Source organism: Xiphophorus maculatus, chromosome 13 (assembly GCF_002775205.1).
Source record: "Xiphophorus maculatus strain JP 163 A chromosome 13, X_maculatus-5.0-male, whole genome shotgun sequence".
Taxonomy (NCBI): Eukaryota; Metazoa; Chordata; class Actinopteri; order Cyprinodontiformes; family Poeciliidae; genus Xiphophorus; species Xiphophorus maculatus.
The window spans coordinates 3767033-3888928 of NC_036455.1; the positions used below are offsets into that span (position 1 = coordinate 3767033).

General features: G+C 38.9%; 1 protein-coding gene across 1 annotated transcript; it reads left to right on the plus strand.

The window, feature by feature from the left end:
- Positions 1-26813: 26813 nt before the first annotated feature.
- Positions 26814-118709, plus strand: LOC102227147 (ephrin-A3-like). The gene is made up of 5 exons (XM_005796457.2): positions 26814-27388; positions 104976-105277; positions 106159-106224; positions 108976-109053; positions 117691-118709. The coding sequence occupies exons 1-5, from the start codon at positions 27279-27281 to the stop codon at positions 117807-117809; spliced, it is 675 nt and encodes a 224-aa protein (XP_005796514.1). The 5' UTR covers positions 26814-27278; the 3' UTR covers positions 117810-118709.
- Positions 118710-121896: the final 3187 nt, after the last annotated feature.

Consider the following 121896-nt stretch of genomic DNA (forward strand, 5'->3'; position numbering starts at 1 on the left):
TAAAATATTAAAATTAGTTTGATCAGAAAGATTTTTAAGTGGAACAAAAAAAGAAGAAACCACTAATTGGGGAATACATTTCCATAGAACTATTTATCATGAGCTAATTATACAACTAGACATCTTTGAAAAGGAGAAGTGAAGCCTACTACACAACCAACAAGAATGCCACAAGTGGTTTCTGGATTGTAAGTTGACAACAGAACTTGTCTCTTCTTCTCCAGCAGCCATTGTACTGCGCATTCAGCAGTATAACCAGTTGAGCAAGCAAACATGCTAGAGCTCAGCTTGGGTTGCTAGGTGACAGGTGAACTGCATGGGGTTGCTGGGGTGATGGGCTGGGATTTGCTGATTTGTGACGTTTAATTTCGGAGGTTTTTCAAACGGCTCATTTTCCAAACACCAAAAACATTAACTTATTGCCATAAACTGGCTGGGTGTTTTATAAAGTGCTTGAGGTGTTTTAGAAGCAGTAGAGACCCTAATGGATATATAAGAATGCGCAAAATGGGAATTTTGCGAAATACATTCCCTTTGAGGGTACACCTAATATAACGTTTGTTGTTTTGCTGCATTATCAAAACTTTCCATTAACAGAAAATTATGTTCAATGATGTGCTGTGATGTTTCCAGTCAATTATATTTTAGCATTTTATGCCATCCTATAACCCTGCAACCTGTATGATATTACTTATAATATTTGGTAATTTTAGCCAACAAACTTCCATAACACTTCTCTTTTTATCCTTACTTTGTCTTCCTATTTTACTGTTTCCTTTTTGCAGACTTTGATGAAAAGATATTTTCTATTTCGCGAAGTGAGAATAATAAATTTTAAAGCAGCAGTTTAATTACATCTTAAAAGTCTACTTCTTCTGCGTCTTTCACCGTTCTTGAACTCTGCTCCTTCCTCTGGTTGTGAAACCAGCGTTGAAGTAAACTCTCTCTCCACTCTTCTGTGTCTCTCTTTCTCATTAGTGGAGTTTTCCCTTCATTACCCTAATGTCATAATTTTCTTTTGAGAAAATGTAATTGGGCCTTTTCTTGTCAGCGATTGTCTTGGTATTTGCTGCATGTAAAATCAAGAGCGAGTGAATTTGCACCCCGGGCGTATTTCAGATGTCTCTCGGCGTCCCATTTGGTGAATTCAGAGAGCATGAAAGAAATGTTGAACATGGGCATGTTTCTATGAATCCTCGCTCTCCGTAGCCCTCAATGTCCCCCCAAATATTACTCAGTCTGATGCGGCCAAGCAAAACATCACACCTCAAAGCAGTGCCTATTTGCGGTATCTGATTAGACTGCTTGTGTTGTCTGGTTGGGGGGATGTAGATACCACCAATATATCTAAAGCGTCGTCGTCCTCCTCAGTGTGGCCCCAGGCGAGGCATCTGCACGCATCTGCAGCATGCAAAAACAACCCCCGTTGCCTCGTTATCCTCTCCAGAGCTGCTAAGTGATTTATTTACCTGCTCGCCACATGTCGCTCCGGCAAAAGGATGAGGACCGTTGAGGGAGTAAAAATGCGTTGAAAGAGGTGGAAACTGAGGGAGAGGGTGGGCATCAGCAAGAGTAAAGGTGATGAGAAACAGAAGATAGGAGGAGGCAATGAGCAAACGAGCGCTGAGACGATGATAACAGCCGGACGATGAGAGGGAGCAGGTGGAAGGACGCGTTCAGGCGTCATTTGCAGACTGACACAGCCGATGAAGGGCCGGGTGGCAGCGGGGAGCGGAAAATGAAAACGACATGACTGAGACTCCATAAAGCTGTCGTGCCTTGCGCGTCACCCTCAATCAGGGGATTTTATTTGGCTAAAATAAAATCCATGCAAACCGCGCCAGCATGCCACTTCTCATTCATTTCGAGCCTGTCATCAATAAGAAGACATCAGCAGCTGAGGGACATCAGGTGGTGGGAGACGAAGGGTATTAGCCGACTGGAAGTGGATGTCCTGTGTTGTGGCTTGTGTTTGAGCTCATGCAGCCAGTTACATTTCCATAGGACTTATTTAATAAATGGAGGAGGGATGCTTCAATTGGGTTCATGAAAAACCTTGGTTTCAAACAGGGTTGGAAACCTCATGTTGCCAAGCATCAACAGCCGACGGGAACAATTCAATACTTGATCCAAACAACATGCAACAAAGCTGGGAGTCACATAAAAATGGTATTTTATAATATTCTATTACAGATAAGCCTCGAGTTCACTCAGAATCAGTACAAAGGCTTGATTTTTTTTTTCCCTAAGCAAAGATACTTGTAAATATTGTTGCTTGTTTTGTTATGGGGACAGAACAAAAAACAAAATAAAAGAACTGACCTATATTTTTAGCAGTACTTTAGGAATTAACACAAACATAAACATTAGTTTTAAGTATATCACAGCTTTCAGTACATTGGGATTATAATTATTACCTATGAAAGGCTGCTAAATATCAATTATCAATGGTAATACATGTAAATGTTCAGCTTAATCTTGAAAGTAAGGATTATAACTGCAAAAACATCTCACAAACAGCTAAAAAACTTCAGTCTAGGGCAAAAGTAGATGAGCTGCAACAGTTATAACTGCAAAGACATACAGTCCAAAAAAGTTATAGATGAGATGTTAGCATTAGCGTTGTGCTTCAAGATCTATTTTTAATTAATGTCCTCCAAACTTTAAACACAATTTTTACTCTTAAAAACGTCCAGAGAGGCGTCACTGCTTAACACGCCACCAGACCAGATGTAGCTTCTATGAAGAGCAACAAATTAGTTGATAAAACTGAGAGAGAACATGCCGTTAAAATGTAAAATAACAGCAAATAATGCTATATGAGGGCTTCTGATTGCAGGTTTTTTCAATTCATCATTCACTGTGACCAAAAAAGTGCATTCAGTCTTAAGAACAAGTGGCTAAAAAGTGGCATGTTGTCAAGAGCTCTTCAGATTAGTCTTTGTAACATGAAAAGCAGACATCCTTGGGCGACAACAAACTAATAAACCTAAAAAACATTTGATTTAAAAAGAAATATATAAAAGATCAATATTCAACTCAAAAACCTCTTTGATGCCTTCATGTATTTACTTCATGGAGCGTGCCCAAGGCCAAACACTCAGTTGGTAACAGGGACATGTTCAGGAACGCAGTAACATCTTTTTTCTTTGTAATTGTTCACATTTTGTTATGGAGTTGCTAGAAAATATGAGTAAACTCAGGTTAAAAACTTTGAAATGTGTGCTATATTGACAGGACGCAGTTTTTTTTTCCATACAAAAGAAGACATTAGAACAGCAAATGCCAAGGCTAAATACATCATATTATGATTGTAGTAATATGCATATTGTTAAAGAACTGCCTATACTGCAATAAATGTTGGCTAATTATTTTCAAACTTTCTTTACTTGGTGAGGCAAGTTGTTTAATATAACATAACAAGTTTCGGAAGGTAAAAAGGTGATCAAGTCATTAATAAAGCAAGACAGCAGCTGGCAGCACAAAGTAACTTTCTCACTGAAACCCTGTTATTTAGATGGAAATAATAAGCATTATGTTGTTCAAGTATGGTTACACAACTCATTATCAAAGGTTTATGTCTGCTCTGAACCCAAAGCAGAAAGAATGTTTTATTATATGTTGTACATAACATTTTCCTGCCATTTACTGTTTTCTTAATTTTGTCTCATACCATACCATCACAACATAGTTTAAGCATAAATGTAAAAAAACAGAACTTTTTTTTATAAAAGTTAAGTACTGCAGCTTTAAACTTAGTCAAATTTGAAGCAAACTTCCTTTAGCTAGACGCACATTGAAAAAGTGATGAGTTCAAGCGTCCAATGGAAATGTGATAGACGTCACTTAACCACCAGAACTGTTACGAATCTATAGGAGGCAGACGCTTGGAAGCAAACGCTGGTTTGCCAAGGTCAGCCCTGAGGTGCTCGGAGATATCAATGCCTGTGAGGCAGCACTTTTATCCACAGCCAAGACTCACGCTGCTCCCTCGAGCTCTGCCTCTCCTTGCTGTGCCACCCCCTCTCTCTGTCCCCTCTGGATCTGCAGGCTTAACTAAGTCAACCGTGTAAGCACATCTCCCCCACCGCTGGAATCAGCCTCCGTCAGGGCCCCTGCTTGCTTCGCCACACAGCATGCTTAGGGCACGCACCGCCAGTTTCCGCTAGAAGCCAGACAGACATACATGGAGAGTTCCCCCCACATAACCACCCTCCTGTGCTCTGGGGGACCTTTCCCACCTCAACGTGTTGGTTTCAACCCAGAAGTTCGGTGCCATTTATTCCGCGAGACGACTGGCGATCCACGGCCGTTCTTCTACAACCCACTAACTCCTTCAATTTAGGGAGGGTTTGTGTCCAACACAATCAGGGATTTTAGAGCTGGAGTGCTAAATGGGCCCTCTTAATGTCACCATGGAGAAAAATGAGAAATCTCTCAATTTGGCAAGAAGGAGAAAACTTGATGGAGAGGGAAGGTTTTAACCGGCAGGAAACCTGGTGACCTTTCTGTTTTTTGACGCCTCGACTCGATTGCCCTTTTGAAAATGCTAATTCCAGACGGTCCTCCAAAAAGGCCCTTGGTGTGCCAAATAAAAGGCTCAAAGAAAACCACAAGCTGGGCGTGTTGTGAGGGTACAGTTGCAATTTCAGGAACCTGTATAATGGGATGCAGGCAGAACTAATATCTGAGCATCTTTTAGCCAACTACTTCAAAGACTCTGATCAAGAAATGTTAAGTCCTTCCTAAAATGTTAAAGGCTAATTTTATAATTACATGAAGCTCATCATCTCAAAGTGCATTAAAGGTGACCTACTGTGATTCTTTGAACAAGTTAGAATCAGTCTATGGGCGATACAAAACATGTTCATTACATTTTTTTTTTGCACAAAATGATTCTTAGATAATGAAATGTTAGTCTGTTCAGTTCTGCTTCTTTCAGGATGAGCTGTTTTAGGATCTTGTCACTTTAAATCCAAGTAATCTGCTGCTGGCCACAACCCCCAAATGCAACGTTTACACTCACACGTGGAAAATGCTGCAAACAGGTGCACAATTACACAAATATGTAAATGAAAGATGTCAAAGTTGTAATATGACAAAAAAATTTTTTTAAAGTGGTGTACATACTTTTTCAAGGCACTCAAAACTTACATTTTAGGAAGGAGCATTTATTTTGTGGCACCTGTCCAATGCTGCAAAACAGCACAAAACTGCTGTTTCTTGAGCTCTACAAGCACACATGAAGAGCAGCTTAATTATTTGTGATTTCCTTCATTCAATGGGCCGCAGAGGTGTGCAAAAAGGAATGGAAAGCATAATTATCTTAATGGAAGACTGAGATGCATGCCCTTTGTAACACAAGCACCTCTTAACAGCCAAATCAATAGCACACTACGGCTGTGCCCTGAGCACAGGAGTGGATCACCCCCATCTCCACTATTGAGCACTGATGATCATAATAAGCAGCTTTGATGCGATTCACATCACCACAAATAATGAGGCATCCTCATCCTGGAGAACACTATATTAGCTTTCTGCTTCTCTCTCTCTCTCAGCAAAGTTCAGCGTAAATGCAGCTTAACAAGTTTCTCTTCAAGCCTCTCCAGGGCGTTGAATCCCACTCATTTACTTCCTCCCTTTCTCTTTGCTTCCTTTGCATGTTGAGTGGCATTTTTCAGTAGATTAATTAATAATCATCACTTCATGAAGAACTCAGTTTGGCAGCATGATGGGAGCAGAAATAGAACAAAATCTGATGGCTGTGTTGCAGGGGAAAGACAGCAATATTTAACACGGCTGCCATGCTTCTGGGGAGGCTACACACATTACCATGCAAAAATATTCAGACCTCATGAACATTTTCACATCTTGCCACGTTACAACAACAAAATTCAACGTATTGTATTGGGATTTTATGTTACAGACAAACAGCAACAAGTAGTGCAAATGATACATAGTTGAATTTGCGTTCAGGACCAGAGGACGGAAGAATATCATAAAATTGTACTTTAGTAAGAGTAGCAGTACTTCAACATATTTTTACCAAAAAGGTAGCCATCCAGGAAATTATTCAAGTAAGAGTAAAACATATTTAGTAAAAATTATACTCTTTTACAGAGTAAGTAATCAGAAAATATGATTCAATATTTCAAAATTATGTCATCAAATAGACAAAACATAAAGTTATGTGTAGAGTTTACCTTGTTCTAATATACACATCACCTACTGTATTAATTTTATGTAAAGTAGTTTCAGGGACAACATATAGTATATACAGTATTTTATTAATTTCCAAATAGGACAACAGGGTCAGCATATTGAAATAACATTAGAACAACAGAGCTGGTGTAGGAACAAGAGGTGTGTTTGTGTTGCATACATTTTTAGTTAAAATATGTTTGTTCTTTCTTCATTGAAGTTATTTGGATCGGAAAGAGTATCCAGCATTTTTACTCAAGTGAGAGCAGCAATAGTTCATAATAATGTTACTCAAGTAAAAGTTAAAAATATGAAAACTACTCCTAAAAATGCATTTTTTCAAAAAGTTACTCAGGTGACTATCCATCTCTGTTCATGACCCAATTAGCTAAAGAAACTCCTGTCATCAGACAGATTAGGGGTGAAATTGTCAGGAATTTGAAATCAGATTTAGATTATATAAGAATAACAGTAAACATGTTAGCTGTCACTGGGAAAGAAAACATGTGGTCTAATCCAGTAGTAAGTGATTCTGCTTTTGTCGTTATTCAGTTAAGCAAAAGATTAAGTAAGGAAAACTTCAAACATGTGGAAAACTGGTGCCAGATTTACCTTTCCCTGTGCTCCGTCCAGCAGGAGAACAACCCTAAACATGCAACAAAGACTCAAATGAATGATTTGATCAAAGCATAATATTCATATTAGAGTCCAGATCTAAGTCGCATTGAGAATCTATTGCAAGACTTGAAATTTGGCAAGTCCTCTCTATCAAATCTGACTCAGTTTGAGATATTTTTGTGGATAAAGAAAACAGGAATTCAGTTTCTAAACACCTAAAAACACCTGCAGCTGTAATTACATCTAAAGGTGGCTCTCCACACAGTTACGCACTTTCTGCTGGCAGTGCATAATAAAACTCCAACAGGACACAGGAGTTTGTTTTTGTAGCGTGACAAAAAGCAAAAAAGTTTAAAGCTTAAGGGGTAAGACGGATTGTTACTCCAGGTGTCAGCGGGCCATTAAACAGAAACGCTGATTTCATTGGAGCATTACTCCTCCCTGAGTAAGAATCCTCCTAGGAGGCACCACACCTCCGTACCAGACGCAGTCTGCATAGCTAGCTAAAATGGCTCTCCAAGCATCAGTTGATTCCCCTTTGGCTCATAACGCTCACATAAAAAGGAAAAGCATTTTAGGAGGTGGTGGGAGGAGGGGGCGATTTATGTAGCAACTTTGTGGATGGTGATATAGAGACACTGCTGTCATTCAGATCAATCTGGGAGATTCATCCTGACATGTGATCAGTGTCAGAACAAACGCTGCAGGACCCCCTGATATATGGACAATCTGTTCGCTGAATGTTTTTTTCCCTCTCAGGCACAGCAGCCATTACAGCAGACGTATAATTGAAGTGAAAGCACTTAGAGCGAGAGTGAAGAGACATTTTGATTGGTCACGGTCAAATGCAGGTAGTTTGAAATATGTCCCACACTTTGAGCGTCATTTTTCAGGTGATAGCTTTCATAATTTCCAATTAATATCATGAAATATTTGCTGAATATATCTCAATAAATGCTTCTTCTGTATTTTGTTTTGTGAGCAGAGACACCATTCTCTGCTTATTGCTCCCTTGTTTATCCCTGTTTTGCCTCATTTGAGTCTTTTTTAAGCGTGAGCCTTAACACAGGGGTCTTATAATAAACGGCAGCCAATCACAGATTGTGTGCAAGGGGACCATAAACAAAGCTGTCCCTTCAAATTGCTGTTACTTACAAATTCATGCTTTGTCAGCAGAAGATGGACTTTCACATAAAAATCTGTCGATACAGCAGCCTCCCGTTGAGGTGTGGTTGTAATTACGTTTGGAACGATCGGTAAATTAAGTTTTATTTGTCTGACTTATTGCCTTATGCAGTCAATTCCTGCTGTCTTATTCTTTTTCTTTCTTGAACACTGGCACTGCTTCACAAGGAAGACCCCATCAAAAATGTTGTCACCCTACAGAAACTGTTTTCCTTTACAGACCGCTCATTTGTTAGTTAACAATAAAGCTAAAATCAGCTGTTCAGGTTGTAAGGTTTAACTTAACCAACGTGTTTCTTGTGATTTAAATATTAGGGTGATGGCATATAAGCATTTTGTCCTCAAAGCATTGGAGCTCACTACCAAATAATTAATTAAAAGTTAATTACAAGGTGTTTACTTGGACATTGTTTCTACACCTGTTGCTCATCAGATCATCAGGCAGCCAGCACAAAGGATCTGGGAGAGATTTTTGGTCCACAAGATGTGGTAGATCTACACTCTTCTCCCATATTTTCGGTCACTTTGAGTAACTTGCACCATGTTTTCCCAGAGATTCCCGTGTCTGCCCTTTGTGAAGAGGATTGTTGACCAGCTCAAACCTTTACACACACCACTGAACCTCATCAGGTCATATGGATCTGACTCCTATCAGTCCCAGCAGCATGTCAGCCATTGTTAAATCCTGTCAACTCAAACTGATTGCAGTCTAAAGATCTCTGCTCTTACAAGTCATTATCTTTTCCACTATGGTAAAACTGTTCAAATGTTTTCTGCATGTTAACGAAAAAAACTACAAATGTGTGTAAATCTTTGTCTATACTCTGCTAATGTCAAAGAAACTTTGCATTGTTTCCGTTAAATAAGAAATTAAATTAAAATCATGCGTGAATTAGGCCGTGGTAAATTATTAAATGAGATGATTTGTTAGAAAACATGAGTAAACAAGCTGACCAAGTAAGAAAGTTGAAGACAGGGCTTTTATACGAGACAATTTTCCAAGCTTTGAACACGTCACAGAGACATGCTCAATTCATCATCTGGAAAGTGAAAGAGTTCAACTGCAGACAGAGTAACACATTAACAACCAACTAAACTGACAGGCTGACAAACAGAGCATTCATGGTTTTTTTTGTTTTGTTTTTTTTACATCTGATAGTTTGGTAGACTCGGTTCAATTATGGACCAAAATTATAAAAGGAAATCTAATTTGTAGAGCAATAACAAAACTTGCATGTAAGTTTGAAACCATCCGTACAAAGGGAAACAACAGGAGTCCTCACAGAAACTGCTTCCCCCAGTTATGCAGCACATCTTCTCCTCCCGCATATGAATTATGTAAAAACCATGTGATTTTGATCCCTGACCCCACTCAGCCTTGGTATCGTTGTCTCTGTTGTTTCTATATTTTATCATGCAGAAACGCTTATCAAGAGTCACAAGCTGCTTTCTGTGCCTCATAAATTGTAATTGAGAAAGAGAGCATCGTCAGTTTTACAAATCTCATGTATTTATTAAAACAAAACATTGTGCATTGCTTTGAGTGTTGTTCCAGATATTCTTTGTCTCCTATAAAAAAAAGTAAAAAGTAAAAAACTGAGAGCACATTGCTCTAAGATTCCACAAAGATCTTGAAGATGCTTGAAGCACAAGTTTCACTTTTGTTTTGGCCTCCAATTCGGCTGTTTTTACTCACACTGTGTTTTTAATGTTTAGTTGTTGTCTTTACTCACCATATAAGCTACATCTGGTCTGGCCTTCTGTTTCGCTGTTAAATCTTCCTGGAGGGGGTCGTCAGCTGAGATAATGCTGCCAACATCTAAACAATCTCTCTCCTGTTATTAACTTTTTTCTTTTCTCTAACATAGAAAACATCCCTACATCAGTTCTTCTGTTTCTTTTTGTGAATCTACTCTGTCTCCTCCTGAGCAACGACCTTCTGCAGGTTTTCTCCTGGTTATAATCTCATGTATTTACAAATCAATGTTCAGTATTGCCTGATTTAAAGAAATATATAAATTTGAGCTTGATGTGATATTGACTTTTGGTGTAAACTGCCTTGAGTACAGAAGTTAACCAGGATCAAACTCTGGTCCAACTCAGTTCAACTTATGACTATGAGTTACACATTTGTAATAAAAGTGTGTTGCTCTAAGTTCTAGCATGGGTTCCTAAGAGAACCCATGTCTATCAACAACAGTGTTGATCAAGTTTTGACCAGAAAGCAGAAGCAGTTAAGTTGCCTTTTGGTTTAATACATCATGAGAGCTACAGGTGACACGTCCATGGTGTATCTACTCCTTTTCAGAAAAGTAGTAGTAAGCAAATTATTTTGTTCTTGGCTATGTATGCTCATATTTTTCTCTATCCCACTGATTGCTTGTTCTCTTGTTTTTTAAAACTTGTTTGAAATAAATAAATACAATATATATGATTTCTTGCTGAGTGAATACAGGAGAACGCTGCAGCTCGGAAACTGCTAGGATAATTGGGTATAGTCAAGTCAAGTTCATTTGACATTTTAATTCAAAGTGCTTCATATCATAAAAACATCAAACAGTAACAAATTATGAAAGCAATAAACATTACATTTTGTCAAATGCCATCATCAAAATGATCAAGCAAGTATACAATAAATATGTTGATCAATGTTCCACTTACTACTAAGTCGGTGTTTCTGCTGTTTTGCAGTTTTCTGCAAGTTTCTTTCCAGATTTGTGGTGTAGAAGCTGAATGCTGCTTCTCCATGTTTGGTTCTGGGGATGCAGAGCAGAACCAGAAGACCAGAGAGGTCTGGAAGGTTGAGACATTAAAACCCAGCAGATTTTTAATGTATTTTGGTGTTAAGATGTTCAGTGATTTACAAACTAACAAAAGTGTTTTGAAGTCTTTCCTCTGAGCTACAGGGAGCCAGTGTAGAAACAGGGTGATGTTCTTTGTCTTTCTGGTTTTAGTGAGAATGGTATTATTCTCCTGACAATACAGAGTTCTTCCTCTGCACTGAGGCGAGGGATAACATGGATAACTCATCACATATTGATCCTGTTTTGAATAGACAATGAATGGATGGATGGATGTAAAGCTACAGGAACTGCAGCACCAAAAAGAAGATCAGAAGATCTAAAAATGATGTTTGCAGAAACGCTTTAGAGCGTTCCCTTTCTTTATCCTGCTCTTTTTAAAGCTCAGAGGCCTGGTTTTACAATGTACAGAAAATAACAGCATGAGTCAGTAACCAGCTGGAAGTCTGCAGCTGCAACTGACCACAAGACAAACATTAGTTGAGGAGAACATTAGGTAATCCTCTCAGGTTGATCACTCTGCTCAACACGCTTCCTAGCCACGCCTGTCAATGGCTGCTGGTAATTACAGGTAGCAAGTTAGAAATCCCTTATTGATCAGTAATTGACTTGCATACAGGCGACATGGGTGAACACAAATTCCCTGTTATTGTCACTTTGCTGACTTAATGACACTCCCCAAATGGCAGAAGATTTCACTTTGCATCTCATCACAGTGCCTGCACACGCCTCTAACGAGGAGCCGCAGAGGTGGAACTGCACTGGCAGAGAGAAGTGATCTTGGCAGAGTGAATCAGAGTCAAAACGCAGCGTTAGTCACTGCCATCTCTCACCCCAGAGGCTGGCTATACATACAGGCCCCATAATACACTCCGAGAGCAGTTATTATTAGCAGAGGAACTACTTCATGGTAATGGCTTGAACAGAGCATGCTTCTCAAACACAGAGATCAATGTATGATGAGTTATCCTTGTTATCCATGGCCTCTGTACAAAGGAAGAACGTTGTATTGTCAGAACGATAATACCACAACGCTGCTTCACTCATCTGTCCATCCTTCACCCACAAACACACAGCTTACTAAACTTGCTGCATCCTCACATTGACAGCTATTTTCTGCCTCCTCTGTAAATGTTAGGTCAAAAGTTCATTTTGAAATAATGGAACATGTGACCTTTTTCTCTCGGCGAGCAGAAGATATTGCTCCTGAGAAATTGGAGCATTTTTGATGAGAGGGAGGCACGGAGGAGGAGCAAGTCCCTGAGGGAGAAGGAGAAATGTCACAATCACTACCAGAGCGCAGCCTGGCACGGGCATCAACCTTTCGCTGCCTCTGTGTGTGGGGGTGTGTGTGTGTGTGCTTAAGATGGGGAAAAAAGCAAAACACATCCTCGCGGTTGTGGGATCAAATTAGGGAATGTAAAAAAGAGACATTTAGAGAAAGATGAACAGACAGAAAAGAACATGTGGGGAGTGATGTTTCAAGAAGATGAAGTTCCATCAAGTTGTACATTAATAGAGTAATAATTTGGATGTTTATGGTCTGAAAGATAGTAGAATACAATATAGTCTTCACATTAAAAAACTGCTTTTTCAAAAACTACTTAATCTGCACAAAGTTTTTGGATAATTGACCTCCAGGCATCTATTATCTTTTTCTTCTCTGATGTAGATCCGTAACAGATCCAGGAGGAAAGCCCAGTCTTACCCCAAAAACACCCTTCAGCTCTTTCTGTGTGATTCTGATCCTGCTCCCAGGCCAGAAGGGATATGTAGTCCTTCCTTCCAGGGTGTTCTGGGTCTGACTCGGGTTCTGGCCTTCCCTGGAGTACCTCCAAAAGGAGCCACTTATAAGACATCCTCATCAAATTCCTGAACAACCTCAGCGTCTCAAAGTCTTCTTTATTTTACGTAATTTAGCAAATTCTTGGATTCGTGAGATCATGTATCAGAACAGAATAAAACTGTTGCATTGCTAAAAAAGGGTTCTCCTCCTCAACCTGCTACATTCACAGACTGCAGCATCTCCGTGCAATGAATGGCTGGATGCCCAGAAGGTCTGTGCTCAGGATTGCAGTCGTGGGTCCAACTGATGCTCAGGTCAGTCAGCCCTTGGCTCTGGATCAGTCCCAGCTTGTGATGCTCAGGCTGGCTGTCATCAGGTCAGTATGTCAGGTCTGACCATCTTGCACAAACGGCCGCCTCCAGAGCCGCATGAGCTGACTGACCTAATTAGCAGCCTGAGTAATTGCCCTCCCATCCAGCGTGCCTGATTTGGATGCAAGAAGTGCACGTATTTTAAAACTTTTGCTGAAGTAGGAAAAGGAGTGACATGAATCTCTATTGCTGGGGACAAGAAAGTAACATTAAGTAATTTTTTAAATTCTTACTTTGGGTATGACCAAGATACCTTTTTCAAAAGACCTTAGTGATCTACAGTATATGGTTAGTACAACTTACGTAATTTAGAAGAACATGAGAAACTAGGAATACTAATAATTTTTATAGCAGCTAAAGAATCTTAATTTCAATAAAAAGACATACAAATATAATGTCATCCATCCATTTGTCCATCAAATAAAAGTTGGTGTCTTCTCTTCCAATAATGTTGCACTGAATGGGCGCATGTGTTAGTAAAAGAAAAAAAAAAGTGGGGCTAAATATTGAGCCTTTGGGAACTCCATATGTTAGAATGTCAGCTTCCAGGTAAAACTTTTACCTGCTGTAAAAGTTTAAGTTAAACTTTTATAGAGAGTAGGTACAAAATACAATGACAATACATAAAGGAAAAAGTTGGAAAAAAAAAAGAAAAAATAACTTTAATATAAATTCTGATTAGAACAGAACAGAACTAGTAAATTAACACAAAACCTCAAAGTCAATTTGGACTTTCATTCAGAAAAATTAAGGCCAAGAACAAAACCCAAGATGATCTGAAAACTACTAATAGAACCACAAGACCTTGGAGTTCTAATTACTAAAAATATAACTTCATAACATAAAGGAAAGTATCATTTGACTCTTCAATGCACTCAGTTCTGAACTGTTCAAGGTTCACCAAACGTTGGTATTCCTGAAAGATTATACTATAATCTCTCTGAATATATAACCAATATTTCATCCACAATTTGCTAACCTTTTGAGCAAAGTCATGCTTTCCAACCATAATTTATTTATGTCCAATTTTCATCTAAACGAGGTGATAATTCTCCAAACATCTTTGTTAAATAAAATATCACTATAAATTAGTAATAATGTCAAAATGCTTGTTTTTAATACAACTTTCTCAGATTTTGTATCCAATTGAATTCACCACACCAAATGCGAATATGAAGGTTAAAATTGAAGTTAGCTTTACTGATTAAAATCGCTTCTCCAAGGTTTTGGGGAAATTATCCACATATGATTTTTTAAAGAAAATTTTGTCCCTAAAATAAATAAATGAAAAAAAACTGAATTGAATTAACTTAAAAGATTAAGTGAAAGATCTGTGAGGCTTATGATTAACTTGGGGGTTAATTGTAAGTGAAACAATGACTTTGAAGAAAATTATAATAGAAATCTGTTATTATTTTAGCATTTGGCAAACATAGCCGAAAAATGCTCTAAAGTGGGAAAAAAAACAGTTATTTATCTTTATATTATAATATGTGTAAGTTTACATGAATCTTTCATTTAAAGGGTGTTTATGTTTGCTCTTTCTCTCCATGTGCGCAGCTTCAGTTTGGAAACAAGCAATTGTTTTTCTTTTATTAAAACACAGTTTATCTCCCAATCAACCTGTCAAAGGACATTCAGGAACATAACAGCCTTACTTTTCTGTGAGTTTATCATTGTTTTATGATTATATTTCAGTATTTTATTTAGCAGCCATGTTTCTGAGAGCTACATTACTTAAGGTGATATTAATTAGTACGGTGGAGCCTGGCATCGGAGTGGGTTGGAGACCACAGCTTTCAATAAATAGTAAAGCTAAAATCTGCAAATGCTATAAGTGCTAGCTTATAACTAATAACTTCAACCATGAAAAATGAATTAATATGCATTAAAATGTACAGTGGAAGGAGTCTAAGCATTACCAAAGAAGTTAATATCTAGGGCCATTTTTATTTTCGCTCTGTGGAGTACAGCCAATCGTCGCCAAGGATTGGCTACTTTGCAAACACCAATCAATAGTCCGTCAAGTCATATTGTATCTATGTGTATCAGCTTCCTAAGCTGCATTTTCATTTTAATATTTTAGATATGCTTTACCAAAAAATCCATGAATAGGTGAATTTTCCTCTAATACTTTAGAGTTATGTTTCCCAGAGAAATCTGTGGTGAATAGGTGAATCTGCGAACAGATGGGATTGCAATGTTGATGAAATGATCCTCAAATTCTTCCCCATTTCAACATTTCTGTTTGCAAAAATTGTTTTGTTTTGATTTGGGATTCAAAGGAACAAAGCCCTCCCTCTTGTTGTATTCATGCTAATAAATCTGCTTCTTCTCTTTTGTTTGCTCATCAGACACATGCTGCTCAGCTCCTGTTTCCCCCCCCTTTCTGTCCTGCTCAATATTTCATGCCACTGTAAGTGCATCTATTCTCATCGTTCCCCTTGCCCTACCACCTCCTGGCTGTCAAAACATAATTTTCTATCATCCCCATCCACCATCTGAACCCTGTGTGTGCCTCTTGGTCTTCCAAACTATATTATCATTCGTCGTGAAATGACTTATGGAATGCAAATAACGCAAAGATTTGGACAATGATTTATATGGGATAAAACTACAAGTCTATTCTTGCACCAAAGAGCTGGGAACTGATTTTGTGTGTTAGGAAATCACCTGGAAACATGAAATCTCAAGGTACTTGTCTCTGTTTCAGAGCCAACACACAATATTCTAGCCCATAAACTCATAAGACAGTTCAGCATTAAAACACATTGTATCTTCAGAGGTGCTACATCACAAACAACAATGCCTGGATTTAGCAATGATCAAAGAAAGTTTAATGTTTTCCGTACCAGAGGAAATCCACAAAGTAATTTTGCTGTTTGAGGACAATTACATCAAGTCTCAGGAAGCAGGCCTTTTGGACAGCTATAGCTTTTCAGCTTGTTTTGCACCCTCAAATGTCTGAGTTTGAGCAAATGTTAGTATCAAAAATAACCTAAGTAGAGACAGATTTCTTTTATCAAGTGAAGCTGCTGCCCCCGCGACCCGACCCCGGATAATCGGAAGAAGATGGATGGATTGGATGGATGGAAGTGAAAAAAAGCTACATTAACCGATTATGAAAAAGCAATTGCCCCCAAAACCTAATGGCTTCTTGTGCCACCCCTGGCTGCCACAACCGCCATTAAGCCTTTGCAATAACTGACAGAAAGTCCTTTACTCTCCTTTACAGAGATTTATTTTAAAATCCAGTCATGCTGGTTTCAGAGCACAGCATGTTTAAGGTAATGCAATGGCATCTCAGTCAGATTAATCTGGATCTTGACTTTGTTGTGGAGTGGATGTTGAAGGTCACAATCTGACGGACCATCATTTTCCTTCAGGATTTTATAGATTTTATGGTTGCATCAATTATGGCAAGTTGCTTTGTCCCTAAGAAAAGCAGCCAGACCATCACACTGCCACCACCATGTTCTTCTGCTCGTCTGCCAATTTGCTAAAACACTGGTAGATTTACTCTAAATCCAATTACCTTTCAAAAAGTCAAACTTTTATCTCATCGATCCACAGAATGTTTTTTTGTTTTTCAAAAGTCTTGAGGATCATGAAGATTTCTTAAAGATTTTGTGGTGCTAGTGGACTTTATTCAAAGTGTTGACAAAAGAGCGTGAAGAAAGAGAATGGCGACATGCTAGGAAACTTGAGCCAAAAACTGCAGTTAATCACAAGTAAATACTGAGAACAAAGTGTGAAAACCTTTTGTCAAGGGGCCAGTTTAGGTTGGGCAGTGTTTTCTTCACTTCATATGTTGAACTAAGGCATTCTGTTACCTTTTCAAACCTTTGTGTGTATCAAAGTAGTGATCCATGCCTGTTCACTTGCACTTTTGCCTTTTACAACCTTTAACCAAAACATCGTTCCCTTCCCCTTAATGCTATAGAAACTCGTTCTTTTTTGGTTGCAACATTTTAGTTTTCGATCACTGTAAGGTTATTTTATTTGATCCTTCTGCCATTTCCTTTACTTTTTTACACTTGCATGGATGCAGTGAAGGAAGGGAAAGCGGCAGAGGCACATTTTTCACTTTAAAACCACAAACTTCATTGTTCTTCTACAACTTGTGCATTTTTCTCCTGAATTTGACTCAAACCACCAAACAGACATGCTTGATGCATATTCTGCAAATGCCAGGGATCATTTTGGAAGAGCTCTAAACATGCCCATTTGTGCCTAATTTGCATCTTGTTTGCCTGCGTTTATCTTTTTTCTGGTTTAATTATATTCAGATTCATTTTTACTTAATGCTGAATCTGAATGAAAACAAAACCTTGAATATATATATATATATTTACATAATTACAAATGAATCGAGGCTATAAATGGTAATGGGATTTTACAGGATCTGGACTGATTGTAAACTACAGACAGCAAGCAGGCGACCAGGAGTTCAGAAATAGACGGCTCGTGGGCCGGATGTGGACCGGGGGCCTCCATTTGAGGGTCATTGATCTACAGAGGGCCACATAAAAACTTATAATGGGCCAATTTAGTTCTCGAGAGTCTCTCTCTCTCTACATATATATATATATATATATATATATATATATATATATATATGTTTATATACAAAAAAACAATAAAGTTTTGGGGTTTTGTTATATAAAAAGGACAAAATGAGGTATGGCTTTTGTTAAAAGAAGCTACAGTATATGCTTTTCATTTTTTATAAATGGTGTGCTTTCAAAATTTTAACATCATCTGCTTCTGTTGTTATTTTTTTGAACAATGTATTTTGTATTCAAAGTTTGACATTTCACTTGATTAACTGATTAATCAGTGTTTGCTGACATCGCCACCGGACGCTAAACTCAATCAGACCGTCCTCATTTAAACCCATTAACACCAAAACCTGAGAAAACTCCACAATGAGACGAAGGGAGACGGCGAACAGATGGGGGGTTGGAGAAATCAGTGAAGATGCCGACAGAAGCCTCGAGGAAGAATAAGGAAATCCCACAGAGGAAGAAACCGGCACATTTTTTCTCTTACAGGAATATTGCTTACAACGGTAATGAAGTAGGACGAAGGAGGAGATCGATATGTAGCCAACAAGGATATATGAAGGTGTCGAGGCTGATTGATGAGAACAAATTATCTGAATAATCAATATGCCCATAGCTGGTGTTCATGAATTAATCACAAATAGATCCATGGTCAAAGTAACGAGAGGTTAGAAAAGCTCTAACCAACGCCTGTAGCAAAATACAAAGCGTGGCTCTGCAGAGGCAATAAGCAAGTGCAGGCATGGCATCACGTGGTGCAAACCCCTAAGAACAAATGTGCTCAATAACTTATGACACTCAGAAAGCACATCATAAATATGCATTTGGACCTCTGCTGCTTGAGACGGGTTCAGGAAACATATTAAATGTCATTTCTTATATTTTCATCTCACTTTTATTGGCAACTGTGTGGTCGGCGTACGCAACAGGAAGACCGCGATAATCGGTTTATGAAGGAGTGTGGGATTGATGCTCCATATATGCAATGCTTTCCTCCTGAGCGAGAGGCGACAAAAGGATGACAAATGGTGGCGAAGATGGAGGGAAGTGATGCAGTGGAGCTGCACAGATAGGTGTTGGGACAGTGAGAGTTGGCGGGCGGGGGGAAGCGATGGCACTTGCTTATTTCATCCGCTCCTTTAACTCCAGTCGCCACAGCAACATGCCTGGAGGGCACTCAAGAGAGGCATCTTCGCCGACAAAAACAACAGAGAGGCGCAGACTGAGTGCGAGCAAACGGGAGGCAAAGTAGTCACACTAAAATAAACGAGAGCTGCAAAAAGTGGGAGCCAACTAAGCCTGACACGACCACGACAATCAAAGAACTTTGTTGGGGTTTTATGTGAGAGATGAACATGAAGGAAAGGATGGATTGATTTTACAATATTTTACCAACTGCGATGTGAAAGTGTGGCGATTTATATTGAGTTCATCTCACTCAAATTTTGTAGAACCAGGTTTTTTGTTTTGTTATTACAGCTGTGAGTTTTACAATTATGTCTAACAGCTTTGCATGTCTGGAGAATAATATTGTTGGTGATTCTTTACAAAACAGCTCAAACTCAGTTGGGTTGAATGGAGACCATTTGAATTCTTTCTTCAGATTCTCCTCTGGTTTTAGGTCTGTACTTTGACTTGGCCGTTCTAACACACAAATGGTTTGTGCAAAAACATTTCCATTGTAACTCTGGAACTCCCTGATGTTTTTCAGCCTCTAACAGGTTTTCCATTAACTCTGACCAGCTTCCCTGTCCCTTCTGAAGATACCCACAGCATGATGCTACCACCACCATGTTTCACAGTGTGAATGGTGTATTTGGGGTCATTTTTCAGCCACACAATCTGTTTTGTTGATGGCTCAAAAATATTAACCTATGTTCTTCTTTGTCCAGAGCCTCTTTCTCCACATTTTCTGTAATTAGGTGACTTCTAAAGTAATCTAAATAGTTTCATATTATTGTCACAGCATCAGTTACTGTAAGTTTTCTTGCAACATAAATATAAAAAGTATGTTTTCCAGAAGAATCGTGCGTAATAAAGAATACTGTTCTGACTCACTCCTCTAAAGTTTAACCAACAGTGTCCAGATTTATGGGTGTGAATGTCACTTGCATGCCCTTGAAAAATGTCATAAGATACAGAATTAGCAGAGTTAATCAAACCAAGACTAATGTTTCACATTTGAAATTAACAGAGCTGTTAATATGGCGGGTCGCCATTAGGATCGATAGAGTGGTTAAACTACCAGCGGCAAAATGAAGCAGGTTAATTAAAGGCTCCAAATGTTCAAACCCGCTCCCAGTGCAAATTCTGCTATTAAACACACACAGACACGCAGGTACACACATGTAATCATGGAAACACATTTGGTATCACTTCACATCCAATGGCTTCCTGCAAACAGCGTTAATTTCCCCAAATATTAATCTGAAATTAATCCCGACTCACCTCAAACATCAACTTTGATTTTATTTCCTTCTAATTTGGTTGTTTATATCTCTCAACACATTATGAAAGTTATTAAGAAGAAGAAATCCATGCTGCAGCTCCAAATGTTTTCAGCAAATCCTTTCAGTTGCATCCAATAGTGTTTTCTGCAGTGAGAGGAAGAATCTACAGGCAAATTCAAAGCAAACAGGTTTGGAGAATCCCTGAGGATAACTGGAGAGTTTCATCACAACTGCAAACCTTTAAATAAATACATAAGCATCTATTTATTTATTTGCCCAAATAAATGGGTCAGCAGTATTGTACAGCTACAGTGCAAAGGTAACAATATTTGTCTTCTCTACCTAAAAAATCTTAAAAGCAAATATTTACGTTTCTGCACATTCAGACAGGTCTGCTCTACTTCTGAACTAAAAACAATCCCAATTAATTGCACAATTGCCCTGCGTAACTCATGATTAATTACAGATTTTTAAAAAACATATTTGATGTACCTCAACTGAATTGGGGTGGACTAGTTATTATCAGAGGTGTGACCAAGTCACTGTGTTGCAAGTCTCAAGTAAGTCTCAAGTCTTTGTCCTCAAGTCCGAGTCAAGTCTCAAGTAAAGACAGGCAAAAGTCGAGTCAAGTCTCAAGTCAGGAACCTTTAATTTCAAGTCATTTCGAGTCGTTTTTATTTTATTTTTATAATTTGCAATTATACATAAAATTCAAATAATAGACCATTTGTTCGTTTTAAAATATGTATTTATCTCAAATGATAGAACATGTGTAGCTGAACACAAAGTATAAAAAACATTTTTAAATTGGACCACTTTATTGCCCAGTTCTGTTAAACTTGATATTCAATAAAAAAGACGAAAATGCTGACATTTCCACAGCACAATACAAAGAACCATAACAGCAGTTTTTTCCTCTTTTCTCTGACCTGTCAAAACAATATATTGTCAATATAATTTCCCAACGTAGATGTCTTCAAATACACCAACCATCCTTAGATGATACTAGACCCGGCTCATCATCATGATGGGACAGAGAGACTCTGTTCCCTGTGTTCAGGTCCAGAATCTGCTTTCTGTTCCGGAGCCCCGCTCACTATCCACCGGCTTCCTGAGCTAACACGGTGCACATTATTTGTGGAGGCATTTGAAGGACCGGATTTATGGTAAATAATCACCAATTTAACCCGGAGTACACATGGTAACACGAAATTAGCTAAAGTCAACTATCTTACAGCAAAAGAAAAGAGCCACCTACCGATCTTTGTGAAGCTTCAAATGCCGGACAAAGTTGGACGTCGTGGCATCTCCATCCGATATTCTCTTCTTGCATGTTTTACAAGTTGCACTTCGTTTTTTAGTCGAAAGTTCATAACCTACGTAGCCAAAAGAAATTACTCGCGGAAGCATATTCGAGCGGTTATTTCGTATTTCGTTCCCTGAACTCTGCAGCTTTGCCGCGTTTTTTTAAACGTCCAAATCCTGTTAATTTGATTGGTTGTGCTGCAGCTACGTACACATACATACATAAACAGAGAGGAAAACCATAGTGACGGTCTGCGCATATTGATACGGAATGAGTGACATTAATTAATGACGCCACTTTATAAATAATGTGTTTTAAATTTTAAGACTTTGAGTAAAAAATATCAAGTCTTTTCAAGTTAACAGCTTCAAGTCGAGTCAAGTCCCAAGTCAATGGCATGAAAGTCAAAGTCAAGTCCGAGTCTTTGAGCATTTTTTCAAGTCAAGTCTCAAGTCGTGATTTTAACGACTCGAGTCTGACTCGAGTCCAAGTCATGTGACTCGAGTCCCCACCTCTGGTTATTATCCACCCCAAACATGACGAATATTAGCAAGAATATTCTACAGAAAACTCTTATAAAGTGACCCCATTCTCTGAAGCTGTCAGGATTTGAGTTTATTTTGAGTTTCTGTGTCTAAGTCTCCGTGTTGTCCTGTCTCCCCTTGATTGTTCCCAGGTGTGTCTCGTTCCCTGATTACCTCCCATGTATTTAATGTCACCTGTGTCTCTACGTGTTTGTCGGGTCCTTGTCGATTCAGTCGTCTGTTCGTCATTTCCGTCCAGCTGTCTGTTACAACCCCCCACAAGACCAATAAGGGTCAAGTCTGGTACTGGGTGTAACACAAAAAGAAGGCAACCTAAACAGTTGGTGTCGGTACCAAAAATATAGTTTAATTTACAGTTCAAGTAAAATGTTACTCACAGTAGACAGCAAGCACAGGGAAGCTTTAAACTTCAGGGTCTCCAAGGCCAAAACAACAAACATAACATCCCACTCTTAACTGTAAAATAGAAACACTTTCTAGAAGAGAACTGAAAAAGAAAGTACAATACCTGAACTCCCTGACTAACCAAAAACAGGAGAAAACAGTTAAACAAAATGGCAGAGAACTAGTGATGTTACGTGATGTGCCGAGGCTTCGAGGCGTGTGTCGAGTAATGGAGGGGGCGTTTCCGTAAAGCGCGTATCGAAGCTCGCTTCATTTAGGGGAGGAGCCGAAAACGATGACGTCCGAAGCCTCGCTGCCTGGCTGTACCACGTGACTGCTTCGGGAAGTGGCTCAGAGTTTGGCGCGGGGTTTGACAGCTTTAGAAACCCCACAGGCTCCATTCAAAATGTGGGTTGTTGTAGGCAAGTTGCGGTCAGTTGAGAGAGTAGATAGAGTTTTGATAGTTTGGATAGTGGTTATTTAGTTTGAGACAGTTAGTTTGGTGTTTGGAGAGTTTAGGACAGACAGATAGATAGATAGATAGATAGATAGATAGATAGATAGATAGATAGATAGATAGATAGATAGATAGATAGACAGATAGATAGATAGATTTAGGAGCGCAAGGACAGGATAGGAGTAGGATGGAGCCGGCGAGAAAGAGGAGGATTTCCCCTATGTGGGAACATTTTGATTTGATAAGCCCTAACAAGGTAAGGTGAACTGAACATTTGCAGATGCATTACGTTTGCTTATGAGGAACTGTATTTTTCACTGTTTCTTATTTTCTGTAAAGGTGAGGTGTTTATTGTGCTCCAAGGAGTTGGGGTACAATAATAACACCTCATCCATGTAGTGTCAAAAAAGAGAAATCGTTTGAAACCAAAAACTGTGGAGAAATTGTTGTTTCTTAATAAAAATGCATGAAATCATCCAAGTTACACAAGCATTAGCCTATTCACCACCCCCTCCCTAGTTCCACAAGCACTTTCACTGTCCTCTGCCTGATTAAGCCCAGGCCATTTTTCTAGAGTCACAGAAAAACATTATTACACAACATGCCATATCACATGACACTACTATTTTGGGAATAATTACACACAGAGGATACATTCAAACAATATTTTATTATACACATATGTGTATACATAATTTATGTAGACAAATGATTTCGTTCTACACCTTTTGTGAAGTCATTCCCAAGAGCCATAATAGACAAAAATTCAATGCATCACACGTGTTAAGATACAGCTGGCTGTGATTATACACCTGGCCAGTAGGTGGTTTCGTGTGCACATGAAGCTTCAAGAAATGAACCCTTTCTCGAACCAGTTGGCTCAAGTGGTTCAATGCCTCATGAGGCTTCATCTCACCATCACTACAGAGAACCCCTACCAGCTTCCACTGTGAATAGAAACAAAACTTAAGTTAAAGCTTCACAAGAATGCTCACAGCAAAACCATACAAAGTCTCCACAAACAATCAGCTCACTGACAAGATCACATCAGATCAAGGCCCAAGGAAAAAGGGATCTGACAGCTCCGGTTGAAGCTCTTTATGGGGTGGCTGACGAGCTCCAACACATTGCACCTGTGGCAGCCAGGTAAAGCTGAAACACAAAGAAAGAGCTCTCTCATGAAGAGAGCCCCTAGAGGTCAGTGACCGTAACAATGTCCATCCGTATACCCTGTTGCTACCAGTGCTGAGTCTCTGCCTTCCGCTCTGCTGTGCTGCCAGGATTTTGGTCTGTTTGGATCTGTTTGTACCGAATTCATCATTAAGCATCTTCTTCTCACTTCTACCAGGGTCAACTGCGTTTCCCTCACCGTCTTCCACCGCCCCATTTCATGACATAAACTTTTGCCAGAAGCACTCTTATGCACAAACTTTCACGCAAGACAATTGTGTTTTAATGTCATGGAGAAAACGACGATAGATTTTCAGTTGGATTACAACAAGGAAACAAATAGAGCACAACAAATGAAATCTGACATTTGGAAATGTAACGCAGAACTCATTTTATAAAGAGCTGTTAAAATAAGACTTATTATTGTGCTGCTCTTACATATATTGTTTGATGCAAAACAACAAAAAGTTCAAACTTTACAGAGAAAAGTGACCCGTATCAACAGGCAGCCTGAAGAGCAGCATGAAAAATATCAAGAAATCATGACTTTTTCTCCCTCTAAAATGTGATATTTGCTCTTTAAAGCTGCGTCCTAAAGCCACTGTTTCAGCAGCATGAGGATGATTGATAAGACAAACTAAATCTTTGAAAGAGACTTTCTGAGTGTGCTGACTGACTTCAGCACAAAAACACTTATTTGGAAGCAACGTGAATATGATAAGCATCGTGGCATTCTTTGGTTTCCATTTGAATCCACTAAAAAAGCTTAACTTTTAACCAGCATCATGTTGTTTTTTATCCACTTAATTTGCCACCAGCTTCTGTATCAATTATGTTCTTTTTCTTCTGACAGTTGACAAGCATTTGAACAGCATGCCAATGTGTAAATACAGCATAATGATTAAACCTTGGATAATGAGCCAGAGAGGATTTTAGTCTTAAATTCTCTTCTTTCAGTTTAATCCCAAAGTAAACAGCAGTGGATGAGGCCTGTTCTGCATTTTAAAGATATTTTTTTGTTGCCATGAAAGGATTCCCCCCCCCCCTGATATATCAAAAGGAGAGAGGCTGTAATTATTATGTTTGTCTACATGTGCTAAATCTGGTCGAGCCTCAAAATTACCAGAAGTTATTAGGGAAGCATATTTTGCTTTGTTTTTTTTTATGTTTTTCTGCACTGGAGTGATAATAAGAGAAGAGAAGTGCATACATTCACAGAATGTAAAAAAGTTACGGGTGTCACAGCAACACAAGCACAAAATGTGCACTATTCTAAGTCTTAAAACCACATTGTTCACATTTGAGTAATTTGGAGTTAATCCTGTTCTGGTTGCAGGTCACATTCTTAGTGGACGTGTTTTAAATGAATGGATTGTAATCAATAAAATCACCAATTTATTAAAATGTGATTAAACTCCCTGTAGGTGCAGGCATATTTTCAAATGTGAAATATTCAGCATGGCCTGTTTGTCCTGCACGTTCTTCTTCAATTTGAAATTCAAATAATGTTGTTTGCTTCGTTTAACCTGAATTTCTTGCTTAATTTGCGTTTGCTTCTATAGTTGGACTAGGTGCCTTTACGTGCATCAGATTTATGTGAGGTATGTGTTACACTTTGCACATTCAGCCAAGATTTCACATACACATAGATATCCCTTTGTGCAGCCCATCCGTACCCAGTAAGTGTGAAATTCTGGCAAAGAGAGTCGGTACAGTTCGGGCTTGATATTCAGAAAAGCAGAACTTTCTTAAAAATACTTTGACAAAATAGTTTACCCTTAACAGAAATATCTCTTCTGTTAAACCTAATCTACCTAAAGTTTTTCTTAGTTTTTCTGTTAAGAAGCTAAAGTCTCCTATAAAAGTGTTGCAATCCTGAGTGTAAAATAAAAATGGTTAGATTTAATAGAGCAAATGTCTGGTTAATAACAGCCTGACCAAATTCATCTGTGAAAAATCAAAGAGAAACAGAAGAGAAGCACCGAGCCGGGGGTACTTTCTCTGCTAAAGACTAATCAGAGCAATTGGCAGCAATAGCTTCTTTATAAAAGACGCAGCTAAACAACAGTATGGAGAGTTGATGACAGCAATAGCTCAATTATTGGGTTTATCCAAGCACTGGATCTGGAGCGAGAAAGTAAAATAAAGCAGAGTAGACAAAGTTAGTGGAAGCCAAATGTCTTTGTCCAAAAATAACAGGAGTACTTTCAATGGGGAAGAAGAAAAACGCTTCAGGTGTTGGCTTCATTGTTTCAATTGTTGTTTTGTTATTATGTCTGTTTTATTTGGTTTGGTGTACAGTATTCTGGCCAGCAGTGTTGTTTCATGTAAATCAATCAATCAAACCTTTTTATTCAGACAAATCTGGTCCATAATAAACAAAAACAGACAGAACAACAACAAAAAGACAATAAAAACAAAATATAAACTTAAGGCGCCACAAACTAGAGAAAAACCTCCGTGTTCTTTATAAATAAGGGCTTCAATAAATACAAATTTTATTGTATTGTATTTCTATCAAATTATGTTAATGATTATCCTTTTTGTTAATATATATTTAAATATGGAAATCCTGAGTGTGACATCACTGAACATGGTCACTGGGTACAGCAAAGACAGAATGGCTCAAATGCCAATACTAATTGATTAGCGATGCAGCGCAGACGTTTATCATTCTTGTTTGTTAAACGAATCACCAAAGAAAAAAAATTAAATAAAATCTCCTTTTCATTTTAAATTCAAGCACTGGCTGTAATTTCTACCTCTGTTCAGACTGGGAAGACTTTACAGACAGAGCTTTTACAAATCACTCTGGTGGAGAAACTGAATTTGTGCAAAATATATGCTTTTCCTTGTAGGAAAATTATTATTATTCTTTTACAGACAGCCCATGCACACACAGTGCATGAGATGAGGGGGCGTGGCGGATGAGTGGACGGACATGTGCGCGCCTCTCTGCCATCAGAGGGCGGGTTTGTGTCGTTGTGTGCGCAGCGTGCGGCTGCTGCTGCGGCTTCTAGTGAGAGAAGTGGCAGGTACCCCAAAATACCTCCCAGCAAAGATCCAGTGGCTCGGATGTGACTTTAACAGCTGACTAACCTACAATAAACTCCGATATATGTGAATTTGGCGGCTTGTTTCGCCCTTTCACCAGCTATTTTAAATGATAGCCGAGCTTGGAAACAATAGGACAGACTTAAAAGTACGCAGAATTGGCTCAAAGTAAAGATGCCTGAGCGGGTTCTCTCGTCGCGATGGGGCTTGAATTGAGGAACACGTATCCCGAAAGAAGTCGCTGAAGTTGAAGACGCGCTCTCTTGATGACCGCTGGGATGTTGTGAACGACGCGTCGTTTGGGACAGAAGGAGCCAAAAAAAAAAAAAAAAAAAGAAGGAAAGAGAGGGAACCATTCAGGGTTGGACCAGCACCCGGAGGGATTATGGCTCTCGTAACGTTTTCTCTCAGCCTCGTCACCCTGGTGCTTACAAACTTGCACCTTTCGAGAGCCAGCAGCCGTCATGCGGTGTATTGGAACAGCTCGAACCTGCAGTGAGTAGCTCTCTATGCGGCTCTGAACGCGGCTTTGTTTGCTGGTGCGCACCTGTGCTGCGAACTGTGTGCAAGATTGTGGTTGATGCGTTTTATGACAATAAAATGAAGCTAAACAAAAGAAAAACGCAACATCTATTTTAATCTTTTAATGAAAAGTTTTACTGTTATCAATTACAACACATTTGAGCTGTGTGTACTTTCCAAACATACAGATTCACCACACTTCATGCAGTTGAAAATAGGAAATAAACAGATTTATTATACAGAGCGATCTAGTCAAAGTCTTTATTTCTGTTCATTTTGTGGATTAAGCAATTCGAACCAAGACTGTACATTTCTCAGGAAAATACAAAGTAGAAAATTAATAACAGTAATATTTGCATCTGTTTACACAATGACTGGGGAGAGACACTGTTGAGTTGATTGACACCCTCAACAGGAGGATCACTGAGTAGGACTTAAAACTAGACATGAGGCCACATGTTGCAGAACAAACCAAGTCCGAATAGATCTGCAAACAACAATAGGTGATGCATTTCCTAATATTTCGTCTTTGACAGACAAAGCAGACAAATATCAGGACCCACTTCTGGAACATCATTAACAGCTTTACTAAAAACTATGGGGCCTGAAATTGTTCCTTGAGGTATTTGTGTGTTACTTTTGTAAGCAAACGAACCAATGTCATCAAGGTTTGGGAATGGATTTGAGAAGGAAAATGACAAACTTGATTTAGCTCCACATCTCACTCCAATCAAACCATGCCTTGATGCTCTATTAGGTCATAATATAATGCCTGGTATGTATACATAGTGACACTATTGAGAAAGTTTGATGAGGTGTCATGACTTTCATTGTTGGAGTGGTCGTCCTTTCAGAAGCTTTCTGTCTGCATCGTTGACTCATTCAACATGACATGCATGTTCCTTTAGTTGGACTTGTTAACTACTGAAGGCTGCTCAAACTTCCAGGAACTAATCCCTGCCACGCTTTCAGCATGCAGACATAATTCCTGCCCATTGTTGGACTCCAGCAGAAGTCTGGTTGCTTTCCTCAGGTAAGCCCCTGCAGACTATCCAGGCTGCTTACACCTGTATGAAAGCCGTCTTCCTCTGGGTCAGGGATCGATGTGTATTTCTGTTTCTTTGTCTTCTCATTAGCCAACCGTGAATCCATCTTTTTTACCCCCAAAACACACACACACACACACACGCGCGCCTCCATCCATGCTCCATGTCTGTCCATTTGTATTCCCCTCAGATGCTGGCCTCTCCTACATCTCCTCTCTCTATCTCCTACTTGGTTATTTTCTTCCCTCACTTATTTTTCTGAGGTGTCTCACCAGCTTTTCTGTCCTCTTCAATTACCTTTCTTCAGTGTCTCATTATTGTCGCCCCTCAGCATCTGCTCCTGGTCCCTCGTTCATCTCCTGACAGGACGTACGGTCAATGATTGGAATTAGAAACGGTGGAAAACTTGAGACGGTGACTCAAAATTCGAGACGAGTAGAGACAGAAATGGCTATAAAACTTAATCGAAACAGTCAGCGGCGGATGCTGTAGGACTTTCATGAGCTAATTTATGCTAAAGTTTGAATTTAAGATTTATGACTGCAGTAAATCCCATCTGTATGACAGGAATGGTAATAAACCCTGACAAAGTTGCATGTAAGTGCTGTAAAAGCCACAGTTTTTGAGTGCTGTAATCAATATCAGTACTCCCTATCAACCTCAGCGAAGGCTTTTGGCAAATGCTCCGTCTGAAATGATTTTCTCAACATGTAGCTTGCTCATTTGTCAGCTTTCAGTTGACATCTACGCGTTAGGGTGACAAATATGTGCGTATATTATACTCAATATTGCATGTGTGTAAGAGAGAGACAACAGCAGAAGGAAAACGGAGGGAGACAAAATGCAGGTGTTCATCTGCACGTCTGCATGTGCACAAGCTCCTCCTTTCCTCCCACTGAGATACAAATCTCTAAAATAATGCAAAACCTGACCCAGTTTGCAGGTAGCGGAGAAATCCGCCGAGGCTATGGTAAGAATACCGATGGCCGTCAGGCTTCAAAAAAGGCCTTAAAGCTTTCTCCACAGCTCCATCTGAGGCCTCACTCGCTCAGGAAAGGGGGCTCCCTTCGTCATCCAGACCTCGTTACGGAGACAAGCCCAGGAGAGGGAAAGCAAGAAATGAAAGTAGTGATATACAGCCAGAAAGCAGAAGCCTTTAGGGCCAAACTTTGGTTGAAGCTATAATGTTTTACCTGTGAGCGCATCGTTCAGTGCAGACGGTTACAGCACAACTGCGAGAAATGGGATCACTGTAATGGGAAGCTGTTTGCTCAGAAGCCGTGAAAATGTCATTTTCTGATATTTTAGTTATAGGATGTCTTTTTTTTGTGGCTTTTGCAGGTAAACATTTGCTGTCAACCTTGTGATAGCCTTCGCTGAGGTTGATAGGGAGTACTGATGCTGATTACAGCACTCAAAAACTGTACTTTAACAGCATTTACATGCAACTTTGTCTAGGTTTATTACCATTCCTGTCATACAGATGGGATTTACTGCAGTCATAAATTTTAAATACATATTTTAGCATAAATTAGCTCATGGAAGTCCTGCAGCATCCACTGTTGTCTGTTTTAATTAAGTTTTATAGCCATTTCTGTCACCATTCGTCTGGAATTTTGAGTTTCCACCGTTTCTAATTCCAATCATTGACCATGCATCCTGTCATTCTGCAAAAACACAAAATATTACCAAGAATTTTTGTCTCGTTTCTAGTGCAAATCTCTTCAAGCTCTTGAAACAGGACAAAACTTGCTTGCCAGTAACATTTCATCAACATATGCGAGCTTGGTTTAGGCAAATAATTCTGATAAATAAAAAGTAGTCCCACCTGTAGATTATTTCACTTACAAAACTGCCAATGAACTAGTACCTTTTATTAATATTCTAGAAATATTGACTTAAAAAACACTAAAAAGTTATTTGTAAGTTAGTTTTGCCTTATTTCAAATATACTAAGATATTTGGACTAGAAACTGGGTCAAAATACTTAGTAAGACATTATCGAGACACTGAAAGGTTTTTGAAAAGGACAGAAAAGTTTCCAGTCACGTAGCATTGTGTTGGCAGCATCATGCTGTGGGGTTGCTTTTCTCCAACAGTCACGGGGAAGCAGGCCAGATTTGGTCGGACAATGAATGGCGCTAAATCCAGAACAAACCTTGAAGAAAACGTGAGGGTGTAAACGACTTGAGATTGGGGTGAAAGTTCATCTTCCAGCAGCTATTTCCTTCCAGAATCTTTGGCAAGACATGAAAAAGAAGTTTGTAATCCAATCTGATTAACATGTCAGACTCTAGGTGTGAAAAGCTTGTACAGCGATAACTGCAACATAATGTGGGTCTACCAAGCATTGACACAAAGGAACTGAATCTAAATGCCCACCACACACAAAATATTATGCACTATTATCTTTAAAAATAACAAACAAACAAAAAAACAACAACATAGAGTACAGTGTTTTCTGGTTATAGTGTGACAAAATGTGCAAAAAGTTCAAAGGACACAAATGTTTTTCAAAGGCACACTACACGCCTAATATGTTCTGCTAGAGCCAAATTTGAGCAAATTTCTTGCTAGCCTTCCTTGAAAAAAAAGCCTTTCCTTTTGCCATTGATAACCAGCATGCTGTTTGAATTTACACCGCTTTTAGGAAGTCAACAACATCAAACAACTGATTACAGGTTTTTCTGCTGCCTTATACATTTCCAAACAAGATATCTCGATTATTGTAACCCAGAGAAATGCCTCGGAGCTCTTTGATCATCGCCCAAGTCTGTCACTACCACGCTGCCTCCTCCCCCTGCACCCCCCCGACTAGAAAGTGTTGGTCTCAGCTTCTGCTCTCAGCAGTGCGCCCGGCCAACTCGTTACAGATGTCCCTGCTAATGGCTGACTAAGGCAGGAAAAAACACACACACAGGCCATTAAATCATCTCGCTTCTGAGGCAATCTGCCAATTAGAGGGGGAGATGCGAAACATCTTGAGAGAGCGCGGGAGCAGCGGTGCACTGCGGTAGCCTCACCTACTCGCAAACAGTGTCCCCTGCTCCTTCCACTTCCTCCCATCAGGTGCTTGGCCTCTCTGAATACACAGGGGCACGTCTCTGTAATTGGGCACCCCGTGTCAGCATGATGGAAACAGGAGACCGGCCTTCATTTAATCTACTACTCCTTCCATAAGTCACGCAGTGTGCCTACTAATGTTCAGCCGAACACCGAAGCACAAAGGAAATGTGCCACACATCTTGCTAAATTACTATTCCCTTGCCCACTCAGCAACTGGAAGGCGATCTTTTCAGCTATTTGCGGCTGGTCCTGAGTGATTTACAGCTCTGTGTGTTTCATTCTGCACATTATAACCCTGATTTGGACCTGAAATGGTGTCTGTCAGAGCCCCAGCTCGCCTGATGAAAACAACCCAAGTCCTGACACACCATATCTAGTGCTGGAAAATAAATTATCACCTTGACAAATGACTTCCCCTGGAGAGTTTGGAACTTAGGCTTTGTGATCAATGTTTATTGGAGGTGCTGTCTTTCTAAACAGGCTCATTAACTGGCAGGCGGGTATATCTCGGAGGTTTGACCAAGCGGTAGCTGGAGGTGGTTTCCCTTGGGTGAGTGAAAAGCTGATGGCTTACAGAGAAAATCTGAGCTGCAGTGAAGGAAACTTATCAAGATACAACAGGAAGTACGTTCAGTGATTTTGAAGGGTTTGCAAAATGGGCAAATGTTTTATAGCGCATAATGGAAAAGAGTTGGCAAGCTTTCTTTTTTTTTCTTTAGCAGAACATTTATTGAGTTGGATAAAAGGCAGAACAAAGAGCATTTGTATTCTTTTTTTTTTTTCCACATACAGAAGTTGAGTTATTTGGCTGAATGTGCTGGAGCAGCTGTTTTCTGAGGAGATGATACCCGCAGGAGTTGATCTGTGTTAATGTGGACACCGGCTGGGTCAATCATGTGGACCGGCGCTTGGAGACAATAGCTTCAGCCATCCGCTTGCCCCTCATGCCCCGCACGCCTTGGCACAGACGGTACAAGCAGATTTGCAACCTGATTACATGGACGTTTGTCCGTCTGCAGCTCTGTCTCTGGGCTCTCTGCAATTTTGCATACAAATGCATCCTATTTATTGGCATTTTATGTTTTCCTCCGTCTTTGCACAATGGCGGCATCTCAAACAACCAAACAGAAGCTAGCTGTTTCATACAGCTAACTTCTGTTTTTTAGTTTTAACAGATTTATCACGTTTTTTAGTATTAACAGTGAAATCTTAATTGTGATTTTATTTCAGTTTTAATGTAAAAAAACAAAACAACAACCTTAAAGAAAGACATGTAACCGAGCACTTAGGCCAAAGAACATTTCTGAAAAAAATGAAATTATCTGCCAGTGTAGCTAGTGCTTTTTCATCAATATAAGAAATTATTTACTTAAAACAAGCTCCAGTAAATTACTTGTAAGTTAGTTTTGTCTTATTTCAAGAAACTAGGCTAAAACTCCTTGGTAAGATTTAGTGTTTTTGCCGTGTTCCAGAAGTCTTGGTCTTTGTAGATGTTCAGTTTGCGCTTTGTGTTATTTATAGAGAACAAGAGTCTCCCTTCTACACTTACCATTAAAGTTGCACTTGCCTGAATGTACAGGAATGAACTTTTATATCAACAGTAGCAATAGTCACCTGATTATTTACAAACGTTTTTCTCGACTGATTTTAGGGTGAACTTGCTTGGATGAGCAGACCTGGGTATGTTGGCAGTTGTTTCGAATGAGTGTAGCATATATTTAATATAACAAATAAATAAAAACAATACTGACCATGATAAAGCAAAAGGATGAAAATAAAACCGATGCATCTGTGCCAAGGTGTAGCTCAACCAAGGTCAGAATGAGCTCTACAGATCTAATTTTAAGCAACAATCAACACATCCCAACACTTCATGACCTAAAAGTCTCTTACCCGAAGTATGTTAATGCTAGTGTTAACATGCTTAATGTGAAGATGGAACAAAACTATTACACCTATTAAACTATGGAAGTGTGAAATTTCTCACTAACCCCAACCTCAAAATCCAAAATGGCTGCCACACGTATGAAGTGTAGTCATGGTGGCACTGATAAGCTGTTCATTTATATTTCTGAGAGTTTGTATCTCAACACAATGTATGCAGAGTTAAAGAGTTTTTCTATTGAGACCCATGAAATAAAGAACAAACAAAATGCTATTCCTAATCTATGTGACTCTGTCCCTTTATTCTTCAATGTATATAAATTACAGGAACACATTAAATTAGCTTGTTATGCTAATTGTTGTTGTTTGTTTTTGAGTATAAGAGAGTTCCCCAGGTTTTCCAACTTTCTAAAGGACCAAAACTAAAACAAGATCCAAACTATTCAGACAAATGAGACAGAGTTAGTGTTTTAATAAAAACATTTGTATGCTAACTGCTAAAGCTAACACCAATGCCAACACCCAAATTAACTACATCTGACCAAAATTAGATTAGTTTTCCAGTCTGCTGCTCTTCATATTTGCTACAAGTGACAACCTGATGGGAAAACTCTGAGAGTATGTTTAATGGTTCGTATGGGCCTAAAAGTGGGTGAGCAGATCAATACATTTCTATGGTATGGGAAGGTGAATGGACCCTGAGCAGAACAAAAACACAACCACGTTGCTTTCTGAGCAACAATCAATCTGGGTGCGTCAGGTAATCAATTTCTAAATGCATTTTTAATTTGATTTTGCGGTGTCAGTAAATTGCCATGAAGCATTTGGAGCTCGGGTCGGGAAGCTCAGATCAAGTGTTGCCTCGGATCGACATGCTTGTGAATTGATTATTAAGGGCTTGTCAGTCACTGCTGTGGGCTTGGGAGCTTCTCGGAGGCCACAAGTGTGTTTATACCAAACTTGTTCTGGGTATGACTGCAGCATCTGCTTCAGGCGTTTAAAAAACACTGAGGTAAGCTTAGATGAAAAAGAGGCGTCTTTAAAGTAAATGTGACTTCTAAACAATAGGAAAATGGAGCATTTCATCCTGAACATCGTGGATTAAAATTCTGTTTTCATAACCGGGAGGGATTCCCCTCTTTCCTCCTACTCTAGTGGAGCTCATCATGTATATTTTATGGTGAGCAGAAGCTCAGCTGCAGATGTTTTTTCACAAACTGAACTTTTTTCTTCAAGTCAAACACATTTATACAAGTCGCTCCTTCTCACTCTCTCGTCTCACTGAGGCCACACATCTAGCTGAGGCATATCGCTGCCTTATGTTTACATAAACATAAATATATGATGTCAAACAGTTTAACCTTAATTTATATAAAACTGAGTCATGAAAACGGTATTCACCAATTATGCTATCTTGAATAAAGCTAATTTTTGACTTTGTGGGCCGGTCTATCAGTCAAACCTTTCTCACAGTAGAGCAGAAGAGACGATTTTTAAACCTTTGACGAGGTCGATAAGATAGGTGGATAAGATCAACTTCACATGTAAAAATCAGTCGATCACCAATCTCCCAAAATTAAGGAAATCAGCAACGATAAATCGACTGGCCTATAAATTGGTGCACTCCTATTCACAACTCCTCATTCTGTTCACTAATCGGATGAAATTCAACAGGAAAAAATAAATTCAATGAGAGAAATAAATTCCAGAGCACCTGAGGGAGATGAGAATCGAGCTGAATTGCAAAGGAAGCCAATGACCAACTTACTGCAGAGACATTTTGACCCATTTTTTATGCAGATTTATTTGTTTTATGTTCAGGGACATTAGAGGGATTTTTTTACAGCTACTGTAAGGTCATCCCAAAGCATCTCAGTGGGATTTAAGATTGATCTTTTTGTTTGTTTTGGTCAGCAGTGCTTTTCACCTTGGACCTCTCACATGGCTGCTATTTTTACCCATCCTCCTTATTATTGTTGAATCATGACCACTGACCTTAACCGAAGCAAGGGAGGCCTGTAATGCTTTAGATGTTGTTCGGTTTTCTCCTTCCGCTCCTGGGAAGGTTCAGCACTGCTTCATGTTTTCTCAATTTGATGCAGATGCAGAGGCTACTGTCCTCAGCACCTTGATCCTCGGTTCAATTACTGGTCCATTTACTGCATGTCTTCTCCGTCTCTCTCTTTGCCATTCTTCCTGTCCACAATAAAATCCATTAGAGATACAAAAACCTTTAATAAAATGGATTTGCAGTTTTTTCCAGCCTGAAATTTGTTTTTGAAGTCCTTTAGGGCATTGCGTGTTGCCTTCCAAGATTGTTTTGCTTGAACAATTTCTTAGTTCTGCATGTTTGGCAATAATCAGGTATAGTTATAACTAAATCCCAAAAGCCACATTTAATTCATTAAAATGTTTCACATAGGGTTAAGTTGGGTAATAAAATCATAATTTGAAATCCGTATTTTGTATCAGTTTATCTTTGTCTATTATTTACTTTTATTTAACATGTAGGGGTGCAAAAAAAAGGCAACAAAGGAAGAAATCTGTAATGGAGTAAATATTTTATCATGTCACTGAATTCAAAAGCAAAAAGTAATGCCACTGCCTCTTTTTGTTATTATAAGTCCTGAATTGCAGCTGCAAAATTTAGGTTGTGAAATTGAAATCTGCCAATGGTCAAAATGGATATATACACAGAAAAAAAATTTAGACCACTTAAAATGATCAGTTTATCCGATTTTGTTATTTATAGGTTTATGTTTGAGGAAAATGAACATCGTTCTTTTATTCTATGAACTACTGACAACAGGTCTCTGAAAATCCAAGCAAAACTTTTGTATTTATTTGCAGAAAATGAGAAATGGTCAAAATAATGAAAAAGATGCAGTGCTTCCAGAGCTCAAATAATGAAAAGAAAACAAAAAATATTCATTTAGAAACAACAAAACTAATGTTTTAACTCAGGAAGAGTTCAGAAATCAATATTTGGTGGAATAACCAGAAGGTTTTCAATAGGTTTAATGGATTATACAGCTTTCTTAATTTTTCCAGAGCTGCATATATAAATCACATTTCAGCTGACAAAAAGGTCTTTAAGCTGAATGGAACCTAAATAAACCATAGAAGCTTTGGTTATTAATCTGTTATGATTCAGTCTTCTGTTTTAATGTTTCTGTCTCTTACTCCTCCCTGGTTCCCGTCCATCTTGCTCCAAGTTTGCATTAATATAAGGACCTGACTGGTTCAGCATGTCATTATAAACTGACCATAAGCTCTGATGGAAAGCTGCCCAGGCACTCATCCAACAGCTAACCCAGATGAAAGAAAATGTAGTCTGCCCATCAAAAGACATTAGCATTTCCACTCTCAAAGGTTATGAAAACTGCGGCTAACAGGCGGTGGGAACCCACAGGAGATGGTACTGATCCCAGACAGGTAGAACCAATTTTAGACTCAATGATTTGAATGCAAATGCTTCCTACAAAAAGAGGGCCTTCCAAGTTCTAAATGGTGGCTCCATAGTACATTATTCTGGGAGCCTGCACCACAGCGGCCCGGCTACCCACTGGGAAATTACATTGCTGCAATGATGAAAATGGCTGCCATGTTGGAAAAAGATCAAAGGTGTTGATAGGGGGACGGTCACTGGCTGGAGTTTGATTATTCGGGAAATGGGTCTTTTTTTATGGTACATTGGCTGGAAAAACGATCTGGCAGGTTCAGCGCCCGATGAAAATAAATATATCTGTTTTTTTATTAAAGCAGAAGGCCGCCTCTGAGCTGCGGCTGCAGAGGTGGCGTTTCACACAGACTGGTTCGCTCAGAGTTATTGGTCCCCCCGTTAAATAAAAAAAAAAAAAAGAAGCAGTGGAAGAGGATCGAAGTTAGTGCTCTGTCATATCTTATTCTTACCCTTCAGGTGTTGAGGCGTGACGGGTCTTCCCTCTAATGCAGCAGTGCAAGGAGTAGTGGGAACTGTCCGCACAGCTTAGTGGATTATACGGCTCCACGTTTTTCTTTTATGGGAGGGCAATTTTTGATATGAGCAGTCCTAATAATTAGATATTGTGTTACAATTGAGATTTTTCCTTTTGAAGATGTAATTACGTGGCGACTCTGAGAGCCTCTGGCAGCCGTCGCTCCTGTAATAAGACTATTTGAAGAAAATGGAAATGTCTCTAATTTGACCCTTCAGCAACAGCAGGAGGTGCCTTTAATGAGTTAATGTATCTGATTCTTAGTTTTTTCTTTTGTGGGAGCATTTCAGTCCCTTCAACTGAAACACCAAAGTTTGATGCATTTGGAACTTGGAGAACTTTTTCTGCTGGCAGCAACAGAAGTATATTTTCTTGTGTAAAACATTTGAAGATATTAAAGCTCATCCCTGAAGAATATATTGTTAAAGTATTATATGATGAGATGAATTGAGCATGCAATTCTCAAACTGTCTTGTGATTATTCCTCTAACATATGATATACGTAGATATCAAACTGTTAAGCTTGTCCAGGAATTACTCCATGTCATTAACCCATCAAAGTTTTTCTGAAGAATGACTGGTTTCTCTGAGGAGTAAAATGTATTTATAATCAATGCAAAAATTAATAGTACTCTTGTGTTTTTTAAATTTTTGCTCTATTTGTGCTCTATTGAAGTGCCACAAGATCACAACTAATCCAAAAGGAAACAAAGAAAATGTGACCGTGTGATTTTAAACGACAACAAAAAACAAAACAAAAAAAACTTTACCAATTCCCTTTCAGATTGAAGTTGGGTCCCTGGCTGGGCTGCTCCAAAAGCTTAATATTACTTCCAGTCAGAGGAAACATGCTGGTAAACATAAAAATGTTAATTTAAAGATAATTTGGGGCTTAACTCTAAAGAATAAAAGACAAAATGCAATTTTCCAATCTTGGCAAATTAGAAAAAATATATGTTTTCCATTCTTGCATACTCAGCATATACAAGAAAGCAATCTTAAAGAAAAGTCTAATTAAACGTGTTCACTGGGGATATTAAATGCAAACTTCTGTAAATGTTTTGAGTTTGCGATCACTTTTCAGGAAAATTATGGCAGCTTTTGTATAAACGGACAGTAAGCAGAGCCAGAAAAACACTTATTTATTTATTTTTTTTAGGAATTGTCACCCTGAGGTGAGGGGGAAAATAGTTTTGTTTTGACTAGTCTGAAGTGATCTGGACAAAGAGAGTGTCACTAGGTTAAAGGTCGGATCCAGCTGTGTGAGTAAAATGCTGGCCCAAGTTAGGGTTGTAACACAATATTAAAAATGAAATTAGAATTAATATTTGACGCAATGTATCAGACATCTAGCAGCTTTTTCTAATTTACTTTTCCATTAAACCGGAGAAATGAGGAGGGCTTAAAATCGTGTGGATGGAAGATTGTGTGAGAAAGTAATCTCATCTTGTCTCATGTCAGACAGTACTGTCAACTTATTAAAGTCGGTTTCCAGCTCCAGTCTGTCATTGCTCGGTTCGATTTCTGCAGGAGTCGACTTCCCTTTTTCTTTTTTTTTTTCCTACCCAATTACCGAGGCAGGTTTCTGCCAGAATTAAAACATCTTTTTTAGTTTCAGATGTTGTGTTAAAGTATCAGTTTTACAGAAAACCAGAGCTTCTTTTATACCAGAGCTGTTATTTTTCATGTCAAACTTTTAGACAAACCACCCAACTTGGCAACGTGGACTCATTGAAATGTCCCAATCGAATATCTTTACTGGGCTGTTTCCCAATAAGACCATTGGAGCTCCTTTGCCTCCAAATCTTAATAACTGTTTTTGTCTCCCAAAAGTTTGGAGTAGAATGAGGCTAAAATCTATAAGCTTTGACTGTAACAAATAAGTCATCAAGTTAATCTTGAAATTAGTCATCATCATTGCATATTTAATTACTTTACACTAAAAATATCTTTCACAAATATTTCAAACCATACGAGTTCCTCTTTCAGTTTCCTCAGACAGTTCATTAATCAGCCCCACTAACTGGCAATGTCCCACAACACTGTGTGATCACAAATCATAAGCTAATCAAACAAAAATGAGTAAATGAATTCACCTTCTGGTGGATTTTACTGTGGAACGTGACTACAAACTATTCATGGAAATATTTGAAAGAAAATACAGCTGGGAAACTGAAACAGGGTAGCGTTTCAATCCAAGAGTGGCATTTGTTTTCCTTGCCGCTGATGTAGAGTGGAAATAAGAACTTAATATTGCTTATCATTTTTGTTTTTTTCTTTCTTTTGTTTTTACTTTTTGTTGTCTAAGTACATCTCTGGAAAAAAAATAAGAGCTAACTGCACTGAACCCCATTGAAAACCTCCTGGTTATTCCACCAAATATTGATTCCTGAGCTCTTCCTGAGCAAAAATATAAGTATTGTTGTTTCTAAATGAATATGGACTTATTTAGAATAAAAGAACAATGTTCATTTTACTCAAACATATACCCACAAAAAGTAAAATCAGAAAACTTTTAATTTTAAGTGGTCTTTTAATTTTTTTGGTTTAAAGAATAAAAATATATAGTCAAATCAGTCATGCAGACAAATTTAATTTCTGCCATAATGTTCCACTTCAATCTCTGTTATCATTCACAGCAGTAAAAGTCAGTTTGTGCTGGAATGCTTACAAGGTTTTATGTTTTAGTTATTTTTGTAAATGGAAACTGCACCGGTCGCTCATATTAAACAAGCATATGGTGACTGTGCAAAGGAACAACTCCCCTTTAACTTGGGAACTGGATCATAATGATCCAGTTCTCTATACACAAAGAGCAGCAGCAGCAATCCACTCCCTTCATTAAGGTTTACGTGAAACACAAAACTGGAAATCTGTAAAGGCGAAAGTACTATTTCAGAGCTTTGTGTTTATCAGCATTTTAATGGAATCAGCTGGGTAAGGAAAAGTTGCAGCAATGTTTTTGCAAAGTCATGCTTGCATGCAACTCTCCTCCCTCCCCCCACATCTCTACACTTACATAATCCACTGTATGATCTGCAGTCAGCAGATCAGAAGTAACACTGTGATATCACACTCCTTCCTTTTCATCCTCTGCTCCACATCTTCCACCTCATCATTTAAACAAGTCTCGTGTTGGTCCGCATCAAAAATCTGTCCGGGAATTCGCTCACCGCCTTGATGTGTAAATTCAGTTATGGTTAATACATGAGCTACGGCGCATGCATAATCATGTCTCTATGCTCACACATGGATTTTCCCCCCAACTCTTCCTGGTGTTATCAGTCATTGATTTATACGGGCGGTACGTGACGGCATCCTCCGTCAGTGGAGGTGTAGGAGGAGAATCCTTTCCCCTTCTTTTCCTCCCCCTGTGGGTGGTGGTTCAGTAGAAATAGCTCTATAGTGCAGTCTGTTTTTTATACGTGGGGCTTGTAGAGAGATGATTTTGAATGGTATTAGCACAGAGATAGAAAGCAGCATATTTCCACAGCCTGCATCAATGTGTGTTCTTTTTTTTTTAATGTAGTGAGTTATTTCAGACACGTCCTTATGTTTGCAGGCAAGGTAAAACTCACTTTTTGACTCTAAGCGGTGCAAAAGCAAGATTTGTGTGTGCAGCACATGTCAGAAAATTGATTATCTGCATCATTTTAAAGGACGTCTTCAATGCAGCACAAGCCTGCATCTAGACTAGTGCGTAAAAGTGGGAGAAGCAAAGAGAAGAGCCCGGCTCCTCGCCATGCTGTGTGTGGGTGTATAGAATATCAATGTCCTGCTGTGCTTTCACTCCTGTGTTTGTCTGGCTGCTGTTAGTTGGCATTTCAGGTATTTTCATGTCTTATTGTCAGACTCGTTCAGAGCGTTTGTGCGTGCACGGTTGTTTGATTGATTGTCTGTGAATGCGGAGTAACGATTCTGTCTGCGCATCTTGGAACTTTCTGTCTCTTTCGGTCAGCGCTTGCATGGCTTCCGCAGCAGCAGCAGCAGCAGCAGCAGCAGCAGCAGTCCTCCGTGACTTCCTGCCGTGTTGTTTGAAGTGTTTTTTGCTCAGCCTTCTGTTCCTGCTCAGTTCTCACCTTGCGTGGAGTCAATGGGAAGTCCCAGAAGACTGCTTCGCTCAACCGCAGTGCTGTGCGTTGGCAGAGGATGGGCCCTGCCGCCCATTTACCTCCATTTGCTTCATCGTTCATTAGCACAGCAACTGAAAGAGGGGATCACACATATCGTCTCGTTGCTTGGAAATCCCTTTGCCTATCGCACAGAGTTGCATTCCTCATAATTATTTGCGCTCTGGTTGAGCCTGTCATCAGTGCCCTTTTTGTGTTCATTAAACTTTTTATTTATCTTAAAGCAATCAGAGTAGAATACATTCTTGCTTAGATACTTTTTTCCATATTCTTTTGTTCTGCTTTGTTAGTGAGAAAATTAGATTTGTTTGTTACCTGATTTGTGAGACTGAGACATTATTGATACCGGTCCAAATGTCCATGTTGGTGCATCCCTAATTGTGATCAGTGACAAACTCCATGATTCAAAATGCACAGAGCAATTGGCTGGATATCAGAATTGGCCAGTTTTCTATTGATCGGCTCTAATTATTGATCAGCAGGTCTAGTTTTGATAGATTTCCTACTATTTACAGTCTACACACACATGAATCCACAAGATGCATTTTTGTGCTCTTTTTTTATTTTAGTTCAATAAAAACTTGAAGATTAGAGACAAATATAGTGATGCCCAAATTGGAGATAAAATTGAAATTCTTTGACTTTAGATTCAAAACTTTTTTCTCTCTCTAGTGAAGAGCCTACTTCACTTTTTGTTTTATTTTGTCAGGGTTATAACAATCAGAATAAACAGGTCAGAGCTAAACTTGTATTATAGCCTCACTATTTCTGGTTATGATTCAGGGAAGCGATAAACAAAATTGAAAGAAACTTGTCCGCAGATTCTTGGTCTGACCCACAAAATTGCTCTCCAAAAACAAACTTAAATTTGAAACTAAACTAAAATGAAACTGTTCCCTAAAAGACGTATGTATTTAGAAATTGTTGGCTTGAAAACTGGTAGTTAAAAAGCTGACTACACAACAGTTTAAAAAATGTATCGCATTGGAAGTAATTTGAAGTTCAAGCACTGGAGTTACATGCGAGAGAAACAGGAGTTTAAGTTGACGGGTTATATTTAATATGTCTGGGCTGTTTTTCAAAATTCATCTACGCCTTAAATTTGGATGCATAATGGACTTAAAAAGGTCTTAAGTCATAAATCTAATTCACTTAAGCTGTGAATAAGGTGGAGGGAATTCTGGTTACATTGGCATTTTCTCTGGCATCTTGTTGAAAGCCTTTAATCCATGGAAACGGGGAAGAAGGCAGTTTTGAAACGGTAACAGTTTAAACACTGGCACACCTTGATGCTGGTTGCAGCCTCAGACCAATTGCACATGCAGATTGCTTTCTATGGCAGTTTAAAACACATGAAAGAATCTGTGATCTTCCTCGCAGCATGTTTGTATGTCTTTCATTATAAGGTAAGGAGATAGGTTGGTTGCGATGAATAGATTTGCTTTTGCTGCACTTAAAGGGATTCTGTGCCACTTCCCAGGAGGAAGAGGTAATAAAAGGGAAAAACTGCGACAAAAAAATAACCGAAAGGAGAGAGGAATAAAGAGGGGTTGGAGGGAAATACTCAGAATAAGAAGAGATGTGGGAGGGTGATACAGTATAAAGCAGCGCTGAGATGTGAAGGCAGTGAAAGAGTGTGTGTGGAAGTGAGTATTTGCAAAAGGGGGGAAGGGGATATTCGTATGAAGAGGAGAGAAGGTGTGTGTATGGAGAATATTAATGGTGTGGCAGGAAGAAGAATATCTGTCTAATCTATCTAATCTAATCTATCTAAATGCAATCCCGCTCCACATTTTTTTTGCCTCTGTGACAGGACCCTGAAATCCCTCTGAGTGCTTGTCATCTTTGTTGGGATCTACAGCAAAAAGGAGCCGAGAGGGAATTACGGATGTCTGTGGATGCGTGCGTGGGCTGGTGTGTGGGTGTGGGTGTGTGTGTGATTGAAATGGATGGAGCAGAGAGGGAAGGAGAAGAGCTGCTAATAAACTGTACGTAACATAACTAATGTAAGACACAAATGACCCAAAGAACGGGAACCAAAAAAGAACGAGGAGGCGGGGTAAACGAATACGGGACTCAGAGAACAGTAGGAGGAGGGAGAACAGCCAGAGAAGCACATTGTTAAGAGTTAAATGATGTAGCCAGGGGAATAACACACACAGCCCGGGGTTGTTGTGTATTATTGGAATAGCAGGGGTGACACGCACACGGCAGCTGCAGAAGATGGATTCCCCCTGTGGAAAGAGGGCCAATGCTGGGAGTTTTATTCCCTTGAAGCTCCAAACGCTGGTAGAAATACCTCGGTTCTGATTGGAGAGACGGAGGATAGCTGCATATTTTTTTCTTTATTTGAATTTATAAAATAGGAACATTTATTTGAAAGTTTGAGACAAAGTTCTTTTTTTTTTTGAAATTATCATCAGAACAATTGTAACAACTTCTAAATTGGCGTTTGCAAATTACAAAGCACTTCATAATTGCTTCAATTGTACTAATTGGTCTGAACTTTCAGTCATATTAAAGGTTCCACCAGTCTTGATTTTAACCTCAATTGATTGTTAGAGTGAGGTAAACTGGTGCCTAGATTGTTACAATTCCCCAGGTAATGCATAACATTTATGTGGTGTATAACTATTACTATTTTTACCTCAGATTGCCTTGGTGATAATGACACTGTGGCGGTCTTACCAATATAATCTGAGGTGCTGCACCATGTGGAACAGTCTCTATTTCCATGAGCTAAAATTTGGAACAACTTGTGATTTGGCATTTATAAATTACAAGACATTATGTTGCTAGAAAGCTTTCATTTTTCTAATTAAAAGGATGTTTCAATCAAAATTTGCCAGCCTTAATTCTTTGGTATTACTGTACACATACCATTGCACTGTTATGCTATAATTTGGTGTGATATTACTCCACTGTGCTTTTTGTTATTACGGTGGAGCCGTTTTGTTAGTGTTATTCTTCATTGCTACCATTAAAGATATAATACACAAACTCATATGTCTTTTCCTTTGTGGGTTGTTATAATTTCTCTGTAACTACATTGCACCCCCACCTATTCGCGGTTCAGTATTTTTTTTGATTTGTCTCCAAGTTATTGGTTGATATTTTGCCTATTTGCTAACTTTTTTAATAGAGCACATCCCAAATAATTTAAATAATTGCAGCTTAGGAAGCAAAAATACCTATGCGCAGTAGGAGCAATTCCACTTGACACATTATTGGCTTGTTTTTTGCAAAGCCGCCAACCCTCGAGTGCAGCTTACTTTCTTTTCTGCTGAATGGTTGTACGTCCAAGAGTCAAAATAAAGAACACTGTGGATGTTAAGTTCTTCTCTTATGCAAAAACAGTTTTTACTTAGCGCATTAATGCTTACCAGGGTATATTTGATGTCTGATTTTTTTTTTTTAAATTGGCAGTTGTGTTTCTAGTGGGAGTCTGAAGCTGTCAAGAATGTGAATCTTGGCTATTCGTGGTCCCAAACCTCATAAATATAGGTGTTCCACTGTATTTTTAAGACTTAAAATGTGTAAAAATGTCAATTTTACTGAAGACATGAAATTTTAATCAAATTACATGTTCTATTAGTCTTGATCCTAACATTCAGTGTTAAATGTTGCCAAGCTAATCCTGTATGTTCAAACTCTTAAAGGGGCGCTATTATGTATTTTCCAAGCAGATGGTCAGATTTCTTTAGCACAGTCATGTAACTGTTACCTTCAGTTGTTATCTATCCGTCTATCTGTTCACTCTAAGGTGTTCGATACAGGTCTAGCCCTCTGCAAGGTAATTTAACCACACTTTCTGACCACTTTTAATGAAAATGTGGCCAGAGGAGACAGGAAGTGAAATAGCTCTGGATTCTTGTTTAATGAGCCACTGTTCTGCTGTAATACCAGTTACTGGATGCTGTTAGCGCCGCAGATACAGTAAATCACAATGGTGGCCAATGATTGCTGATTTCTGTTAACTTGCTGGTGTTTTTTCTTTTAATTGGTTGGAAAACCTGAGCAAATGAGACAATATCTGGTCAGGCAGCATTTCACTGCAAATAAGTGCAGACATACATTGTTACTGTAATGAGCTACTGGCTTTCCGAACTGGTGTCAACACTAGTAAGGTGTAGAGAAAACATGGCCTTCAAGGCTGTGGTGTCCTGAGGTTTGCATTATCTTCCTGTTCTGACCTCTCTAGATTTCAGTTTCTGACTCTGATCTGTTTGGTTTGTCCCATGTGTTGTTTTGTCTTCATTTTCTCTATTGTCATGTTACTTCCTTGCACTGTTTCTGGGTTTGTTAGACTAGACCGTTGCAGCACATCGACATGCTGAGGAGGATGTTGCTACCAAGGAGTTGATCTATGGAGAGAACTACAACATCCAGGACTGATTTTGAACAACCGTTAGACCTTGTCCAGTCTTACAAACTGGACAATTTTTTTTTATGGTTTTACAAAGTTTTAAACTTAATGATCATAATTTTAGCTCCTAATGTATAGATTTTTCATACTACAGCTTAAATTACACTTATTTGTGTATTACCTTTGCATTTTTGGTTCTTCAATCAGTTTCTTATTACAGTGAGCAATTTTTTGCTCCCAAATGTCTAGGTAACTAAAATTATATGGTCTTTTTGTGTGGAGTTTGCTTGTTCTCCACATGCATATATGGGTTTTCCCCTGGTACTCTGGCAGACCAAAAGTGTGACAAATTGATCATCTGTCCCTTGCACTTTGGTTTGAGTGTGTTTGTGTGCATTCTTGTCTGTCCTGAATGTCTTTTTTTGTTGCCTTGTTATACACTGGTGCAAATTAAATCAAGAGTAAATACATTTTATAAGCTGCATTGTTATAGATTTAATTGTCAATATGGAATAATATTTTAGCAGTGGTATATGGAGGATTTTTTCTGCCATAATCCAAGAGCAGAGAGTCCGAGCAGAGACTAAGTCTGAGCGTGAGGAGAAGTTTCGAGTACAAACGTTGCAAGTTTTGAGAAGAAAGACATGAAGTCTTGCTTTCAAAATGAAATGTATTTTCAGACTGAAAATGTGTACGCTTGGATTATGGCAGGAAAATTCCTCCATAGAGGAACAGTAGGAAAACCTGAGCCAATGAGGCAATATTGTCTCATTGGCTCCACTAACTAATAGTTACTTTTCTATTTCAAATCGTCTACATTTTTATTTAAAGTTTTTTTTTTAAATTGTAAGTCTCATACCAGCTAATGCCTCCAGCTTGCACAACACACAACATTTATTAGTGATGATTTTTCTTTTGTGTTTGATTAATAATACAAACGTCTCTGCATGTTGTATTGTAGTAATTGTAGTAATGAGGACAAAGACTTGCAAATCTTGTTTTCTGACTAATTATTTTTGCTTTGGTCTCTGTGCCTTAGCAAGATTTGATTTTATTTTCCCATTGAATAAAATATTTTTTCAATCCAGCTGCCTCATAAAAAAAAAAAAAAGCATTTAAGTTCATGTTCTGCCATTATAGCAGCATATTTCAGTGTTTATTGTATATTATGCTCTCTCGTTTTTCCCCATGAGTTGCTTGGTTTTTGATGTGGAGGCAGATGGCTCAAAAGCTCGTCTGGCTTTGATGTGGGAGACCACAGTTTGACTCCTGAAACAAATCTGTAATTAGCAGAGCAGAAGAGTCCAGCTAAAGGGTCGTGAGCACTTTGATAACGAAGGAATCGCTTTTTTTATATTTTTTGTCAACATTTACTCCCACAGTAACTGTGAGCAGGGTATAGTCTGGTAATTTCTCAAGTGACTCAGTTTAACAGATACAGAACTGGTTTTTCTGTTCTGTGATTACTGGTTGCTGTTCTCACAGTAAAGAGTTTAAATGAAACTCACCTGGCAGCCTGTGCCTTAGGTGTGAAACTGTAGGGAGGAATTGCATTATAACGCTGCACAGTCATTCTGAGAAATGCTTTCCCTGCTCAGCAGTCGACTTCAACAGTGTAACTCAGAAGTAGCATCTGTCCCTGGGTGATTATTATCCTAAACAAACAAAGTCAACAAATAATAGATTATTTATTTTTGCCTGAATAAACATCAAAATGTATGTCCTTTTGGAAAAGTAAAAGCAATTGGAAAAAAAATCTGGATCGTCCTTTGATTATTTCTCAGATCTGATTGAATATGTCATTAAATTCTCATTAGATGATAAAAAAAGAAAAAGAACAAAACTTGTTTGGGATTTTTTTGTTTTATTTTTTGAATAAAACTATACAATATTAAGTAAATAATGTTACATAAGTGTGCAATTCCTCCTTTTCCATATTTGAAATCAGTCTCCATACTCTAGCTAAATAATGTAATGAAGTTGTGAAACTTTTTTTTTTTCTTACTGCTCCCGTACGTCTCATTTTACGTCCTCGTCTTTGGTTCAACCATTTTTTCTTTATTAGATTTGATTTTGTGAGTGCAAAGCTTTATTTATGTACTATTTTTTTTTTGCATCTCTGTCTGGAACATCTCAAGAAGACTTTCATTTAGCAAAGTTCTTACAGAGTCTGGAAAAGTCCAGAATTGTATGGAAAAATTTAAGTTAATGATGAAATTAAGTTTGAGTTGCCAAAGTCAATTTTATTTTCTAAAATATAAAGTCCGAAGTTATAAAAAAAATATTTTTTTTCTTTGGTTTATTTAGAGGAGCTTTCTCTTTAGTTTTGAGATTGATACTTTTACCTTTAGATTGCAAAAAAGACAGATGATTTCATTCTCAATAAAGCTTTTTCTCTTCTCTGGTTAGACAGATTTTGATGAATTAAGGAGATAAGTAGTTTTAAAAACAGTCAACTTCCATGTAATCTAATTGTTTAATATTATATGAAGACTTTCTAATGTACACTATTTCCATTAATTTTGACTCTGACTCCTGTGTGAGTCACCCTTTTATTTTTTACTTTAATTTTACCAGGATAAAAAACCCATAGACATTAAAAACCTTTTTTAAGGGAATCTTGGCCAAGAGGCATCAAAAAATATAAAGTAAAAAATAAAAGTACACAATCACAATTCTTCTAGTATGACTGTTTAGAAACCCTGGCAGAAAATATTTATAGTATCCTATAAATAGATTATTCAAAATGAAATAAAATCTCCTGTTGCAGGTACAAAAGTCCCAGAGGCAGACTTAGACTTTTTAATCCAATGGTGGGAAAATTCACTTGTTACTCTAGCAGACACAAAATAGAGGCGCACAGTCCAATAGCATAAACAAGAGTGCAAAGTAAAAAATAAATGCAAATACAAAAAGTGAATTTAAGTGACAGGTTAATGTGAGGAAAATAATAAACTGCGGGTTTCTACAGTCTTAAATAATGGTAATAAATGACGGTGACACTCAGGGATGTTTTAATGACCTCCCAGAGTCTTAAAAGCATCCACAAAGTCAATGTTTGAGCCCAGAATGTTGAGCGATGTGTGTTTCTCCAAACGTTTAGAGTTTAAGCTTAGATAGTTGCCCTCACATCAGTCCACAAAATCCCTGATGACTGACTTACACTGCAGGTAGTACTCCTCAGACTCACAGCTAGCAATGGCTGAATCGTCCAAGAACTTCAGGAGATGACAGCTGCTGGTGTTGTACATGTATTATGTGAAGAGGAAAGGTTAGAGCATTGTTCCCTGAGGAGCTCCGGTGCTGTAGACGACCACCTCAGACATGCAGCATCACGTACCGAGGGTTGTTGGTGAGGTAGTCGATTATCTGTCCAGCCAGGTGTGTGTCCAGTCCTCCTCCTCTACGCTTCTCCTGCAGCAGGGACAGCTGAATGATTTTGCAATTGCTTGAAAAGTTAAAAAAACCAAAAGACTCTCACAGCAGGTAAAAATTAATCCAGTGTCTTCTCTGAAAAACGCAGATATGAAACATTATCCTAATGTGATTCAGGGAGAAATACAAAAAAAAAAGTTTCATGAATAATAGAAGTTTCTGTTGAAAACAGTGTTTATCATTCTCCAAATGAAATGCCAAAGCTTACCTACAGCCTGTTCCTCTACACTTTTAGTTTTTCACTCTTTTTCATTACAGAAAGAGCACACGTTGTTCCCTATAAAGCTATCCTAAAATATAGTTGAGTTTTTTTTGTGTGCAATTTATATTTCTTTAAAGTAAACTTCTCAGTCCCTTTGTTTTACGTCTCGCATGTGCACAACGAGGGCACATAGCACCCACAGCCGCGCTGCCGCGGTAGAACAAGTCTGTTAACAAAATGAAACCTGGAGTTGTAGGTATTATTAATTTAGTACAGTGTGCCACAGAAAAGAGAAAAAATAACCCATAAAAACCAGTGAAAAACAACTCAGAACCACTCGTATTGTCTTTTCTCACTCTCTGTGTCAACTATGCTGCACCCAGACCCGTTTCCATAGCAACTGACTGACAACAGCTCCACTGCCTTATCAGCGTTCAACATAAAAAATACACAAAAATATTTCCCCCACAAAAAAACAGAACATTCAGTCCGTTACAGTATTTTGTTTTCATGTTTGATATTTATTTTGCTATTATTGATTGAAGTGATCGACTGAACACAGCAGCGTTTGATTAGCTAATTTAAACACCTGCTCCACTGATAATCTGTCAAGAGTTGGTGTGCGGGTCGCCTTTTCGTTAACTGAACCGAAATACGGCGAAGCACTTCTACATGTTAAGGTTGCCAAAGTCAAGCTAGCATAGTTGACCTACTTCCCTCTCCTTTTTTTCCATTAAAAATTAATCTTTTGACGTCATATTGAAACTTTTTAGATCATTTCTAAAACCATGCTGTTAATTTTTATTTAACAGAAATTGCCACCAAGATGGGAAACAAACATTTTGGACCCTTAGCTGTGAGACTCATCAGAAGGCTATAAAAACGGGGAGATCTCGTTGTGCGAGCCGATTGGTCACCCACTTATACGTGCTGGTGATAATAACATGACGGTGATGAGGCTGAAACAGTTTAAAATGAAATCGACCCACAGTCTGTGCCCTCATTTGGAGACAGCGATACGCACACAAGTCACCTTGCAGATCAAAATTTTTATATACCCCTCACCGTTTCCCTACCTTGTTGCTCTGTGGCTGTCAGATTGAGTCTTGACAAGCTCATCAGCTGACAATATGAGGGCATGCACCTTCTCTTTGGTGCTCATGGTAGAAATGTTAAGACTGTCAAAAAATAATAACCACCAAAGTGAAGGAGCAAAGATAATATCTCCTAGAACGGTGCTTAAAGTGAAGATGGTTGGCCATAAAAAAAATGCTGTCAGAGTCACTTTTTGGAGGAGACGGCAGCAGGAAATTGTGACAAATTCTCAACCAGCGTTTTTGTAACAGAGATCTTGTAACATGCGCAGACATAGTCTCATTTATCCTCAAAATGTTCAGCATATCTTCAAACGTGTGCGTCTTTAAGGATGTGCAGAAAAAATTTTTTTGTTATCTTGATGGTGAACTCAACAACAACAATAAAGATTTCTAACTGCCTAGAATGTGTTTAATTATTAACCTGTTGGAATATTTCGCTAATTTTCTCTGAGGAATCCTTGTTGGTAAAGCTCTAACATTGGTATTGAATGACCTCCATTAGAACACAGGTTATCAGTGGTGGTTTAATCTCTTTTAGCTTTATGAACATCAGCATCTGGTTTTCTGAAATTCCCACAAACCTCCCTTTTAATGGAACAATACATTTTGGAGTTCAAATAGGGAATTTCACAGATAATTTAGGATGACAGCAATTGTTAAAAACTCATTCTCAATGTAAATTATCCACTCTTCTGGTTAGTAAACGACATAGAACAAACATGCTATTTCTGTGTTTGCTAACATTTCAAAATGAATGCCTACAATTAAACATATCTTTCATCAGCATTCCTCTTTGCTCTTAAAGGAGCAGCTCCCCTTTCCCCTTTACGGCTCTGCAGCTATATCTATCTCTTTTTAGGTGTTCTGTAGTCAGCTGTGGTCAGCAAAAAATAAATAAATAAATAAAACTTTCAACAAAAGTTATTGCTGTCCCTTTACTATTTGGATAGCATTAGCACCCTTGTTTATGCACCTATGCTGGCTCATTCTAAAAAGAAATGAACTTATGCCAAATGTGAACCTTTTAACAACACAAAGACTCCTAAGTTAAAGCTTCACCATGTATCATCGTTGTAATATTAGTTTACTTGTTAATATTTTAAGACTGCTTGAACCGCAGTGTTTGGGTGGAGTCTTTGTGCAGCAAACACCTTACCAGTGTTTTTAATTTTAATAAGGACCATGTGGGTGGCTACCCAGGGCTGCAGTAGAATGAGGTGGGGCGAGAAAGCACTAGATAAAAAAAATTAATATATCTGTCAAATGTGCCTTAAACATGTTTTCTGTTGCTTTTATTTATGGGTAGCTGTTGTCCATACTCAAATTGGAAATGAGTGTTAAACTGTATTTACTTTTATTATGCAAATGTCCTCCAATACATGTTGGGTAATCATGGCAATTTGATTAAAGTTTTGATTGGAGGGAAGCTTCTGAAGGCTGTTAAGTTATCAGTAATGTGCTTTTATAAAACATCTAATCAGAATTTGAAAAAAAAAAAAAAAGTTGTGGCACAATCAGAATAACATAATGTCTAACTAATCAGAGAAGAAAGAGTTCCTGTGAGGTGCGCAGACAAACACACATTCAGAAAAGCCGCTAACTTTGATTCCTCCCTGTAAAGCTCCGCAGGTGTGGTCCACTCCTCCTGCGCCGGCTATTAGCACAGCCTATCATTGGTATTCATTTCCCGCTCCTGATTCCCCACAGTATTTTTTTTCCCTTCTTACTTGACAGAGGACCGTAGGTTAAACGCCGGGGGGAGCGCTTCATCACGACTAGATCTGATCCAATTAAATACAGATTTAATCAGCCCCGCAGTCGGTGACTGAATACGCAATGCGATCGGGCCGGCGGTGACCGGAGGCCCAGCGGTGATGGCTTGGGTTTGCCGTCCTGCTTCCATCCCCAGGCTGGGAGATTGGCTTAGAGGGTGAGGAGGCACCTTGATCCTATCTGACCTGTCAGCTGAGCACATCCCAGTATCTGCAGATGGGTTCTAGATCCAGTTTTCTAATAACTTCTTGAAGCCGGGTCCTTAATTCTCTGCAGTTCCCCCTATCCTGACGACCTCTAACCTGCTGATTCACTGCGATAAGATGCAAAGGTGGTTGTGGGAGATTTATGAGATTTGCAAAAACACTCAATTAATTACTGATTTATGAGCTGGATTATATCTGTGTCTGAGGGAGACAGTCTCTTTTCTGGGGTGTTTACCAGTCGCTCTATGGAAAGCACAGAGGAATTGATTGAGTAAAGATTTTACTGTGTGTGGGAAGCGGTCCTGTGATATGAAGTAAAGCTCCCGAGTGCCCCATCAAAGTCCACTGTAACTGCTGTGTCACCTTCAGAAATCCAGGGGAGGATTTTACACACGAGCTGCTGCAGAGCCTGCTAATGAGAAGTTATTGGGGAAGAGGGTTGCTTTTTAGCATGGCTCCACTTCTGGGGGTCGTTTCCTCCTGACATGAGTCCTAATTACAGATCCCACTATTTTGTGTGTGTAAGTGTTTGAATGTTTGTAGGGGAAAAATATCCTGTCTGGCTGTCACTCAAAATGTGTAACATAAATAAATAATGGCCGCCTCAACTAGCTGCGACCCACACAATGCAAACACGACACACCACAGCTCTTAGAGCGCTGTTTATTGTCTGAGCCAAATCCAACCTGGCAAGCAGTTTGCCCTGGCTGGCAAATTTAACAAGGAGTGGTGTAGAGGGGGAAGGGAGGTTTACCTCCTCCAGGATGCCAGCCACACAATGCAAACAAGGTTTTCTGTTTTCTGTCTGTTTAGTGTTTAGGCTGGGGAGCTTTGGGCTATCAGATTATGGATGCCTGGGATATAAATGTAATGACTTTTAATGAAAATCCAGTCGGTGAAATGAAGAAATTGTGTTAGCTTGCTCAGAAAAGCATTTCTTAAATTGTTCTGGAAGAAAGCTGAATTAGGACAGAATAATTTTTTTAAGACTAAAGAACTCCAGATTCCACACCTATATGGACATATCAGTTATAATTTCATGGCATATTTATATTTTTAAAGGTGACTTACTATGGGTGTATGGGCTATACAAAATATGTTTGTTAACATTTTTTGCGCAAAATTATTCTTAGATAATGGGATTTTAGTCTGCTCAGCTCTGCCTATTTTTAGCTCCTTTCAGAATGAGCTGTTTTAGAGCCTCTTGTCACTTTAAATCCAAATAAAGCCCCCTGACTCAATGTTTACACTTGCATGTGAAAATGGCTGCAAACAATCTTTGAAAAGCAGAAGTAGAGCCTCCTGCATAACCAACACGACTGCAGCAAGTGGTTTCTGGATGGTGAGTCTGTATTTGCCATTGCACAGCAAATACAGTTCTAAAACCAGGTGACAAAACTTCTGGAACTCAGCTTGGGTTGCTAGGTGATGGGTGGAACTCCTTTGGGGTTGCTAGGCAATGAGCTGGGCTTCACTGGGGTTGCTAGATGAGGAGCAGGGTCTGCTGATTTGTGACGTTATATTCTGGACACCAAAAAAACAAACTTATTGCCAAAATCAGCTGGGTGGGTTTTCTTATTTCTTTATGCGCTTCGATTAGAAGCAGAATCCCAAAAAGAACTACGAAAATATGCAAAATTAAACTTGCATAATATGCTCCTTTTGAAAGAATTGAAAACTCTCTAAATTTAAGTCTGGAGAAGTCTGGAATACTCCAATGGAAAATGTGTTGCCTGTAAACCAGACCTAAAGAAGTGTAATGTGTTAATTGCTTTGGGAAATTCTTTTAGCAGCTGACACCTGGATCTCAGGTCAGTAGTCTTTAATTACTTCTCGTGTTCAGGGAAGTCTCTCATTTATTACTTCCATGTGTGAATGAGGTGAAGAGAGAAGCCTCGTCAGACGGCGGCTCCTTCAGGATGGCCTCCGCCAGACGCTGCTTTAGTTTGACATCTCAAACAGAGTCGTGTTTGAAGTGCTCGGTTGGGTGCCTGCGCTGTCTGCACCGGGGTGACAGTCGCTATGCTTCTTCAGTTCCTGGAGTCCCCCCACCCCTCGCACCCAGGCAAGTTGCTTCTCTTGTATTTGCATACCGAACAAACAGGAAATTGTGTTCATTTGTATGCAAATGTGTTTGTCCCTAAGGCTGGGATTTTGAATTAAAAGTTTTACCGTCCCATTAATTCCAAATTACACTCCCGCACTGACATCGCCTTCTCCACGCGACGTGGGGGTGTTCGACATGCCGTCCAAACGCATCTCAGTCGGCTTGGGCTGTTTAGTTTGCCATCTGCGAAACCGAGTCAGAATTTGGATTTAATCTGGTCCGCTGATTTGCAGATTGATCGTCTGCAGTGTTGCGATCTCTTCTTAATTATCTCTGGAAAATATGCAAAGATTTCTGCGTGATTGATATTTGAAAGTACTACTAGAGACAGACATGAGGAGGCCTTGAAGTAGCTGACTGACGAAGTTGTGGGATGCATGGAGAAATAAAGGTTGCTGAAGGCCTTCCTCCATGTCTTCCTCCATGCACCACACCTCATCAGCCCAGCTCATTAGGCGGCGCCTCATGAAAAATGCATGGCCCTATCATGCATTTTTACAGGCCATACACATGTGGCATGTATGGCCTGATGCTGACAGTCAAGGTAATGTTAAAAATTTGCATCTGCTTCTCAAAAAATGGCCTTATCTTTTCATAATACTGCAGACAAAGCAGAAGGATTATATGAATTCAGTCGTTTGATGAATTGATTAATAATGTCAGTTACAGGAACTAACATTTAGCACATTAGTTCAGACCTCTTAAACAAATTGGAACAAATTCATCAACTTTTTTGTACGTCACTTAGAAGCACTTGCCTTATTAAATCTGATTTCATATAGGATTCTTTAGCCACTGTGACCCACTTCAAAACAAATTATTTTGCACATGTTGCTTGGCGATGCTGCACCAAGCATCCCGTTGTTCGCATCTGGCCAGAATGAACCGTGCACAGAAAACTCACGTCTTGTGTTTTCATGAAAGGATCACTACGAGCTGATCACACTCACTTTTAGAAACTTAGATCTAAGTTGTGTTTTGTTGGTAGTGATTTGAGAACAGTGACAGCCTCTGCTCTTCATCAATGCCAAGTAATTGTTGCTAAACCACTAAGTTGCCTAAACTCTGGCAATTGATTGTCAGAAAGTTGGGGCTGCTTGGTAGAACGATTTGTAAGAGTTTTTTACAGTAGAAAAAAGTTTTACAGTAATTGGAACTAGTCTAGAAAACTAATGAACTTGAAAAGGTTTTTTACAGGAACTATTCAGCGATCATCCATTTATGTCATTGCTTATCCAGTTAATTATTTGGGTGTTAAAAAAACTACTTTTTTGTTTCACTTTTGCAACTAATAAAATGAAAATTATTAGGATAAAATATTCAATGCAAATTTTAAAAGACCTAGTAACCTTTATGTGTTGGGCCTTGGTGAGTAATCGGCTCCTAAAATGAATGTATAAAAAGGATTAGGTCAGTGAAAAACGCACCGCCCAACAATGTTGTTCACGATGAATTATGGATTGGACACGTCTTGTCACCATGCAGACTTTTGGCAGCCATCTGACGTGTGTGTGTGTGTGTGTGATGAGCCAGGGAGGACACATCATATTTGACTCGAGTTAAAGTGTTAAAGTGCTCAGATGCCTGTTTTGCTAATCAAAAGAGGATATAGTTTTCATGTCTTTTCAGAGACTTTAAGCAGGTTATTTTCACTCTCATTCCTTGATCTCAGTCACTCAGATCTTTCACTTGCTGGTTTCAGACTAAACTACGCAACGCAAAAGGATATTTTTAACAAGACTGGCAATTGAAAGGCACACTTTCCAATCATGTCAATGCATTGACTGGAATCAAGGTTGCCACATATTATTACTCTGAGTGAAACTAATTTCATTGTATTGGCACAAAACCAAAAATGTGTAAAATAATCAAATTCTTTTTAATTAAAGCAGCTTCGGAGCCAGTTTGGAACTTGCTAATTGTAGTTGCTGGCGGTGTAACCCCAAAACTTGAAACAGACCGGCCTCTGCTTCCACAGATAGATTGTTCACTTCATTTTGGCAGGTTTTCAATCTCATCTGAACTCTGGTGCTGACCAAACAACTCAGCTGTGGCCCACCCTAAAACATAGGTCTCTGTTTACTTTTAGTAGAAATGCAATCAGACTAAGAAGCCACAGATCTTCTCTCTGCATCTGTTTAACTCCAGCAGCACATCACACTCTCTCTCACTGGTGGCTGTCCTCTTATGTGCTGCAGGATTTGTCTCATTTGAATAGATCAGCATAGTTATATGTCACGGCCTTGCTGCTGCTCATACTGGCTAGCATCTTGTTTTGATAGCTCTCCCAAAAAGCAGCTGTCGTAATTTGGTTTGTCCACTTTCAAAAGTGCATTCCAGGTTCAGTCTAACCAAGTTGTCTTGGACTGAGCTGGTGCAGCAAAGACCAAATAAGCTAACCGTCATGTTTTTGTGGGATGTAGCTGGAGTAACTGGAGAGAAGTCACACATGTAAACTACATGCAGAAAATACCCAGGACCGTCTTACAGTTAAAAAATACAGTACATTTTGGAATTCATTGGAAACTGGTTTCAATTTAGTAACCTTAATTAGTCTTCTATATTTAAAATTTTGCTTTGTTTAAAATTAGGTCTTGGGTTTTAACTTTCTTACTGATTTGCTACCAGTAGATAAGACAAAATATATTAACACATTTGAAGAATAAGTTTGGCTCCCTTTTCTGTTTTTAAGAAAACACGTGATTGGTTTGATTCTGGTTCCCTGTTCTCTAAAGCAAAAGTAAATTAATAAAAAAAAAAAGCAAGCCATTGAAAAAACAATATTTCAACGCATCTGCAAAAACTGATTAAGTGGTGCAAAAATAACATGTTGTAATTGGCATGCTTTATCTTTGTAACAAAACAATGTTCAAAAGAACCACTTAAATTAATTTTCTGGCACATTTCACAAAGATGTGCCAAAATTAATGTCAAAAACAGATGAAGGTGAAATTGTTTTGCACCTAAACAAACCCCACTTTTTAACACCCAGAGAGTAATTGTTCTGTCTCCATTAGCAGACCTCAGAGTCACACTTTCTGACATTTACATTTTTATTCAAAATACTTTTTGTTTGCTGCAAGGCTCTCATTAACATTTCCGTATTACTGAAAATATTACATTCCTGCCTTTAAAAATACTTTACACCAGTTAGATGATATGAAACGTGCATTTCTCTCCTTAGAAATCAGAGTAAAACATGAAAAATTTACTGTTATGTTGACTTGTAGGAAGGTTATGAAGCCTAGGCGCAAATTCAAACTGGAAGACTCTTTTATCCCCATCGGGACCCGTTAATTGAAGCGACCTGCCCACAATCGTCGACCTATCAACGCCGGACCAAGCCACGTCACGTCCAATCATCGACCAAGTCCCAGCTGATAAGGACCTTCATTCATGGCGTCCTTCGCTCTCCAGCCGAGCTCAACCCACCACCACCCCTTCTCCTCCATTCGCCCGGTCCTGAGGCCCGCACCCTTCTTCAACCTCCACCACCAGTGCCGGGCCCTGGGGGGATGACGTTCCTAACAGCATCGGGGATGCTCATCTGAAGCCTATCGCTAACGCTGCGATAACTGTTATCCCCAGCCGGGGCCCGAGCGCCAAAGACTTTAAATTCTGTTTGTCAATAAACTCTTCTAATTGTCTTCTCATCTCCGTCTGAGTCTCTCCAGATTGAAATGAATTATGAAAATTGAATCTCATAGCGAGTGCATAAAACAGAAACAGCAGAATGACTCATTCTTTACTTATTTGAGAGCTCCGTATTCTATATTTTTCTCCATCGCATTTCTTATTAATGGGAAAAAAACATTCTCTTATTTCGAAGATTCAAAACAAAATAACTTGGTGCACAAAAAAAAAATATCCCGCAGCACACATACATTATATTAGCCTGTCACCTTTGACCCTGACTTGCTAATTTCAAACACTGCAACATAACCTCCCCCTCTCCTCATATTTAATCAGTTAAAACAAAATCTCTCCACAAATTTAAATATGTAAAAAAAATAAAGTTTTATCCCGCTAATGGTGATGAGCCACAATTATACCACTTTACAGTAGAGCCATGCTTTACTATATGTCCAGCTCCACTTATGTTAATTTATTTTTTGTTTCCGTATTTTTCCTGTTGTGATTTAGCTTTGCTTAGTTTAATTTTTACAGCACCAAGTCACAAAACCATCATCACCAGGCTCTATACAGGACAAATGAATCCAATATTCAAGTAAATTAAATCAGAAGTCATTGAATTTAAACAGATTTTTGCAGACCTGACAGATTCCAATGCAACTTTTAGTAATTCAGTTCCCAGTTGTTTTTTTCTGATCAGGTAGATCCAATTAGAGGAACGTATTGCAACAAGATAAAAACATAATTTAATTTGATGTTGATTTTGTGTTTTGTTTGTTTTATGCTTCCAAAAAAAGAGTTTTTTACTTGTGTATTTGACTACTCTTATGTGGTAATTTAGTATTTTTAGATTTGGAATGTGGTCACAGAGAGAAAGAGCAATTAGAACTGGACATAAATTGGTTGAATGAATGTCACTCAAAATGATTTTTTTTAGTCCATGTTTTAGTGTGTTGCAGAAAATCTTTGAAAAGTTGTATGTTAAATGTATGTACATAATTTTAAAAAGAGAAATGGAAAAAAAAAGTTAAACACATGTAGGAAATAGTTTGGGACAAAATGTCAATGTATAAGTTGGATGAGGTGGGAATTCATACTAAAACCTCCAAGGAAATTCAGTATGCAATAGTACTTTTAATAAAAATGTTGCCAAGTGTTAACTTTGTTGCCTTTGCTTAACATGTTTATCTGTGTTAAAAGATAAATGTAGCTGAACTGCATTTGTGCTGCATTTTCAAGTCCAATGGATTATTTAAAGTACTTTACACTAGAGTCCTCTTCACCAAATTGCTCTCACAAGTGCACACACATTCATATGTGACATGTTGCATGTCTGTAGACAACTTGCCCAGGGGAACATTGACATGTGACATGAGGAAGCTGGAACTTAACCTACAATTATTCGGTTTGCAACACAGTAGTAAGAAGTAACTTTTGTCAAAACTTTAAAAACATTTCCAAAGGCCTCTTTTAAAGTGAGTGGGTTAGATTCCATTTTTTCTTAACAAATATTTCTAAAATTGTGTTTTAATTTTCACTCGGAGAGGAAACATTGGTCAGGAACTAAGCAGAACTTCGGATCTATTGATGCTCATTGAACGTGTTGGCTCCCTGGTCCCAACGTTACAGCTCCACTCCAGACTCCATTGTTTTGACCCATCACTGATCACAATGTCGCCTTTGGTGGACGACTTCTGTTGTCACAATTGCCACAAGTTGTTTTCTTTAGAGTGTTTGCAGAAAAACAAGTAACTGAAACCCAAATTTTGGTCTAAAGGGAACCCACATTGGTTCCGAGGTCGCCAGAAAGGGGCATTAAAAGAAGAGGGAGAAGAACATGGCATAAAAAGAACCATCAGCATTATCACAACCCCCAGTAAGGGCACTATATCCACTGGTGTTGAGCTTTGAATTGGGGGAATTGAATTAGACTGACTTGTCTTTAAAGGTTTCTACCATCTAGCTGCCAAAGGCTTTCTGTCGGAGAGCCAGCGAGGGTCAGCCGGACCACCTGAGACGGCAACAGCCCTCAGTCACAGCCACTCAGAGAAACACTGGATGTGGGGAGAGGAGAGAGACGAGCACAGCTTGGCAGCTCCACTGGAGTCTGATAAGCTTTAATGGCACTGCCACAATGATTCACACCATGACACACACACACATGCATACAGACCTTGAGCAGCCTTGTGGGGAAAAATTTTCCGGACCCTGGATAAATTTGCAGTACCAGGGAGTCTCTATTTACCAGTAATTGCATTTCTCTGCCCTCTTTTAGGCCAAACTTCAAAAATGTTCTGTGCCTCAGAAAGCCGAAGGTGGCTTGGGAGAGAGCAGCAGAACGTGTTGTCGGCCTCACACGGTGCTCCGCCACCGGTTGACAGCTTATAGGGCCAATCTGTACCACGCATGGATGCAAGCTGTGTGCAGTACATAACCTGTCAGACAAACATGCTGTATCATCTGCACTTCCTGAAAGCCTGCTCATCCAAAACAGAATATATTTAACCAGTTCATGTCTGTCGGGTCTACACACAATCACGTAAAAGACCCGTTACTCACTGTCACAGATGCAGTACTGTGAAAAAGTTTTTGCCCCTTGCAGATTTCTGTTGCTTGTGCTTTTTTTTTGTCAGACAGAAATTTTTTAGATCAGGAAAATAAGTAATTTTGAATGCTAATTTATTTATTTAGGAGAATAAGATTTACCCTGTTTAGCTGTTGGCAACCTTTGGGTGTTTATAATAATAAACACCCAAAGGTATAATAAGGTAGAGAATAACATTAATGGAAGGTTTAAGGCCATACTCTCTATCATATCAGTGCTGACTTTAACTAGGCCACAGCAAACCTTCACTTTAGGTTTTGTTTGAGCTATTCAAAGTGGATTCAGGTGTGCTTTGGAGCATTCTCTTGTTGCTTTGCTATAGTGGGTTTGAGTTTAAGCTCACACACTAATGGCTGGAGATTCTCCTTCAGGTTACATCAAGTTGTTCAGATCCTGTTAGTGTCTTTACTATCACACTATCACCACAAACACATGAATGTCACAAATACATGTAGAGCCCCTCAAGAAACGCTTGTATATGCCAGTTTTTATATTTCAAATATAGCTTAACCCTCTATGGCATGGCGTTGCCCTCAGGCAACAAACCACATAGCTGTACCTCACATTGCTCCTTTATTTTATTTCTTGGGGGGGCATGATTTTTGACATATTTTTGTCCAAAAAATAGTTCTTTTATGAATATAGTTTTTGTTTGATTTGTATTTCATTTCTCATAATCAGTGTAGACAATCTTGGTGTTCTAGACCAATGTTACCCTGAGGCAACAAACCCAAATCTGGTTCCAGGAGGTGTCAGAGTCCGATTTTATGATTGACATGTAATTAGGGACCACCAAGCTCCCAAAGAATGCAGGAAAATATTTCTTCCCCACAAAAATAAAAAGTCATGCCATAGAGGGTTAAGATGCATTAAAGGGGCAGTATTTTTGCAAAACCGACTTTAAATGATGTTGTAATGTTAGTCCCTCATGAAAAACACATCTGAAGGTTTGCCTTGATTCTTTCATGGAGGTCTAAGAAATCTCCTAATCTCCATGGCAACCATTCAGTTGCACCAAATGCCTGGGTGGACCTAGCCCCGCCTTCGAGGCGCAGCTCCTCCTCCGAGCTCAGTTTCCACCTCACAGAGCAGCGCTCCGCTGTGACTCCCACACTCAGTTCCTTCAGACTAGCCAGCAGCAATTAGCAAGCAGATGGAACTGCGCATACGCTGAGCTCATTATGCAAGCTATATCTCAGTTAAACACTGATAAAATAACATTAAAGGGTTAATAGAGGAGTGAGGTCACGATAATTTGTTTAAGATGGAATTTCAGAAAGAACTGGAGTTTATAAAGAGACAGAGACCCAATTTCAAGGCGTCAAATTACAAAGACAAATTTATTTTAAGTTGTATTTGACATATACAGCTTTTTAAAAAAAATAAAAACTGAAGTTAACATAGTCACTTCTTTGTTCTATAAAATGGCATCATGTACCAGGAAAACACATCAAACTCTCCCTTTAATCGACTCAGTGGAAACAGTCTTGGCACTACAGCAGAAACTAAATTCCATTGTTTATTTTCACTTTTAGGGGACACAGCCAATCAAGTGCCACATAAAATGCATGATGCTTCTTTACTGGCTGCTGTGAAAATGCAAATGTTTAACAGAGCTGCCAAAATTATGCTGGGTGATGTAAAAAGATGTCAGCAAATTACAGGCAGGAACAAATTGTTTTTTTGTTGTACTTTTTTTTATCTGATTTTCCATTTTAGCTGGACTGGCAACATTGCATTCTGCAAGAGATTGTTAATATTTAAATCCAAATCCAATGACTTAGCCTGGCTAATCCATATTAAACCAAGCAATTTTTTTGTATCACAAGCTAAACTAAAAACAAGGAATCTTGCATAAGCAAATAAAACTGTTTGATTAGAGCGGCACCTCTGTCTGTAAAGGCTAGAATCTTCTAAGTATTACAAGTATTGCAATGTTTTCAGTTCTGGATTTAGTTTTCACATCTTAGGCTGCAGACTTCTTTTTCTTGTGAACATTTGGCTGAGAAGATCAATACCACCTGTCTGACTGGTTACTGGCCAGCTGCCAGTTTGCTTAGCTTTGCACAAAGACTGGAAACAAGATTAAACGGCTACAGCAGTGTGTCTCTGTCAATAGCAAACTTGTGGGCTCATTGTAAAGCTGCAGAATGGATCATTGGTTTATAGAGCTGTGTGGAAATGATGAGCAGAGAGAAATGTGCTTATTTTTATGACAAGTTTGTTCTGTTTTTACGACAAATACCCCAATTGAGCTTCTGATTGTATCACAACGTGAGCAAAAATAATACCACTGTATGGTATTTTAGAGTTATAAAATTACAACATCAGCATAACCAAATTGCTATTATTAAAACACTAAAATGCAACCAACTGGGGTGAGATTTAATAGACATATTTAATTAGTTATTTTGATGGTAATATAGGAAGAAAACAGAGACTTTGAAAAAAGTTCATGGTATTTCAGGCATTCCTACTCATTCTTGATCTTAATTCAGTTTTAGATCTTGATATTTTGATGATGATTAAAATCCACATTGAATATGATTTAAATTCACTCCCATTTAAAAGCTATTGTGGAATACTATATACATATATACAGTACAGACCAAAAGTTTGGACACACCTTCTCATTGAATTCAATTAGAAAGTGTGTCCAAACTTTTGGTCTGTACTGTATATATATATATATATATATATATATATATATATATATATATATATATATATATATATATATATATATATATATATATATATATATATATATATATATATAATATTGATATTTATACTGAGGGATTTTAAGAAAAATATAAACACTGAATACATGGATTTCATGCTGGCAAGGCTGTCCAAACTTTTTGCAAAGTGACTTAAAACTTTTTTTCTATTAAAACTTATAACTACTTTTATTGTGATTCTTTTTTTTTTTGCACATCATACGTTGATCACACAAATAATTGTGGAAAAATGAACTGTAAATCATAGATTTAAAAAAAAGATTGCATGCCTTTTTAAAAAGAAAGGCATACAATTGCAATTTCTTTTATCCATTCTGTAGTCGCTATTTATTTTTTTATTATCATATCAGAATCCCATTTTCATTTTCACTTCTGTCCTTACTGTCAATATCTGCAAATTCTGAACCCTGAATCCACTGTTAATGTTTTGAAAAGGCCCAAAATCGAGCCAGAGTCCCAGTTTGAATCTGATATGGAGTCTATGGAGCGCCTTAAAGATGATGGTGGCAGGCTTATAAAGATTACGAAGATAAATCATCAAAATGCCGGCAGGAGCTACAAGAAAAGCAGCAATCATTGGTGTTTGATTGCAGATTTTTCCACTGATTTTTGAGCAAGATAAAATCAATGGTCGGCAAGCCATTTTTAAAATCAACACTTAATATAACAGATGCAACTTCTACATAGTTTTTTTTTTCTTTTGAGAGAAGTCTTATTTCTGTTTCAGAAATACAGTTTTTGGCTAAATTAAAGACAGTTTTAACTCAAAATCTGCGAGGGAAAACAGGCGAAAACCTAGAAAACAAAAGGTTTGCTCTTTTTCTTTTTTACAAAGCGTTGTTATAAAAGTGGCTCTCAAACAACAATGCACTCAGAAGCGTCATCTGTGGGGAGCAAATGCTTGCAGCCTGCTGTCTAGTGGAGCAGACTGCTGCATTTCACATGACTCAAAATGTCCATCTGCCCTCCATTATGTGAACAACACTGTGTTTTTATTTCTTTTGCTGCGTTTGGCATTGTTTAAAACAGAATCTCTCTCTTTATATTGCTCCATATAAACATGAAGGAGAAGGCACTTAAACAACTAACAGGAAGGCAGCTTCAGTGCAACAGGTAATTGTGTGTGTGGGGTCCAAATTGCATTGTGGGAGGCCTGCCTGGGACAGAAGTATGTCAGCTGGAGAGGCTGCTGTTCTCTCTGTGCCTCAGCCATTGTTCTGCGCGGTGAGTGTCAGTGGATCTCCATGTTTGACCGTCAGAGAGGACGAGTTAGCCCCTCACCAGAGAGCACGACCTCCCTGTGAATGGGAACGCATGTATGGCGTTAATTCTGAGCTCCTCTTGAGAACGTCGCCACCTGTCATAACCTGCAAACCAGCAGGTAGGGCGCCAATAAGAAGCCCACGAACAAAACATCTGCCTCTCAGCATTATCCTCTAATTGTTCTAGACGCGTTCACTGGATTATTGGTTTCATTTTGCTTCATAATCACTGCTCATTGTTCCCGCTCATTGTTTCCTTGCTCAATTTGTTTGTTTGTCTTCACACTTTCGGAACACAAATGTTTCCTTTGTCATGCCAGCCGCGCAATTTCTGTTCAAGGAAGCCGAGTTAAATTGAATTTAAGGAGCGGGGGGCGGAAGAAAACCGAGATGGAAGAATGAAGAGGCACCTGCAGACATGAGAAACAATAAAACAAATTAAGGAATGCAAAATTAAGAGTGTTTTAGTTTCAGGCTTTATGGGCAGTTTTAACCTGCGCACCTCATATGAAATGATGGATTACTCACAAAAGGACAAATTACCATATTAAGTAGGCATGTTTTAATTTATGGGTCTGGCTGCTGAATATGGCGCCTATTCATCTCAGGACTAAGCATCCCTATCACGTTCAGATGCCCGGCTTCTATCGTCTGAGACGATTTTGATAATCCCGGGTTGAAGCTTTGTATTTATCTGCTAAGATTACGATTCTGGACTCTATAATCCTCTGATCATCAGAGCTGCTACATTTTGTGTGATATAGCAGGAGTTTGACAGTGGAAGAAGGTCTGCAGCGCTAACAAAACATCATGTTTCTTTTTTAGTGAGACTAAAAATGGATGAAATTTCACTTGAATCTGCCCATTTACAATATTCATTTAAACCCGTCACGTAAACTCTTAAATCCCAGTTTTAACTAATGAAATCTTTAATTTGTATAGTAACACATATATAGTGATATATGCGTAGAGGGATGCTAATTGGGTGCATCTCCAAAAGGATCAGAGACCTTGGCTCTAATCCATCTTAAAATGAATAAAATTGCACTCTATTACACCCGTATGCTCATCTGGGTTTTGTTTTAATGCCACTTCATTTATTTACTTACATTTGACACAACGATCATTGTTTCCGAGTGATCACATCGTCAGCTGTTGCTGATTGTGTGAGCATTTTTCCACGTGTGTTAGATAATGTAAAGGGAATTATTGTTTTAACAGGGGTCATATACAGAGGCTGTTGTTTTTCGGTGCAGCCCTTTGTGTTGAATAATCTTTTAACAGATAACTGTAAATATTGAAACTAGATAATATAAAGTCACTCATCATCCCTAATCACTGAAACTTCATATTTCAGCTGTTGGCCTCATTTCGTGGTCACACTCCTGTGGATGCAAAGTTTTTTTGTTTTTTTTTACACATTGTCTCAAACATATCAGATCTTAACATACATTCTGCTCTTATCATGAATTCATATTTCCCTTCTCCTGACCAGAGCCCCGCTTCCCCTGACCCATCCCCACACTTGGCCTTGCCTCTTAGTGTCTACTGGTTCGGCCCACTTTGGTAAAATAATAAAAGAATAAATAAATAACTCACATTGTGCACAAAGCAGACAACCAGGTCTACTAAGGAAAGGTCTACCCTGCATAAAATTGTCACAAAAGTCTTTCATTTTGAAGCATTTATTCACTCACCACAACAACACTTTTATTTTTTCTACAGTGTACACTTTCAGTTTGAGTTCCTCTGCTAATGTTGGACAGCACTGACCAGAAAACGCATTTCCAGCGAAGAAATGTGCATGTTTTGTGAAACGTAACCTCCACAAAATAAAATTTGTCCAGCTCTCTTTCAGCTGGGCTGTTTTTGTGTTGCTGGGCAGCGAGGAAGGAGACGTATCGAACAAATTTTATTCTAAGGTCTTCTAACTTCCTCCCAGATCAATAAGAGTCTTAAACTGCTGCCAACTGGCTGAAACTGCCTGCAATTTTCTCCCATCCAAGGCTTTGTCCAGATTTTACATCATTAATGACCAAACACTTCCATTTGAGCCAAACGCCCCTAAGAGGCCAGAGAACACTGACTCATGTTGCTCACACACATTAATAATAAATTATAGCATGTTACATGAGATAATTAACTCTGCTGTTAAATAGAAGCGGAGTCCAAAGTGCCAGGATGTTGTTGCCGAAAGTGAGAAATCAGCCAGTGATCAGTAAGCCATCCATCTTTGTTGTGAATGATTATAGGCTTCACACTTTTCGTTTGATTTGCAATTTGTTTCATCATTATGTCAGCAAGTGGCGCTACAATTAGATGGATATTAATCAGTTGTGCTGTAATTATCCAGAGAGAACTTTATTCTCTAAATTTTGAAATGTTTGTTGCAGAATCATAATGTCTGCTTTGTCACATTAAAACATTTCTTTTGATTTGCACGGTTTTTCCATTAATCACTGACAGCCTTTTGCATTGATTAAATTGCTTGAACTCACTTCTGTTCAACAATCAAACAATTTTCATAATATTTTACATCAAAATATTCCTTTCATGTTTTAAAATGGTGTGAACTACATCTCATTTATTCTTTTGAGATCAGTGATTACAGAAATGTGCCAATAAATTATGCACAAAGTTGGTTTGTAAACCATTTTGAAGCCATTATTTTAGAAAAATTAAGCGAAGTCTGGATAATGGCAGCGAACACACACTAAATCAACACTGATAAGCATTTTGAAAAGTAAAAACAACAACAACAAAAAAGCTGTTTGGTTGTTATTTTGGAAGACTTGAATATGGCAAAAAAAAAAATTAGTATGGAATACAGATTTTTATTTTTTCATTTGTCCATTTTCTACAACAAAAGTAATGGTGCTTTACATTGATTTATGTTAAACTGGCATGTTTTATCTGATCAAGTTCTGCATCAATATTCAGATTAAATAAAGGGCCATTTCATTGCCTGTTTGCCATCTAAAAAAACTTCAAACTCAGGCTGAATGTGACCGATGGTTCTTAATCTAAAATAAAAAATAAAATACTATAACATACTCTAATATTCCTTTTTTGTCAAGTCCAAGAGTGCCAGACTCTTGAAATACAGCTGATCTAAATTGGTCTGCTTTCCACAAAAGGAGTGACCTTATTCCACCGTCTAAAAATCAGAAGCTACTTTTAGCACTTTAGAAAAAACCTGACTACTATTCAAACTGGTTCAAGGTCAAGACTTTGTACTAAAACACAGTTTAGAAATTTTGTGTGGCTACAGGTTGCTACGCAAAGTGTGGTTTGCTTAGCAACCTTGTGGTAATTCAAAAATAAATCTCGAAATATCAGTGAAAACATGCAAAAAGCTGGTGAGCAGTTCTAGGAAACTACTTCCAATAAATACGGTTTACTCCATCCATCCATCCATCCATCCATCTTCTTCCGCTTATCCGAGGTCGGGTCGCGGGGGTAGCAGCTTCAGAAGGGAGGCCCAGACTTCCCTCTCCCCAGCCACTTCTTCTAGCTCCTCCGGGGGAATCCCGAGGCGTTCCCAGGCCAGCCGAGAGACATAGTCCCTCCAGCGTGTCCTGGGTCTTCCCCGGGGCCTCCTCCCGGTGGGACGTGCCCGGAACACCTCACCAGGGAGGCGTCCAGGAGGCATCCTGACCACATGCCCGAGCCACCTCAACTGGCTCCTCTCGATGTGAAGGAGCAGCGGCTCTACTCTGAGTCCCTCCCGGATGACTGAGCTTCTCACCCTATCTCTAAGGGAGAGCCCAGCCACCCTACGGAGAAAACCCATTTCGGCCGCTTGTATCCGTGATCTCGTTCTTTCGGTCATGACCCAAAGCTCATGACCATAGATGAGGGTGGGAACGTAGATCGACCGGTAAATCGAGAGCTTCGCTTTTTGGCTCAGCTCTCTCTTCACCACGACGGACCGGTACAGCGCCCGCTTGACAGCAGACGCTGCGCCAATCCGCCTGTCGATCTCCCGCTCCCTTCTTCCCCCATTCGTGAACAAGATCCCGAGATACTTAAACTCCTCCACTTGGGGCAGGACACCCCCCCTGACCCGGAGAAGGCACTCTACCCTTTTCCGGCTCAAGACCATGGCCTCGGATTTGGAGGCACTGATCCCCATCCCGGCCGCTTCACACTCGGCTACGAACCGCTCCAGCGAGAGCTGCAGATCACGATCTGATGAAGCCAAAAGGACCACATCGTCTGCGAAAAGCAGAGATGAGATCCTAAGGCCACCAAATCGGACCCCCTCAACACCTTGGCTGCGCCTAGAAATTCTGTCCATGAAAGTGATGAACAGAATCGGTGACAAAGGGCAGCCCTGGCGGAGTCCAACTCTCACCGGAAACGAGCCCGACTTACTGCCGGCAATGCGGACCAGACTCTGACACCGGTCATACAGGGACCTGACAGCCCGTATCAAAGGGCCCGGTACCCCATACTCCCGGAGAACCCCCCACAGGGCTCCCCGAGGGACACGGTCGAACGCCTTCTCCAAGTCCACAAAACACATGTAGACTGGTTGGGCGAACTCCCATGCACCCTCCAGGACCCTGCCGAGGGTGTAGAGCTGGTCCAGTGTTCCACGACCAGGACGAAAACCACACTGCTCTTCCTGGATCCGAGGTTCGACTATCCGACGGACCCTCCTCTCCAGGACCCCTGAATAGACCTTGCCAGGGAGGCTTAACCCTCTATGGCATGACTTTTTATTTTTGTGGGGAAGAAATATTTTCCTGCATTCTTTGGGAGCTTGGTGGTCCCTAATTACATGTCAATCATAAAATCGGACTCTGACACCTCCTGGAACCAGATTTGGGTTTGTTGCCTCAGGGTAACATTGGTCTAGAACACCAAGATTGTCTACACTGATTATGAGAAATGAAATACAAATCAAACAAAAACTATATTCATAAAAGAACTATTTTTTGGACAAAAATATGTCAAAAATCATGCCCCCCAAAAAATAAAATAAAGGAGCAATGTGAGGTACAGCTATGTGGTTTGTTGCCTGAGGGCAACGCCATGCCATAGAGGGTTAAGAGTGTGACCCCTCTATAATTGGAGCACACCCTCCGGTCCCCCTTTTTGAACAGGGGGACCACCACCCCAGTCTGCCAATCCAGGGGAACTGCCCCCGATGTCCATGCGACATTGCAGAGTCGCGTCAACCAACACAACCCCACAACATCCAGAGCCTTAAGGAACTCCGGGCGGATCTCATCCACCCCCGGGACCTTGCCACCGAGGAGCTTTTTAACCACCTCGGTGACCTCGTCCCCAGAGATTGGAGAGCCCAACCCAGAGTCCCCAGGCTCCGCTTCCTCAGTGGAAGGCATGTTGGTGGGATTGAGGAGGTCTTCGAAGTACTCCGCCCACCGGCCCACAACGTCCCGAGTAGAGGTCAGCAGCACACCATCCCCACTATAAACAGTGTTGGTGCTGCACCGCTTCCCCCCCCTGAGACGCCGGATGGTGGACCAGAATCGCCTCGAAGCCGTATGGAAGTCTTTCTCCATGGCCTCTCCAAACTCCTCCCACGCCCGAGTTTTTGCCTCAGCAACCGCCCGAGCCGCATGCCGCTTCGCCCGCCGGTACCCATCAGCTGCTTCTGGAGTCCCACAGGCCAAAAAGGCCCGATAGGACTCCTTCTTCAGCCTGACGGCATCCCTCACCGAAGGTGTCCACCAGCGGGTTCGAGGGTTGCCGCCGCGACAGGCACCGACAACCTTGCGGCCACAGCTCCGATCGGCCGCCTCGACGATGGAGGCACGGAACACGGTCCACTCGGACTCCATGTCCCCCACCTCCCCCGGGACGTGTTCGAAGTTTTGCCGGAGATGGGAGTTAAAGCTCCGTCTCACAGGGGATTCCGCCAGACGTTCCCAGCAGACCCTCACAACACGTTTGGGCCTGCCAGGTCTGACCGGCTTTCGCCCCCACCACCGGAGCCAACTCACCACCAGGTAGTGGTCAGTGGACAGCTCCGCACCTCTCTTCACCCGAGTGTCCAAGACATACGGCCGCAGATCCGATGAAACGATGACAAAGTCGATCATCGAACTGCGGCCTAGGGTGTCCTGGTGCCAAGTGCACGTATGGACACCCTTATGCTTGAACATGGTGTTCGTTATGGACAATCCATGGCGAGCACAGAAGTCCAGCAACAGAACACCGCTCGAGTTCAGGTCGGGCGGGCCGTTCCTCCCAACCACGCCCCTCCAGGTCTCACTGTCATTGCCCACGTGAGCGTTGAAGTCCCCCAGCAGAACAAGGGAGTCCCCAGGAGGAGCACTCTCCAGTACCCCCTCTAAGGACTCCAAAAAGGGTGGGTAATCTGAACTGTCGTTCGGCCCGTAAGCACAAACGACAGTCAGAACCCGTCCCCCCACCCGTAGGCGGAGGGATGCTACCCTCTCGTTCACCGGGGTAAACCCCAACGTACAGGCGCCGAGATGGGGAGCAACAAGTATGCCCACTCCTGCCCGACGCCTCTCACCTTGGGCAACTCCAGAGTGGAAGTATGTCCAGCCCCTCTCAAGGAGACTGGTTCCAGAACCAGAGCCGTGCGTCGAGGTGAGACCGACTATTTCTAGCCGGAACCTCTCGACCTCACGCACTAGCTCCGGCTCCTTCCCCACCAGAGAGGTGACATTCCACGTCCCAAGAGCCAGTTTCTGCAACCGAGGATCGGACCGCCAGGGTCCCCTCCCTCTGCTGCCACCCATCCCACACTGCACCCGACCCCTTTGGCCCCTCCCACGGGTGGTGGGCCCATGGGAGGGGGGGCCCATGTTTCCTCTTCGGGCTGAGCCCGGCCGGGCTCCATGGGTAAAAGCCCGGCCACCAGACGCTCGCCATTGTGCCCCCCCTCCAGGCCTGGCTCCAGAGTGGGGCCCCGGTGACCCGCGTCCGGGCGAGGGAACACCAAGTCCAAAGTTCTTGTCCATCATAAGGGGTCTTCGGGCTGCTCTTTGTCTGGTCCCTCACCTAGGACCTGTCTGCCTTGGGTGACCCTACCAGGGGCATGAAGCCCCAGACAGCATAGCTCCTAGGATCATTGGGACACTCAAACCCCTCCACCACGATAAGGTGGCAGCCCATACGGTTTACTCTGTTACCGAAAAGGGTATAATAATTTCGAAATTCCAAAAAACTGTGATTTTGTTTCATTATTTTATCATGTTTTGTTTCCTCTTTGACACAAACTTCCTGGTTCAATGAGGATGAGCCACACATACTCAAATATTTAATTTGTAAAACCGAGTGTGCAAAATATGCCTGCAGGGCTTGCTAATAATGGCTGACACAGATAATCCAAAAATTCCTTGATGGTATTCGGATCAGGGCATGTCTGGGAGAAAATAATTAATCAGAACAAGATAAATGTGTGATTATCTAATTCCTATATACGTCAATGAAAATAAATACTTGTGTAAAATCTGATTTCGAATGGGCTAACAGTGACAACCTCTTATGAATCTGCTTGCAAAACCTTCGAAAAGTGCTAGTTTTGCTAACATTGTGCAATATAAACAAAATCTGGTAAATGTCATGAAAAAAAAGAAAAGCGTCCTTTTCAGCTTTTATAATGCTGTTTTGTTTTCATATTTGACAGAAACGTAGAAGAAGAAACTATTTGGCCTTGGTAGAATCTACCATTCGTGGCATGACTCAGTTGTTCGTGTCCTTTAGTCATTTTGTGCTTCTCAACTCATTTTCTGCTGCATCCTTGAGCTAGAAAGGAAATGTTGTCTCCCTCAGTGACTCTGCAAGGTAAATAATCTGTGTTACATTTGCTGCACATTACAAATAGACTGATTCCGACTGCGATCTGCATTGTGCCGGCTCTAATCCAACCAGTGTAATAACCTAATTGATCACTTACATGTAGCCTGAGTCGTTCAGAGGTTTGTGCTCTAATTTACGTTAGCCGTGCTCGAGTCCCCTCTAACACAGCTTTTCTTTTTCCATCCCTCTTTCCACTCTTGTTCCCTGTGCTCTCCATCTATCCCCAGCGGTTCTGGTCCACTGCTCTCCCTCCATCTCCCCGGGCTCTTTATTGACTGTTGAGCGCAAGGCGGTGTTAAACCAGCATCGATGTAATAGCAGGCATTAGCCCTTTGAACTGCCCTTAATCTGCCTGTAATAAACTCACATTTATTTTGCTGACTTGCAAACATCCAGCATGTGAATGAATTTATGTTGGGTCGGGTGAGCAGAAAGAGACAGAGGAATGGGGAGGCTTGAGATTTCAAACGTGTGATAGCCTTGGTAAAAATGCCACGTTATTATTTATTTACACAAAAATTCAATGCAAAAGTTTTCAAAATGACATAGTAGCTTTTATTGAAACCAGAAAAGCAACAATCATTTCTACAGCTATCCATGTAACACAGCTTGTCACAGTTAAATTAAGGTTATCTATGTATTTTATTCATTTGAGTTTGACACAGATGAAAGAATACTGGACACACTTGGTTTATAAATTCTTCAAAAACTACAATGCATAGTCCCACTACAAGAAAACAAAATACCACAGTCAGATATTTTTAAATTAAGTTTGCCAGTTAGTTGTTATTTGATTGGACTCTTATATCTATAATTATTCATTAGTCTGGTAAATGTTTAATTGTCCAAAAAGTTCTGGTTGTTTAACAGACATCTCTCAAAGATGAAGACATGATGGGAAAGAAGACCTCAATCTGCCAAGAATATGAAGAAATTAAATTTGTACTGTGAAAAACAAACCAACTTATTTTCATGTTTGTCACTCTGGGACTTTATAAGTGTGATTTTGTTCTTCAAAAACAAAGAACAAAATCACTTCGTTTTTTTTTAATGCGCCTTTTTTACTTCAGTGGCATTTACTGTTATTTCTTCTTACTCTACTGAAAACAAAAGAATCATTTTGCCATATTTTGTGCCTTTTCATCAAACATATGCATGAAAGATTGATAAATGAAGCCATGAAAGAGTGGACGGGTCATTAATATCTTTAAGTTCTAACAATACGTCATGTCAGCTTTCACAACCCCCAAAATAATTGGCAAATAGACTTGGAGTGAAACCAACTAATCCAACCGGATTATGTCACTTCAGTTTATTCTATGACCACTTTCTCAGTAAACAACAGTAAAAATACAGAAATGTTTGCTGAATGTAATCAGATGTGTAAGTTTTGGAGACGATCGTAATCCTCGACACAATTTCCTTCTTCCCAAGTTCAGCATCCATCACGGGGTTGTGCATTATGCATCACCGGTTCAAACATATTGAACTGAAAACTCTCTCTTTCTGAGTTGTACTGCACAGGAAAAAAAAGCAATTTCTTTGTGGTGACATTGGTTGTTTACTACCGTTTTCACAATTTAGTCAGTCCTCATGGCTCCTCATGACAGCCGTGTCTCAGATATTAAAGATACAAAAAAAAAGTATATATATTTTAGGTGCCTTTTTGATTTAATTAGAAGCAATACTATTTGACAGGAAAAACAGGAAAAGTATTAGTACTTCCACATAACTGACAGCAATGGAACAATCAGCAATGGACAAAAAAATCTAGTTGAATATTTAAATGTTGGTGAGTTAATGCCACTGCAGAAACAGAAACTAGTAGAGTACTGTAGATAATCCACTAATAATATCACAATGTATTTCTTCTTCCTTCCCTTTCCCTTTTATACCCAAAATAACTGTGGCTCCAGAGCAATTAAAACAATGAATATTAGGGAAAAAGAAGGAAAAATACAATCAGAAAATAAGTGCCAAGATGAAAAGAAAAATCATAGACTAACTCACATAAGTTAAACCGTTCCATTTTTGTTGCGGCACCACTTGGTTATGTTCTGTAGTCTTAAATATATTTATTTTAGTGTGTGCTTTTTCTTTGTTGCTTTTCTCTTTGCTTATCTAATTGGTTATTTTGTAGATAAATACTTCTGTTTGCTAGTCTGTAATGTTTGTTTTGTATGCACTAATTGGCTGAATTACAACAAGTTATTGTAATTATTACAAGTCTAAGTCTAAGTCGAATTAAAAAAGGGGATAAACGTTTTCTGTCATTTTTTTGAGGAAATTATTTTTTTTTTCCATTCTGCCATTTTTATTGTAGCTGCTTTTCCTGCAGGGTGTTTTAAAGTGTTAATATTTTCAGTATTTACACAGCCCTTACATTTTAATTCTTTGAAAATCATTTTTGACTGATACATTATGCTTTATATCTACAGTATATCTTTCCATCTCTAGAGTTAGGAGTCTAATAACCTGAAAGTATCTGGGTAAGTCAAGCTCATCCTGCAGTATCTCCATTTGCCAACTGATGTTAAAGTAATTAGTTTATTTTGTTTAAATGCCATCTTGTTTAAGCAAAGGAAATTACATCTGCAAACTTTCATCCAACTGATTTGTGCAGCAACAGGTGGAGCAAGGCCTCCACACAACTGGAGAAAACTTTCTCTGGGATCTCATCAATACATTTTACTGATTTTAAATCAATATCCTTTTGGATCCTCAGCATACCTTGATCATAGGGATGCACAACATTGGATTTCTGGTCCATGTCCGATATGCCGATATACTAAAACTCATTTGGCCGATAACAAATACCAATACCGACATTTTTTTTTTCCTATACCTACTTACTGAAACTATATGGCTTTCTCTACTGTGGAATTAAACTACTGCATTATTTTTGTCAATTTAGCCTGCTAGCGAATGCAAATGCTAAAAGGGAGGCTCAAACACTTTCAACTTGCATTATGTTTAATGTCGGATTTATTCATAACATTTGCTCTCTCTAAGACAATGACAAGAATCAAACTGTGGAAATTTGATATTGTGCTTTTATATCGATAAGTTATTTTGACAGAGTGGCTTATGCCTGATATTTAATTTTATAGCTAATATCGGCAGATACCAATACCGTGCCGATAATGTCATATGTCCCTCCTTCATACCCTGCTTTTTTCCTACATAACCCGATATTGCAGTGGGGGTATCATGCTTGGTGGGAAGCCTGTCGAAAGCCCCCGTGTGCTGTATCACAAGCATGTCTGAGACTTTCCTTTAATTGGAAGGTAATTGGAGCAGCACCATTGATCATGAACCACATCCACTCAGGCTCCCTCCCTGTTGAACTTGGGGCTCTTCTGTTTTCCGCTCGCTGACTCTCTTCCTCCCTGTCTACGCCACCTCCTCCTCCTCCCTCCATAAGGAGAGTGTCAGTCATGTGCAGTGGAGCGAAACATAGGAACAAGGCCCCCTGTCGGGTCCAGAGCACGTGGGTCAATGTACGTCTGGGGCCCGAGCCACAGGAAACGAGGAAAAAGCTCAGTGTGGCATGGAGAAAGGAGAAGAGGAGATTAAGAGAAAGAGAGCAGCTATGAGATGTGGAATAATTTGTAGTAGCTTGTGCGCTCTATTGCTCCATTTCATCCAGTATTTAGTTAAACGAGATTTGTTTTCTTTTTGCCTTTTGTTGTGCGGAATATTGGGGAGAAGTCAATTTGCTGGCTCATTTGTCAAATGCTGGAGTGCGTCGGTGACATCTCTGCGGCGCCGTGGAGCGGAGAGTGGCTTTCTGTGTCAGCTGGAGTGTAGATGGGAAAGAGGCTGCCACAGATTGCCTGTGCACCGTCTTAAATGTGGACTGGAAAACAATAAAAACTAAGGGCACTGGCACATCACTTTGGCGCCAGATTGATTCTTAAACGGTACAGGGCAGCATGAGAGCAGACGGGAGGAAGATAAAGAGAAAAATGGAGGAAAAGAGGGCTGCAGATGGTATCTTGCAGGGTTAAAAGATTTTTTTATTGATGCTGTAGTTTGAAGGAGACCAGTGGCTACTACGTAAAAGCCTCTTTAACAGGTCAGCAGATGGGAAAAATAAAATAATAATTATGGCATTTAAACTGAGACTGAGAGCAGAATGGTGACTTTCTGACCAGTGTGATGGCAGCTGTTCCTTTTTGCCGTTACCAGATGCTGAACATTACAGATGAAGACTCGTTGATCCAAAGAAACAGGGTGCTTTCATCATTGTCCATTCATGCATTATCTTCTGTCTATCCAAGATCAGGTCGCCAAGGTAACGGCTAAAAAGGTAACCTGGACTTCCCTAATAACAACAACGGATCCTCCAACTCAGTCTGTCAGATCCCAAAATGTTAGAAGGACTGGATGGTATGGTAAACAAAAAGTATCACAATATAAAAGTTTCATATTGGTCAATATCAATAATTATTAATTAGTCTTAAATATCTGAAATACTGCCAAACTGGTAACATAACATTTTCCATTTTATTGTCTGTTTTTTCTCAAGCCGTTTTACTCATTTTCTCCTTTCACTTCTTTCATTTTTAAGCAGTCATGAGGCAAGATGGCCAAACCTGAAACTGCCACAGTTGCTCAACAGGTTGTTGCTAGGTAGTCAAGGGTAATTGTGTTGCTAGGTAACCAAAGAGTGAGTGAGTTACTTGATGCCACCAACTTTGCTTAACTCGCTGTGAGAGATTAAGCAGCTGAAGCTTTTCCTCTGCCTACATTCCCCAGAATGCTGTGCGGTTCTGGAACAGAGTTCAGTGAAATGATTGAACATTCAGTCGGACGTATTTTCTATTGATATTGATCACGTTTATCACAGTATATATTTTGTTATTGATGTATTAGTCAGTCAAACCTGAAGCTCATCTCAGCCTTTATTTACATAAAAAAAGTAAATCTGGGGCGTGCCGTGGTGGTGTAGTGGTTAGCGCGACCCGTATTTGGAGGCCTTGAGTCCTCGACGCGGCCGTCGCGGGTCCGATTCCCGGACCCGACGACATTTGCCGCATGTCTTTCCCGTCTCCTTCCCCGTTTCCTGTCAGCCTACTGTCATTTAAGGGACACTAGAGCCCACAAAAGACCCCCTGGAGGGGTAAAAAAAAAAGTAAATCTGGGGCTTAAGAATTACAATCCCCTTTCAGAAAAACATTTCCAACGTAAACCCATAGAAACTGTCCAAGTACAAAGAGGGTTTCCACTGTGCATATTGATTTATATTAAGATATATTTGGTGTTTGAACTATTAACACAGACAGTTCTAAGTATTTTTAGAGGGGATCTCAAGCACTCATAGATTTCAGTAGGTGGTTGTGATCCCTAATACTGACTATCCACTGTATTATTCCAGTAAAAAGAAGATTATACAAGGTTAAAGATTTCTTTTTAATCTTTGTCTGCCTTACTAGGTACATCTTGTTGGGTTGGAACTGTTGTCTTCTGTACTTCCTTTGTTTATAATAGAATAGATTCAACAAGGAGCCAGAAACGTTAGAGTTTTGACCTGGTTCCATGTGATCTATAAAGCTATACTAGAGCACAATTTGCAACTAAAGTCTTGGTTTTGTTGCTCTGCTCTTTGTCACTGCCTCTCTCATACAGAGACAAGAAAAGGTAAAAATGCAATGAATGAATGAGGCCATTTATTTATATAAAGTTGTACCAAATGTATTAACATAAGGCACAAAAAAGAGGAGATGATGCTTAAAACTAGAGTAGGGCTGGGGATTCTTCATTTGGCATTAATGAGACATAAAGTGTGTCATAAAAAAGTGATCGCATTGAAGAGACCGAATGAAAAATGAATGCCTGAAAGAGCAACAATAACCGGTGAGGGGATGAGAAGCAATAATTGATGTGGAGCTGCAGAGTGAGGATGAACGAGAGCAAACAGCGTGCCGAACCTCGGCAATCAAGAAGACAAACAGAACAGGGTGATGAATATGGAGCTGCAAATGAGAGCAAATGGGCAGCGAGAGATGAAGTCAAGGAGGAGAGAGAAGAAGTGGAGGCTCTGGTGAGAAGAGCTGGAAGGGAGGGAAAAGGGAGCCAGCTAAAAGGAGGGAGGTTGTTGTTTTAAGATCAGTACGGATGAGTGCGTCCCCCCGTCCCACCTCTCTGGGGAGGGAGCCCATCGGCTCTACTTGTCTGTCACTCCACTCGTTTATGCCTCACTCTGAGGGAGAGGGAAAGGGCGCCGCGTTGTTGGTGTGTGTGCTGTGGGCTTCAGGTGGCTCGTGTGGAAAAAGGGGCAATTTGGAAAATAAGTGTAGTGCTCTTTTCATCACCAAATGAGTCACCCTTCCTTTCATTATGCTGCTTTTCTTCCCTTAGATTCACTTTTTTCCCCTTTCAGATAATCTTTTCACTCTTGCTTGTTCTCTGCCTATTTGTGGAAAGGTTATTCTCATGATTGTGTTCTGTTTGATCTCGACGAGTACTAAGGTTTGATTGAAATAATTGCTTTCATATTCTGTAAAACAATGGCTGGTTCGGTTAGAGACGGAGCACAAAATATGGTCTTCAAGCACTTTTGCAACACAGCAGCTATGATGCTGATAAAACAATACAGTAAACATCTGAAATCAGGCACAGTTGGAAAGGCACAGAGCACATTCCTTGCTTTTTGGTCTAAAATTATTCTTTTTTTTTTTTGGTAATTTTCAGTTGTAAACCTCAAAGAAAAAAACAAAACAAAAACTTCTCCCTCAGACATCTCAGACAGATTGGATAATCAAAATAAATCAGTTTGAGCTATAAAGGCATAAACAGTATTTATACCTTTTGTTTTCAGACTTGCACACAATGGAAAATTTAGATTTACAAAAACGGTTTTGCTTTGCTTTTATTCAAAGAGGTGGTTTACATTTTTTTCTTCTCCTGCTGTCTCTATGCCATTATTTGTGATTTTACAGGATTGCTGTGACTGGCAGATGTGCCATATCGCCTTTTACTGTCCATGAATCTTCATTACAAGTATAATACATTTTTTTAAGTGAAGTTTGATCGGAAATCGATTCAAAATTTATGAGCAACATTTTCATTTTTTTCCACTAAAATTTAAATAGCAAACAACTCTTATTTTTGCATGCTGTGTATTTTCCCGTAGGCAGCCACAGACACTAAAGCAATTATTTAAATATCAAAATATTAAGCTGTCTAAATTCATCATAAGTCGCTCCTTAAAGTTCTGTTCTTAGTTATAGTTAGATGTTGATGTTTTGCAGTATATTTTCTAAACGTTTTAATGTAATAGTTCAAGTTTTGCAGTGTTATAAAATGCATTTTATTGGTTGTTAAAAGTACAGAAATGTTAGAAGAAGAAAAAAGGTCACTTTGTTCCAGCAAAAATGGTAATTAGAATTAGTCACTTTTACTCTCTGCTGCTGAGTAATGGAATTAATTTGAAGTCAGCATGGGACCGTTTAGTCAAACACCAGTCTGGAAACTACGGTCGAATTTAAAGCTTTAGATGAATTGCATACATATACGAAGTCATTTTATATCACCACGGATACTATCATTATACCATTATTCTATTTGTTCATAAATGTGCTTTTTAGCACTGGATTATTCACTTCCAATATTAATCATCATTATTAAAAGCCATTACTAGCTCAATGTACAGAAAGTTGAGTAATCTGATGCAAGTAATAAGTAATATCAGCCCCATAACAAACAGAAAATCTCAATTCAGACGAAGAATATTTGATATTTTTTTGCTTCCCTTGTTAAATCTTGACTTAAAGTGTAACTTGTTTTATATTGCTTCACTTCCCAATTTTGCTACGAAACCCAGATGTGTCTACTGCTGAAAATATAGAATCAGCAAATCGCTTTAATGTCTGACAGCATGAAATAGTAGTTCATGATCCATGACTCAATTTTAAAGAAATTCAAAAACAGATAGAAAAAATAGCTGTTGGAGTCTAGACTTACAAAGCTTTTTGGGTCTCCAGTGAACTGCAATGAGAACCATTATACAGAACAGAGGAAAACATGGAACAGCGGTGAACTTTCCCAGAAGCCGCTAACCTACTGACATTACTCCAACTCATCCTAGAGGTCACAACATCTAAAGTAATGCAGGAGTTAGTTGTCTCAGTTATGGTCAGTTTTTGATTCAATAATAAAACAAAGACTGGCTAAGGCGAGTTTCAAGGACAAAACTACACAAACAAAAACAACACAACAGTTTGTTCACACTTTCCAAACACAAAACAAATAATAAAAAAGAAAATCATGAAACTTACAGGTCTTGAATTGTTCGTGGAGCATTGACAGAATAACAGGCAGTGACAGTAGGTGACATAAATCATACATGAGAGACAGAAAGATTCAACGGGAAACAAAGAAAAATCGAGATCTTCAAAGCAAAGGCATAAAGAAGCAGATAGACTAATCAGGGAAAATGTGGTTCAGCCGAGAGAAAAGGAGAGCAGGGAAAACTGAGGGAATAGAGTAATTAACACAGGAGCTGAACGGGACTAAAACGATACAGAAACCAAAGCAAAAACACCTGGCAATAATCTAAGGAAACATTTACAAGAAGCAGAACACGAGAGTAACACCAAAGGAACAGACTTATCCAGCAACACATTAAAAGCAATAATAGAAACAAAGAGAAAAAAGCCACAACTATGAACATAATAAACCCACTAGAGAAAAGGACTTTTCACACGAATAAAACCCAAACACCCAAGAATGTGACGGTAAGCTGTTCAGCTGTTCAGCTGTGCATCTTAGTGTGAATCTAAGACATGGTTTAAAGAAAAGACAATATCTATGTTCATCATGGTAGCAGTGTGATTCTCTGGGGCTGCTGTGTTTCATCGGGATCCGGACGACTTCCTGTGATTAATGGAACTATGTATTTATTTATTTATTTATGCTCTGCAGCAGAAAATCTCTAATTAATTAATTAATTAATTAATTTGGTATAAAATCAGATTTATGATCTGAAACATTTAAGAGTGACAAAATTGCAAACAGTGAGAAGGCAAGCACTTCTTCACAGCACTGCAAAATAAAAAAAAATAAAAAATTATTTTTTCAAAAATCTTGATTTTCATCAACATTTTTCATTTTGATGAAAACATTTTTCATAAGAAAATTGTTTTAATGTAAAATTGAAAACATTTTCATCACTTTTTTCAACTGATAATTGTTTTTAAATCAAATTGAATCACACTCTACTGCAGTAATTAATCATGATTAATCAATGTGCTCAACTTTATAAGCTTAAATTTTAAATTATTACTATTTTTTTATGTTTTAGAAGATGTTCTATTGCCTCATCTCAGTTTTCATATTGAGGAAGATTTAAAACAAGTTTCTAGAAATGTTTCTATAAATTGGCTGTTCTTCAGTGGAAGGATAATTCATCGTTACAGTAAGCAGGCTACATTCTGCCTTGGTTTTATCCAGATGGTTTTGTTGATGGTGTTTATTTTATGATTTCTTTGGGTCTAGTGGACTTAATTTGACAGTAATCTATAGTCTGCAGAGAAGGGGGGCAAAGATGTGTGGCAAAGAAAGTGAGGACAGGATTCGAACTCGGGTCTATATACGGGTGGGCCGTTTTAAATATGGTATTTTTTAAAGTGTAACACGCCACTGGGATCACTGGTCTCATTCACCCTGCTCATTCTTTCACTCACGTTTGTAACTCTTCATTGTTGAATCAGAACAAGACCACATAGCGCGCTGCTTTGAATTAAGGTAACTCATAAGTGATGTGATTAATCTGCATTATATAAACGTGTTAAACTTTTTAGATAAATTGCATGTGTTAACATGTTAACATTGACAGCCCTACTCTGTAGACACACTGACACATACAGTTCGTAATGTCTGCTCTGAGAGACAAGTGCTGAAGTGCTACTAAAATGTAAAGCACTAACTTTATCTGAAATATCAAAGGTGAAATTTTTATTACTTCTAATTTGATCAGCAGTGAGATTATTTTGCAGAAGCCAGAAGAAGTTATCATTGTTTTTCCAGTTGTGCAGGCCTGTCATGGCGTGTGTGTGCGTGTGTGTGGGGGTGTTCAGCCCAGTTACCATGAAGGTTATCAGGCCAGCACACAAACCAGACCAGGGGTGTTGAGGAGGCTCCCTGCAGATTATGAGGCATGAGTATGCAGCACCAGGTGCTTATTTTTACCGGCGGTTCGTGCGTCTGTTTACCCGCCGCTCTCCCTGCGTTGTTTGTGTGCACTCGTGTGCAGAACCTCCCAGCAGGAGCAGCCAAAGAGCATTCCTCTAATGTCATCCTGTGGCCGTCCTCCAGCTAAAAGCCAGCGGCTTTCTCTCCTCCTCCCTCAATGTCACCTTTCCTCCCCTCACTTTTTACCTCCTCTCTTCCTCTGCTGCCGTCTCCTCCTTCTCCGCCCCTACCTCCCTTCCCTCTCTCTCCGTGTTTGTCATTTTTCATCATCTTTGTGTGTTAGCTAATCTCCATCCTCTCGCCGCTCTCTGTCTCAATTCATCATCCCTTACTTGGGTCCTGCGCTGAAGGTTACCGAGTTGCTGATAGAAAGGAGACGAGGAATAGATGATCATAAAGACTGACAAGGATGCAACGAGGGATTTAACCTCTATTCTCTTTTCTTACTTCTTATTTCTGCCTTTGTTTCTTATTCTTTGCCTCCATCTCTTTATATTTCCGCTCACCTCCTGCTCCTCCCCTGATCTCTGCCCTCCTGTCTGGTTCCTCCTGATGACATGGCTCATCTCTCCCTCCCAGTCTCCCTCTTCCTACCAACCACCAACAAAGAAACTTCTCAGAAAGGACATCTGTTCATTTTACACATTTTGTAACTTTACAAACTCAAACATAAACTTCAGTCGTATTTATTGGGGTATTTTGTGTCAAACCAAGTAGGTCGTAGCTGCTAAAGTGGAGAAAAATTATGCTTCCACTAAATATGTGTCTTGAATTTGTGTTCATCCCCCTCCTCAGTCAGTATTTTCTAGGGCTGGAGCAATTAATCGTGTTAATAGTAATGAATTTATTATTCATTCATCCATAACTAACTCATGAACTGGGACAGTTGTAGCTTCACCTCATTCAAATTATGTAACAAAAAAAACTTCTGCTAAGCACATTTGGCGACCCAAATATTAATTGGTTAATTAAAAAAATATATATTGTCAAGAGATCAATCCTCTACTGTATAAATGCTAAGTCAAGCAGAAAGGGTTGCACTTTTCACATGTTTAAGTAAGAACACGTTTTTTTTTTTTCTGCAGATGCATCCTTTGCTACAAATAATCAAGTAAACTTTGGTATTTCATTTTCAGTAATAGTTTATTTTCTTATGTAAAAAATTTATTGAATTATTTGTTTATTTGCATTTTATATTGTGTTTTAGAAACTGAATGAAACCGTTTACACAGTTAATACACCACTTGTCCCTAGATGACCTTTCCTAAACAGTATATCTAAACACTATTAGGTAGGGAAATAATAATAGTAATTTAAAATAAATAGCTGTAAAATTTACCTCTCCACTACTTGGTGAAACATGGTGATGGCGCTATCATGCTGTGGGAAAACTGGTTTTATTCTTACCAGGGACAAGATGGATGAAGTTAAATTTGGAGCATTTCTGGAAGAAAATGTGTCAGAGACTTAAAAATAATTGTGTCTTGGTTGGAAGACAATCTCCCTGAACATAAAACTAGAACAGCAGTGGAATGGTTTACAGGAAACTGTATTCATATATTAAAATAACCCAATCAAAGCCCAAACATAAATTATATTGAGAAACTCAATTGATTTTCACACTTGCTCCATCCACCAATGACTACATGTATTTTGCATCTGCATCTATTTTGCAGAGAAGATTGGAAAGAATTTATAATTACTAGATTTTCAGGTCTGGAGAAAAAAAAAAAACACCTTCCAGCTGTAATTAAAACATGACATGTTGTCGCCACACTTTTCTGACTTTAGTTTGTTTAAAAAAAAGTTTTATTTTCACCTCACAAGTGAAAATTACCTTGCATTGCTCTGCTGCATAAAATTTCTGTTTCAATACTTTGCAGATTGAGGTTTTGACATGAAGAAATGTGGAACAGATTTAGGGGCATGGCCACTGTAAAACATAAAAAGTTCGATATTAAAATTCTGTACTTTGATTTGGTTCAATTTGCTCGCATATCAATATACAGATATAAATATATATGCACACATGGCTGAGTGTATGAGAGTTGTTCTTATCTTTACACTCATAAGGTCACATTCAGAGCTGCTGCATGCCTCGCCACACAGGACGGCTGCATTAGGCGCTCTGCCTGTCTGTATCTGAAATTCTAATCACCGCACACAGACATTATTATTCAGTATGTGCTCCTACTGGCTGCCTGCGTAACCTCCTAAGCTTTGGACTAAAGTTTCAGTCAAAGCGCGCAGGCCGAAGTCCATTTCATAGCATCCATATTTCTATTGCATATTGATAGATAAAGCCAATCTGTCGGTGACTTTCTCCATCCTCCCCTCTGCCTTTGCCACCGGTGTCCCCCACATTCACTGTGAATTCACTGAAACTGTTCCTTTTGTCACCAGCTATTTATGCATTATACATCTCCTAATAATCTGTCTTCTCATCTTTCAATTTTCTCTCCTTTGCTGCCGTCCGTCTCTACATCCCTTTCTTCTGCCTCGCTTAAAGCGGTTCACCTCTCCGCTATCTCCATGCCGGGGCACACTACCCCACCGTTCAACACAATTCTTATCTCGCCCTCTATATTCCTTCATCTCATTCTTTTTTCTTTTTTTTTTCATTCACTATCTTTGCCTGGCTACCTCTCACACATTCCTGCTCCATACGCCCTCCGTACGTTCTCCTGCCCCCGTCTCTTTCGGGTGAAATTAAACCCAGTCAACGTGAGTTGGTTCAACAGCGCAGACCTCAAGAAAACAGACCTTGAAAAAGGAGATAAACTTTATCAAATCTGCAGTAGCTCACCGCTTTGTGGGCAGTGTGTGTATTTTTACACCCCCCCTACGCCCTGCTCCACCCATCCTGTCTACGCTCTCCTCCCCTCGTACATTTTCTCCTGCTTCTTCTCTCTCCGTCTCCTCAGGCAGACACTGTCACAGCCTTGACAGTGAGGAGAGTCTGCAGTGATTAACACTGATTAAAGTGGTTAACGAGTCTCCTTTTCGTTCTGCTGATTTGAAGGTGCATGTGTGTTCAACACTTGGGCTTAGCTGTGAGGCATCGTGTGTTTGTGTTCAACATGTGTCCATAAAGCTGTCACTCATTTCTGCAGGGCGTTGGAGAAGAAAAGTCCAGCTGCGGGAGCTGGAGGAGTAGAGGTTTAATTGGATTGTATAAACCCAAATATCTGTGTTACAATGGATTTGAAGATATAAAATGAATCAGGACTCTAATGTCTTTTGTTTCACATGCTACATTTTGAACACAAGCAGATTTATTGTGACTCAAATGGCCAAAGTATAAATTAGCATCCAAACATTTTGGCATTTAGATGGTGTTTCTTGGAGTTACATCATGTACATTTTGAGCATAAACATAAGACAGGGGCTTTGCAGTGTCAAATAATGCAGTTATATAATTAATTTTATTTAAAATAGAAAAGTGAGAGGTTACCATCCCTGTTGTAGCGTGAACAAGTAGTTCACGCTACAACCACTAGATGTTAGCAAATCACCGTAAATAGGATCATTTTCATGGGCCGCATATGTCTCAACCAGCATTTGTGGTGTAGTTATATTCAATAGATCACTACCTCATGTTATACTGTCACGACAGCGTGACTGTTTTAGCAAATATATGTAAAAAAACATACTGTTTATAAAAGCTTTAAGCGGGTATTGAACATACTTTTCATTAATCCCACATTTCTGTATTAAAAATAGCTTTTTTTATTGTTTCAATGTAATATTTTCCTCTTTAATGTTATTATTTCATTAGCTGTAAGCAGAAAATTATCAAAAGTATCAGAAATAAAGATCTGAAAACGTCAATCTCGGGGTTAATTGTTGATTTATGTGTCTCACTTAGTGAATTGAGCTACTAAAATTAATTAACCTTTCAAAGGTATAATTTATTGAACATGAAGGTACACAGATTTCCTTGACTGTATTAAAACTGAGTGAGGGTTGATGCCAATTCGCAACACTCATCCAGCATATAACTCAATAGTGGTAACTTTTGAAAACTGGCAGAAAAGTTTTCTGAGTGGTTAAGGATTGGGCTGTCATTAGGAGACCTTTGCACCCTAAACAATATCCGGACTGTTTTTATGGGAAGAAAAGCATTTCTGTTTCTGTTTATTGGTGAGATGTGACTTATCCCACGGAGAGTGTGTTCTGTTCTGATACCTGAAAGTGAAGCTCTGCAACCTTAGAAATTTATCCAAGCTTACAAAAATACTACATTACTTTCCCCCAGGCTTGTTGTTTACTACATAAAACCAAGGTCTCCTTGAAAAAAAAAATGTGTGTGAAAGTATAAACAATCATTCTGCTTGGGCAGCAGGTAGATCCAGGTGTGATCGAGCGGGCTGGCTCAGCCTTGTACGACGAGCCCAGGAGCCCCAGGAGCCCGCGGAGCAGCAACCCTCCCAACTGAGGGAGTTCAGGCTGAGCGAGCCTTTGAGGCGCACAGATTCACATTGGACATGGCTGCCTGCGCCATAAGAACAACTCCATGAATTATGAAAGCGCACAAGTCCATTGCTGGAAAGAGATGGCGGTGGAGATAATGACACGATGTAGATAGAAAGATGGTGTAGGGGCAAGCGGGGAGGTAGAAGAAAAAGAGGCGCTGGTGCAGGAAGAGGGGGCGATAAGGATTGTATGTGTGCTAGAGTAAGAGGGGGGTTGGTTGGGTTTGGTTTGGATGGATGGATGGATGGATGGCTTAAGGAGGGATGCAGGAAGTGTGTGTGCTTGTGTTTGTGTCTCTGTAAAACCTGCAGTGTGTTTTCACCAAATCTAACCAGCTGCATGAAGAATAGCCAAGTAAGCTGTTGGCATCAGACCCATCGCTCATCAAAAAAAGGCAACATTTTCACACAGACATCATAACTCACCGCACGCAGGCTTTGTTCCAGCTTCTTCAAACAGTTTTCACTGTGGAGGTGTGACAGCGCGCCAGGCGGGGGATCTTCTGCCCACCATCTCTAAACCCTAGTAAAAAAAAAAAAGTAATAAAAAAATGAGGCAGCGATGAGGGATTTTTTTCTCTGTCGCTCTTTCTTTTTCACCAATTATCTAATGTGTGATCTGTTCGCCTGGCTGCCTTTCATGCTCAGACTGCGGTTTATTCTGTCTTTTAATCTGTCCAGTAATCTTTTTGCCACTGCTGAGCCGGTGTCACAGCAGTGAAGTCCAAGACGAGGCAATTCCATTAGGAGATGAGGCAGCATTCATTAATGGCCCCCGCCAGACGCTGCGCTTCACATGAAATGAAGGCGTGGGGATATTTGAATTTTATTTGATTCCTCAGGATAATGCATCACAACGCATCACAAAGTTGTTACAGAGACGAGGTTCGGGTTTTCAGAAATCAGGGGCTCTGGCTACTTGAGGAAGCAGGTGGTGTAATTTCCAAAAATAACATTTTCTTTTATAAGATTGTAATAATAATGAGATGAAAATTAATCATGATTTTTTGTAAAGACAAGGTTGGTTCACAGCCCTAAAAACTAAGAAACTAGAATTTTTCTGGAAGTCTGGATAAATATATAAAACAGTTATGTATACATTTTCGGACTCCATGTTACATTTGGAAGAACATAAATAAGGTCATCAGTTTACTATCTTATGTCACAAGGAAAAAATAATCTTTTGAGCTGGCCAGAATAATCCTTCAGCATAGTTGCTTTTCAATAAGTTTGAAAGTGGATATCATTATTAAAATTGTATGTTTGTTGTTTTTCTTATTTTTTCTGGATATTTTGTGATCTTTGTGGCTTATTGTATTGTCTGCTCCAGCTTTACTTTGCCATTTTCCATACAGCGTTTTGGTCAATCGCTATTGTGTTGTGCTTTATCGATTGATTTTATTTGATCAGTAACGTTTCTGTTTGAACGGCTTCAAACTGAAGGCTTCAAATCCTTCATTTCTTTTTCTCAAACTAATAAGATATTTAAATCATTGCTCCAAACCCCAAAATGTGAAATGGTTGTCAAATCAAAACAAGCTAATAGATCCAATGGTACCTCAAATATGTGAAGAACAATTCCTTATTTGAAAATGAAGTGAAGATAATGTAGTTGTCTTAAACTTATGCAAAAAGAAATTAATGATCTCTTTTTTTAGATAAGACAATGAAACAAGATTGAGATAATATCTAGGAATAATGAGACATTAAATCATATCATGAAAAACCAAATTTGAAATCTTTTTATAAGAAATTAATTCTGTAATTGGTACAAAACAATCTTGAAATATTATCATATTACAATGAGATATTGAAATGTTAATATCAGTTTTTTGATAACTGTCAAAACCAGCTTGACAGTTTTGTATCTCTTGTGAGTTTTATTATATCTTTTATTAAAACAAACACTTGACAGATGGAGGAATTGAAATTTAATGCAACAAAAAGTCAATATTTCATTTGTTGAGGACAAAGAGCTAAACTAATTTCTAAATAGTATCAAAAACATTCAAAGCCAAAGTGGATTTTGTGCAATTTTGGAGCTTTTAGTATTAAGAGATTGAGATTTCATTTCCCAAATACTGTTTAAAAAATCATCACTGTTTCCACTTTGTTAACAGAGAAAATTAATTGAGATATTTGAAAATGTATGTTTGAGACCCAAGAACTGTTTATGCAGAGGATATGTCACAGGGTGAGTGTGTGTGTTTGTGTAAGAGAGAGAAACTAAAACAGTATTATTGTTCCTGTGACCTGGTGGTGAATTACTATTATTATTGCAGTGCTTTAAATTTGTTTTTCAAATAATTTCTGACCAGTCAGGGGTGATCAAGCTGAAACTCACCTTATTCTGCTCACCAGACAAATTTACTCTCCATTTCTACAAATATTTCTTCTTCTTTTTTTTCATATTCCATTGCCACTGCACCCAGTGATCCAAGTTTCCCTCCCTGACTCCATGTTCATGCCCCAGGAGCTGTCTTTTTAGAAATTGTCCTGAAGAAATAAACATGCTGCCAGATGCCTCATATCAAACGGCTGCAGAATCCCGCTTCCTTTCTGTCCTCAGTTACATAAGCGCCTCCTGTATATGTGTACCAGCAACATTCGCCATTGGGAGCCTAGGGGGATTTAGAGTGATTTTAGTCTGAGCAGAGTAACACACAACTTAGAGAGACGGGAACATGGAACAATCAAAGGAGAGAAAGCATGCAGGTGAACGGATAAAGGGCTGTGAAGGAGAGTGAGAAAACGTGTTCAGCAGCCAGTCAATTATTCAGAAGAGAAAAGGTCTGTTGCATCCTGGGAGCAGCTTTCAGCTCGTCCGCCTGGCATCACCTGCTAATGGGCCACAGATTGACATGCTACCTGAGCAGACTCTCCTCACCTTCGCCCCCCTCAAAGCCTCTCTCCTCATCTGGACAGGCTCTTATCGGTCCTCTCTGGTGGCTCATGTAAATAATTACTCCATGACCACCGTGGTGTGCAAGCTGGAGGGCTGTTTGCACAAAGAAGTGGAGATGGCTAAAAGAAATAATGTGCAATATTTAGCTAAAATGAGCAGTCTTTCTGAGCTACGTCCATTTGCTCAACCTAGCACATTTAGACATCATTAGACATCTTTTTACACACAGAGACAATGTAAACATGTTATTTACAAAAGTAATCACAAGCTTAGTGACAAACTAAACATCATTTTACTTTGTACGTTGGCCAGGAAACTGGTTAACAAAACAAACCTGCAAAGCATAATCCAAAATAGTCCAAATAAATTAGTTAAAATACAATAAATTACTTTACAAACTAACAAACTGTAGAAAATTTATAATCCAAAAACATCAAATGTTAAACATTTACAAGTAAAGTTTGAGATTAGATGAGTGTGACATGTCTTGAAAATGCACAAGTTTTCACAATGTGTTTGGAGGTACAGCATGTCTACACATAATTCTCTATTACAATTTAAGACTTTTGGGTCCCGGATGAAATAGTCAAGATGCAGCATTAAATTGATATCAAACAGCGACAGAGACATATTGTCTGAACTACAGTGAACCCCCTGTAGCCTGTTTGCGGCTCAGTATTTGTAACTGCAAATTACTCCCACAAAGTTTGTTAATTTGTTGATTTTTTTTCTAAAATATTCTAAACAAAATGCAGCTTGCTGGGAAGCAGAAAGCCCAAGGCGCAATGCTTCTTGACACACTACTGGCTGGTATTTGCAAAGCATCAAGGAGTGCCATTCATTTTACTTTGTGCTGATTGGCTGCAGCCCCCAGAGTGGAGAAAAACAAGACTTCTGTGGTAATGTTGAGACAGTTTCTTCTGTGTGTACTAATGCACATTAACATATATTTTTGGTGTTTAAACTCCTAGAAGGTGGCAAAATAACCCAAGGGAATATATAAAATATAAATGAACCAAATTTCACATAAACTAGAGAAAACACAAAAAGTCATGATGAGTTTGTTTTTATTGATCACATCAAACCTACCTGGACTGTTACCAAAAATCTCGACTTAGACTCATCTGACAAAAAACACAATTCCAGTTAAAGTCCTGGTACATTTCGGGAAACATATTTATGATACTTAAGGTTGGAACAGAAATGCTTTCTGAATATGTGGACAATGTCTTATTGTTGCTGTAGAGACTCAGTGATGAGCTTTTTTTAGTACAGCTTGAACTGCAACAAAAGGCTTGCAGTGATGGTTAACAGTCAGTCCATGATGTCTCTTGCTTCATTCTGGTCTGTTTTATGCTAATTTTGAATTTGCGTGATGTATGACATTTTATCTGGCTATGTTGTTTTATTGCTTTTGAAATTGTTTTATGTTGTTAAAGGGCCACCTGGGGACATTAATTGCAAACTAGCTAAGGCTATAAATGTTAAAGTGTTCAGTATTTATTCATGCTTAACATTTGTTCCCATGCAAACAATCAAGAAAGAAAGAAAGGAAGGAAGAAAAAACCTTTTCTCGTCTCTGACTGCCATGTTAAAAAGGTTTAGGCAAAACATGTCTTACAAATTTTCTCATTTATAGAGATCAATGCAATAAAAGCACTTTCTCTGGCCTTTCCCATTTGGAAAGCACCTTAGAGAAATGGGTTTCTGTGTTAAGGTGAATTTATACTTTAGGGAAAAATAAAACGCTGTATTTTCCTTTTTTGATTTAATAATAAAGTTCCATCTGAAAACATGGTAGGAGCTTATGGGGAAGGAGTTTATAAGTTTTTTACTTCTTCCTGCTCCTTTTCGAGCGTGTTACGATTGTTGTGGTACGAAATGTATCTTTTCCATTCCCTGTTCATGTCTGTTACTTTATACTTCTATCGTGTTCGAAATAAATAAAGAACAAATAACTATTACTAGCTTGCTAGATAAAATGGATAACTTGAAAAGTATGGTGATTTTGTAAAGACAACAATTTCTTGGCATAGCGTTATTTCTTCACCGGATGAATGTTCTCAAGTTAGAGGTTGGATTACTTTTTTAAGTTAATTGTCACATTATAAATATCCACTAAAATATTATTTAGTTTGTTTTACACATTTCTAGCAGTGGTGACTAAAAACTTTCTGTTTGTGGCTGTTAGAAATGCAAACACAGTCTCTATGGCACTCATATTATAATACTGAATTACCACAGCATGCAGTGATGACTGAGCATGTCCATGTTTCTTACAAGAGCATCCATTTGAGTCCTTGCAGGAGGAGTTTTGTATCTACATGAAGCCCTGCCACTGCTGGGTCCAGGAGATAAAATACCCGATTTATTCTACTTCCATTAGGCTGGCGCTGCCTGAAAGTGCTCCAGTCTAAATCTGACCCAGAAGTATTCTCCTTCATCTTTCTTTCCACTTTTCTCCTTCTCCCTCTCTCCCTCCATTGTTCTCTGTGCTTTTATTTTTTTGTACTTGCTCAGAAGGCGGTGTGTGTGCCAGCCCTAAGAAGGAGCTTAAAAAAATCAAAAATGAACTCCCTGCCGTGGTCGGCTTCCTGAGAGAGCAGCCCCTCGCACTCTGAACTTCAAAGCTTGCATACTAAGCTCTGTACAGATAACATTAAGAGCCACTGTTGCTCTCTGTAGACTCCATACACACATTTTTACATATATTTTCTCATCTCCTATTGTTGCCTTCATTTGCGTATCTACTCCATCTCTAATAACTAATTTATAGCTTTTGTCTTTATGTATGAATGCTCAGCTGCGTTTTTCTGAATGTGCAACCTTTTCAGACCTTTTCTCGGGTTTGTGGTCTCTTCTTTAGCGAGACAGCTGGAGATTGGCAGGATAAGCAGTTTGTTTTTGGATGTAGCCTGGTGGACCAGCGTGTGCTGTCTGGCACAGTTGCAGAGGGTGTGTATTGTGAAGAATTCATCTTGATGGCACTGTCTATTGTCTGTCACAGCTCCTCTTGCTGGGTTGCTTTTTGTTTACTTTCCCGTCTCTATTTTGGTTCTCTTTCTCTCTAAAGTCAAAATCTTGTACTGAAAAATGAACAAAACAGAAAACGAACCTCTTCCCTGGAATAACGTGAAATAAAAAGTGCTGAAACGTCTGTCACAACTCAAAAGAGAATTTTGCATTGATGAGCACGAATGTTTCCTTTAAGATTGTTCATTATTTAAACTCTCTTTTGTCTTTTGTTGAGATTGAAAAGATGTTTCTGCATAATGCATTATGTACATACAGCACAACATCTTAATGTTATTTTTTATATATATATATATATATATATATAATAGGAAAATCCTATCCTACTGTCTCAAAGTCAAACTGTTGATCATGTTAGTGAAAATATGATCAAATATTAATTTTAAAGGGTTTTGTCTTTGACATCCTTGTTTTCAATACTTTGACCCTGTTTGCCAATTGGACAACATTTAGTCTTGTGTTACAAGGTTAGAGCTTATAGAGAGAGGAATCTTTAACCATTTCTCTCTTCATTATCCAGAGTTGTGGGTTCTCTTTCATGATCACTTTAACTTGTCCTACAGGTTATTTGAAATATTTACTTCTAAGGTCTGAAATGGGCTTTGAAAAATCTTGATTTTGTATCAGGTGAACAGTTTTGGTCCTAATTTCATCATATATTTTGGATTAATATTCTGTCAGAAGACCTAATGACCAGGACAGAAAATTTGTTAAACTTCCTCCTGCTTGAATTTACTTACAATTACACAATTAAATACATTATTCATGCATCTACTGTCAATCAGATTCTAAATTAAGTAGAGATTGCTGATTGAAAAAATTAAACATAAATCAAAATTTTGACATTTATTATGCAAATATGCTTAATTAGGCAAAACTCTGACTACTGGATGGTGACAGTATTCTTCAACCGGTTATAAATCAGCTGTAGACGTCGAACTCTCTTCTTTCTGCGTTCACTGTGGTCCAGATGTTTAGTGCTTTTACATTTGCTGCAAATAATTCTTGTAAATCTGTCATTTTTGTGTGCTGATATTGTGAACTTTTTATAGTGTTGCAGAAATAGGGCTTCTTGGGTAAAATGTTAGAAAACATAACCTTATATTGTAAATGTGGCTGAGTACACATCGGTTTTAGTGACTGGTCAGAAGCATAAATTATTCATAGATGGAAATGTTAAAGCATACAGTTTCTAGAATTGTCACAGAATCATCAATTTATATGTAAATATTGCTTAAATAACTGTATTACAGCTACGTTTTCACTTGGTTGTGAAAATATATATATTTTTTAATATAAGGGTCTCATTATGAAAGACTGAGAAGGGAATATCAATTATGAAATCAGAGTACATTCAAGCATTCATGCAAGTAATCAAATCCTCCGCCCCCCTTGTGTTTGGCAAGAAAAGAATCATCTGTCCATTCTGTTGGATTTCGGCAACAAGCCACCTTCTGTTTCATTTATCATTTCAAAAACCAGTTGCATGTCCCTCCTGTATTCATCCCAGCTGAAAATTAATCACAGCCACTGACAGTGTTGTCTTTGTCCTTTTTGCCAGCTGCCTCCACAATGCCTTCAATTTACTCCTCATAACTTAAACTATTCTTATGAAAATCCTTTAAGCTCATTATTTCACAATCCCACGATACAGTGTCATTTGAACTGTTGGTTCAGTTCATTAGGTTGATTTTGGATCTTTACAGGAAAACACTGAACGATTTGTGCTTTTTATGATCCTGCTGATCTGACTCTGTGCTGAAGAAGCTGATGAGAGGAATAAAGCCTTTAATAGGCAGATACAATTAGAGACACACCTTCAAAAGATGGATGCCTTTTTTATCTGCATGTCGCAGAGTATAATCACAGCAATAACTCAGCAGGGAACATCACTAATAAGGACTGTCCATGAGTATGGACCAGCCTGTAATGCAATACTAACACGAAGGATTTCTCTCTGCAGTTATTAAGTGAGAAAGCATTCCCACTTTACATCCATTCACTGCCTATACCAGCTTATCCTTAAAAGACAGCGGTGCCGATCTCCAGTGATTATTGGACGGGAGGCGAGGGACACCTGGACAGGTCGTCTGGGACTAGCGGTCTGCAACCTGTGGCTCCAGAGCCTCAAGTGGGTCTTTGGAGCTTCTGCAATGGCTCTTAATAACTTTGACTAAAAAGGATAAAAAAGCAACTGGTGTTGCATTGAATTTCCACAACAGAATGACACTAAAATACTGGTAATATTTCTTAGTTTAATTTTTTTCTATCATTAGTTTAGAAATTAGGCATTTTTTTTAAAAAAACTTACAGAATTTTCCAAAAATATCAACAGCTTATAGAAGAAAATGGATCCATCTTCTAGTCTAAAAATAGTAATAAAATGATGGCTCATTAAAAATGACTACAAATGTCCTAGATATTTATTAAAAGTTACAAACTGTCACTTTTTCTAACGGTCATGTAACATTTTACAGCTCTACGCAGACCCCTGACCTTTTTGCTTTAAGGTGTTCAAGGTGCCCACCATGCGGCCTGGATTCATGTTTTGTTTATCAAATTTACCGTTTTTGCTTCCTTGTTAGTTTTTCTATTATTGTGATTATTATTTATTAGTGACATATATTTATTTTTCCATGATTAGTTTTTGTTTTGATGAAAAAAATAATTTGCATAGAAAGTGTACATCAGGCAGTGAAGTGGCCACTAACCCACTAGATTAGTGGATAAACTGTAATTCTTCTGAATTTATTTTTAAAATTAACACAAAGTTCAAAACAGCTTCCAGGCTACAGTGAGGAATCATGTTTTCTTGTAGGGAAGGTGCTCAAGTGTTGGACAAATTAACATGTCTTAATCTTATTTGATTTTTTTGTTTTCTCAAAAACTTCCCCCCTCAAATTAATGTTATACATTATAACTACTGGGTGTTAAATAAAAACTGATAACTAAATGATTAATAAAAGTTAAACTTTTATCTGTCTAGATTACATTTCATGTATTTTATACAGATTAAAGTGTCCACTATTCCCCTTGTTTGAAAATGCTTATTAGGATATTTTTAACATTTCGATGATGTGAACTGCCACACTTTTCATTACTGTACAGTTTACTGGTGAAAACTGTTATTCAACCTATAAACCCACAGTGGGATCAGGATCAAACAATGCTACACAGATTCTCTTTGCAAACATCCCTGCTGTGATAAAAGCAAATATAAAACACCGTCTGTCCTCTGGTGATTTTATTGTTTTCAGAAAGTCGAGCTGAAGGAGAGCCAATGTTCAGTTTTTAACTGTGTTTTTGTCTGATATTTAAACTTACTTTGTGCAAACCTAATAAGTAAACAACATCATAAAGTGCATGTATTATTAAAAAAGAGATGCCAGTTCATATTCCCTTCAAGTAAAGCTGACTGTAACTCATATTGCTTTGCAAATGATTGAATTAGAGGATGAAGATGCTGAAGTCTCATTATTATGTTAATCATATTTCGTTATTTTCACAACTACAACTCAAACAAACATCTGAAGTCGTCTGTTTGCGTCTGTTTAATCAATGCCCGACTATACGTATGTTCAATTTTCATTTTTTGGCGACGAGAAGCAAAACCTGAAGGCTGAATTTCACCCCAGCTATTATTTATTTGGCAGACATGAAACAGTTTCTGTATCTTGATTCTGAAAAGTGTAGATGTATTGTTTTGTTTTTTTCTTTTTTAAAGAAATCTGATTATTCGATTAATCGTCAGGATAATCAATTACAACAATAATTTTAGCCACAGCTTTAGGAAAAATTGGTTACCAGCTAATGGCATAAAAGTATAGTTTAGATAGATTTAAAGGTTAGTAGTTACATAAATCTGGGTCATTTATGAAATAAATAGTCATTTTTATGTGTGGTACTGAGGAGATGGACGGATCTCTAAAACTCAGACATATTTGAAGTGATGCTGAAGGAAACAGTCACAAAGCAGCTGAACCACAGAGAGGAAGACATTGCTTCAATTTTACTAAAACGTCCACTTTCAGCTATCGGGGTGACATGAACCATCTGTAACTCTCCCAACTCGCTCCCATAAGAGGGGGACTCACAGATAAGACACTGGATTGATAACATCTAGCAATTGTCAGGGTGGGACTGCAGCTCTGACTGGTTATTGTTTTATTTATGAAGCTGTTTCAGTTTATCTTTGTTGGCATGCCGAGTAAATGTCATGACCAGACAACTTCTCGCAAATGTATCAATTACCAGAATGATTCTTCAATTGAAAGCTTTGGCATTTCAACATGTCTCAGATCTGCAAATGTCTGCAAGCAGTTTTTGAAGTTTAATTTAAAATCCCAGTGATTAAACAATAGGTTCACGATTATTTCAGTAGCTCGGAAAAGTATTCATACTTCATACTAGACTGTTTCACATTTGTATCACTTAAGAAGCACAATATTCAATGTAATTCACTGGGATTTAATTTAGTAGACCAACACTTCTTTCACTGATAAGTGTAAAGAAATTATGGGCAGTTTTCAAATGTTTTAAAAAATACCAACCTGATATCTGTGACTTGTTTATGTGTTCATTCTCAACATGTTGATACTTTGTAAAACCAACTCCTTTAAGTCTCTTCCAGCATTTAGAGACATTTTTATGCTCATTATTCTTTTCAAAATGGCTCAAGCTTAATCAGATTAGTTAGAGAGCCTCTCTCCCTGAGCCTCAGTTTTCTTGCTTCAGATTCTCAGTTGAATTTGGAGGATGAGCTCCAGTCCCATTCTCTGTTTTCTGTCAGGACTGCCCTGTATTAAGCTCCATGCATCGTCCTATCAACACCAATAATCCTCCCTGCCTCTTCTGAAGGAAGCATCCCCACAGTATGTTGCTGCCACCTCCGTGTCTCACCATGGGGATGATGAGCTCATTGTGATGTTCAGTGTCAATACTTCTCCCCAGATCTTTGCTTTCTGCCTCAGATTGTAATTCTGATGTAAATCTTCAAGGAGCAGCAGAAAAACTGTCTGTGTTTCAGGTAAGGCCAGTCAGAGAACAGAAATCAATAAATTGCTGTCGAAGTAATTGGTTAGAAAAAGGACAACTCTGTCAAGGTGTCCTTGACTCACAATTACTTAAGCAGAAATCTATGCTCACATGGGGTCAAAGAGATGCTTTATTGCTCAGATCCTCGTTACAGTTATTGGTAATGTTAAAGATTTATTACAAAGTGTTCTTATAATAAAACTGAACCTAAACATGTAAAAAAAAACAGCCAAAAGTAAGGATGGGGAGAGATGGAAAACAAATATATATAAAAAATGTTCATCGGTTTTTGTGAGGCCAGAGTGGCTGAAAGGTTATGAAAGAGAGCGATAAATGTCTCCCTGCGGTTTAATAGCAACAGAGGAGGGAAGCAGCGTCGGCCTCTATTGCTTTCTCAGTCCTCCATTTTGGATCGAAGCGTCGTAAACTGGCCCGTTAATTGCAGCGTTAACTCAATCAGGGATGACTCACTGGAGATGGAGCTGGTGTGCATGTGCAGGTTTTGTCTGTGTCTTTTAGGATGCATAGTGTCCGAGTAATGAGTTGCTGACATACAGAGAAAAACAGGAGAGCTTGTCCAACTTGATTGTAAGCGTCTTAGCGGGGGTAAGCAGAGGCCTGGTGAGTGGCATTTGAGCTACATCGGTTTGTAAAGCCTTGGTTTATCCTCCTGATGAGGCTGATGTTGATTACCCTGGAGAGGGCCTTTTAAGGTCATCGTTGATGTTGTCCAGCTGACCTCATCACTACTGAGAGAGCATCTTGCAACACTGCGTCTTGTGGGAATGCTGCAAAAGCATACCTGCAGGGTTTTTACATTTAACACTCTCCTAATTTATTATCACAAGCATAATGGAAGTAGATCAAAACAAATTACCCTGATAATTAATTATAGATTACTTTGGCAATGAAGACCTATTTGTGTTATGTCATTTGTTGTTTATAAAAACCGTTTTCATATTTGCTTTGAAGATGTGGAAGCATGAAAAGCAGCAGGGGAACCACGTAATGCATGTCTCTTTAAGAAAAATCAATTTCTGCAACAACTCCCATAGCCCCAACTTCTTTGCAGAATTTTTTATACTTTAGACTTAATTTTAAAAAAAAATCTAATTTAAGTCTAAACTTTGTGATGCTTTCAGAGATGGACATGCCGGTACTATGGATCATAGTCCTGCTGCAGCATTACTCATTAAGCTTTATGGTCACAAACTGATGGTTGCAAACTGTCCTTTAGGCTTTTTTATGGTAGAGAGCAGAAAAAATGATTTTATTAACTGCATGAAGCCATGCTGGTAATGAAGCTGCAAAACTATATAAAGTGGAACTGCAAAGCTTTGCTCTCAGATTCTTGTTATTGTAACTGCACAGGCCTCTCTTTTACTCCTGATCTGATCCTGATCTGAGGTGCATCTGAGAGCAACTTGTTTTGGTTTGGTCCCTTTAAATGAAACTAAGGCATTTAACACCCTGCTCCTCTCCAGAGCATCCCACTCCACCATGTTTGGCCTTTTTTTTTTTACATTGATAGTAATGAAATGAAATGACATCAGAGTTATATAGCACTTTCAAACCCTTTGAAGGTTTAGCAGTAGAGCTACAACTATTTAACGGGAAAGAAGAGAAAATGGCAATAGAATAGAGACAACATAAACAAATTTTTAAAAGTATGACCAAGGCAGAATTTAGCTAAAGCTAGGCTGCACCAGGAGAGACTAAATAATTTTTTTTTACACTCCTAAAGTCTCCAAGTACACGACAAAATCCATTTAATGGGTAAAATAGTAGATTTTCCATTACATGTTCCCTTTAATATCTCTATTATAATCTAGAAATTAATAGAGTGGGGAAAAGTATTTATTTTAAAAACAAGAAGTTATCACAATCAGTGTCGCTGGCAAGTTATTTACACTTCCAGTACTGCTTACTACTGGCATCCATAAAAAAGGTGAATATATATACAGCTCTGGAAAAACTTGATATACCACTTAAAATGATCAGTTTCTCAGATTTTACTTTTTATAGGTATATGTTTGAGCAAAATGAACATTGTTCTTTTATTCTATGAACTACTGACAACATGTCTCTGAAATTCCAAGCAAAATTTTTTAATTTATTTGCAGAAAAGGTGAAAATAACAAAAAAGATGCAGCGCTTTCAGATCTCAAATAATGCAAAGAAAACAAGTTTATATTCATTTAGGAACAACAAAACTAATATTTTAACTCAGGAAGAGTTCAGAAATCAATATTTGGTGGAATAACCAAGAGGTTTTAATTGGGTTCAGTGCAGTGATCTCTTAATTATTTACATAGACAGACAGACAGATAATATTTCTATGGCAGTCTTTTAGCACAACAGTATGGAACTGGAGAGACATTTATCAGTCTAACAATTACAAATTTTATGACATCATTAAATAATAGCGTTGCTTCATATCTGTATGAAGCAACATACAGATATGTTAAATTTATATCTGAATTTATTTTCAGATTTATTTTTTATTACATTTATTTAATGCAGTAGCTCCAAATGTTCTGTTAGCAGTACGAGTGTCTCCTACTGTATCCCGACCTCACCGCTGTTATTTATTGCTGTCTGTATTCTCCAAAGACTCCCTTCTGTGCAGATGTGTATGGTATAGTGGTGCTATCTTTGTCTCATCCTCTTGTCCTCTTCATTTACTCCACCTCTCCCCCTGCTCTTTCACTCCACCCCCTGCAAGCTGCCTCCCCTGGCAGTCTTCACCAGCTTGTGCAGCCTTTACTAACTAGCTGTGCACGCCCACTCGTAGAGAAATGATGATGAGACAGCAAAATCACGGCAGAGACAATGCAGGGCAGAAAGAGGAGGAAAGTGAAAGAGCTGCAGGAAAAAAAAAATGTATGAAAGAGAGCCATCGGTCTCTTTAAGGCTCTTTTACCATGTATGTCCATTCCAGAAAAGCATTATGTCTCTTTCTGGACCTTCCTGTCCTTTTCTTGGCTCTTTATTGTCATTGTCATTCAGTGCATTTTTCCCCTCACTGTTCCATTCTCTTCTCCTCATCCTATCTTAACTTATTAAGTCTAGCTTACCCATCCCTCTCTTTACTTTTCTTCTCCTGTCTGCTCTTCATTTCTCTCTACCCGGCGACCTTTTTGTCTTGTGCCACTAAGTGGATGGCTTATATAACGGAAAACACCTGAGGGGGGACTCCTCTCTTCCTCTCACCCACACACTCTACATGATTTCTCTCCATCCTTTGCTCTTGCTTTCTTCTCTCGTCTGGCTCGCTGTTTCTTTTCTCCTCGTTTCGCTCTGGTGCTGATTATGCTTGAAACAAATGGCTCTTCTGCAGTTGAGGTTTGGTTAATGAGTTAAAGCAAGTCTGTGTCGGCTTTAGTTGCATCACAATTTTGAAAAAGCTGTTCCATCATGCTGTTCTTGTGGCTTAAGTTTCTTTTTATTTGGATTCCAAAGATAGTGAAAACTTTTCTAGAGTTTTAATCAGCACAGAGCATTGATGCCCCTCCCCCACATGTTGCTGCAAGCTGTCAGTCAGCTGTGTAAGCTGAAAACATGGTGGACAATATTTTTTTCCCTTGAGAAGAATTTTCAACATAAATATACTTTCTACACAAAAATACCAGGAAGCTTTTGGTTTTGCAGCCGTTATGTTCTGTTTATTAGTTGGTCTGTTCCCTTTAGAGTTAATTATGTAGTTTGAATGTGTTACATTTTTATAAGGGTCAATAAAAGGTAACTTTGTAAATCTAAAATCTTTAGTTGTATTTTTATGTCCTGAACTGCAGATATGTGTCCCAGAAATGATGCAAATAAGTACTTTAAAAATATTTGTGGAAAATACGTCTTACATGCCAAAGTCTATTCTTATTCTACATGTGATAATATTTCCAATAGGTTTTCTTTTTAAGTTGGACTAAAATTTACTAAAGCTCAGTTTGCCCCTTTCCAATTCTTGTATTATAATATCTATCTCTATACATCTGATAAAAATGACCCATAGTATTGTCATTATAACAGTAATGAGAATTGGTGCTGTTAACAATGGTGTCCACTAGTCCTTACATTTTGTCTTAGCTGTTCAGTTAATAATACATTTGAATCTTTTGGTTCACAGATCTTTTATATTTTTAGCTAATTTTTTTGTGAATTGGTTTTACATAATTTCAGAACCCAGAAACATAACCTGCTGAAATTTCTGCATACATTCTTTTAGGGTAATGTATGGAGCTCTGTGGGAGGGAAAACTATCCTCTCTTCAAAGTTATTTTTAATAAGTTGTGAGACTGATTGATGTATGAACGTTAATATAAGCTAATGTGGTTTTAACCTCATTAAAATGTGCAAATGAGCCACTTTGGTAGCCTCTCCTTTGCAATTAGCATTTTTCTGGTGTCTTTACTTGCAAATCTCAAGGTGGACTGCCTTTTAATACCTAACTGGCACTTCTAGGTATCACAGAAAAAAGCCTTTCTACTTTTCAGAAATAGTCAGCCATAAACCCTCCTTCGGTAGTTTCAACGTTAGTCAAACACACTACCATCCTCTAGGATAATAACTCTTCCTTACTTTTTACACAACACTTGACTCCCTCTAACTTTTTATACACTTCTCATCGCTCACCCCCATCTCCTCCACCATATTCCCCCCAGCCCAGTCTCACTAAATATAGTCCCTGCGAAGCGTGGCTGCGTCGTCTCTTCCTGCAACGCTGCGAGACAAAAGTCTGTCATCTCACATCTCCAGCAACGGGGACAGAAAGTACAGATAAGATTGATGGCCAGAAAAAGAAGAGGAGCCATTAAAAGTAGATAAACATCTGCCTCAGCATGTGGGTAAATGACTAAAAGGATAAAAATCTAGAAACAAAAGGTGCAGTTGTAGCATGCTCGATAGTGAGACATGAAGAGAGAAAAGGAGAGGTTCCTGCCATTATTTATTTTTAATTCAACAATCAAAACTGTGGAGGCCTAAACGTGTAATGAGTCTGACATCGTTGTAAGAAGCACGATGATGGATAGTTATGACTGTGTAAGTGCTGCTATAGGACCAGAACAGATGATGTGTATGGAGGAGAAGACAACCAAGAGATAAATATTGTTGCATAGGGAAGCATGGACACGTTGGACCTTATGTTCAGCGCAATATCTCCACCTAATGGTAGAAAGAAGTCATTACAGTTAGTTAGAGCTGGTACACATCACTGCAGCCGAGGACAATTCCCATCTCATCAGCTCACCTGCAGGAGCCTTTGTAATGATTTCTACTTTGTCTAATTACAGACTGTGTAATTTACATAATAGATGTACTCAGTTTTACTCACAGTGTAGGTAACAGCAGTCACAGCACCCTCGCAGCTGTTCAGTGAGGGGCTTAAAGTCAGTTGAGAGGGTTATGTTACCATCACATCTGCTTGACCACAGAGAGGCTGCGCCTGCCTGCCTGCGAACAGAAGCTCATCCGTTCGTAACGGCTCCCTGAGGAGCGAGCTCCATGATGGGTACAACGTGCAGACCGGTTCCTCTGCATCCAGAACACACATCGCCCCTGACAAGATCTCCTTCTACCTCAATGACACGAACGTGCTCAGGGCAGGTGTTAACACCTAGGAGGACAGATTATCATTCCCAGCATGATCCTCGGCCCTCGCCAGGATGCAATAAGTGAGGAAACGTGTTTTCACACGTGGAGGGTCCAAACTGCACTTGTGTGCCTCTATAATAGCCTCTATTGCTTATGGATGCTGATGTGAAGATGGTATTCCTGCTTTACTGCTACATACATTTGAAAACTTGATATTTTATTTAAATTTTTTTGTGTAATCATAGTATCTATTTATTAGCTTTTTCCTAAAAATGCAATAATTAAGTTAGGGTGTTTTAACACTTGATTGGGGACCAAAATTGCAACACTTGTTGCATTTTCAGCCACTGTAGTTTGCTTTCACCCTGCACTGTATAGCTGTGTGTCCATTGATGATAACATTTTGCAAAGAATAAATTTGCTTGACAGAAACACACCAATTTTGAAAACTAAAAGTCAAGTTTTCCAATAGAAAGCTGATGCTTTGGATGAGCAACAATTCACCAAAAACTGCAATGGAAACACTTTTTGCATCACACAGTTATGTGATCAGCAACGGGACGTTATTACCAAAAGATGAAAAGTGATAGGAGCATGATGGCCTTGTATGTTTTTAATTACTTATCACGAGAACAAACTTATTCGTGATCTTAATTAATGGAAAGACCGCAGCTGCGAAACTGTGTTTTCCCAACATTAGGGGAATATCAACAAAGCTTTGCACACATTTATACTGGAAATGGAGCTAGCGTCAAATGAAAACCTATTCACCCTCCTCGCCTGTGGTGGCGCTGCAAAACCTCCTTTGTCGATCGCGCATTTACGCCTCCCCAAGCCAACTGGAGTTTGATTAAAGCAGACTAAACAGGAATGGTGTGAATGCAGCCTCAGACATTTTGTCATTTTCCCAGCCAAACGTTCTTCTGAAATGCATGATGAATTCTTATTAACCGCAGCTTCTCATCCAGATCTGTGTTTTAATTTTCAGGCTTCGGAGAGAGGGATACACCGTGCAAGTCAGCGTCAACGACTACCTGGACATCTACTGCCCCCACTACAACACCAGCCAGCGTGGGACTCTGGAGCGCGTGGTGGCCGAGCAGTACATCCTCTACATGGTGAACTACCGGGGCTACTACACCTGCAACCCCCAGATGGGTGTCAAACGCTGGGAGTGCAACCGGCCCCATGCGCCGCACACGCCCATCAAGTTCTCTGAGAAGTTCCAGCGGTACAGCGCCTTCTCGCTGGGCTACGAGTTCACCGTGGGCCAGGAGTACTACTACATCTGTGAGTCACTAAGCTCATTGTGATGGATGGAAAAGGCCTGAGGGTGCTGCACGTCCAATATTGTGATCCGAGGCCGTAATTTAGAGCGTCTCTTCGCCCACGTGTATTGATGCCGTGTGGGTTTTGGTAATAGATTGTCGAAGTTTAGCTGAGGACATTTGAGTTTCCTGGTGCTGCAGTTTGTGTAGTTTGTGTACTGAGGCCTTGCAAAAAGGATCACACCTCTTGAACGTCTTCAGATTTTGTCTCATTAGAACCACAACTTTAATTTATTTTAGTGGGAATTTACGTGCTAGATCATCACAAGGAGTGCAGGGTTGTGAAGTGGGAGGAAAATAATGGCTAAATGTTCTGTTACAGCTGAATACAGCTGAAGTTCAGTATAACTTGCCACCATTTGTGCGTGAATGGGTGAATGATTATTCAATGTCTATTTACCATTTTCCTTTAGAAGTTGTAGTCAGTAAATAGAGTGGTTCTGTGTAATTTAGTATAATTACAGCTGCTTTTTTAAGGCCTTCGGGGTTTGATAAAGAACATTAGTGGAAAAAAACAGCATCTTGAAAACCAAAAAAAACTTACCAGACAGCCCGAGGATAAAGTTGTGGAGAAGTTGATTGCAGGATTACATTATGAAACAAAACAAAAGCTCTGAAGGGCACTATTCAGTCCATCATTTGAAGATGAAGAGAAAGGCACAACTGCAAATCTACCAAGACATGACCGTCCACCTAAGCTGAAAGGTGGAACAAGGATTTACCAGGGAGCCAGTCAATCGGATGGTGGTAACTTTGGAAGAGCTATGGACAAGGCCGTAAGAATGATGTGGCCTGCAGAGGGCACAATGTTGACATTTTATGTATGTTTGTTCTCTGTTTTAGCCACACCCATCCACCATCACGGCCACAGCTGCCTGAGACTGAGGGTCTTCGTCTGCTGCTCCACTGGTGAGACGACTCTGCCAGCACTCGCCAGTCTGCTCATGTCTGTTTTTCGTTCCACAAATAGAGAAACAAAGAGTCAGAAAGCTGCAGACAGAGAAAGAAATAAAGAAGATCTAAGAGTTGTGTCTCAGGAAGAGAGGGAGGGAGGCTCGTGCTGCCTTGACGAGGTTTTGATGATGCAGTTTTCTCTCTCAAAGCAGCTCTTTGAAAATGGCAGCCTGATGTTATTCCCTGTCTGTTCTATTACAGTAATGCTCCATCTCATTCTGTGACTGACATGCTCTCGTGAAGATCTACAAAAGATGTAGAGAGAAGAAAAAAATACATTCAACTGTGAGATTCAGATCTCTCTGCCCTCCCCTCCGTCTGTCACTCCCCTTCCTCAGCTTTCTTCTTGACCACCCCCTCCACCTATCTCCCCGTCTCTCTTTCTTCCTCTCTGATCCCTGCTGCTCTGTATAGTGTGTGTGTTATTTTTACCCTGGTAGTCTGCGCTCTCCCCTGCAGGCCTTTGATCAGGCAGCGTGGTACAGAAAGCTCTCCCTCCCCCTCTCTTCTAACCTTGTCAGCACTAATACATCCCACTCTGAGGCCAGTGTCATTCCCCATGTACAGATCACCTTAACACACCCCATTGTCGCTGCCAATCTGTTGATGCACCTCCATTTGCATCTGTGTTGTTGTGCTAAAGCGTTTGAGGGCGTTTCATGTCTGTCTGCACATTTCTGCCGTCAATTTTTCTGATGTGTGCACATGCATTGAAGGGTTCATGACATCCTGTCATTTTTACAGCTCGCTTTCAGAAGTGTTATTGACTTCAGCTGCCCTTCGATCTCTTTTGTTGCCTGCTTTAACCCTGACAGAACAAGGCTTCAAGATGAGACAGAGGGGAGAATAATGATGAGTTAGCTAATGCAAAGCATTGCTTCTGTCTGTGCATCAACAGGAAACAAGTCACAGGATCGGCTCATTTTTCAGAGACCAAAATCATTGGTGTTGTTAAGCAAATGGCCTAAACAAGACAATAATTTCAATGCTGCTGTTCAGGTTTGATTTTCACAGCTAAAAAATATAAAATCTATTTATTATCTTTTTTTCCTCAGTTCAATACCAGAGTTGCTGTGGTGTCTTGTAGTCCTAAATCTATGCAGATTTTCCATATTACATCTTAAATAGTTAGTTATGTCTTAAATTTGTGTGTCTGCTAAAATTACTGCGTCATCTTTCTTTTTCTCTGCTTCTGAAACTGGCTTTTGAGTGTTCAAGAAAAGAAACTCAAATGTTCTGGGTACATAATTCAGCTTTTTTGTTGTGGCATAGTTGACGTTTTACAATGTTGATATGTTGACTGAACCCCATCAGAAGGAGCAATTACGAGGTTCACCATATAAGCAGAAAATGGTCTTAAAACACTACCAATGTTTTAAAACATAATCGTATTTGACAAAGCTTTATTTACTTTGCTTACAATATTTAGCAGGTGAAATATTATTCAGTATTTATTAAGGGAAGCTTAAAGTTTACATGTAGCGCAGGTCTTAAATTAAAGTTTTAATTAATTCTTTGAAAGGACGTCCGGTGTTTGGAGAATTTGTTGTAGGTTTGCTGCTGTGTTTTGAACATTGTGGTTTTTATGACCTAGTTGCAGTCAGACTTCAGCTGCTGGACAGATGTCCTCACATTTGATGGTCGTATTCAGAAGAGTTCACAAACGTTTTCTTTTTAGAGAAAAGAGCCTTTCTTCAACTACTCTAAACTATTAACACCTGCTAAAGGGGGTATTATGTATGTATTTTCCAGGCATATGATGCAGTTTTATACCACAATTAAGTAACTATCTGACCTCCAGTTGTTATGAAAATGCTGCACATATCAAAAACAACTTGAAATAAATCTGACACCTTGAAATTGGGCTCCGTCTCTTTAAGAACCTCCTACTCTTTCTGACACTCAGTTTCAATGTTTCTCCTTGCTGCCACTGATGCTGTTTACAACCGTTCTTTGGAGCTTTGTAGTTCATATAAATGAATTACTGTGCAGTTCCACCTGTGTTTGCTGGTTGCTGCTACCGCTAGTCTGGAGGAGCTCAGTGGGGAAGGTCTTCACCTTCAGAGGTTTTCTTAGCTGAGAAACAGCTCAGCATACATTTAAGCTTGGTTAGGTCTGAGCCAAGTTGCGGTAATTTGCATTTCCATCATCTTTGTGGATTAAAGGCTTTCCATCATTTCCAGTCAGCACTGCTTCTGCTCAGTTTTCCTTAGTGTACCCCAATGCCTTGGTCACAGCTTTATTATCATAAACTTCCTTCCTTTATTTTTAGTTTCTAGTCAGAATTATAGACATTGCTGCGCAAAGTAGAGCATACTGCTGCTATTTTTGAATAGTTGTACTGCTGCTCACTGTTAATCCATTCATGCCTACATAAGCAAACCCACATGTCATCCATTCGAAAAGCAAACTGGATTTAATTCCAAGTCTAGACAAACAGTCAAAGTAATGATTTTTGTCCTGCACTGCCTAAATAAATTCTTTAAATCCTCCAGGCGCAGTCTGGATTTACCGTCCACAATTTCTTAACTGTTTCTCCAATCCACTTTAACTCCACCAAGCTGACCGATTAATGTACACAGATTGATCATGCTGCAAATCTCACTTTTCTCTTTCTGTGTGTGTGTGTCTCTCCCATAATTGTTTTCTCCTCTGTTTTTCTTTTCCCTTTTCTCTCCATCTGTCTGTCTCTGTTGTGTTCCTCAGCCTCTCAGGCAGATGACGACTCCAGTCAAACTTCTCCCGACTACACAGTCAGGCCGAACATCAAAATACACAACATTGGTAAGTGACTAGTCGACACAAAAACGGGGAAGAATCCATACTGGCAGGTTGATATCCATCTCAATTTGTGGAAAAATGTTGAGTTGTTTATTTTCATATTTGTGATTTGCTGAAAACAGTTTTTTTTTATATAACTGCAAGAGCTTAGAGCTGTACTGCAACTCCTTACTCATCTTTTCCAACACTGCTTCCATAAAACCTCTAAAATAATTGAAATCAGATTCCTGCAGGTATTTAAAATACTTGAAAAGGCTCCTATTATGTAATGGTGTTTTTTAAAAAAAAAATGCTTTAATTTTGATAAAAGTGGTAGAACAACTTTCTGAATTTGATTTTTGGGCTATTTAGGCCTTTTGATTTGCACACATTTTAATTAGATGCTTCTGATATGGATGATTGGCTCTCCACTCAGGGCACCATTCTGCCAGGGGGCACCTGAGCACTAACTGAGTTTTATGTTGCTCATGTCCAGTCAGTCGAGTACGTGGCGCTCATTTGAGACTGGACACAGAGCAGTGAAGACGTCTACAAGACAAACCAACAAAAATGAAAGATTTTTACACCAAATGAAGGAAATTATTAGCATCCTCTTTGTGAAACAGTCATGTCTTCAGTCAGAAGACATGACTGTTGTATTACAGACTGCTGCAGGAGATCCTGTCTGCCCACAGCCATCATCTACAATAACTCTTTAATTAAATAAGCTACAATAACATTTAATTTCCCCTTGGGATCAATAACGTATTTTTTAATTAGATTTTAAATTACTGATTTATATTGTAAACACTAAAAAATTCAAAAGCAATATCTTATTCATGATTTTTTTTATAACATTAGGATTTGCCTCTGAATTACAGCACTATTTTACATTTTTTTAAATTATCTGAAAAGTTTTTGGTAATCTTTTTCTAAAAACCTAAAATACTTCTGCTGTTCAGACTTTAGTTGGATCATTCTGGAGTGAGCCGGGATTCACACACTTTTTTATGTTTTTGTTTTACTTTGCAGATTGAGATAAATGTAATGAACCAGAATGCCAAGATAAGTTCACCCTAAACTGAAATATTCTACCAGACTATGTTTAGCCATCTTTTTTGCACTGTAGATTTATTGACCAAGTTCAGGTATAGTGGTGCAGACGTTATCATAGAGTGTTGTGGAAAAATTAGAGGATCATGTAGGATATTTCAGTAGCATGACTAATATCATAGAATGTAACTGTATTTTGTTTTTCATTAGCTGTGAGTATTATTATGTGTCTAATTGTATTTATTAATCAAAATGTTTTCTGAGAAACTTTGGCTTTGGAAACTTAGATTAAGTTTTTACATTCATTATTTGGGGTAAACAGCCATTTATTGAGTCAAGGTCACATAGCAGCATACAGTAAGTCTGGAGTTATAACCAGCAATCATTTCTATTGGTAATGTTAACATAATAATTACAATAAATGAGGGGGTGGACTGAGCCAAACCTCTGAAACAGAATTAGCCTCATTGCTTGACCTTATTACGCTGTTCATTTATCATTGTCATTGTAAGATTAATTATTTCCTCCATCAGCTGCATTAATCCAGTCAGAATGCGACACAAAATTTCATGACCTCACATTATCTTACATGAGAATGAGCCTAATGAGCAGCACAGTGAGGCATACAGAACAATTACTTAGGGACTCTATGAAAGAAAATCTTTGCACGGTGATGCAAATGCCTCCAAAAAACCATTAAAATAAGTCGGGATAAGTTCATTGTTTGAATCCTAGAGGCCCAAAAGCATTAAGATCGACTGAGGTTATTCCAGAAAACTGTTTCAGCTGCTTTTTCTTCCTACATACAAAAATCCACAAAGAAAATTGAGGTCTTACAAGTAAACTAAAGGTTGGTGTTTACCTTAGGAGAGCAAATGTCAGAGAAAGAGTCAGTTGTTCAGTCGAACGGTAACGTAAACCCTGTATTTTCCTTTGTCTTTTCCCATCACCACCTCAAACAAAAACCTTTTGCTGGGAATCATTTACTATGCTTTTTTCTGGTCACTGTGGCAGTCTGTGACAAGGTCTGAGAGAATGTGACCCGCCTGAGATGGAAACCATGACCAACAGAGACCAAATAAAAAAAAAAGAGAGAAAGAAAAGCTTGAGCTGAGACAATATGAGAATTCACAGTTAAAGGGAGAAGAGGAAGTCAGTGAGATAAAAGATGACAGAGAGAAATGCAGCAGTAAAGTAAAACGGACAGACGAGGAACAAAAAAAAAACTGATAAGGGAGGTGAAGAAAAAAAGAGTGTGGAGGGAAGGAACGTAGTAAAAGAGAAATTCAGTGGTGGACGACTTGCTCAGTGGTAACTCCGGCTCCAGCTTGCGTAGAATTTAATATAAAAAAAAGCACACACACACACACTCGCTGGCAGGAAATTATAAAATATGACAGCCTCCAGTGCTGTGATGCATTCTTTTGAATACATTTGGAGGAGGATGCACATTGATGCACATGCACAGACTCTCACTCACAGGAACGCGCTTTACAACACAGCCCCCAGTGGCTCCACTGACCGCTGGACTCCCACTCTGATTCAGCCTCAGGTCCAGACCAGCCCACAGACTGGCTCAGCGTTTCTCCATCGCATATGTTTGCCCTTCTGCCATCTTTTTTTTTCTTTTTAAATTATTATCTAACCTTCTGCGTCACATTTTCCTTATTTAACTCTGTGTTTTAAGGATAACACTGCTCTGTTACCAGGGTACAATTTCTGCGTTCTGCTTGTATGACTTATTTTTAGCAAATTATGCTAAACTAACTGGAGGAGTTTCAAACATCACTCCAAATGAAGAAGACTCGGGATGTAGTGGAGTATATGGTGGTTACATTTTAACACTGGTAACATATGAGAAATTTAGAAGTTTTAGTTGGCTTCTTTGCAGATTTTTACATGCAGGAAATCATGTGAAAACAAACAAAAACCAGTTAAATGCATTCGCTGTAGAGAAATTTCACAGTCAGCCCAACTAACCTGGGCGCGAAAAGTAAGGGAGAACAATTAAATACTACTCAGACAGTCCGCTGTAAACATTCATCACACTTAATCAGTCGTTTCTCTAGAAACTAGGGCCATTTGCAGTCTGCATGAGAGCAGCACTTACAAATCACTTTCAGGAACAAGGCCACTATTTGTTTGCAGTCTGTCATCTGGTCTAATTTGCTTGCTGTTGCCCTATTAAAAAAGAATTTCCACATCTCTGCAATTAATGTTGCTTGGTCCAGTGCACAACGCAACCCGCAGAAATGATTGATGAACTATGAAATAGTTGGATTTGCTATTTTACTCTCTGCAACTCAGTTCTTTTGGCTTGTTTATGACACCATTTGTGAATAGCAGCAGTGTGTTATTGCTGACCAGCTTACAGACGAGATTGTTGATTTAATTATATACAGTGATCCTCTTACAGTTTAATCTATTATCACATTGGAATTAGACCCAAGCAAAGTTTTATATCAGATAAAGACAGCCTGCGTGAAAAATGTTTTAAATTTGTGATGTAGTTTATTAAGGGAAAACCAATCTACTAAATGTGTTACATTTTGGAAGGGAAACATTCAGCTCTGGAAAAAAATGAAGAGTATACTGCAGTGAACCAAATTGAAAACCTCCTGGTTATTCCACCAAATATTGATCTCTGAACTCTTCCTGAGTTAAAACATTCGTTTTGTTGTTTCTAAATGAATATGAACTTGTTTCCTTTGCATTATTTGAGGTCTAGAAGCACTGCATCTTTTTTGTAATTTTGACCATTTCTCATTTTCTGCAAAATAAATACTAAATTTTTACTTGGAATTTCAGAGACGTATTGTCAGTAGTTCATAAAATAAAATAACAATGTTAATTTTTCTCAACCATAGACCTATAAAAAATAAAATTAGAGAAACTGATCATTTGAAGTAGTTCAGTTTTATTTGCCAACCTCAGGCCTAATTTATCACATTTAGTACCATTAAATCACCTAAGTAGTATCTGTATAACAACATGAAGTAGCTACTCAGGTTATCTTTGATATTAAATTATGTTTGAGGATCATTTAAGTGTGACAAAACAAGCAAAGAAGAAGTAGCACTTTCACAGCTCTTGTTTTTGTTTTCCTAAAGCATCTTGTCTCTTCATATAGCCATTCATCTGCTACAAACTTTCTGCAAGCAACAAGTGGCTTGTGATTTGATAAAAATTAGCAATTTAGCCCTGTTAACCTACTAATGTGCAGAATTTCTCAAAAAGTGTAAAAAAAAAAGGATTGAATCTGTCTTTATCTCTAAACTCTGTGAACCCTGCAAACAGAGCAGCTGTAGCGGTGGCGCTCCGCCTCTGCTGTTGTAACAGCCAAATAATAGACATGTGGTCCCTGAGCTGAATAAACCAAGTGTCTAAGTGTCACAGGTTGCAATAACAATAAAATAAATAGTGCAGTGCGGTCTGACCAAAAACTCAGTCATTCTGAAAGCCTGTTTAAAATCAACAGCTTAATCAAAGTCATTCTGAAATGAGACAATAAGCTTTTGGCTGAACTTACTGAATGTGGGCGTTATTTTAAAAAAAAACAAAAATCTGGAATAACTGAAAGTAGTTAACTCTCAGAGATACTGTGTATTTTATTCCCATCCAGATGTAGATGTGCGTCTCTTCATGTTGTTTATGGCTCGCTGTATATCCACCATTACTGTAGCGTCGTTGGCAGGAAGATTTATCCACCCAGACAACCTTTCCCACCTATCGACAGTCCAGAGTTGATGTTTCTCATCTCACTGGAAACGCCTCGGGTGTTTTTTCTGTGGACACAGGAGCCGTTCTGCCAGCCTCCTGTTGTGGTGTTGGGCCTTGTAGAGGCAAAAATGCAGCCGGAAATTGATTCCTGGATCCTAAATTTGGACCGTGGAGACAGGTGCCATACTGGAGACCTTTGATAAGTTGCAGCAGCAACTTTATATTCCCACGCAGTTGTCTTCAGTTGCAAGATCTCTTGAAAAACGAGGGTTTTACTCTGCAGTGTGTCCAAGTTACTGGAGCCTGTAAACAAGCCTCCAAGAGCTAGTTTGGATGTTTTGTACGAACATGCTTTGACCTATAATAATTCATAACGTATTTGGTTGTCCTTCATTATATTTTGTCTGAAATCTGATCCCATTAGGACTGCAAAGGACTTGAATTTTTGAACACAATGAGACTCGTGTTTTTAGCGACGCTATGTACTTTTAAGTCATGATGTTGCACTGGGATTTCTCTTTTACAATACCACTACATAGTGACACTTGATTAACTAATGACTAATCATTGAAGATGTCATGACAGATACTAGACATTTCAAAATAAATTAACTAATAACACTATTACAATAACACAACATTTTATTAAACGTTTTACGCTTTTCAGCCACACAGTGACAACTAATTTGAAAGAATTTTTGCCTCCTTTGGACTTACAGGCGACGTTTTCTGTTGGACTTTGGTCTTGGGAAAGGGAGGTCAATAGAAGAAGGCTGATTTTTTTTTCTGTCAAACTATTTCTGTGTCGATTTGGCCAAATGTTTTTAGATTATTGTCTTGCAGAAAGATCCATATGGAATAAATATTTAGTTTTCTGACAGAGGTCATCAAATATTTGAACTGCCCATTATTCCAGATAAAGTACCTGATGCCATGTCAGGGTTTCCAGGATCTTTGGAAAGAGGCTCACCATACCAGACAGTAAATTTGACATGTTTTTCCTAATGTTCATCCTATTTATCACAAACCCACCTGGTATATTTTCTATTTAGAGCTCAGACTTTGTCTCATCTGAACAGAATAGAGTTCAGAAAACCTTTTATGTTGCTAGCATAGAAAAGGATCTACTTAGTTTGGTATATAGATGGATCAAATGGTTGCTATGGCAATCAGGAAACTCCAAGCTTCCATTTCTTGCTGCAGGTTTTGCAGGAGTCTTTTTAGCTGCTTTAATATTTTCTCAATTTGCAAGACAAGCCTTTCTTGGTGATGTTGACTACCATCTTTCAGTTTTAAAGAATGGCTAAGAGACGCTGGCTTCTGCATCATTTAATAAACCCCAGGAAACATGAACACAGTATTGAATAAATGTTTAGACACTGATTTACTCAAAAAGTAAAGCATAAAGAAAGAGCAAAATCATCAGATACATTTATTTTGAAGATAACATTTTGACCGGAGGGCATTGCATGTCAGGCCCTTCATCTTCTGCAGGGAAAAATTTGTTCTTCTAGTTCTACGGATCTACGTCACGCCTTCAGTGCATCCCTGATATGACCTGTAGACTTCACCCGAGGCTGTGCTGCTTTAGATTCCCTGTCCAGCTTTCACATAGCGTTCTCCTTTTGTTGCTGTAACTTCACGTAAATGTCAGTGTTGGGCGTAAAGACAGATGTACGTTGTTCTTTTGGAACAAAAGAGAAATCTACGTCAAACCCATTTATCTCAGTTTTCCAGGCCGTCTGGTGGTTGTTCTCCTTATCGTTCATCATCTTGCATGTTTTTACTTGTAGACTGACAGATGCTGAAAAACAGTTTGTTTGTTTGAACTTTTATAACATCAATGTGGCACAATGAATCATTTTGTTCTGGTTTAGATCAGCAGATATTGGATCTTTTTGTTATTTTGAGTTGATCCGATCAGCAATTTTATCCTTGCATTTTTCCAAGAATAAAAACTAGAACACTGGGTATAATACCCAGTTTTTTGTTTTTTTTTTACAATTTAAAACCTTTTCTTACATCACAGAGTATTACATAAACATCGATTGAATAATCGTACTTCACATACTGTAATCGTAATTTTCCATAACAGTCGGATTATATTAAAGGTGATGATGGGATTATAATGTAAGCTATTTGTCTGTCTGTTCAACTTGTTCTACTCTCTGAACACAGAGGATTTATCTTTGGGACAGGTATATTGATTTTATCACAGGTTGCATGTACAACATTTGATCTGACAGCGTTTGGAAGCTGTTCAACGATTTATGTTGAGATCTATGGTTACCTGGGTTGCAATTTCTGGGAATAATAATACTAGCTTTGGATTAGAGAGCAGAGCACTACATGTTAAAGCTACGGTAACCTTAATAATTCAAGTTGTGGTCTGCATAAGCAACCTTTGTTTACTATAAATACCAGCTTGTAAATAAACCCAACAAATTAAATCTGTTTTGATGCGCTTCACTAAAGCTGACATCATCTATAAGCGTACATTTGTTTTTTAAATCAAAACATACTTGCTTTCCTTCTACAGTGCAATGAAAAAAAATATTACCGTCTTATTGTTATTACTTGATTTTATTTTTTTTTTTTTAGCTTCAAGCATTGATTATTCATTTATCAAGGGGTAAAATCTATCCAAACCAACCTGGACCAATGTAAATAAGTAATTGCTCTCTAAATTGGTTACAGCAACTAGCATCATGTAATGTACAGTTCTGGAAATAATTAAGAGCCCACTGAACTGAAAACCTCCTGGTTATTCCACCAAATATTGATTTCTGAACTCTTCCTGAGTTAAAACATTAATATTGTTGTTTCTAAATGAATATAAATGTGTTTTCTTTGCATTATTTGAAGTCTGAAAGCGCTGCATTTTGTTGTTATTTTGACCATCTCTCATTTTTTGCAAATAAATACTAAATATTTGCTTGGTATTTCTGAGACATTTTGTCAGTAGTTCATAGAATAAAAAAACAATGTTCATTTTACTCAAACATATACGTATAAAAATTAAAATCAGAGAAACTGGTTATTTTGCAGTGGTCTCTTAATTTTTTCCAGAGTTTTATATCACAGTGAATTAATTTTTACCCACTCATTTTTGCTTAATTTTTTCAGTTCTGCTACATTGGATGATTTTCAATAAAAAGTTCTGTTTTAAGGTCATGCTACAGCTTCTCAATCCAATTCAAGTATTGCAGATTATCTTTGATGTAAAATGCGATCTAATCTGAAACTGTAAAATGTGACAAAAATCAAAAACATAAGTAATCATCTTAAGTAATTTTATGTTTGATAAGTGGTTTGTTTTTGTACATTGTGTTGAGTACAATAATTGGGCAACATTTACCTCAGGTTTATATAACGATGTGATGGTTTAATCAGCTCTGTCTTGTTTGTTTGCCTTATATTGTAGAGATAATGGGAAGCATTAGTTAGGAAATGAACATGATGAGCCTGTAATCCACTTTTACTGAATATTCCTAAACACGTTCCCCGAGCTCTTTCTCCATCTTTCGCCTCGAGCTAATGTTCTGTTGTGTCAAATCAATGCTAAGGCCATAGTAATTTGATTTGATTGAAATCCCTCGAGGACAAAAACATCATTAGCCTGAAAAAAGTAACACATAAAAAAGCACATCAAATACGACTTTGTTTTTTAATTTTCTCTCCCACAGGGAAAGGCCATATGTAGCTGATGATAATTGGTAGTTTGTTGATAATCGCTTCATGCCTCTTTCCCTGCACACGTGAAAGCCCAATTTGCATGCATCGCTCGGCTATTTTAAATTGATTAATTTATAAAACAGCAATATTTTGTCCGGGTTTTTTTCCCTCTGGGTTTGCTTAGTTTATTTTTTCTGTGTTTTTTGTTTTCCAGATGAATTTAACCCTGAAGTTCCCAAGCTGGAGAAGAGCGTGAGCGGCAGCAGCCCGTCACGTGACCGCCTTCTCCTCACCGTGGCAACGATGCTCGTGCTGGCCGTCCTGTTGTCCTAGCGACCGTCACGGGGAGCTTGTTGGACCGTCTTGTCCAAAGGGCTTTGTATCCCTACAAGTTTTTTTTTTTTTTTTTTGAAGATGTGATAGCTAAACGAAGCAAACAAAGAAAAGACAAAGAAAAAAGAAGCGAGGCCTTTTTGCTGTCATATTTACACCTGTATCACATGAAAACTACAATATTTCATGCAGGTGTGATGACCACATGGAGATTACAACCAATATTAAGAATCCAATTTTTATTGTGCTGCTCTCAATGGATGCAGATGAGGAATTTTTTTGTAGCATGATAGAGAACAGAAAATTTGAAGCATAACTCTCATCGGAAGGAAGGTTTTTGTGTTGGCTTTGAAGAAGATGACAACTTTAGACTCTAGAGTGGATTTTTTTTAAAGCTTTGCTGCATCAAACCAAACTTTGATGTGGTAAAAAAAAAAAAAAAAAGGCAAGATGGACTTTAGAAACTGTAACAAGGCCTTTATATGATTAGTGAGTAATCAAAACCACTGTCATTGTCCTGGACATTGTAGAATGTTTTCATACTGGTGTGTGGTAGCTGCTGGTGATAAAAGCCCAGGGAAAAGGGTGAGAATTTATAAGAATATCCAAGGGCCCTTCAGTAATCCATTTTCTCCAGACATCAAATATTCTCTGGCTTTGTGATGGGCACAGATTCAAAGCCTGCTTTTCTTCGAAGGGTACCGGGTGCCCCTCAGTATTTTGTCTGCATTTTCTGCCTTTGCACTGTAACAACCCGAGGAAAATACAGGCCCTGGACTAGTAATTTGACGGCACTTAGACGCACTAGATGTGGCATAGACGTGCGTTTTGTTCTGCCGCATTTACCTCCAGCAATGGGCTTAGAAAAGTTCCAGATGTCAAATCTTAAAAAAAAAAAAAATAGAAGAAAAAAATGGGGGGGAGTCTCCTTGCAGCAATCAGCACCGTTGTTCAGAAACGCCTCTAATTTGCAATTGTTCAGAAACTGTCAGCAGCAACTTGCCCTCTTTTCACTCCCAGATTACCTGTTTTTTTTCCCCCTCCACTTCAGGGGCTCGCAGCCAATCAGGGCTTATAGCCACTGCAGCAGTCCCAGTTACCACGGAGACGACCCCATACAGTCGTCAAAGTGCGGCAGGTGCCTGAGGAGAAATTATGCTTAGAATCTCAATCTGTAGGCATGGAAGAATAGACCCAGTATGAGCATCCGGATCATACGCCGTATTGTGAGAGCCATTTTTATGGAAACAACAAAGTTTTGCTCCAAAGTTTTTTAGGTAACGTTGTATGAAACACGGTGCTAGCATCACAAAGCTCTTAAAGTAAAAGAAGAAATATTCTAACCTAAATTATATGAAGATAGATGGTATTGTTATCTCCAGACTTATTCATATCCCTGACAGATGTAGTGCTAATCATTATTACCAACTTGTTTCCTCTGGATGGAAGTAAAACTAACATAATGAAGTGGCCCAGTCAGTTTTCTGACTTGAATCTCATAGAAAATCTTTGGACGAAACTAAAGATTAGAGTGATGGAAAGAACGCCTTCGAACCTTCATTAAGTTGGAACTCAACCCAAAGATTAATCATCAAATTACTTGTGTAAACGTGCAAAAAGCTGGCACTGACAAGTTAAGTAACTGTATTTTCTGCATCCGATCTTTATTCATATGTAAAGCTTACCAGATTACAAGAGACATTAAGCAAAACAAAACAGTCAGATAAGTCAGTCATCTATTACTCTGTGATGCTCCTGACTACGGTAGCCGTAATGTAATGTAACTAAAACATTTTTGACAGATCACCATGAGTGCCGTGTACCACATAAAATCGCTTTGAGGTCAGTAAGCTTAACCAGAATCAGTCCATACTAATTCAATAGAGGGCGCTGTTTTACTCCAGAACAATATACAAGATCCTCCGGATTAAAAGGTGCATTGTCGATTTTTAAAATAAATTTAAATGTTTTTAAGTGCGCCTTTTAGTCTGGAAAATATGGCACTAATTTTCCATTTCTTATACCGTCCTATCCTTATACGATCGTTGGGCGGGGGGGTTGCTGCCATCTCCAGTAGGAATTGTGCAAGCGGCAGGATACACCAGTCCATCACTAAGGCATGGCTGTGGTGCCATAATTAAGACTATTACACACCCAGTTGTGACTACAGTCGCAGGAGGCTATCTCTATCCCAAAGCCAACTACTGATCTGATTCTTGGTTGGTTGGTATGGTAACTGAGCGGCTACTGCCAGTAGAGAAGGAGACTTATCACTTAAGTTAACTTTGAAGAGGCTTGTGGCTAGCATACCTGATGGTCTCCTGTGTCTCATACTTTTTTTCTTTAAAGAAAACTTTATCTAGAAAAATAGTTGGTCGCTTGGTTTCTGATGCTTGCCCATCATAAATAGGATCAGTATCTGGCTTTGGAATGGATATGGTCACCTGTGATGAGGGAGTAACCACCACTGGGTGGGAAATGGTCTTAATGTTGGCACTAAAACCGCACCATACATCGCAGAGCATTGTAAGCTGTGCAAAACCTTGTCAGTATTCCACTAATAAAAAAACTAAAAAAAAAACACACACAATTTTGCAAGTTTGATCTCTATCATAAACAAAAGAACATGCAAAATCCATGCAGAAAGACCAGGATTTGAACCCGGGACCTTTTTGCTTTAAGGCAACAGTTAAATCAACTTTGCCACCATGCAGCCTACTACTACTGCTCCTGCTACAACTATAAACCATTGTTAAAATTGTTAACCTTCTTTTTTCCGATGGTATTTTGACAAATGGGTTATGAGCTCCAAGTCTTTACGTTTGGAAAGCCTCCTTCCCATAACTAATCTTTAGCTTCCTAGACTGACTCTATCAGATTCCACTTCATTAACATTATTTCTAGAAAATAAAAATGCAAAAATGATTTAATTGTAAACTTTAGTGTTTCATTCAGAACTCAAGCTTTTGTTGCTTTCCAAGGAGAACTCCCAATATGGCGGATGCGGTAATGGATCATCTCTGTGGGGCATCGAGGCCAATGCAGCGTCTATTCTTCAGTGTCTGGAGCTAATTGTGGCACCATCTTGATAAAAAAATATAAAAAAATAAATAAAATGCGTGAATGTGAAACTTATGAGAAGTTCTTTTATACTGCGTAGGCAAACCTTAAATCGAGTTACAATGTTGTGCGTTTTTATTTCTTTACTTTTAAAATGCTCTTATTTTGACATTAAAGTGTATTTATCTACATAATTTATTAATGTGCATTCTTAGGCCTTTGCCTAAGAATGCACGATAAGCTATTGTACCATTTTTTAGCATTTTTCTCAAAACTATTGGATTTGTACTGCAGTATTTTGCTTGTTTAGACAAATAGATGTATTTCAGCCGGTCACAGACAGTTATTAGTTAATGATTCAGTGCAAGCATACACTCGGTTAGCTGAGTCTTGTGTAAAAAGATGCAGCTGATAATATTGCTGAGAAGCATGTCATAAACCAACTGGGAATGCACAGACAGAACTGGTGTCGTTTGAGCCTGCACTGTAATGTAAATTTATAAATAGATGCAGGGTTCCAGAATGTGTATGAATGTTTTAGCGGGTGTGTGTGTGTGTGTTTTTTTGTTTTTTTTTTTTGTATGTCTGCGTGCGTGGTAGGGAAAGAGAGGATGTATGTAGGTGGAACGTGTTTGTCCGCGCTTTTAAAGTACGTGGCATTTAGAAAATTTCGTACCCGTTAGCGGAGTCATTTGTAGGATCTGAATATGCAAGCGTGTATGAGAGAGAATGCGCTTTTCAGTCCTGTTAGTTTATGTTTAAAGGGCGGGAGGGAGGGAATTGGCTCGAGATGCCGGCAAAAGCATTTACTTTTACTGAAGAAAACCACAAGATGTGTTTATGTTTGACAAGAATGAATAAACTGTAAATTAAACCAAGAATGATCAAAATGATGCCAATTAAAATCTTTTTGCAAACTTGTTTTAGAGGTTTTATTTTTCTGCCTGCATCAAACTATCTTGTCTCTGTACAAACATTACCTGAAAGTGAAGTTAGCAACTCTAGAATAGAATAGAATAGAATAGAA

What these genes read in the sequence shown, in the direction of transcription:
- LOC102227147 (XM_005796457.2), top strand. Translation starts at nt 27,279, where the DNA reads ATGGCTCTCGTAACGTTTTCTCTCAGCCTCGTCACCCTGGTGCTTACA. An exon ending in TGGAACAGCTCGAACCTGCA is followed by an intron (nt 27,389 to 104,975) that starts GTGAGTAGCTCT and finishes TTTAATTTTCAG; the next exon opens with GCTTCGGAGAGAGGGATACA. An exon ending in CTTCGTCTGCTGCTCCACTG is followed by an intron (nt 106,225 to 108,975) that starts GTGAGACGACTC and finishes TGTGTTCCTCAG; the next exon opens with CCTCTCAGGCAGATGACGAC.